The 144,179-nt window shown below is 42.7% G+C and overlaps 1 protein-coding gene and 2 long non-coding RNA genes across 5 annotated transcripts; all 3 read right to left on the reverse strand.

Annotated features, from left to right (window-relative positions):
• Window positions 1-16,457: 16,457 nt before the first annotated feature.
• On the reverse strand, window positions 16,458-120,018 carry COP1 (COP1 E3 ubiquitin ligase). Of its 3 annotated transcripts, none has more exons than XM_083507122.1 (20): window positions 119,437-120,018; window positions 114,496-114,555; window positions 111,870-111,967; window positions 107,687-107,763; window positions 106,667-106,786; window positions 103,144-103,212; window positions 96,974-97,033; window positions 94,911-94,987; window positions 93,620-93,674; window positions 89,686-89,800; window positions 87,224-87,359; window positions 75,508-75,651; window positions 65,314-65,422; window positions 63,139-63,220; window positions 59,341-59,457; window positions 43,616-43,733; window positions 38,591-38,715; window positions 37,661-37,821; window positions 19,388-19,432; window positions 16,458-17,574 (listed from the first exon to the last, which is right to left on the reverse strand). In XM_083507122.1, exons 1-20 carry the CDS (start codon window positions 119,871-119,873, stop codon window positions 17,557-17,559), a joined length of 2,223 nt encoding a protein of 740 aa, XP_083363248.1. In that variant the 5' UTR covers window positions 119,874-120,018; the 3' UTR covers window positions 16,458-17,556. The 3 variants fall into 3 exon arrangements, with proteins under 3 accessions (XP_083363248.1, XP_083363247.1, XP_083363249.1); XM_083507121.1 differs by having other exon boundaries at window positions 93,620-93,677; window positions 119,437-120,015; XM_083507123.1 differs by having other exon boundaries at window positions 93,620-93,677; window positions 107,699-107,763; window positions 119,437-120,014.
• LOC310708674 lies at window positions 29,229-37,649 on the reverse strand. The gene is made up of 2 exons (XR_014527147.1): window positions 35,327-37,649; window positions 29,229-33,344 (listed from the first exon to the last, which is right to left on the reverse strand). It is a non-coding gene; the product is annotated as an uncharacterized lncRNA (long non-coding RNA).
• Window positions 70,136-75,471, reverse strand: LOC310708671. Its single transcript, XR_014527144.1, has 2 exons — window positions 74,148-75,471; window positions 70,136-70,915 (listed from the first exon to the last, which is right to left on the reverse strand). It is a non-coding gene; the product is annotated as an uncharacterized lncRNA (long non-coding RNA).
• Window positions 120,019-144,179: the final 24,161 nt, after the last annotated feature.

Consider the following 144,179-nt stretch of genomic DNA (forward strand, 5'->3'; position numbering starts at 1 on the left):
GTTGTTTTCTGCTGCTCCAGAGAAGCGGACACGGAGCAATGGATCCAAACTACAAGAAAGAAGATTCCACCTAAACATTAGGAAGAACTTCCTGACAGTAAGAGCTGTTTGACAGTGGAATTTGCTGCCAAGGAGTGTGGTGGAGTCTCCTCCTTTGGAGGTCTTTAAGCAGAGGCTTGACAAACATTTGTCAGGAGTGCTCTGATGGTGTTTCCTGCTTGGCAGGGGGTTGGACTCGATGGCCCTTGTGGTCTCTTCCAACTCTATGATTCTATGAAAACATCATCCCATCCCATCTCGCCCCCATTTTAATCCAGATTTACCATTTCCATTGTTGCTGGTGACTCCCCCCCCCCTCCCCCAGCTTGTCTGGACATGCCAGTTCTGTGGATTTCCTCTGCTTTTTTCTCATTTCCGTGCAGAGTCTTCTGTTGCCTCCTTTCTTCAGAGGGCTCTGTTCATTGAAAACTGCTAAACTTAAAATGCATTTGTTTCCAGTAGCATATGCTGGATTTTACTATCATTCCCCTTCCATATTTTAAGCTTTTTCCCTTTTCTTTTTTACATGATTAGACAGCAAGGCTTCAGGCAGGACCATTTAAAAAAACAGTTTTGTATTAATTTGTTTCAACATGCCTCGCCCCCTGACAGCTCCAGATCACTCCAGATGGTCCAAGGCCAGGGTGATTTGGAAGAGAGTGAAAGGCCAGCCCACTCATGAGCCAAGGTGGCATGACTGCCTCAGGCGGCAGGATGCACAGGGGCAGCAGACCCAAACTCCAGGGAATACATGCATTGCCTGCTGTGGAGCGAGGTTATTACCCCTCTATTATTATCTCTGTCAGATCACTCAGTCATTGCTACTGTCTCTTTTCTTCTGGCAGATCAAGATAACCAGGTGACAGCAAAAACCGTAAAAAAATTAGCAGGTAATGTGGATAAATGTGGATAAAATCTATTATTTGATTACATTTCTAACATTGCTCTGCTTCTTCTTTTTTTAATCAAAAGGAAGCCTATTGTCTCACATGTTTTATCTGTGACTAAAGGATCATGTAACAATTCTGTCATTTGTGTTGATGTAAACCTCCAGGATGTATTTTTTACAGCTCTATCCCCAGTTTATTTTATCTCATTGCTATGGCTAGTGGCTCGTGCAAGTCAAGTTTCTGTCTATCTGTTGCCTCCTCCTGTTGCTGCTGCTGCTGCTGGCGCCTTGCTGGCTGTGAATCAGTCCTTGGAGACTGAATCTGCCTCCTCTGCAACAGCCTCTCAGTGAATAACAGGCACTGCTAGTCTCTTCCCAACCCTGGGGTGGGAATGGAGGGGGCTGCCCTCTGGGGTCTCCTGGGCTCTGCCCCCACCCAGCATGGTTCAGAGGGGGCCTCCCTTGTGATAGCCTTTGATTCCTACTTCAACAGTGAGGTTGATTTGATCCCCCCACTGGGTTCCTGATGTGGATCTTCACTCACCGCCCGGGGGGGGGGGCATTTTGTGATTTGTTCCAGGTGCCAAAATGTGATCCCAGTGGGTGCTATGGGATTTCCAGATGAAGGCTTGTTTGTTTTACACAGGGGTGTGTGTGTGTGTGTGTGTGTGTGTGTGTGAGAGAGAGAGAGAGAGAGAGAGAGAGAGAGAGAGAGAGAGAGAGAGAGAGGATGTTATTTGTTTCCTGAAGTCTTAAAGCTAGTACCTGGGTTCTGCTTCCCCCCTCCAGCTCCATAATTTATTTTATTTTTTACAAAATCCTTATGCTGATGAAACCTCTCAGTTTGCATACTTCATTGACTTTAAATAATAAAATAACACTTGGCATATCTATAGTGCTTTAGAGTATTCAAAGCACTTTATGCAATTTGTCAGTAATTCTTACAACCATTATGTAAAAAGTAAGTCATTTTTATCTCCATATCATCAACTGGGTTGGGAGGTGGCTGAGCAACAGTGTCCTGCTGAAGCTGTGAGAGTCATGGTAGAGGCCTTGCAGGGAGTTGGGCTAGGTGACCTGTAGGGTCGCTTCCAACTCTGTCATTCTATGATTCCATGATCCAGGGAGCTATCAAACTACTGCAGGGTTTATAGAGGCCTCTGTGGACAACAACATCATCTTCTGTCTGGTGGAGCAAGCCTTCAGAGGGCTGTCTTTGTAAAGGTGGTGAACGGAGCCAGCACAATCTCCATTTATCCCAAAAGGGTACCGGCGGAGGAAGAGGAGAGGGGGGGAGCACTGCCCCCAGCAGCGCGATCCCTGTGGGGTGCCATTGTGGCTGCCCCCCCTGCCTGCGCTGGGTGGCATGCCCCCAGGATGCGTGCCCCCGCCTGCTCTCCATGCCCCCCACCCCCGGTGCTGGAGCATGAAGTTCCACCACTGGCTGGGGGTCCTGGAATACCTCCCTGTCTTGCAGGCCTTTTTTCACCTGCCTGGGAGGGCGAGGCCCTGACTGACTCCAGCTCCAAAAGCCAGAGACCATCTTGGCTGTCTCTTAGTGCAGACCCAGGTCATCAAGCCCCTACCCTCCAATATTTAACTGATGAAAATAGGGGTGTCCTAGGGAAAAGCAGGAAATTCTGGGGTCAAATCAGAAACCAGGATGGCTTCCCTAAGTCCAGGACTATCCCTGGAAAATAGGGACACTTGGAGGGTCTGCGAGCCTGAGCTTCCCCAGCCACCACCTGCCATGAACCACCACTGGCAAGACTGGCAGCAACAGCAGCAGGTATGGTCTGTGCTTATGGTAATATTGTATTTATTTATTTAGTTTTTTCACGGGTCTGATTGACACTCCTGGAGCCTAGCTCAGCCGGCTGGCATCATGCAAACTAAAAACCATAATTCCCTTCTTCAGTTGCATCTTCCTGAAGACTTCCTAGAGACCCCTTCTCTTCGGTGACTTCAGCCATCCTGAAATAACCGACTTCTTGTTTGCAAGATTTTTGCTTGCTTTCAAGTGCAAACAGCAGACACCCAGCCAATGTCAGCTTGAGACTTCGCTGAGCAGCTAATTTCGCCTGATTCTGATGCATCAAGGATGCCTGCTTTCCCTGGCTCACGGCAGCATACATTTCCACAATTATGATGATATAGGCCTACGAATAGATGTTTGCTTTGTTCACAGCACTCTCTCCGACTGTACTCTGAATGCATAAAAATGCAGGACTTGACTATTCATCATACTCCATACCTGCTAAAGAGGCTTTTATCGCCAACGCTTAGATTCCTGCAGTGGGCACATGCTGCTGTCAGTATCAATAGTACAGCTACAAACCCATCAGGCTTTGCATAGCTAGAAAAGGCTCTTTCCCAGTTGAGCCTCATGCTTGGAGTAGGTATGGACCCAGGGTCTTGTACCTGCGACCACCACTGCTGGGTCTCCACTGCAGTTGGTGGGACGGCCTGGCAGGGACTTATTTGTGGTGGGACCAAAGCCCTAGAACTCCCTTCCCCCACGAAGTACCCTTCTTCTCAAACTGTTTGCAAGCATGTTTTTAATGTTTAAAGGTTTTGTGTTTTATATTTATAGTTCTTGGCTGCTGTCTTACTAACAGTCTTGCTGCTGTTTCTATTGTGTCATTTAATGGGCTGCAAACTGCTTTAAGCCGCTTTGAGTATCACATGGTATATAAGCGCCATATTAAATGAATACAATGCCTCCAGCCTGTCAGTGTGGTGTAGTCGTTAGGAGCAGTGGACTCGTAATCTGGTGAACCGGGTTCGCGTCCCCGCTCCTCCACATGCAGCTGCTGGGTGACCTTGGGCTAGTCACACTTCTCTGAAGTCTCTCAGCCTCACTCACCTCACAGAGTGTTTGTTGTGGGGGAGGAAGGGAAAGGAGATTGTTGGCCGTTTTGAGACTCCTTAGGGTAGTGCTAAAGCAGGATATCAAATCCAAACTCCTCCTCCTCTTCTTCTGTCACAGTATGGATACCTGTTCAGTAGTTTGGGATTAAAGATGGGTGCAAGCACCAACTCAGTCTGATCTAGAATTAATCAGGGGAAATTAAATTAATTGCCTACATGTGGGCTGCATGTCTGGAAATCAATCCTGAGGTCTAAAATAATTCTGAAAGCCTAGGAGCTCCTAAATGTGGTATAAAAATCCAGTGAAACGGGAGTTTGCTTCTGATTCTACCTGAAAGTGCTAGGGATGACTGCTGATCTAACTGCATCTTATCCTTCATATAGATTGGCTTGCTAAAACATGGTCTGAAAAAAAAATAACATAAACATTGCCTTGTTAAATCAGTTGGGACTAAGGATGTCAGAGAATTTGACAACAGCAGAAAAGGAAACAGAAATTGCTGCTACCTACATGTTCTGCGGTCAGGAATAAAAAACAGTCAAATAAGGTCACTAGTTGTTCACACGGTCATTGTTGTTTTTAAGTCTGCAAATGATACGCAATTAAGGAGGGTTGGGTTGTATTTTTCTTTCTTTCAATTTTGACATTTCCTTTACACTGAAATGAATGCAAGTTATGTAAAGGTACATTAAACAGTAGAAAGCAAGACAAGCCTTGCCGTATTTGGTGAAAACCAAACTGCAGCAAAACGAAAACAGTGATGATTGTAACCAGTGCAGGTTAGAACTGAAACTGCTGCCGTCTTCTATTCCTGATTAAAACGGAGGTGAGGAATCTGTGGCCTGCCAAATGTCACTGGGCTCCAGCTCCCATCACCCCTGATTCCTAGTCATCCTGGCTGAGGATGATGAAAGCAGGAGTCCAGCAATGTCCAGAAGGCCACAGGCTCCCAATCACTGAATGAGAAGGTCCATCTAGTCTATCCATTTCCAAAAGGGAGCTGCCAGGCAGTTATATGCACCCACAGGAATGCCATGAATGTGGAGGCCATCTCCAATGGTCTATAGCTGGGGAGGGGAACTTCCAGGCCACTTGCAAACCTCTGCCTGACATCATGCGGCCCACAGCTCCCTGGACACACTCCTCTGTTCCACAGTCCCACCAGGACTCTCTCTTCTGCTTTGGGCGTGTTGAGAGGGAGGAAATATGTGGCTGCTACAGGGGACATTGTGGGGTAGGCGAAGCCTTGCTGTGATTTTGTGGGGTGGTGGGAGTCTAGTGGGAGAGAAGGAGGGCAGAAGGGAAAAGGGGCTAAGGAGGGCCAGTTGATAAAGGAATGGGAGTGGGAGAAAAGCTCTGAAAAGCAAGCAATTCAGACCTCTGGTATGAAGAGAGTAAAAATGGAGGACTGAGAGCTGAGAGTGGTGGGTTGTCCCAGAGAGGAAGATGCAGAGCTGCAACTTTCATGCACGTTTGCCTCTGGCCTGCCCAGCCTCAGGTGCTGCCCCAGACTGACGATGGCCCTTCATATGGCTAGGGCTTCCCATCCCAGTCTTGAGCACCTGGGACCCAAAGATATGTTATCTCTGTATATGTAAAAAAACATTTGGCTTCTCATGGTTATTATCCACTGATAGACTCATCTCCCATGAAATTATATCAGCCTTGAATTTTTTTTACCATGCAGTACTAAATTCTGTTAGGTTGGCTGCTGTAGCAAAACACTTCTCTTTGTCCAGAATCTCAGCTTCACTGGGTGACCCCGTGTGCAGCAGCTGTGAAAAGGGCAAATTCCGTGCTAGGGATCATTAGGAAAGGAATTGAGAATAAAACTGCTGATATAATAATCCAAATCTATTACACAGATCCTTGGTGCATTTGGAATACTGTGTGCAATCTTGGTCATCTCACTTCCAAGTGGATATTGTAGAGTTGGAAAAGGTTCAGAACATGTCAACCCCTCCCAGACAAAATGACCGTAATTAAAATGAAGCTACCCTACCTGTTCCAAACCCAATCTGGATTCCCCCTACGCAACTCCACAAGTGGCCAATTTTTTTGGGGTGAGACGTAGCATAATTTACTAGATCCATAGGACTCCCTGGCACGATAGCGAGTTGAGGTTCCAATTGGGGCAGGTCTGGAAATTTGGTAACATCCCTGTAGGATTTTCTACATTAAACAGTCTAGGCAATAATTCCTGATCAACTCTCAAGTTCCTGCAGCTGCCTGGTTTCTATTTTCCTTCTTAAACACCTCAATTGTTTTATGGGGATTTTGACAACTCACATTAGATTCTATAATCAAGACAAACTAGTTATTTAAACAAGGACCTTGCAGACAAATCCATACTCTGGAACTTTCATTTGCCATCTTCTTCCTCCACCCCTCCTGTTGATTATACATAATTTTTTCATTATAATATCTTCTCTCTGCCTTGTCACCTGCACAGCCCATTTAATCAGTTTTTGATATATCATTTGTCACCCTTGCCACCCCTGGCGTCCTCTCTGAAACATGCGTCATCATGCAGTAGCAGTAATAAAGTGGTTTTTTGGCTCCCCCCCCCCCCATGACTATTATACAAACTGATCGCTTGCTGGTGGGATAACTAACTCATTGGGTGGTATTCAACTAAGTTTTACTCAGAGTAGACCCATTGTGGCTTGTGAAAGTGGTTTTTACTTGGCTCCAATATCAGCATAGAGTTTTTCCTTCTATCTCAGTTCCACAGTAGCCCATCTGTGCAGACAGAAAAATGTCACTGTTAGGCCACAACCTTTTTGCCATTCACCTGCACCTGACACTGTGTGGCCAAGTTCTCCTTGCAGCTTGGCAGGATAGGAAGTTCCCATTCCCACACACACCCCTCTCTGGCAGTGCAAGATTGGTTTCTCCCATGGGGCAAGCTCATGTTGCAGCAACAGTTGTGTGTGTGAACTCCAGAAATGTATGCCCTCTGCCACCCAGCCATTACCCGGACATGGATATCATAGAATCAGAGAACTGTAGAGTTGGAAGGGGTCCATCTATTTCAACCCCTGAAATGCAGGAATTTCAGCTAAAGCATCCATGGCAGTTGGCCAGTAGGACACAACAAGCATAGATATTTGTATAAATAGGGAATATGTCAATAAGAGCTAGGCAGAAAGGCAGAGAAGATCATATACCGCAGGGGGGACTAGCCTGTGGCTATCTGGTCCCAGCCAGCTCTTGCCTGGTGGCCAAGGATAATTGAGAGTCCAAGCATGCCTGGAGCACAAGTTATCTACCACCCCAATATACAGATATGAAATACTTGCTCGCTCACTAAGCAGCTTCAAACAGAGAACATCTGTTGATGTTCAACATCACTGTTCAAAGAAGATAATTTTGAAGATCAGATTTGATTCAGATGTAACTAGTTCAATAACTGGAGCAGCAGGTAGATTTAACATAACTTTGTACTGCATTTTAAAGCTTGGCACCCCACCCACCATCAAACTTAGAGCATCTAATATGTCTTCTAATTCATATACATTTATGCATGCAAAATAGGTCATTGTAACTTCAAAAGAACTTTTAAAATATTAGGATGGATTAAAAACTCTGGGTATGGGCTCTTGTTTTCTACCCTTCAGAACAGTAATCCCAGAAGACAAATTTGGAGCACACTTATAAATGATTGGAAGGGGGGAATAAGGAAAAGCCCCCATCCCCAAATCCATTTCAGAATGCCCCCCAACAGCTGTGGCTATTGAGATGCTTTTGCATCCTGTCGCCAAAATATAAAATCGTTTGCATAGTGAGATCAGAGACTAGACTTCAAAAGCTAGGCACTGCAAAACTGATTCCTTGTGGGGGCCAGGTGACTCATGCAATTTGCATGCCATGCGTGATGGTAATGCAGACTGGATTTCTGGATAATGAACTCACACAACACATTGTTCTGATTGTGCCAAGGGCATGTCCCACCGGAGCCTAGTCCTAACCACCAACACAAGGAAAATGTTGTCGTGAGCCTGAATGCCTGGTGCCACCAACTTTGTGGAGCCAGGTGAACCAGGATAGCAGAGCGTGGTGAGATCAGGCATGTGCAAGGGTCCCAAGACTGGCAAGGGGCCACCTCCACAGTGTCACCATGGCATTGTCACACTTGAGGTCCCTTGAGGGTCGCATGGATTACAAGTGTTGTCCAACATCTAGATATTGGGCTTTAGTTTTTCTACCAGGTGATCCAAGAATAAACTCCCTTGGCAGGCAGTATTAAAACAAGAGCTTCTCAGTTTCCTGCCCCAATGACCAAGGATTAAGCATAAAAAGAAGAGCATTCTTTTCTTGTTGCAAAGATTTGTTGTAACAGCCATCAGAAAGCTCCAGGGCACTTGGCTATCAGAAGCTAGAGAAGACCCTGGGGAGTGGAATGCTGAACTGAACATCTCATTCCTCTTTGTGCTGTAGGGAGGGCGTGTGTTTTTCTTCTACTACTAGACGCTAGTCCTGCCTAATGTACTACAAAAGTGAAGGCCTTTCCTCTTTCAACAATATGTTCATTCTACTGGATTCGAGTTTTTAACCTGATCCCTTTGAAAAGCAATCTGGGTGTACACATTGTCAGTTGGCCTTAGGGAGAAAAGATACACATTTCCTTTCAGGCCAAGGAAGGCCTCTTCTCTCTCTCCTTCATCCTGTAAAGAATTGCTATAAACTCAGCTTAACATCCATGCAAGATTTAGGGCACAGGTAGAAAGCTGCAGGCTGGCTTCATTTTCTGCAGGCCCTTAAATCCCCATCCTTCTATCTCTGCAGAGTTCCTTCTTTCCTGTTCCTTTCCTCTTAATTTTTTCCTGGCTTCCTGAAGTGTTTCTCCCCTGCTCCTCCTCCCGCTCTGTGTGTTCTGAACGGGCACCATTTTGGGTTAAATAATATTTTCCCTCTGCCAATGTGGATTGGGGGGGGGGGAGCTTTCCCACCCTACCCACACTGTCTTTAAAACCAGAAACTACTTCCACTTGCTTTCCAGAACTCCAAACCACAAAACAAACACCCCTGTAGACTTACCTGAGGCAAACTCATCAAAATCCAGTGGATCCTTTTTTCTGATCTTAGGCAACCATGGTGGAGATTGAAACCCTCTTTATCTGGATCAATCCAAACACTTTTGTCTCTGGCTTCTTCTGTTGGCCTCTTGGCCACAAGGGAATGCAGCTCTCAACAGGAAAAAGCCCCTCTCTCTTTTGTGCATCAGAAGTCACCCCTGCTATGTTGGAGAGACTGTCAATCAATAGGGTCATATAAACATATATGGTGGGATTGCTCTAATGTTTGGGGTTGATGGTTTTGCTGAGATTGCTTGATGCTGGACTATATGGAACTGGCGGAAATGACTGGCAGAATCCGAGACCAGGGAGAAGAGTCGGTGGAAGAAGATTGGAAGAAATTTAAAGACTATCTACAGAAATATTGTAAAATTAATGAATGTTAGAATGATGTTGGATAGAAATTAAGTGGTTTTCAGCTGTAATACTATAAGGGAAAATGAAAAATGGATTATTAATAGGTAAAAATTTAACGTTACAATATTTTAAGATTAAAGACTAGGATAAACAAAGAGGGTAAGGATTTGCTGAACCAACAAACCGAACTGGAATACAAAAAAGGGAAGCGTGAGGAGGTCTGGGAAATAAGCTAATGAAAAATAAGTAATGGAAAGATTGAGTTGTTTTTAACCATTTATTTTTTTTGTATTTTCTTCTTTTTTATTTTTATTTTGTAATATTTCGAAAATCTTAATAAATATCTTATATATATAAAAAAGAGATTGCTTGATGCTGAGTTGGACTGTCTTTTCAGTACTGGGTGAAGACCTCCCACCCCTGAAAGAAGGGGCTGTCAGAGGCTCTGAGAGAGATTAATACTCAGGGAGATTCATGTTTTAGTACTGAACTTCATCCTGGTTCAAACACTGACAATGCTAGTGATTTACCATTTCATCTTTCTTATTGTTTTGCTATCATGGAATTTAAACTTGGAAGGGACCACGAGGGTCATCTAGTCCAACCCCCTGCAATGCAGGATTCTTTTGCCCAATGTGGGGCTCAAACCCATGACACTGAGATGGGTACCAACTGAGCTATCCTGGCTCATCAATTGTTTCATTTGGAGGCTGTAGAGCAGGCTGCTAAACCTCTTAAACACCAAGACATATATTTGTGCAACTTCCATTTGCACATGAAAGTACAAATGCGCAGAAAAAGCTCCTGCATGTTTGAGGCAGCAGTGCTGGAGAATCGGCTAGATGGAAATTGTCCATTAAACTTTAATTAGTTTAATGTTAAGTAAACGTCCAGTGCGCTTCTAACGCCATAAGTCTTATCTCAGCAGAGAATTTCGTGCAGCGGTTGAAGAAGGCAGGAGAGTCAGTACCTTTCAATGAAGAATCCTGGAGCAAGCACTTTGGAACTCAGGAAAAAAACTTTATTTACAAAAGAAAAACCCTCGCGATAAAGCACACATGCTTTTATCTCCGGCATAAAGAAAACTTTACTCTAAACTTAACTCATATTAGCAAACATGCCCATGGCCACAAACTGAGTCTGCGAGTCAGGTCAAAGGTGGGGGGGGGGGGAGAGAGAGAAAGCACACAGGTGAACTGACTATTTATACAAACTAACTCACATTTCTGGATGCTTAATGACTTCCAGCTGCTCAGTGATTAGAGCGACTTGTTACCTCTTAACCCTTTAGTACCAACAGAAATGTTGAAAGAAACAGGAGTGGAGATGGACGAGGCATAACAATACACAGAAATAAAGGATCCATGTTGTCTCCAACTCAACGCTATTAAGTCACTCCAAACATGATGTGTATTATGGAAGCAAACAGCATCCCATCAATTTCCTTTTTGCTTGCTGCTGTGTACTGTTAGAGTGATTAAAGGTGATCAGGAAAAAGAGTGTTAAGATACACAATGGAAGTAATGGAACCAATTTCCCAGTAATTCTCTGTAGTCTTTTTGGTTGTTGTTGATTTTGTTTTTTTAAAAAAACAAAGACAGACAGACCCTCATTCCCATTCAGTGATTGTCATCTCTTACCCTTACTGAAAACCCTGTTATCATTACCCTAAGCTTTGGGAATTAATTTGAGTAAGGGTGTAGCTTTCATTGAGATGGCCAATAGGACTATCAGAACATTCCTCCCCAAATAAATAAAAATAAAAATCCTCTTCGTGGAGAAACTAGCATGGCAGAGTAATGCATTCTAGCATTTTATTCTGACCTTATTTCTGCAAGGAACTGATTTTTATGGAGGAGCACTCAGTGCTGGAAGACCCCAGCCTAAAGTCATACAGATCAATGTAGACAGTTACCAGCCAGTGAAAATTACTCCTAAGCCAAGATTGCCACCTTCTGTTTACAAAAAAAATCCTGGCACTTAAGGTCTGAATTTGGGCCCAGAGCCCTTTCTTCCCCAGACATACTAGTCCTAATTCCAGGGCTGATTCCTGCCAAGAGTGCAGCTTGCAGTTGGCACCAAGTGCAAACCTGGGATGCACAAGGAGGAAGGTTGAGGAACATTCTTTTGAAGTTTGAATCACCTGATGGCAGGTAGATGACCCCCAGCTACCTATCAAAAGTGACCTGAAAAGACCTGGGGAGAGTATTGTTCTGATCCAGAAACCAGTCATTTCTGAAGACTCTTCTTGGCTCCACCTTCTTTTTCTTCTTGCAGTTTAATTGAATTGACTGTGGTGGTCAGGGTGGATAAAAAGCAATGATATGCTATAATGTTATTGTTTTAGTTAAATAAATTGTTTAAATTTTTATTAAGGAAATTTTTCCTCCTTCCAATAAAGTACAGCAGAAAAGTTGTCCAAATATAAACGGTTAACTTATTAAACCTCACAATAATTTCATAATTATCTATGTATTTCTAATAGTATAACCAAATCAGTAATTTTAGATATAACTGTAAAAACTACTCTGAAAATTTATTATTGATTTTATTATTCCAAAAATGAAACCTAATCTGGTTGTAAATATTAAGATTATACCAGCAAGAATGAGTCTTTATGTAAAAAAAAAAGATTTAAATCAAATCTTACTGACTAGTGATTTAAATCAATTCCACCCTGGTGGTGGTCCATGTAATTTTGGCGATGTTACAATGCTACCTCTTCATGTTACAGAATCACATGGGTCATCATAACTAATCTGATCTTACAGCCATGTAAGCAAATTAGAGGGCAAAGAAGAAACATGGTAATGCAAAGCTGGGAACAGAAGGCTGCTGAATGATATCAAAGCAATGAAGGTAGTTTTGTAGCTTATTCTACAGACATGCTGCGTTTAAAGTGGATTTTTGCAATAAAATAGTTGATGCAGCTGTGTTTTAAATTTAAAGGACAACTCACTCTCAGGCTGTTCAGCACCACTAGTAGAATGAAAGCCACCTAAAGCCACTTTATAAAAATTGTGAACTTTAAACACAGAGCAAGCACCTAAATAAATGAAAGAAAACTGATGCTACTCAGAGAGACAATCATGAGACAAAACAGGAACTTAAAAGAACTCTCACTTTAACCTATCACAAAAACTGATTTAATGAATGATTTCAAGTGACATAACAGATTAGGAGATTAGGCTGTATGTCTGAGTCCCTTCCCATTCAATTGCTGGACTAGTCAGGCCAGTGTCTTGGTAAAGGCCTAAGTATGGGTTGTTAAAGTAACAAAGGAAGTGTCTCTGTGCCAGAGAAGAAATGGGTGGACTCTCCTCCCTCAGCTGGCTGGTAGTTAGAAGGACCAAAAGCCAGGTTTGAGGTGTGTGCCTGAAGCAGGTGTCAGGCTGAAACCTGTGAGGGACATCTTGGTTTCTGCTGGAATCCCAAGGTTGTGGCTATGGGAGAAGCAAGACCTCCTTGGGGTGTTAGGGCTGTGAGCTCTTCCATCATAGGCTATGTGCAAATAAACCACAGATCATAAAGACACCTGAATCTCTGCTGTCCCTCATTCCAAGGAAACCAAACCCTGGGAAAGTGCCTGGGACCCCTGGAATCTTGCATCTCTCAGAGATTGGGGTGGTTTGCAATAATACACTGATTTTACCTAAAAGGAAAGGAAATTAAAAGGGAATGGAGATGAAGGACTTGCCACTTCTTAAAAGAAAAAGTTGTCACTTTGCTCAGGGAGTGCTGCACTTCTAATTACAGCCAGACACTGAAATTTGCATGTAGCTTGACAGAGAACAGAAATGTATTAGAAATTAAAGCAGCTTCCCATTTAATTTTAATTTGAGGAGCTTCCTCAGAACACACTCTATAGCTTTCCTCTTATTCCAGTATCTGTTTTGTTAGAGTAATTGAGAATTAAATAAAGACACTGGCGGTGCAAAGACAAAGATGTTGCAGAGCTGGAGAAACAATTACGAGCTTATCACACACACGCATGGAAATTTACTACTATGAAAGCCATGAAGCACACATTGTTTTGCTCCCAGTGGAAAGCTTGTTGAGGAAAAATAGGAAGGATAGAAGCATTTTGGCAAAAATAAGTTGCAGAAAACTGGAGCAGAGCAACGGTGGTCAAGTCTCCACATTGAGACTGCTTTGTCCATTGAAGAAGGCTTAAGGCTGGCATGTAAAGTCATGAAGGAGAAAGAGAGGTGAGAAAAGTCACAAAAGGTGGCAAAAAACTGAAAGATTTGAATTGCTATTTTGCTGAGTGCTAGTACCATACAGCAAGGGACACGGGTGGTGCTGTGGGTTAAACCACAGAGCCTAGGACTTGCCGATCAGAAGGTCGGCGGTTCGAATCCCCGCAACGGGGTGACCTCTGGTTGCTCAGTCCCAGCTCCTGCCAACCTAGCAGTTCGAAAGCACGTCAAAGTGCAAGTAGATAAATAGGTACCACTCCGGCGGGAAGGTAAACGGCGTTTCCGTGCGCTGCTCTGGTTTGCCAGAAGCGGCTTAGTCATGCTGGCCACATGACCCAGGAGCTGTATGCCGGCTCCCTCAGCCAATAAAGTGAGATGAGCACTGCAACCCTAGAGTCGGTCACGACTGGACCTAATGGTCAGGGGTCCCTTTACCTTTACCTAGTACCATACAGCAGATGGCAGAATTTATGCTTGGTGAAGTTTTCTTGAATATCCACACAAGTGAAAGTAATTGCTATTTACTATTCTGAAACTCAGTCTATAGAGCTGGTGGCTTTCAGATTACAAGATGTCTGATGCACCAATCATCCACATTTTCCAGACTTTTGGAATCAATATGCTAGAATATTCTGAAATCTGGTGCCATTTCAAAACACTCCCGTAGAGAAACAGTGTAAGAATGAGATGTTTCCTTCCAGACTGACACCCATTGCTTGGCTAATTGAACCTTGAAGGCAACTCTGAAATTAGAATTTCTTCCTTGTGAATGGGCTTTCCTTTGCTGATCATCTAAAAGTATTTCTTAATTTCAAGTTCATACATGGATGGTCACACCTAAATCCAGAAAAACTGAGAAATGCAGAGGGTGTTAAATGTCATCTGGGTCAAGGTGCTCTTGAGAATCATCTTTCCTCATAAGGTGTGGGGGGCAAAAGCATTAAAAAGACAAGGAATTTTCATTCATTCCGTTACACATGTTCAAAACAAGAGTATCAGTAACCGATCTAACCCGTGTCCCAGTCTGGAAGCTATGAACACTGCAGCTAAGTATCATTGTTGGGTGATGAGGAATAAGTGAGTGCAATGGGTATGAGTTACTCGTGCGTAAACTGCCGCCTCTCTAGGCTTAATTGCCATGGTTAAACTGTTCTGACTGCACAGCCCATCTCCGCGTGGCTGTCTCAGTCGCTAGCAGAATCTGTCTGTGGACGTTTCTTAAACCTTTGCCAGCATAGAAACTGTCTGACTCCCAGTCGCCTCCTCCTCTCACTGCGCGGGAGTCTTCTGCGTGGGGAGGGTGTGAGTAGTGGAGGACCTGTGCTCTCCTCACTGATGTCCAGAGAAGAATCCCAGAGCTCTCCCTCCGCTTCCCCCATTTGCCCCCCTTTATCCCTGGTGTTGCGCTGATTTCCTTCCTCCTCTATCGAGCTGCTTCTCCCCCTGGTGCTGGGTCCTTCGCCCGCAGAATCTGGGAGCCTCCCCTTCGCCTCTCGCTCTGATGTCAGTTCCCTGACATTGAGTATTCAAATGAGATCTAATTGCTGCTGTCCCTCTCTCATTTGGCCACTGCCATCTCCTCCACTACCTGCTACATTATCATTACTACATCATGCACAGGGGAAGAGTGGTTAGTGTACTGGACCAGGATGAATCATGTTCGAATTCCCATTCAGCCATGAAGCTGGATAACCTTGGGCCAATCACAGACTCTCAGTCTGACTTGTCTTACAGGGTTGTTTTGAGGGCGAAATGGGGAGAAAACCCTGTACACCACCACTTGGGCTCCTGGGAGGAAGGGAGGGTATAAATGTAACAAAATAAATAAATGATAGCACTCTTTCAGTTGGAAAGACTACCATAGTGTTCTCTGTCCTTGGTTAATCTTTCACTTCTTCCAACTCTTTGGAGTGGCAGCCAGAGATTCTCCCGTGTTGCTATGTCTAGAGAGATTGAAAAATCAGTGGGTTGACAACTGGGGATGCCACCCCCCAAGTGACTGATGGCAACAACAGAAGGGAGTAGTGGCACAGGTATGCGATCACATTTTGCGAGGCTGCAATAGTCCAGTCAAGATGGCTATGGCAGTACCATCAACATAGCACCCTAGATTCCGCTCCTGGATATTTTTTTTATCAGAATTATAAAAACTGATGCTTTCATTTTAAAAAAAAGGTTCACATGGTTGAAGAGAAAAAACTGAATCAGCTATTCGTAAGCAACCTTTTTTAGCATGTGATTTACATGGAAATAATGCCTTCATGTATGTGACAAATACCAAAGAAATGCTGGAAGACATGTTGAACGTCTGTAACATCATGTGAAGTTATTTATTCCAAACGGAACTCCTCCTCTAGCCCCAGAAAGACAGGTCAATATTGTAATGTGAAGGTGGCCTTCTCCTCCTCTGAGTAAGGGTGGGTGGATGGCGTGGAAAATCACATGTAGAAAACTCTCTTCTGCTGTGACTATGAGAAAAAGCCCATTTATTTTAAAATGAAAGTTGGGGTTCTCTGGATTCCATTTAAAACCAGGCCTGGCCAGGAAATGAGATTTCAGTACAGCATGCTGTCCACACGTTGCCATGCGCTTTTCACTAGAGCTGCAATCCAGCTAAAGAAACTGGAAATAAAATTGGTAATCATGTGTTTTGGTCAATTAATTTTCCATTTCTGAAGCAAGAAGCATATTTTTCTTTTTTTCAGGGAATACACACATGGCTTGGTGTGATTTATTCCATCCAATGTGAGAGAAAAGGTGAATGCTTATTTTCATGTTTGCCATCTGCAGTGTGTGCGTGTGCGCGCTTACATGAAAAAGATCGTTTGGAAAAATCTGCTACCCAATTAACTGAAATCACCCTTTAAATTTTTTGTTTCTGATTAAGCCAACTATTTAATTAATTCAACTATAAAACAATGTAGCCCTATTTTTTAGGGGTGTGAAGTCTTCTGAAATGCCACCCCCACCCTCCCCAAACAAACAAGCCTTCATTTTTTTTGGCTGACAAATTAACAATATGGAACATTTGAAATCACAGTTTATTTCCCCATTCTCTTCACTTGTACAATTAAGTGTATGCATGGTTATTAAAAAATAAGGCTACCATAGCCTGTCCCCAAAATATATTACAACATTCAAAATGCTTGGCTTCTACAAGTGACACAAATGGGGGATGGGGTGTTTAGTGGCAGGGAGGGGTTGAACAAACTGGACCGTATGTGGACAGGCTTTGTGGCCTTTCACCTCCAGTTAAAGAATTTCAATATAATTCAGATCAGAAGGGACAGAAAGTCATTATTGACAGTTTGGTGGCCTGTCAAGGAGATAATGGGGCCAACTCTGCTCCCAGGCAACACATGCCCACTTCACTGATGGCACCCTGACTTAGCTGGCAGTCCAGAGAAGGGGCCGGGCAGCAGGTGGGCTTGGAGACTGAGCTGCTTGCGTGGCCTTAGAAGTGGTCCCCTCACATCAGGATAGAGGATTTAATGTTTGTTAAACAGACTGCTCTGGTAGGCTTCAGCGTTTGGAAAAGTAAACTTGCCCGAACTCAGAAATCATTTCAAAAACAAAAGCAACTAAACCAAATTTTACTTGATGGCCTCAAATTAGAAAGACACATGTCAGGATAACAGATGTTTCCCCGCTTCGTGGGAATGGGGAGTGGGGGAGAAGAGAAAAAAGGACAGACGTGGTGATCCAGAAGGTGGCTCCAAAGCACAGCCCTTGAAAAAAACCTGGTACAAGGGCAAACCTGTCACCATGTCTATCATCAGAGGGCCATCTGCTTCTATGTGTGGCTCAATGAACTTTGACTATTCATTTTTCAGCATCCACTTTTATTTAAAATAACCCACGTCTCCCTCCCCCATCATAAAAATTAGACAAGCAATAGAACCAGCAGCAGCAAAGTCTGTGGAGTTAATGGTGGTGGTACTGAATTCCCAGGTGCTTCCCAGATTCCCACAGTGTCCTAAGAGTGTCCCATATGTGAAAACAAACCCCCCAAAATGTGATCACTCTGAGAAGGAAGAGCAGGTTAGCTTCGGTTTTGTGCCCCACTGAGAATCCCCGATGAAAGCAGGATCAAGTATTCAAAGCCTTGAGAGAGAACATCTTTCATACTAGCTCCAGTACCTGGTTAAAAGAAAAGCAGAAAACAATTAATAAGGGAAAAGCAGACCCCATTTTATTTCCTTATTCACAAACAACCTTCTAGCTTAGGGCCATATTTGAGGTGGTGCAGGCAACCATATTTGTTGCTTACATGGCTGCATGCATTAAGTGGGAGGCAGGAAGAAAATCAATTTTTATTAACAAGACACAGATAAAATAGATGAACAGAGGTAGACCCCCATACCACATGATTATTCACCCAAACTTCTCTTTCCTCTAGCCTAGCTCCCGATACCACAAGTGAGCTAGGCTAGAAGAAAAAGAGCCTGAAGCGATGAAGTGAGGTCTGTTGGCTCATTTCCTTGTTTCATAAAAAGATTGCACATGAATGCCCATCCTGTTTTATTGAGGAATAGAAAAGAGACAAAGGTGGCTCCTTGTCTAATGTGGCCCTTGAAAGTGGTCTGGTCCAGGGGTCTCCAAGCTTTCCTTGCCTTGGGCTGGTGTCTGCAGCGACGATTGCGCAATGGGCACGTGCACAAACACTATTTCCAGTGCACATCCGGGTCGGAGGAGGCCCGTGAGCATGCGCACAAGCTTTTTACGGTGCTCCTCCGACCTGGTAGTGGGTCCGCGCGCCGCACCGGTATGTGCCAGTGACGGGAGTCACTGCAAGCCGGATAAACGAGTCCCTCAGGCCTTATCCGGCCCCCGGTCCATAGGCTGGTGATCCCTGGTCTAGTCCTTTTCATTCTCATGTCATTTAGTACTGCAATCTATGAAGGTATTGCTTAAGGAACCTTTGGCACAAGGTAGAGTATTTCTAAGTACAAAATGCACATAGGGTAGAATGTTACAATCTCAGTCTTTCAAAGGTTCCCTTTAAAGAATGTTAGAAATGACAGGTGGTAAGCTCACAACCAATTCTCCCACCAACATCTGAACTGACTTCAGGCCTAATATAATTACTCCAAACCAGCAAGTTGAAGGTGCATAACCATCTCCCAGTACAGATTTGCACAGCAAATATGTGACAGCCTTGTGGACTATAAAGGGAGAAACTCAAAGAAGAATCATTTAAATGGTGCTTAATAATAAGAAAAAGGGAGCACTTAAAGCAACCCCATTCAAGGTTGTTTTCAAGCTCTGAGCTTCTTTCCCAAAGCTACTTTAGGGATTTGTAGCTGGCCAGAAGAAAGACAGATTACCAGCAGGGAAATACCCTAGCTTTTAGCTCTATTTCCTTTTAGTGTTATAATTTACCTAGCTAACCAGCTCAATTATTCAAATTATCTAGATGCACTGTAACAGAGATGGAGTCAGCTTCTGAATTTTTGTTTCCAATTTAAATGAAAGAGGAAAGACAAGAGATCGAACAAGTCCAGAAAGGGCCCAAAAGTGCTCACCAAGGCAATGGGATGCCAAGGTTCAAAGTACTGCTGCTGAGTGAGACCATCATTTTCTAAGATGGACTGGGAGTATCTAGAACATTTCCAGAACTCTAAGCTCCAGAGTTCTTAGCTGTGTTGGTGCAGCATTCTTTATGTGCAACTTGCACAGAGACCATAAAAAATGGAACAGTCTTCTCATGTTTCATTACCTTCCAGAGAGGCCCTAAATGGCCTTCTGGACACTGCTACACCCCTCACCTGTTCATTATTTGGGCATATTTGATCTCCAAGCTCACTCTATTCCCACACCCCTAGCCTACAGCAGATGCAAATAAATCACTTCACATTATAAACACTTGGGAGTAAGGAGGAAATCCAGGAATGGGCTTTTCCAATTTTCAGTTACCTTGTGGCTACTAATTGAATGGCATAGACTAACTTACCTTAATTGTACCCTGACTGTTAGCAGCAATCAGCACATTGGACTCCTGCAAAACAAGAAAAGTCATCAGGGTTATGCTGCAGGGACTAGGAAGGGGACGTGGCTGCTTGTATACTTAGATCACTTTTGATTCTGCAATTCCAACTTTAAGGAGAAGTTGATATCTGACTTATCTTTTAAAAACACTGCACCTGAAAAAGTTAGGAAACCATTTAGAGAAAAGCAGGATGTATTTCAAAGTAACATACAAATATGAAATCACATCCAGATCTGTTTGCGTGGGAGCTAAACAAGAAATACAAAGTTTACTTTGTTTTTTAGCCACTAGTACAAAAGGTTCCATGATCACTGCAGATGGCGACAGCAGTCACAAAATTTTGGGAGAAAAGCAATGACAAACCTAGACAGCATCTTAAAAAGCAGAGATATCACCTTGCCAACAAAGGTCTGTATAGTTAAAGTTATGGTTTTCCCAGTAGTAATGTATGGAAGTGAGAGCTGGACCATAAAGAAAGCTGATTGCCAAAGAATTGATGCTTTTTAATTATGGTGCCAGAGGAAAGTCCCATGGACTGCAAGATAATCAAACCTATCCATTCTTAAGGAAACCAGCCCTGAGTGCTCACTGGAAGGGCAGATCCTGAAGCTGAGGCTCCAATACTTTGGCCGCTTCATGAGAAGACTCCCTGGAAAAGACCCTGATGTTGGGAAAGATGGAGGGCACAAGGAGAAGGGGATGACGGAGGACGAGATGGTTGGACAGTGTTCTTGAAGCTACCAACATGAGTTTGACCAAACTGCTGGAGGCAGTGGAAGACAGGAGTGCCTGGTGTGTTCTGGTCCATGGGGTCACAAAGAATCGGACACGACTAAACGACCAAACAACAACAACAACAGGTCTCATGCACCTTGTCTAAGCTCACCAATTGCCAAACATAAAGAGATTTCAGTTTATTCATCCAACTAGTAACGGACCACATTTACCCAGGGACATGGCCCTCCAGATGATGTTTGTTGGATTGAGTCTGTCATCTGAACCTGGGCTCATCATTCAGTCAAGAACAAATGTTGGTTACATCTCGAAGCAAAGAAGGACACAACCACAATTTCATCTTTCATTCAGTTGAGAAACCTTTGGCTTCCACTTTTAGATTTCTCAAAAGTCTAGCTCAACTTCACCTTCCTATTATATTATATTCTAGCCTAGGCATATCATGAATTTAATTTGTAGTTAGGCGCAAGATCTCTTGTCATATCAAACATTACAAATTTCCCTCTCCTCTTTCTACTTATGCCTGGCATGCTCTTTTTGAAGGTATTTGTCACTTTCCCCCTCTTTCTTTAGAAATGGCTCAAAACATGTCTGCTTTTCCTTGTAAAGCTTATCTTTTGTAAAACATCCCTGCCTAATCACATTAAAGCGATTCTTGTACACCACAAACAACCAGATGAGTGGCTCTGAACTGATGTTAGGAGCTTCAAGAAATAGTGAACTGACTGATGTAAATTCCTTTAATCCAAGCTTCTAACAAAGCTATTTTGGACCAGTTTGAATACGTGTGTGTGTGTGTGTGTGTGTGTGTGTGTGTAAGTGTAATAACTCAGTCCACAAGGATGACTCTTTTCAGACATTCCTTCTTGGCCTATGAGCTAAAAATAAAAATAAATCACAGCTTTGTAAATTTTCCAAATTCTAAGATCAGTGTTGTCCACACGAGTAAGATGGATATCGCAACTTCTGCTTTTTGAATTAGATATTGATTTAGAGGACATTTTAATGTTCCATAACATTAGAATGTGATATGATGGTTTAATAATATTCAGTTTTTAAAATTTCTAGCATTTATATCCCTCCTGTAGATTGCCAATGCGCCTTATAAACTGTAAAATATTATAGAATAGTAAAGTTATGGGGAAATATTAAAAGAAGTAGCCAATTAAAAAAGCAATACCCTGAAAGCCCAACTGTGATAAAAGTTTCACTGCTTATCTAAAAACAAACAATGATAGGGTCAGGCATACTTCTCTAACTTAGAGTTGCCGTATTTTGAAGAGGAAAAAAGTACACATTTGCCGACTTCTACTTTTAGCTACGGATTGCTATTATGACTCTACCCATGAAAAAGAGGACGTGTCCTGGAAAAAGAGGACATCTAACCCCCCCCCTTTATTTACAAGGCAAAGGGAAGGGGCTATCCCTCTTACCTCTGCAATGTGATAACTTCATTTCGGTTTGGAAATTTGCTTTCTAGGCTGTAGAAACCACACCTCAGTCACGTAAATAATATTCTTGTAATGATTATCCAGACCATTTGTGAATATTCTCCTTTTCCCTTCTCTCATAATAAACAATATTCTCTTGTATAACCCTCTCCTCTTCTCAGAAAACCTGGAATTTTTCTACCCTTAATTCACTAAACCTGCCCCCAGAACTTCTCCCGTCAAGGCTTTGCACAAGACTTTACCAACAGCATTTCTTCCATGTGTCTTATTTTTTACTCCTACAGATTCTCCAACCAATCAAATGGGCGGGGTACAAATTACTACTACTACTAATTTGTTTCCCCTAATTTTTCTTTAAGAACACTTCTCATTCTATCACTTGGCCCTCTTGTCTCAATTTCCCCCTCTGTGAAATCTATAGCTGCTGTTTATCATCCTCTCATTCCTTTCTGTTATTCCTTTAAGCTAGGTGTGGGACCCTTTGGGCTTGCAGATGTTGTTGAACTACCCTCCCCATCATCACTGGCCACTGGCCATGTTTGCTGGGGTTGATGGGAGCTATAGTCCTTCTGGGGGTCCAACCAACATACTGTCCTCTCTCAACTTCTTTCTGAAATTCTCAAATGTATTGTTGCTTTTTTGACCCCTTTTAGAGCCATACTAGGTGTTGTGTAGGGGCTTAGTGAATAAGATCCCCACTTTTAAAATGTTCAAAAGGGGGTCACTGATCAATTCTTGCCATGTAATTATCTTAATCTGAATTATCCTCACCCTGAAGATGCCTTCTGGGTTAAGTTTAAAAAGTTGGAGATGCTATTCATGAATTTCCTGAGTCGTGCCTAGTTTGGTTCTCAGGGCTCATGCATGCAGCAATTAACACAAAGCAAAAGCAGGGTGACCTTGACCCAAGAACACTTTTCAGCATGTCTGAAAGCATCACATTTCAAAAGCATGAAATGAATCATATTTGAGATTATATTGCTGTTTTCATTAGCTATCAAGTTCTCTAGTTTTTCTTACCTGCTGACATCATTTTTAGAATCTCAACGAGACCTGTGGAACCGATCCTGAGTTTTCCAAATGAAACATTCAATTTGTTACCAAGCCCTGTTTGCCCAGCAGAAACTCTCAGTTGTTCCCACATCACTTTTTATTCCCCTGAATATTGCATCTACCCATGTGTTAAAATGCAACCTTTCATTCTAGCTGCCAAGCCTTATTGATTTTTTAAAAAGAAAAACCAGCTACTGTTTTGTGAAAGTTATAAAATAGTACTGAAAGCATTCAAATTGTCTCTATAAATAGGCTGCATTTCAACATTCATACTCATGCCCCTGAGTAAATGGCTGCCATTTTCCCCAGTGGGAATGCAGCCACAGACTGCTCTCAGGAAAAGAGCAAAGCATTAGCAAAACAGGAGCCTTATCTATAATGCCTATCAACACTGGAACCTGCTGACAGGCAAAAAAATTGTTGAAGTTCAGAACACAGAACCAAATGGTAGAAACACCATATATTCATGTGGAACAACTGTTTTAAGCTTTTTAAAATCTGCTTAAAAGCATTCATCCACTTATTGTACAAATGGACCACTCTCTGCAGAAAAATAATAAAAGGATTTTTATTATGTACAAGAAGGGCAAAAATCCCTAATGGAGTTGGCAGTAATATCACATAGCCTATCACTAAAGGAGAAACCATTATGTTCCACAGAAGTGATGTTACCATGCTGTGGGGAGTGATTAGAGGGCGTTCTTTGTTGCAATGCATGCTGTTTGAGCATTAGTGAATAATTGAAGGTATCAACCTATAGTACAATAATTCTCTTTTGGATGAGCTGCATAAGGGAAATGAAATAAAGACACTTCTTCCTTAAGGAGATGTAATGGTTGAGATAGTTATCGAGCGAAAATTCTAAGTCTGATGGCCACAGGATTTCAAGACTAGTCTTTTCGATTCAAGGTAATGGAGAACAAGGGTAATTCTATTTATGAAAATGCACAATTAAAATAATTGCGGGAAATGCCTAGTGTTTCAGTTAGTGAATCAGATGAAGGGATAATCTCCATATATATCCTCTGGAAAAACTCTTGCGAGCCCCACCACTGATATATCTCACCTTGGGGTAAAGCAGATGGTCACAATGCCCCCGTCTGCTGATCTGTGGCTCCCAAATATTCCTTAACTACCTGGCAGAGGCCCCTCTACATGGCTGAAATTCACAACATGGCTTTTGGATTCTCTGATGAAATACACTGTAATAATTTGAAGCATTGTTTTTACTGATTGGATAGTTAATTAGATGTGCACATATAACTGATTTATTGACATGATGAGACTGAAATTTAATAATGTGAAGTATTAATGCCAAGGTTAACTCAATTGAGAACCTGCACCATCATCCTCATTATTGGATGGAACATCAATTGGAACGAAGGCAACCAAGCTAAAGAGGAATTAGAGGAGACAGTAAAGGGCATACATTGACACCACCTGCCTATTCTTCCCACACACTTGGTGACACTAATGCAAATGGTACCAGGGTAGACTGGAACTTAGTTAAAATAAACATCAATTCCCAATGGCGGCAGCTAACATGCCATAAAGTGCACAGACAAGGAGACAAGTCTTCGACTGGTACCATAACACTGAAAGCATTGGTGTCAGATATGCTTCCAGTGGGAGGCCCTCAACAAAAAAGAATATAGATTTGCAATTTGGGGGGGGGGGGACACCTAAGCAACTGGAGTTTGAAAGAAGCTGTGCATTTACTGCCTTGTTTAGAAGCCTGTAACATCCATTGGGGACGCGGGTGGCGCTGTGGGTAAAACCTCAGCGCCTAGGGCTTGCCGATCGCATGGTCGGCGGTTCGAATCCCCGCGGCGGGGTGAGCTCCCATTTTTCGGTCCCAGCTCCTGCCCACCTAGCAGTTCGAAAGCACCCTTAAGTGCAAGTAGATAAATAGGTACCGCTTTATAGTGAGAAGGTAAACGGCGTTTCCGTGTGCTGCGCTGGTGCAGGCTCGCCAGAGCAGCTTCGTCATGCTGGCCACGTGACCCGGAAGTGTCCGCGGACAGCGCTGGCTCCCAGCCTCTAGAGTGAGATGAGTGCACAACCCTAGAGTCGGACACGACTGGCCCGTACGGGCAGGGGTACCTTTACCTTTACCTTAACATCCATTAGATTTAGTATAATTATCAATAACTGTTTCCTGAAAGAACATTACCTCTTGATACATCCTTTGTTTTATCCACTTTGGTTCTGTAAAATAAAACTTTCTTATTTGTTCAGCTTCTGCCTGAGTCTCCAAGTATCTAAGGGTTCCCTCACACAAAATCCAAAAGATAACCTATTATAGAGTGTTATATGTAGTTGGGATCTGCTGCAATTGGTATACAGTGGTGGCATCCGCTACCGTATGCCATAAGATTAAATATTCCCTCCCATTAATTAGGCAAGGATGTTTCATGATTAGAAGGGGAAATGACACTTCCCCACTACCCAGCCCATAGATAGGAAACATTCTGGTCCTGGGCTACAACCAACCCCAAACCTGAGTCCTCTAATGATGTATAGCTCCCTGCTTTGGGAATGCTCTTCCCAAGGGACATGGCTGGCACTCATTCTCTGTTTTAGGTGCCAGGCAAAAACATTTTACCCAAGGCCATCAGTCCTTAATTGGGAGGGTAACTGGCTATGTCTGTGGCCTCTTTTGTAACACTTCCTTTTTAACTGGATGGATACACACACACTTTGGATGTGCACTTTAGGTCTTTTGTACTGCTGTTTTTTACACTGGGTTTTAATGTTTCATGCCATTTAGATTTGCATTCTGTAAGTTGCTGAGAGGTACTTTGGTCTAGGTACTGATGACATGCTACATATTTTGTTGCAAGTTTCATTTTTTATAATTTAATACAGTAGAAACTTCAAGGAACCCTGTAAAGAGAGTTTTCTGACTATTCCAGACTATTAGCTGATATACTGTAAGCATTCTGTAGAAAGAAATAGGAAAGTCATGCCACTATGATGATGATGGCATTTTAAAAAGCTAAAACCAGCTATACTTAGCCCTTCGCATAAGAAGAGCAACGTCTGCATGGTTCTATTCTGCTGTCCTCAATGCCAACTCATCACTGCAGACCAGGCTGTAACAATGCCTTTAGCACCAGGGATTGTGCACAGATTTTAAATATACATAAAGGGGAACAATCTGGATCAGCTGGCTCTGCAAAACTAGGCAGAATCCTTCATTTTACTCAAGGAAGGCTGAAAGTGTAGACAAAAGGCATTTTGTTTGCCCATGTTGAAGGTGTGTTCAGCTTCCAATTTTACAAAGAGCCATTATTAAGAGACCCTTTATTACATCCCCCTTTGCAGTCCAAGCCCCTGGCTACATTACATCTTAAATTAAACACATGTTAATGCATATAAATAAAGAAACAAAAGAAAAATTAATTAAAAAGGCAGGTTTAATCCAGGTCAGAATTATTGTTAGCTCATGCAGAAATTTTATTTTTAAAGAACACACGGAGTGCAGGTCATTTAAGGGCTTCTGCAAATAAGTTAATTTAGGGAAAGCTTGTTTAATGCAGCTTTCTTCTGCTTTGTTGTTCTTGAGCAGGGGTCAGCAACCTTTTTCAGCCATGGGCTGGTCCATTGTCCCTCAGACCTTGTGGGGGGCCAGACTATATTTTTTTTGGGAGGGATGAACGAATTCCTGTGCCCCACAAATAACCCAGAGATGCATTTTAAATAAAAGGGCATATTCTACTTATGTAAAAACACGCTGATTCCCAGACCATCTGCTGGCCAGATTTAGAAGGCAACTGGGCTGGATCCGGCCCCCGGGCCTTAGGTTGTCTACCCCTGTTCTTGAGTAACTTCTAACCGAACACTAACTTGAATCACACAGAATCCAAGTTGGATTCAAGAGAAATGTTATTCCTGGTTACAACAAAATGTTGTAGTGTAGGGTCTGCGTCTTCAGGATACTCCATTTCTCCTCTTTTCGTGTTTTCCATTCCCTACTCTTAAGGGTCAGTCAGCATTCTGTGGCCACTGAGCATGCTCAGTCTGCACTGGGCTGTTCTGGGACCCTTCCACTTGAGGAATCTTTCTTCTAATCTTTTTTGTACTTTTGTAAACCTTGAGGTTCTCCAAGTCTGCTGACATCCCCTTGTGTGTGGATGCTGCTGCCACTTTGATTACACAAGGACCAGCACTTGGGAGAATGGGTTTGCTAATATAATTAGAAATACAGATTCCTTCTGTTAGGGGGAAAGCAGAATTCCATGCACAGTTCTGTGACCTCGTCTCAGGGGAGTCACACAGCTTCAATTATGAATCTACCTTATAATTTTGATTTATTGCTTGAACTACACTCAGCATCAACAGAACTGGTAACAGCTTATTACTATTTCTTAACAATGCCATGGGTAATGGATTAAATAATGTAATACCAAAGCCATAATAGTACAGGAGGAGGAGGAAGGGGACTTCGGGGATACCATACAACAGCAGGGAGACATTTGGAGATTGTTGCAAGAGTTCTCTAAGAACTAAGAACTCTCTGTCGCACTGCTAATGGCTTCAAAGCCAGCAGTGAGGATCAGAAACATGACCCGATGTTGCTGGAATTCTAAGAGAAATTTTGGAACCTATGTTAAAAAACCCCTGTGTGTTTTGAACATTGCTCACTTGATATTATAAGATGCATGAATCAACCCCATGTCTTTTAGAAGAGAGATGGTGCCCAATACACACCCACACCCACACATGATGAAGATGATGTTTATTTATCTCCCACCTTTCCCCCTGGCTGGGACCTTTCATCAATTAAACCATGATATCTGACACTAGCACTTTCATCTAACAGAATTTTTCAAAAGGCTATAGGCATTGTAATTATTTCTTTTTCTTCCACTTAATTCCTTTATCTTGCTAACTGTGCCTCGACAGGTTGCATTGCAGTGGCAATATTGTAAAACATAACACTGATTCTTTCCCCAACCCCTCAATATCAACAGATAAACAGGAAAGCATGCCTACTCATGGGACAGCTCAGTAGGACACATGCCATATGGAGAAGCACATGGAAGCTTGTAGAGATGTCATTTCTCAACACTGCCAAGTAAAAATAGCTTGACAACATGAGACACTGAATGAGGTTGCCTCATGATTTTCAGTAATGAAAATAGGGAAAATATCTCTTTTCAGTGTTCTGGGATGAGTGCATCTTCACACCAAATTTGCAGGACAAGGCGAATGAAGCGTCCTATGGGAATTAAAGAAACTTACTGGAAAGCATGTCCTCTCACAAATAGCCTTGGACAAGCAAGTCTAGATCTGAATTTTTTTATTTTGTGGATTTCGGGACTGTGGGAACCACCTCTCTTTAAAGGCATAATTAACTGCTTCCAAGACCCATCCAGATACTTTAAGCAATCAAGGTGGGCAAGCGTCAAGCATACAGCAGGTTGGTCTCACATCTCCTTACCCACAAGCTCCAACTCAGAGAAAGCTTTTCTACCTTCAGATCATCAGCATCCTGTCCTGTACACACCACCAGGATTGATGGGAATGTGTATCTGACTAATGGACTGGGCCAATTATAATCTAAGGCATACAAAGCAGACCTTTAAAGCATATACACTGGTACCTTGTGCTACGTACTTAATCCATTCTGGAGGTCCGTTCCTAACAGGAAACCGCTCGTAACATCAGACATGCTTTCGCTAATGGCGCCTCCCGCTGCTGCCGCGCTACTGGAGCACGACTTCCGCTTGCATCCCGGGGCAAAGGTCGTAACCAGGGGCATTTACTTCCAGGTTAGTGGAGCGCGTAACCTGCAGCATTCGTAAGAGGGGTGGTACGTAACACGAAGTACCACTGTACCCATCTGCAAAGAATTCTGGGGACTGTAACTGTAGCTTATTGAGGGTACTAGGAACTCTAGGTCTGTGAGGGGTAAATGACAGTTCCCAGAATTCTTTGGTGGGTGGGTGTATGCTAAGGTCCTCGATGCTAAGGTCTCCCAAAACAATGGTGTCGTCAATGCAACCTCTGAGACTTCCTTGTAGACCATAAGTTGGATAGCCTCATAATTTGAGTAATTGCTCTAACCTTTTCTGAAAATCAAATTCTCTTTGCATTTTTCAAGGATTTATTTGACCCCATAAAATTTCAGGTTATACTGCATGCTTCATTGTACCTAGCGCATTCCACTTGTCATAATTCAAGCTCTTCCTCTTTGCTTTTAGTAGTTTTCCCAATATACCATGGAACCCTACACCACTATGACCTTTTCCTCCAATATCCATGGCATTTTAGATTCTCTTCTTACAACTGGGCCCATCTGCAGGAGCGTGATTGGTCATCCCAAGTGAGTGAGGCTCATCTGACAGCAACAAGAAACTGAGGCATCAGGATTATCAGTCTAAAGATTCCGCAGGAGCCTTCTGCTTTAACCTTTAAATGACTGTGGACACTCCCCTGCGCCACCAAGCTTATGAGGGAAATTAAGAAAATGTCTTTCTCTGTTTTATTTTATGCTGGATTTATATATGCATTAATTAATTAATTATTTTGCCAATCACTTTGAGGCTTTTTTTGGGGGGGGGAGGAGCAACAAATATGTTTAATAAAAAATTAGAATATTTCTGTTTTCACAGAATCATAGAATTGTAGAGTTGGAGAGATCATGGGGATCATCTAGTGACTAGTCTAATCCTCTACAGTGCAGGAATCTTTCACCCAACATGCGGCTTAAACTGACAACACTGAGATTAAGAATCTCATGCTTTACTGACTGAGCTATTACAGTGGTACCTCGAGTTACAAACGTCTCAGGTGACAAATGCTTCAGGTTACAAACTCCACTAACCTGGAAGAGTTACCTCAAGTTGAGAACTTTGCCCCAGGATGAGAACGGAAATTGTGTGCCGGCGGTGTAGCAGCAGCAAGAGGCCCCATTAGCGAAAGAACGCCTCTAGTTAATAACAGTTTCAGGTTAAGAAAGCACCTCCAGAATGAATTAAGTTCATAACTAGAGGTACCACTGTATTCCTGTTTGTTCCATCATTCTTGTTGGTTGATTTTAAAAAATTACATGGTTTTATTTTATAATTATATTATATTGTTATAAAAAATATTTATGAATATTTTTCATAAATAAACCTTGAATCCTCTGTGCTTACAACTTCTGCAATAGAGCCGGGACAAGAGTACATGGTCTTAAGGGTCTGGGCTGAAAGTGTTTTACATTTCCCAGCTTTGGATTGAAAGTTTTCAGTGTTTCCATTTTCTGTGGGTAACATTTAATAATACTGTTTATTTGAATTTAGTACTGACCTGCTGTTTTCAAAGCGAGATCCACAAAAGGAACCTCCTGCACAAGCCCAATCAATGGAAGAAGCAGAATTGCAATGTTTAGTTACATTGCATATACGTACTGTAAGAGGTGTGTGCTGCCAAGCCGGCATAGATAAAAACTCCAGGCTTGCTGCCAGTTACAATCTCTTTGATTTATTTACAAAGTTCAAAGGAACATCTCCAGTGCTTCAGAGCATGTCCGACCCAGTCTGGTTTCTTTTTACTTTTTTTTGCCCAACATGCAAGTCTGCGGAAACCCCGCCTCTGATTTCCTCTGTTTACAGAATGACTAGTTCTGGGCTCATCCTCCCCCCTCCCCGCCTCCTCTTCGCTGTCAGACGACAGACTACTAATTATCTCTTTCGGCTCTCTATAAGTGCTGGTCTCTCCCCTTAGCTCTTTCCCCGTTTGCCTCTCCCTGACACGTACATACATAAATACTTACATATATACATCCCACACAAAAACATACATACACATCCAATGGCACAGAACTGCCCCACTGTGGAACTCAGCACACGCAGAAAGATATGTTTATTTTGATATTGTTGTATCAAACTGTATTTCTGGCATGGTTAGTTTTATTCATACCTTTTTAATATCATCTTGAAGTTAATTTTTTCATAAATAAGAAGAGCGTAGAGACTCTGTGAATTCATTTCAACAGCGTTTATACATAAGACATGCCTGATCAATTGTGCCCTGTGACTAATAATTTTCTCTGCTTGACAAAAGCCAATTCAGGAACCCTGTGCTAATTAATACTAGTTAAGCTCTTCCACTTGCCTTGGATAAAAGGCATTTTACATCTTGCATGCTTTCTAAATTTTTCACTCTCTGCACCCCTTTCAGGGTTATTAATTAACAGGAAAATATACTAATAAGATAAAGTAAGTGATTTCAGTGGCAGCAGGAGAATGTATTTTACTATCCAGAAGGTGAGTGTGACGCTAGGAGCTGGTTGGCACTACAATTTGGGTCAAAACAGATCTGAGGCACCTGCAACTGGCATGGATTATCAATCGGAATTAGAGAAAAACAATTTTAACACTAAAGTCTATCAACTGCAATTTGTGTTCAACTAGTGTTTTAATCCAGGTAATTACTATTATAATGATACAATTGCTGATAAGTGGAACACAATGCTCTTAAATCTAGTTTATAAATATATGTCTCAGAAAGCATGTGTGTGTCTGTGTGTGTGTGGTTACAGCTGTAGATGTATGCGCATATGCGTACCTACATTTGCATATTATTTTCTGAATTGGATACGAGAAGAAAATCACCTCTCCAGAAATCTCACATTTTAAATTGCTATAAAAACTGAGTGTACTTGCCCTAGATTATAATATATATTTGTAAACGCCAGAAAGATACTGTATACACTATATCCCACTGGAAAATAATATGTAAGAAGTCAGGTCACATGCCTTGTTTTCAGAGCCAGTAATGTTAAAAAAGGGGTAATTAACAGTTGGCAGACTTGGAAGAGGCAAACCCTGGCAAGGGGAGACTACAAGTAAGATCAATGCCAACATATATCAACCACAATTTGCTTTTAACTTGGGTACTAAAATAAAGGAGTCAAATATTTAAATGAATTTGTAAATTGTGGAGAGGTGGGTGAAAGTGTGGGAGAAATATGCTACAATCCAATCACAATCTCATATTCGTACTTAAGGAACAGGAGCTATTACATCTATGATGACCAAAATAACCATCTGGCATACTTAAAAACATATTTTGTGACACAGGCAATAAATCTGAAAAAGCTGGTTCTACCGCACAAAAAGAAATAGCATGGTTTCACATATCACAAGTGCTGGCAGTTATGCCATTCTGAAAGAACTGCTGCCGGGCTCTGTCTTCCCCAACAAAAAACCCAGCTATTGCCTATCTATTTCACCGCATACAGTCTTGGTTCACTCTGCTTTTCAGCCTCCAAATATTTCAAGCCCATTCTCAGATTTAAGTAACAACTTAAATCTCATTTGCCTCTGCCTGACTAGAAAATACCAAAGGTATAATAGTAAGAAAACAAATCATAACAGGAGTGAAAATCAGGACCCAAGCTCTTAGGAAAGCTGTTTTCTAGTAATTTTCAAAAAGTGAATGGATGGAACATTAAGCAATGTTGTACTGTACAGGATAATAAAGGCACCATTATTTTCTCGGAGATAATTTTAAAAAACCAAAAACAAATCATAAGCTTTGTGACTGTTCTTCTGCCAATCTCGCAAAGTTAAAAGACAATTAAGATGTGGTTGGTTTTGTAATTAAGACCATGCAGAAGTGTGCTGAAGAGTTGTTCTGCAAACTTGACCTCTGAACTCAAGAGAAACATATGGCTGCTAATTGCAATAATACCACACAGACTGAGGAATGGAGGCATGGGACCTTTTCCTAGATCTCCTTTCAGTTAGTGAGAAACAATTTCCTGGACGAGAATCTCTAGAGAGCCCTACCTGTGGTAAGAAGGTAGCAAATGGGAATTGTGATGAGCCTGCTAAAAAAAGATTCAAATGAATTCTAAATCCTGCACTCTGCATAATCACATTATCTAAAGGGCCTTGCAGAAGGACTGAAGTGTCAAAACACTGAAATTTGAGTCGGCAACTGTGCCACTAATAATAACACCATGACAGGCTTATGTTGATCTCAAGAGTGGGACTCCTGAGGTGGTAATAATGAGTAAAGAGTTGCTACAGTCAGCTGGGCACCTTTTCCAATTATTCACATAAGAAACGGCATCCACTGTGGGAATCTAGAAGGTGATAGGAACTGTACTCTTAATAAGTATTATATGCAAATACACACTGGCACAATTTGCAATTCTTTTGAGAAACTGTGACATTAAAATTACTTGGCACAAAACATCACTCTTTTTCAGTAGCATGCACTTGCTTGTAAATGTTACATTAACGACTGAGCTTCTTGTCTAACTCATAACAGGCTAAGCAAGTCTCTTCTGCTGTTTAGGGACAAAACTGAGTGGGAAAGGCGGTCCAAGTGCATACTAGCACTACTGTGAAACAGAAAACTTTTCACTGAAAGCAGACTGCGCAGAAGAAATAAAATGCAGTGACCAGGTACCACATGCTCCCCACTAAAATCAAAGGAGCTTAAGAGCAGTTAACATTGATGACATAATTCTGATTGTCTCAAACATTTTACACAAATTGTACAGAAATTTTAAGCATTTTTCTAATTAATAACATTTTAAAGGTGAGATGACATTTCACATATTTAATAAAATAAGGAGTTAACTATCTACTGTATGGTCTAGTGCTACATGCCTTGAAGACATTCAAGTCACCCCCAATTGAAAGGATGAAGAGGTCAGAATGTTAAAAGCCTCTTGCCTTCTCTGGCATCTTGGCCAAAACCTTCGACGCAATCAACGCTTCTGGACTCATCCCCAAAATATGGAAGGAGGCCATTATAGTACCAATTCATAAAAAAGGTTCTCCAATGGAGCCGGAAAATTACCGTAACATCAGCCTCCTTTCGATCATAGGGAAAATCTATGCCAGCTTTTTGCTGACGAAACTATTGCGATGGGTAGATGAGACTAACCAGATTGGCCACGAACAAGCAGGGTTCAGAATTAAACGCTCTACAACTGATCATGCGATAGTTCTTTACCATCTGGCACGGAAGTACTCCTCCCCTCCCCGGGGCTACCTGTGTGCTGCCTTCTTAGATCTTAAGGCAGCCTTTGACAGTGTTCCTAGAAATATTCTTTGGGAGAAACTTGCGAAACAGGGCATCGATAAAAGACTCTTATGGCTTATAAGTCAGCTCCACGAAGGTACCCTTGCCAGAGTGAGACTTACTCCTGCGGGCGACCTCACAAATTCGATACCAATAAACAAGGGAGTGCGCCAAGGATGTATATTGGCTCCCTGCCTATTCAATCTATTCATCAGCGACATGCGAGCATCCCTAGTCAACTCATCTCCAAGTACACATGCGCCTAGACTAGCGGATTACCGCTGTCCACTCCTTTTATACGCGGATGACGCGGTAATTCTATCTTATACACGTGTTGGACTAACCAGAGCTCTGAAGATCTTTGCCACGTATTGTCAACTCAACCAATTAACCATCAACCATGCTAAATCTAAGATTCTGATTTTCGCCAGAAGTCGGAGATTATACGAATGGAAGCTTGGTGGAGCAAAAATAGAGCAAGTCCTAAAATTTCAATACTTAGGAGTTATTTTTCAATACAATTTGGGGTGGAAAGCACAAATTCAACACCTACTTAACAAGGCCAAAACTCTGTCATATGCGCTCCTCCGATTTTTCTTTTCGGATGGAGCTTTGCATGTTCCCTCGGCCCTAAAGGTGTTCAAGGCAAAAGTGGTTCCCGTGCTAGCTTATGCTGCCCCGCTCTGGGCCGTGATGACAGATCTTGCTCCTCTTGAGACTCTGCAAAACCAATTCCTACGTCGGCTCCTAATGCTCCCCCTGTGCGTAAGCAACGCAGCCATGCGACTAGAATTGAAGATCGCATCCTTAGAAACTTGCCTGTGGAAGCAAGTCTTCAATTATTGGTTATCATTGTGGCATAGATTACCAGACCATTATCTTGTCCAATGCTTATGGCGAGATGAATTCTCCAGCCTTTGGACTAGTAGAATTCATGCCAAACTCTTGAGCTATGGAATCTCTCCCTTAGATTCCCTAAAACTAGATCAAATCACTGCTCAAAGACTGATCCGCCAAAGACTGGATGACATCGATTTACAGCGAAATTATTCGCTGGGGGGAGGTGTTTGTTCGCCCCAGAACATTGGTATCACTTTAACTTACTGCGTTCCATCATACCTCTCCTCCCTTTCGACTGTTGCCCATAGGCTGGCCTTCACCAAAGCGAGGTTTAACGTTTTTCCCTCCAATGTCCTGAGACATAGATTCTCAAAGGGCCAAGCCTCCGCCATGTGTGTATGTGATAAGGAGACGCCGGAGTCGCTTCAGCACATTATGTTTACTTGCCCCTTGTTTAATGTGCCACGGGCAAATTTGTTGGGATCAATCATACAGAAGCTAGAGGGTACCCCACCAAAATTCCACCTTGCCCAAATCCTGCAGGATAAGGATATCCATACGACCCTGAGAGTGGCTAGGTTTCTGGTCGCTGTCCTTACCCAAAAGCGCTGCCAAGGTGCACTACAAGCTAATTAAGGCGCAGTATGTCATTCCATCTTACAGTATTTTATTGTTATAGTGATGTTTTAGCGGCTGTTTTTTCCCACGTGCACAAGCTGTTATTTATGTCTTGTTTTTTATCTGTATGGGCCTATGGCCGTAATAAATATCTATTCTATTCTATTCTTGCCTTCTCTGGCATTTTGAGGCCAGTTTCATCAATGAGAGGGATAATTCTACCATTTCCCTGTGGCTGAATTCTTTCTAAAGTGATTATCCTGGGTAAGATGTAGATTCAGAGTGTGACTTAGAAGTCAACACTTGGGAGGTGACTAAACCTATTTCTCCCAAATTTACAGTAAGTGATCTTGGAACTATCCAAACAATGCATTTTAGAATATCCTTTGCCAGCACAGTAGGTCAATTAGGGATAGGTGAATTAGTGTCCACCTTTGTTGGTTCCATGCACCTTTTCACATTAATCTGAAATCCCCCTCCCCTAAAATTCACAAAATTTACATATATTTATCTACACACCTAAACATAGCTTCATCTCAAAATATGCATTTCCAGTGTTTTGACTGAGACGACAACTGCACTGAACATTTGGGAAGTGTGAAAGTTGATGGATAACTAAGTTCATATCTGCACACTGGTCTGTGAAATGCGATCAGGTCAGTTCATATCAATCATCCCCAATGCCAACTTTCCAACAACAATGAAAGCAACATGGGAAATTGAATTCTGAATCTGTTTCGAGCAACAGGTGCTAGGTTTGGCAGCTCCAGGATACGCTAACCGCACACAATCACACAAATGGGGAATGGCACTTCAGGTCCAGTTTCCTGATTTACTTGGATATTCTCACAATGCTGCACAAAGACTACACAATTAATAGTTCTTGATGAAGGCAAACTGATAATTCTGGCCCCATCAGAAGAAAGCTAGATTTACGAGCTCTTCACAATCCTCTTATATTGCTACTATTTCCTGGCTTCTCTCTGAAAAAGATTCTAGGTTTTTTCCATGGCTGATTTGCATTCCATTTTTTCCCAACATCCAGAAGCCTCTGGCTTTTCTACACGGCATTTCTACTTAGCAAGTCCTTCCCAAGTCAACCTACTTATACACCGAAATGAACACACACAAACAGGCATGAAACGAAATGGCTTCATTATAACAATACTGGTAGATCGAGACCATGCCTAATCTACATAATCAAACTGTGTATGTGTCCACAAGCAATAGCTTTTTTGCTTTCCTCTAAGTAAGTGCGATGACTAGCTTCCAACACTGTATCTGAGAAAGTGTCTAATACTGGGGTGGGAGAGCTAAGAAAAATGCCAATATATTTCACATCTGGCAACCAATGTACCACTTTGGTTTTAGATAGTACATGGGTAAAGGTAAAGGAACCCCTGACCATTAATTCCAGTCGCGGATGACTCTGGGGTTCCACACTCATCTGGCTCTATAGGCCAAGGGAGCCGGTGTTTGTTCACAGACAGCTTCTGGGTCATGTGGCCAGCATAACTAAGCTGCTTGTGGTGAACCAGAGAAGTGCATGGAAACACCATTTACCTTCCCACCGGAGCGGTATCTATTTATCTACTTGCACTTGATGTGCTTTCGAACTGCTAGGTGGGCAGGAGCTGGGATCGAACAATGGAAGCTTACCCAGTTGTGGGGATTCAAACCGCTGACCTTCGGATTGGCAAGCCCTAGGCTCTGTGGTTTAGACCACAGGGCCACCCGTGTCCCTTAGTCGAAAAAACCAGGGACAAAATTTTCATGGCCCTCTAGCAGCTATGGTGGCTCTTTTACCAGAAGTAATGTATTTATTGTTAAATCTGGAAGTGTATACTTCATTCTGAACAAGCTAACCCACTAACAGTGAGCCAGGGAAATGGGAAGAAACAATGAAAAGCAAAACGAAACAATGAACACCATTGACCAAAACAATATTGTCAAAACTAAGCATAAGGCAAAGCTTGCGCTCTCACCAAGCTCTAATTATCAACATGCTCCACAGAAGAGGATGTGTTTTGCACGATGAAAGTCCCAAGGATTGCACCCGGGTCGTTTAATTAAGAGAATACCAGACTGGAGGTCTGCAAAAGACCTCAGGGGCAATCAAAGCAAACATCACCTAGGCTAGATGAACCAACATCTTACACAGTGTAAGGCAGCTTAATATTTGCTTGTACAACCAACTTCCACAGGATACACATTGTGGATGACTAATACAGCCTCCACAAAAATGCAGTAAATTTTGCAGCACCAGTAGTTTAGCGTCTTAAGGCAGCCCTGGTGAATGCAGTACCCTCCAGATGAGGCTACCACAGGACAGGGACACAGCTCATGTTGTTGCAGTAACCCACATTTTTGTTGCTTCCTTACCCAAAAGGGAATCTTTCACCATCTTTGACACATCTTTACCTTTTTACCCACTGGACCCAGATAAATAACCTGCTAAACCCACACTAAGATACAACAAGAAGGGAAAATGAGCAAAAATGTTTACCCCGTCTGGCAGTGCCCTCCAACACACAGCACTGACAAATTCATTTGTATCATCTTCCTTACGGTCCTTGTCCAGGACGCTTTTGACAGTGTCAAATTTGAAGGTTAGCAGTGTCTTTGAGAGACCCTTGTAGTACAAGTAGAGGGAATTATTTTCACTTCCTGCAATCAAAAGCAAAAATAAAGAAAGAGGAGGCAGATTGGCAATGTGCAAGGATTCCTAAATATTCATTTCAGATAGCTTTTGATGGGGTATGTAAGTGTGGGTTGGGGGCTAACTGTTACAGCTAAAGCAGAGAACTCCAAGGTAGAAGATCACTGCATTGCATTGCATAACATTACTTACAACTCGTCGTAGCCAACACTTGCCAGACACATAAAATTCAGGTAGTGTAGAAAACGGTGCAAGGCAGTGGTTCTGAAGGCTAGTAAGAGTTTTTAACTGTACTGTAGAAACATAAGCACTATTTTCAAGATGTCCTATTATCACTCCACCATGCAGTGGCGGGACTTCATATAAAGTCTTTTGTGCTCTGCTCCAGGCACCAGAGTTCAAGAAGAATGGTAGCAAACTGAAAAGGATTCAGAAGTAAGCTACAAGAGTGATAAAAGGTCTGGAAGGGACATCCTGTGAGGCAAGACTGAAGTATTTGGCTTATTATTCAGCCACAGGAAAGAGTGGCAAGGGGCAGCTATGCCGACAGCTTTAAAGTATTTTAAAGAATCTCAGAAGAGGGAAGAGATAATCACCCACCATATGCCCCAGTGCTTTAAAAGTTTTCAGTTTTTATAATTGGGGTGTAAGTCACAATGTGCTGTGGCAAATCAGGTGCTTTAATTTCATTGTGCCACTCAAGCATGTGCTGGACCCTCCTACAGCTTTGCAGGCAGTACATATTGGTCCCCTTTGCTGAACAGTTGTTTCACTTACCGCAGGCAATATAGTCTCCGTTGGATGCCAAACCCACAAAATTTTTCTCATTGATGTGACCCTTAAAGGAACGCAGACAGTGTGGCTTTCCTACATTCCACAGCTTTAGCTGACTATCCGTTGACCTGAAAGAAAGACGTATGAATCACCCATAAGTCATTAGTTTGCACTGTATGTCAAAGTGCTAGGAAGGCCCTCCGAAGAAGACATGGACATTTGTCAGGGCAGGCAAAACCACTGCACACGTAGGTATCCGTGTGTAGCTTGAGCAGTCAAGAAAGCAGATTCCCAACATGATCTCTCAAAAGAGTTGAACAAGGAAGACACATTCCACAGAACTGGCCTAGCATATATCCACCAGGGTACACAATGTGCTCTATCTGCTAACCAGCCTAAATCGGATTTTAAAAATGTAAGTTGGATTTTGGTTTATTTTAAACTTCAGTTATATTAAATGTCACGTTAAAACTAACGTGTCTTAAAATGAACTCTGAGTTCAATGCAAGCATGTGAAGTCTATGTGTACACTCCTTTAAAACTGCAACCACACCACGGTTTTTACTTTTTTTCTGTAAAAACTCAAAATGAGGAATATACCAAACTTTTGTGGTCAGTAATTATCAATAAAACATCTCACAACATACTGTGTATTATTGTGACAAATTATGAAAATGTTTGCTATTTCAATCAACTATGGACATATGCTCTTGCTTCTGGAAAGATAAGGGAAGAGGCAGACAAGTCTGCAGGTTTCACTGCACTCAATGGGACCACCTAGTAGGTGGTACGTACTTAAAATGTGTAAGCTATAGCTTCATCAAAATATGGATTTCAGAGCATAGAAACTAAAAAAAATCTAGAAATAATACAATATGAAACATAGCAATATAGTACAATTTAGAGGAATAAAACTATTTAACTAGCTAAAAATACTATAATTTTATATTCCTGGATCAAGAAAAAGGTTTTAATCCAGTGCCAGAAAGTCTAAAACTGTCAGCACCAGTGAGGGTATTCCAAAGTCAGGGAGCCATCACAGAGAAGGCCTTCTCTTCTGTACATAATGTATTTTCTTCTACGGAGAAGGGCCTCCTTTGAAGATCTTAATACCCAGGCAGCATGATACAGAAGGAAACAACACTTTCAGATATTTGGATCAGAAAGCCATTTAGACCAAGGGTAGCAATGTGGTGCCTTTCAAATGTTGTTGGAATGTAACTCCCATCATTCCTCTCCACTGGCCAAGATGGCTGAGGCGGATGGGACTTGGGAGTCCAATAATATCTGCCAGTCACCCCTTTCAACAACCCAATCACATATAAATAATAAATTATGATTATTGGTTTTCCTTCATTTAAAGCTCCATTTAAACACCAGCACCTTCAATTAGGCTCAGTTGTGAAAGTGGAGAGGCTCTGGAACTGCACCACTGCAGGTTTGTGTAGGCTGGAGATTGGAATTACACTATAGAACCAAATGGGTGTACAATGGGTAGAGACTCTAGTGAACACTGGAATAGTTCAACACTCCCCATAATGTCACAAACCTATCGGAGAAATGCAAGTATGGCAGGAGGCCTTGCAATGTGAAATTGGAAGTCTGGGGACCTGAACAAATTGTGTCTGCAGACTGCCACAGAAGAGGCAGGCACGCTTTTTGCTTTCCTGATGTTGTGATTTCCTTTGAGGGGAAGGGAAATCTTTTAATTACTTTAATTGTGAAAATTAAGCCAACAGATATGGAGGGGAAAAGTACAAAATGAAAAAAAACCACTTGCTTTGGAGATGCATAGACTCTTCCCCAAAGTGTACCCCCCCACACACACTATTCACAATGCACAGGATGCAATAAAGCAGCACCAGAACTGATGAACCCTGGTAAATATCAGGTGGTTCCAAATGGCATGGAGGTCACAGGGCAGATTTAATCGATGTGCTTCATAAAACAGCTTACGTTAGAAAAAGCAAATATTTTCTTACAATTTTTTTTAACTGCAGTTAACCACTGATAAAGCTCTTCCACTGACTGCCATGTTACAATACAGCACACTGTGCTGGGAGGGAAGTGGAAGAGAAGAGATCCCAACATCTCTGCGCAGCACACCCTTGCCCAGCTATTGCTTCAGCTGAATTGGACAGCTCTGTCAATATAACCTAGGGCTATGGAACAAGCATTTTCAGATGTCTGTCTCCCAAGTAGGACAGGCCTCTTTTGTCCTTTCAAGGTCCCACACATGATGTTGCCATCTGATTACACAGGCAAAATGCTTTGTGGTTTTGACACTGCCTATGGTTTAACCATTCAGTTTAATAGAAGTTTGACAAGCAATGCTTCTCTTTTAGTTGCCAAACCTCTGTAACTTCAGAGCAGAAATTATTTGAAGTATGAGAAAATGTACTTCAGTTAATCTCAGTTGGAAAAAATAGATCTCTTGTGTCATTTGAATGGCAGGAGAGTTCAAGTTGGCTAAGGAAGATAAATCTTTTTATATTTTTGAAATGAAGCAATATTTTCATTTACTGTTCGCTTGTGAAAACAGTACCATAATGTAATCCCCAGGGACCCTTCTAATATTGCTGGAAAAGTAGGAGTGGGTTCTGTCTTCCTGTTCATCAAGGAAGTTTGAACCGTAACTCCCACTTGACTCCAAATCGATGTATTGATGTGTATGCATGTATGTAATAATAATAATAATACCTTTATTGTCATTGTACAACCTGTGTACAATGAAATTACACTCAATCTCTTATCGAACAACACACCACCTCGCAAGTCAATTTTGCTATGTTATTTTCCATTCAACAGCCTAACAACCCACAGATAGAAGCTATTTTTTAGCCTGTTGGTACGGCTGATTATACTTCTATAGCTCCTGCCCGAGGGTAGAAGATTAAAGAGGTGATGGCCGGGGTGTGAGTCATCCCTGAGAATTTTTCTCGCTCTCCCAAGGCAACGAACCCTTGCGATGTCATCTAGCGGACTCAGGGGACAGTCTATGATATCATGTGCTGTATTCACCACCTTCTGTAGAGACTTTCTGTCCGTGGCTGTCAGGCCAGCATACCACACTGTGGTATGTATGTATGTATGTATGTATGTATGTATGTATGTATGAAGTCCTAGAGTAGCTAATGCTTTGAGTAAAGGTAAAACTGGTTACTGGCCAATTTAAACTGTCTCCCATGGTTCTGGTACCTATATCTGCCTCTGGAGTAGCTCCAGCTCCTAAATGTTGTGTTCTCCTCATGGGACTTTATGATTCAGGATTAGGGATAAGGACCTGCTGTGCCAAAGGATATTGTCCCCTCTTCACTAGCTCTCTTAGCATGGTATTCCAGACCTCCTGTTACAGGAGTTCAGTTCAACTATAACTCTGTACATGACCCAAGACTATGGGATTTGCTCTTGCTCTGAGTCTCTGGCAGTAGAGGATCGCTATGGTGGCCAGGGGAAGCCCTAGAACGTATGTCAGAAGCAGGAGATTGCACCAATTAACCCCATAATCCAGGATCACAACTAATATAAGCAACATCTTTATTTAATTCAGTAAATTTTCCCTCACTGAGAATAAAATGAATATCAGGCATAAAGCACATCCTAATTAAGTACCCCCCCTCCATCCTTAGAAGTCTGTCAGCCTCCTTTCAGCAAGGTGAAGGCACATTGCTAACAGCATCATTGAAAAGCACTCCTGTTAAGATAGGACAGGCGCCCACTACCTGCACTTTCTGGAGAGAAATGAAGACATTTTTGTTCCAAAAAGGTTACCCAGCTGGAGGAATAGGACTCTGCCATGGGTGCATTGCATTTTTAAAATCTCCAGATTTAAAATGCCCCAGCTTAAATGCCCAATTTTGTACTAATAATAGATTTGCTAGTCAAGGGTAAAGATCACTGCTAGTCTGAAATAAAGAATAAGATTTTGGAGTACTCTTAACCCTAAATTTATTCCAGATATCAAGCAGGTTCTCTCTCCATTACTGGTTCCCCCTCTCGGATTAGATGAAATGACACTCCATAAGCAGCAAAATGGCAACTGTATGTTACCACCAGGGGACACTCCTGCAGCTCTTGCAACATCTGCCAGTAAGAAGAATCTTGCCTTGGAGCAGAACATTAGGTATTAAATAGAGCTGGTTGATATCTGATTTTCAACATGGCAATATATCACCAGCTAAGCATCATGATAAATCAATAGATGGAACTATGAAGATGAACAAGTATTACTGTACTGCCTTTCTATTATCACCTTCACATGTGATCAAGCTTTTTCAGAACTTAGCATTTGTTTCAGCATGCTCTCTGCTCCTCCTTCTAAAGGGACTGCTAAATAAAAACTTTACAAATAAATTCAGGTAGGTAGACGTGTTGGTCTGACGCAGTCGAAATAATAATAATAATAAAATGTCCTTTAGCACCTTAGAGACCAACCAAGTTTGTTCAGGGTATAAGCTTTCGTGTGCATGCACACTTCTTCAGATACACTGAAACAGAAGTCACCATACCCTTATATACAGTGGGAGGGTGAAAACTATGGAGAGACCTGGTCTGAATAGAGATATTTGATTCTTGTCTCATTACATATGCTAAAGCTATTTTTGGTCATCTGCATACTATCCCTTGTTTTTTCCTGTAGGACTAATTGCAGTCAACAGATTTACCATACCCACTGAGTCAATCACCCATCTCCTACTACCCTTCTGAGAGAAACCCCACCCCATCCCACCCTCTAAATTGCTACTGGACAATTTTTTGATTTATTTTACAAATAAAGCAAATGTCCGCTTTAGCTATTTTTTTCTTGGACTCCTTTGAAGCCATAGGCCAAGGGAGGTGTGAAATAGTCCTTTATTTTTGTTCTATCAAAAGCACAGCAATCTGTTTAGCAGGATGACACTTCATACCAACGCATGGTATGTGCATATACCCCCACCCACAAGCCATATATTTTAATGTCTTTGAAAATACACCGAGTAGAATCAGTAAGCACAGACGTTTTTCACAAACACCAAGGAAAATACTTACGCAGAGACTATTTCCTCTCCACTAACGAACTTTGCATATGAAACAGCCTTGCGGTGCCCTTTAAAGACCATGATTGGTTGCTTAGTGTTCCGAAGGTCATAGTAGTGAACACAGTGATCTGGGGAGTGGTGTGACAAAGAAGGAAAAAAGAAATCAGTGTATGCAAAGTGCTACTAATACTGCTCCATTATTTGTTTACCAAGTACCTTAATATAAGAAGTATGGAACATAATGCCCTAGATCAAGAATCTGACTATTGTTCTAATCAAAGGCCGGCTAGTCAAGGATGTGGATCTCAGCTATTCATTGATCTGGCAAGCAGGGAGCTTTGGGGGCTGCTAATCACACATTAGGGACGCGGGTGGCCCTGTGGTCTAAACCACTGAGCCTCTTGGGCTTGCTGATCAGAAGGTTGGCGGTTTGAATCCCCGCGACAGGGTGAGCTCCTGTTGCTCGGTTCCAGCTCCTGCCAAGCTAGCAGTTTGAAAGCCTGCCAAAAAGTGCAAGTAGATAAATAGGTAAGGTAGGAAGGTAAACGGCGTTTCTGTGTGCTGCTCTGGTTTGCCAGAAGCGGCTTAGTCATGCTGGCCACATGACCCGGAAAAACTGTCTGCGGACAAACGTCAGCTCCCTCGGCCAGTAAAGCGAATTGAGCGCCGCAACCCCAGAGTCAGTCGTGACTGGACTTAACTGTCAGGGGTACCTTTACCTTTACCTTTAATCCCACATTTGTTCTAGTTCACAAGCTAGCTGCACAAGTGAATCCGCAATACAAAAGTCCTCAATGAAGAAGTGTTCTCTGTTTTCCTCCTTTTGAACTTTACTGCCGAGTTCACTTATCTGAAGGGAACTACCATATGCAGAAAATGCCACCAGAAACTAGCAGGGACCAGTTAGCTGTTTCATGGGATGCAGAGCACCCAACGTTATGAGACCAGGAAGGACTGGGAGTACACTGCAATCCCCATCTCCTTGAATAGCTCTTGCCTTTCTCCTTCAGAGTTGTACTATTATGCTTCCACGTGCCAACTGTGCTTATTTTTGAAACTAGGGTATCAATATATTTTTAAACCAAGGTTTGAAAACCAACTATGACTAGCATAAACTTCAGTACAACGCTATACCATTGTTAATTATGTGGCTTATGGTACAGTGGTGCCTCGCAAGACGAAATTAATTCGTTCCTCAAGTTTTTTCTTCTTGCGAGTTTTTCGCCTTGCGAAGCACGGTTTCCCATAGGAATGGATTGAAAATCAATCAATGCGTTCCTATGGAGACCGTCCGGGGACAGAGGGGAAGCGTCGCGAGCCTTCCCCTCTGTCCCCGGACCTGTTTAAAGCAAGGGGCGGTGGGGAGAAGATTGCTTCTCCCCGTTGCCTGCCCCGCAATCTCCGGGGACAGAGGGGAAGGCGCGCGCACCTTCCCCTCTGTCCCCGGACCTGTTTTAAAGCAAGGGAAGGGGCAGTGGGGAGAATCGCTTCTCCCCGTTGCCGCCCCTTGGTTCAAAAGGGGTCCAGGGAGAGAGGGGAAGGCGCGCTGCGCTCTCCCGCTATCCCCGGAGCTTGCGGGGCAAGCTTCGTTTTGCGAAGCAAGCCCATAGGGAAATGCGTCTTGCGAAGCGGCTAAGAAAATGAAAAACTCCTTCGTCTAGCGAGTTTTTCGTCTTGCGAGGCACCACTGTAGTTGGTATTGGGAGCTGCATAGCTAAGTGGCCAGTGAAGAGGAACCAAAACCTATTTAGGTCAGAGTACGAAACAAAGAAACACTAATGGGGGGAGGGGTCTCCTCAATCGAAAAGTTAGGAAAGCTTACTATTCCAATCAACAGCTATTGCAGGCTAGCAGCAGAAAATACGGTGTTTGCATATATTTAAAACAGATTTGATGGTCTCAGAAAGTATTTGTTTAATTGAGACCATGGATTTCTCTCCTATTACAGGTGTTAAATTAGTATAGTAACGCTACAAAATTGCTGACAGCATAATTACTATTGTAGTGAAAGGACTGTGTTCTTCTCTTCTATAAATCTGAGTTTTGCACAGGAAACCTGTACCTCTAGTATTGCCTGGGTTTGGGGTCTCACTGCTTTCAATTTCTTGTGTATGTATATCCGCCAACTGAGGATAACACTTCACATATCTGACAAAGTGGACTGTAGATCATTTAAGCTTACACTTTGGCAAATCTGCTAGAACTGAAGTATTACAAACTATATTCTTGCTGCAATAGACTAAACCAGACTACCTCTCTGGAAGAAGGTTGTATTAGTAGATTGTACTGCAAGATAACAGTTGATTGAATTCTATTGAAGACTGCAGCCTTCTTTTAGGCTGGAGCGCTTCCATCTATTCAGTAGGCACATTTGGAATGCTGCAGACTTCAAGCATCGACAGAAGAATGATGAGAGGAGGGAATAGATAAGAAACTGGATTGCTACAGACAGGGAAAAGGTGCAGCGGGGCAGAAGCATCTGCTTTCAGCTTTGAATTCTCCTTCCAAATTCTGCAGTAAACAACTCCAAGCCTGATAGCATATGGCCCCATCATAGCAGGCCTGCCTGCATAGCCTATGCAATCAATCAACTTCTGCTTTGGTCAGTATGAGTCCAGGAAACTGTATGGTCCCTGCGCTCTAAAATTAGCCACTTAATAATTGATTATTACAGAAACTATTGTCTGTGCCAATAGAGGTTTCATTATTATTTTTATTAATTCAAACTTGCATTGTTTAAGAAGCTACCTCATGTCTAATGCTCATCACATTCATTAATGCCTGAACAGGTGGCCATGTTTCCTAATTAAAGAGATTCTCTCTCCCCCTTCTCTTTTTCAGACCATATGGACCTTTCACAGAACAAGATAAAAGTGCTACCAGCTAAGGAAGCCAAGATTAAACCAGGCTAAGTGAGAGGAATAACTATTCCAAGTACCCAGGCAGAAGCCTCTCAAATTGATTTATGATTTACTGAAATTGCTCACAACTAGGCATGCTCCTGGCAATCCTATACATCTTGGACTCTATATTTAAAGAACTCTAAAGCAGCCAGACAATTCCTCTAATAATGAGCACCAAGAACAGACCAGAAGATAGCTTTGCCAATACCCCTTGAGTCTAGCCTATTAGTCTTCCTGCCAGGCCAGCAAGGAACCTTGACTCAAAGAACATTCAACCCTGGCTTGCAATGATCTCTTGATACCCCAAAATCCAAGGATTATAGGAACCAAATACTTTGAGAAGTATTATACAATGGGGAACCAACAGAGAAAAGTTTTAGTTCTGCTAAAATTTGTAACATCCTAATTTCAACCAAAGATTTATGGACTTCTGGTAACCACAGCTTTATAGAATCAGTGAAATAAAAGGCTTTTGTGGGACTTGAATCAGTGTGGGCCCCTCCTTATAGCTAGTGCTAAACAAGAGAACAAGAGGCACTGCCTTTGGTCCCTATAATTCAATGCTGAATATCTTTAGTGGTTCAGCCATTCACCCTCTTCCCTGCACAATGAATAGAGAGACAAGCTATATATTGAAAGGTAAAATGGACTACCAAGCACCTCAACACACAGATCATACCTTTGTTGTCTTAAAGCCCCAACTCTGGGGGGGGGGGGGAAGCAGGGCTCCACCTGGAACTAGCTTTTCAAAAGAGTTGTTCCACTGGTGAACTAGCAATCAGAATACTGGGAAAGAATTGTGTATCTTAAAACAAACACCACAGTACTAAAATATTGGTAATCCAGCTCATGAAGGCACTGAGTGAAAAGGTAACAGACATTTTACAACAATTAAATAACTATGTCAGTTCCACAACGTGATAGGACTACTAGTAATCTGTCTGCAATGATGGCTGAATATTACCTATAGCACATACATTAGAACCAATTAACCAGCCTTACCATGTATCCATAAAACAGATCAAAGTTGCTTTTATTTTAAGGGAGGTGTAACTTGATATTAGCAGCAGTTTGACAAAGAAGACGTCAGTAAGAGGTCTTCCATATTATCAAGACCATGTACTTATTTTTGCAACTGAAATTTCCCTACTGAATTTCACTTTTATTTTTACTCACTTTCTTTGTATTTACAGGATAGGATTCCCATGAGAAGTTCCTAAAATAATTTTGAAAACTGTGTCTTCCTGCAATATTCAGGGGAATCTAAAAATGGGACTGGAGTTCATCAGTGTAAGCGCATTGGAAGGTAAGTGCACATGGTAGAGAAAAGAGCCATTCCTATCTTTATGATACATGTGCCCATATATCATCACATGGATTGGGATGGACAGCTTGCATGTCATGAATACATATTTTGGGGGCCTTGACTGTCACCATTTTGCAGGAGGGATTAAAGCACATACTGGAATTTAAGATTTGCCCAGTTAAAGCAGAATAAAGGACGCTGTTGTTCTGGTGAAACAATTTCACTTTTTAAAAAGGATGGGAATTTCTGTGGTTTGGAATGTGATGAGGAAATGAATTTTAAAGTGTGGGATGAACAAATGACTATTGGGAAGATGTGTTAAAGCAAACCAGGATGAATGCAGGACAAACACTTATGGCCTCACAAACGAATTAGAACGAATGTGCAACGGAGACCAGATAAATCTAACCTCTGTGGAAGCAAATCAGGCTGAATGATGAATAAACAGGTTGTGTGAAAGGGCCCTTCATTTTCATGTACATTGATCAGAAATGTAATGAGTATCCAAGATAGTCCAAAGTTATAGTTTAAGAATGATGCACATTTATGAAAAATCTACAAGGAACTTTGTAAGCACTTGACTGCGCCAGAGTCCTTGCTTTCAGGAGCCCAGGGAACATCCATGACAAAAGTCAGAATAAAAATCCAAAGATTCTCCTGGAACGAACAAAAAAAAGTCTGGTTCCTGGTTCTCTCCTGACAAGATCACATTCTTGCATTCTGAAGGATCTTTTTCACTTATGCTCTTTTGTGGAGCAAAGGCTTGACCCCACAACCAAACTCTTCACAGCTATTTCAGCATTATTTTTTATCAGCAGTTTACGGCATTATTTTTAAGTGGCCATTCAACAGTAGCATTTCTCTGTGGATTTGTTACCTCCCTGTGCAGCATTAAACAAGGGGAATAGCAACTGAAAAAACAAGTGCTAGCCTTTTTTCTATTTAAAAAACCCTTTGCATTGAACAGTCTCTCTATGGCTTGAGGTTACAGATGACATTCATCAGGATATGGGGAACAGCCTTCACATGCCAGGGACATTTTTATTGACTTTTCTAAAGCTTGTCATGGAGCAGCCTGTAAAGGCTCCATTAAATAAACTTCTACTGCATACCTCGTTCAAGAACTTAATCAGTTTGGGTGAAAGAACCAGTTGAGAATGAGTGGAAGAGTGAATGAAAGGTAGTTTTAAAAGTATGTATGTGAATCTGCTATTCATTATTCTAAAGAAATGGAGTCTGAAGACACATACACTGAAGTCAGCTCTCTCATCTGTGCAACTGACATATACTTTTATCAGTACATAGGTTCTTAGGATCATGGGATATATTTGGAAAAAGAAGGACAGATCCACATATAATACCAGTAATAAATTTTCCTTTAGCCAGTGCAGTCATTAGTGTGGCACAATGGACCAGAAAATTGGTGGTTCGAGCCCACCCAGGGATAGCTGTGGTCAGAATTCCTGCATTGCATGGGGTTAGACTAGATAACCGTCAGGGTCCTTCCAACTCTGCAATTCTATTATTCTAGGGCACCATGAATCTGGCATGGGTGTGCTAAAATGCGATCACCATAGAAAAATAGGGAGGCCGTCTGTTGCTATATATGTAGCTTCTACTGATCACAGACATTCATCTCACACTAACATCTATGCTGTAACTCCAGTTTTTATACCAAACAGGGTAAAACAGGTATTATTCACTTTTTGCCTGTTTTTTGTGCAGATCAGTCTGCACAAAACTCTTGCCATGAGCTGCTGTAAATCTTAAGGGACATTTATTAAGGTAAAACTAAAGGCATCAAACACAAGGTATCAAAATTCTGTAACAAGTTTATCTCTCACTGGGCTGTTCCCTAAGGATTTATTTTTATTTTTATTTTTATTTAAGTTTATATATCACCCTTCATCCGAGGTTCACAGGGTGGTTCAGAGTATAATAAAGTAGAAATACATAACGTAGTTATGCACGCACACAGAGCGAGAGAGTTTAAAAGGCCCTAGATTGTTTAATCAGCAGAAGTTCTGGTTATAGAGGAACATTTTTAGCTGGCACCTAAATAAATGTAATGAAGGCAGCAGGCAAGCCTTCATGAGGAGAGCATGCCACAAATCCCCTTCTGCAAACTTCCAAGTTAAACTAGTCTGGTGAAATGTCTCTTTTGCATGTGTCTGTTGCCATTTCAGTACCTGAAAAACTGAGCAGGCATTAGAATACAGAATTAATCTGGAATACTTTTGTAAGTGTTGAAAAACCAAGGAAACTGAGTGAACACATTTGTATGTTACATATACAGTATCCTGTAATAATAAAAATATTCCTGGAAAAAATGCTAGCCATAAACAGCATCAAGGCCATGGTCCCTGCAATAGAAAACAAAGGAAGGAGAAAGAGAGAAATTACAGTGGTGCCCCGCAAGACGAATGCCTCGCAAGACGGATAACTCACTAGACGAAAGAGTTTTCCGTTTTGGAGGTGCTTCGCAAAACGAATCTCCTATGGGCTTGCTTTGAAAGACGAAAATGTCTTGTGAGTTCCTGCGGGGTTTCCCCCCCCCCCTTTTTCTAAGCCGCTTATCAGCTGATCCAATAAGCCGATAAGCCGCTAATAGCGCTAATCCTTCAATGGGCTTGCTTCGCAAGACGAAAAAACCGCTAGACGAAGAGAATCACAGAACGGATTCTTTTCGTCTTGCGAGGCACCACTGTATCTTGGATATATGTAGAAACTTATGCAGAATATCACTGAAAACACCAGACATATCATCTGTATCTAAAAGTGTCATTCCATCAAGCAATTTATTTGAGTCAATGGCTGGAAGCTCATCCAACGTGACTGCAGCCAGGGGAACTCCTGAAGGGGTATCACATTATTCTCTCTAATGGAAGCTGCAATAGCTGGCACTGTCAGTGATTTTGCATTTAGGAGAGTGCAAGGGGGAAAACGGAATGGAGTGAATTTTAAACATTACTCACACACCAATGAGTTTGCTTCCACTTTATATGGAAGTGTTATTAAAAGTAACCTATAACCTATAAGGTGTAATGTTTAGGAAAAGGCACAATAAAACTGGGAGTTAGCAAAACCAAAAATGTATCCCCAAAATGAACATCCAAAAAATAAAATTCACCATCCGTTCCAGAGCCTACGCAAACATTATGTTTCCCTACCTTATTCCTACTCCTCAAGTCAACCAAGATGGTGACTTAATCTAGGCTCCACTCAGTTGGGTAGAGCGTAAGACTCTTAATCTCATGAGTTCAAGACCAATATTGGGCAAAAGATCCCTGCATTGCAGGGGGTTGGACTAGATGACCCTCAGGGTACCTTCCAACTCTACAAATTTATTATGTTCATTGGTTTCCATGACAGGCCCTTCCTTCCCCAGCCAGATTAAAAGAGCAGGATTCGCTCTAAGTTATTTCACTCAACACACAGCATATTACAGGATTTACTTTAAATGAAAACCCTTCTTATGAATGCTCCACATCTACCAGATATAGTTTTGTGTCCTTCCCAATCGAACAGATTGGAATGATCGAAGGGGGTCACAGCAGGCAGAACAGCATGGGAAGCTGGCTTTCTCACATATGGCACATATAATACAGGTCACACCTGCAAAACAGAACTTAAAACTTCCTTTTCATTAGATTTCATTAGGCTATTTCTGGTGCCTTGGGAAAGAACCATAATCCCTAGATTCCCAACTCCCCACCCCCCAAGTAAATTTATAGCATTTTTGGAACCTGAGATGTAGGGCGTGCCATATAGATACCATTCTCATGTTTTGAGAGAAATTAGCCAGCTCTACCATTTCAGGTAGGGACGTGAGTGGTGCTGTGGTCTAAACCGCAGAGTCTAGGGCTTGCCGATCAGAAGGTTGGTGGTTTGAATCCCCGCAACGGGGTGAGCTCCCGTTGCTCGATCCCTGCTCCTGCCCACCTAGCAGTTCGAAAGCACATCAAGTGCAAATAGATAAATAGGCGGGAAGGTAAACGGTGTTTCTGTGCGCTGCTCTGGTTCGCCAGAAGTGGCTTAGTCATGCTGGCCACATGTCCCAGAAGCTGTCTGCGGACAAACGCCAGCTCCCTCAGCCTATAGAGCGAGATGAGCGCGCAACCCCAGAGTCGTCTGCAACTGGACTTAATGGTCAGGGGTACCATTACCTTTATCTACGATTCTATGATGCCCACTGGGCCTTTGGTTTCTTGGTTTTTCCCCCAAACCTATACCAAAATATACCAGTGAAAAATGAACTCTGAACAACCACTTGAAAGAATCATGGACTTCAAGAATTCTTCCACACTCCAAAATAACTTGCTCAAAAAGCAACCCTGGTATTCATCAGATTTTTACCTGTGGACATTATTTATTTTAACAGCCTTCATGTAAAGCCAATTTTGCGCCCTCAGGGCAACACAAGTATTCCAGTTATAAAACACTGTCCCACTAATTTTTAGCTTGGGGCATCAAGAAAAAATGTAGAAAAGGGGACTCATGCTCCAGTGCCTTTTATCTATTGCTCTGAATGAAAGGTGAATGCCTAATACAGAAGTTTAAGATATAAGAAATCATTATAATAAAAGGGGCTTTAATATATTCAGAACGTTATAAGAAAACCACAAGAAAAGAATGAACACACAATGTTCTTTGTTGCAGGGTGGGTAGGAAAGAGATGAATGTGGAAATGCACTTTCTACTTATCGCATAGAAATTCAGGCATGAATAGAACAAACACTGAAGGTCACTTTCCGTAAGGAGGTCCGGGCTACCAATAAGCAGAACTGCTAGGGTCTGGTCCAAAACGAGAATCACATCCAGAGCCAGGGAGTCAAAATACAAAATGAAATGTAACTGTATCATGCAATACTACCTGTTCTATTTACCAAGATTCGGAATTATCATGCTGTTGTGAAGAATTAGGACATTCCTTGATCTAATGGGCAAATATGGGATTCAACCACCATCACACAGAATTAAAGGCACAATCTTCATGCGTAGACTTAGGCAGGGCCAGCCCAATACATTTTGGGGTGAACCCCAAAACTGCCCCCCTCCCAGCAGGGAAGAGGGAGTAAGGGAAGATCTACATCAGGAACAAGGGGGAAAGGAAGATAGACATCTGTATCTGCTGCCCCTGTGGATCATGCTGCCTGAGGCAGTCACCTCACCCTGCTTCATAGGTGGGCCAGCCCTAGACTTAGGCAGTCACCAGAGTTTGGGTTAATTCCAGTGTGTCAGATCAGCCACAGCTTACATATGAGGGGTAACAGTTTGACAGAGATGCACAGCACAGCAGAGAAATGGGCTGGGACAATGCTCAACTGGAAATAGGACTTCCTGAAAAATTGAAGATATTTAGCCATTGCAACACCACAAATCTACTTGACAAATTAACACATGATATATGTGAAGGCAGTAAATGCCCTATGTGAGTGTCTGGAGGCTGTTGTAAGAATGGATGGCAGTTAATGGATTGAGGCTGAATCTCAACAAGACAGAAGTACTGTTTTCTGGTGGGTGTGGGGGACTTCCTGGTCCTGAATGGGGTAACAGTGACTCTGAAGGACCAGGGTCTGGGAGTCATTTTGGACTCACAGGTGTCCATGGAGGCACAGGCTAATTCTGTGTCCAGGGCAGCTGTCTACCAGCACCATCTGGTACACAGATTGAGACCCTGCCAGTTTGTGCACTGTCTTACCAGAGTCTCACCAGAGTGGTACATACTCTGGTTATCTCCCGCTTGACTACTGCAATACATTCTATGTGGGGCTACCTTTGAAGATGATGTGGAAACTACAACTAATCCAGAATGCAGCAGCTAGACTGGTGACAGAGCAGCCAGGACCTATGACACCAGCCCTAAAGGATCTACACTTGCTCCTGGTATGCTTCTGAGAACAATTGAAAGTGTTGATGCTGACATTTAAATCCCTAAACAGCCTCGTCCTGTATACTTGAACGAGTGTCTCTTCAGCCCAGACACTGAGGTCCAGCTCCAAGGGCCTCCTGGCGATTCCCTCACTGTGAGAAGTGAAGTTACAGGAAACCAGGCAGGGGGCCTTTTTGGCAGTGGTGCCCTTATTGCAGAATGCCCCGCGATCAGATGTCAAGGAGATAAAGAAGTATACGACTTTCAGAAGACATCTGACGCACCCCTGTATCAGGAGGTTTTGAATGTTTGGTTTTTTATTGTGTTTGTATATGTGTTGGAAGCTGCCTAGAGTAGCTGGGGTAACCCAGCCAGATGGGTGGAGTATAAATGATGCTGCTGCTGCTCTGTGTACTTTTGCAGCTACGAACAATTCTTAAGAACGGGATGTTAAATGAGTCTTTTATCTAAGCACTGGACTGATAACCACTGACAACCAGAAATTCCATGCAGAAATCTGAGTGGAATTGCCTTCAGATAAGTGAGTGAGTTTGTGAAGGAGGGACAGAGCAGAGTTTCTCCTTCTCCAGTCTGCTGCACTTCTAGTTTGCAAAACATTTACCTTTCTATATTTTACATTATATATTTTTCCAGAAGCTGCTGAGAGTGGCTGGGGCAACCCAGTGAGATGGGCGGCATATAAGTAATAAAATTACTACTACCAGCCTACTTTTTACTCATACTCTTATGAGTAAAAAACAGGCAAGCAAACTTTTTGCAGGTTTTAGTAACAAGGCTGGGCTAAACAACACATTTAATGCCAAATAAATCAATGGATGCACGGCATAACCATTAGTACTGGATATAGTGCTAAATCTCCACTCAGACATGAAAACTCTCAATGTGGGAGGGGAAGTGAAATAAAAGTGTAATCAAAATTCTCTTGGGAAACTAACATTATTATTTATTATTATTATTATTTATTGAATTTATATACTGCCCTATACCTGGAGGTTGTAAGAGCTGGAGAATCTTCTAGGCTTATATTCCAGGACTGAACCAGATCAGTGCTCTATCACAATCTGCTTTGGAAAATCTCATCATTTATAAAAGTGATTTGCTATGCAACGTGTAGGAACTGGAACTTGCATTTCTCAAGTCCTTCTTGGGCACACAGATTCAGTTACATGGTTCTTTGGACTGCAGCCCTAGTCATGCATGGCATGGCATTTAATCCAACAGGTTTGTTCCCCAGAAAGATGGCGAATATGCAGGCTCACCACACTGCTAAAGCAGATTTATAAAGATACTTTCAGAATGAAAAGTTTTCATCTTGAAACAATAGAGAGTCATTACCAGCATTTTATATTCAGTTGTGATTACAGTTTATACTAAAGAATGCTCCAACTCAGACAGCATACCAATAGAAAGCTGTAGGCAAAACAATTTCCATTTTATTTTCACAGCTGAATAAACTTTGCAGTCTTCCTTAAGTTTGAGCCTCCAATTCAATGTGATGCAGTTTTCTCCTTTCTACACCATTATTTGTTTATCCATTTTTAATATGAAGTGTAAGGGCTCTGAGATACAAACCTGTTGAAAAGTTATCACAAACATTTCCATTTGCCTCTCACAATGTAAAACACTAAGCTCCTGTTTTCGCAAGTTGGAAACAGTTGCTGGCCTAACCCAGGAGTGGCAAACCTGTGAACCCCAGATGTTGATGGAGTAAAATCTCATCATCCCTGACCACTGGGAAATGACACCTGCAGCTGATGGACCCCTGGTACAATTTAAAGTTAATGTGAAGCCAAGTATGCTACCTTAAGAACAGACATCGAAGTAAGGTCCTTTGAAATAAATTGACTGTAGGTTTCAGCTCAGTTTCCTGGATGACATAGTCCCTGCAAATTCAGCTTCTAGATTGGCTTTGGGATTAGACTACTTTTGATGCCCTAAATGTATGGAGACTGACAGGGCTAGCATTTTCTGACTCTTACTAGCTTTTCATATGGTGCACCATTAGACTGTACTGAAATAGATGGAAACAACAAATGTACCCAGATAATGCATGCCCAGACACAGGTGCTTCAAGTTACAGACTCTGCTAACCCAGAAATAGTACCTCAGGTTAAGAACTTTGCTTCAGGATGAGAACAGAAATTGTGCAGCGGCGGCACAGAGGTAGCAGGAGGCCCCATTAGCTAAAGTGGTGCCTCAGGTTAAGAATGGACCTCCGGAATGAATTAAGTTCTTAACCCGAGATACCACTGTACATTATACCAGATGGAATTAGAAGTAAGGAATATGAAGACTGACTTTTTTAAAGCATGTGCGGACCGGTTACACATGTGAAAACCACCTGTAACACCAATAATTACTGCCTCACCCCTAAAACATCTTAACACATTTTATAAATATTGCTAAACAAAACATTCACTCTCAGAAGTTCCATTAGCTTCTCCCACTGACTATATTCTTGGCTTTCACATGCATTACTGCTCTACACCTTGTTCCCTTTTATGCTCCCTCTAAATCATTGCCACCAAGAAATACAGACAATTTATAAAGATAAACACGCAACGAGTGCTGGCAAAGCACAGAGGTAAAAGGCTTATAAATAAAATAGCATCACTCTCTTAATTCCAGAAGCTGGGCAGACAAAGCTAATATGCGGGAAAGTGCCAAATTATTTCCTATTTCCACTTGTGAAAAAGAATACATTACCTGCTCATTTTTTCATTTTCCCTCCCACTATGTCTGCCGAGATATAGACCTAGTTCTCACTAATGTGGTAATCTTTTGTCAAGACTGCAGCCACAGGCAACGGTTCACATTGCTGAATATGCTTCTATGTAGCAAAGAATCCCTACGCATATAAAACTAGTCTCGTTCCTCAACATCTAGTTTTTTGCGCTTTGTATCTAACTAAGTTCTTATTGAGCTCTACCATTCCATAACTGGCCCCGCATACCCTTGTGAACCTCTGCCCATGTGTTGAAGATTCTCAAAGAGCTGCTGTCAAAAAAAATCTCACTCTTGCCACGCCACCAAATGAGTTAGAAAAACAAGCCCAGTATGAAAGAAAAATTGACTTCTCTATACCAAAAAGATGCAAAAGTTAATTGTGCTGAAAGTAGCAGTATGGCCAACACATTTCAATCGGACAGGAACAGTAGCTGTTGACAACTCTAATTGAAAATGACAGTGCCAAAGGGTTTTCTGCCTGGCTCCTGCTCAGAAGTCAGCCCTTCAAATCCAATCCTTTGATGGATGCACATATCACATAGTTTTCTGTAATGTCCCTTCTTACATCAAAGATGCAAGGAAGAATCTCTAGTTTTTAAGAACATTAACTCTCAAAGACCTTTGGGACCTCACAAATGTTAAAAATTAAAACTTCTCCAAAGAATGGTGTTAGCATAAGCACATCTGAAGGCAGCCCTGTTTAGGGAAGCTTTTTAATGTCTGATGTTTTATCACATCATCATCATCATTATTATTATTATTATTATTATTATTATTATTATTATTATTGTTGTTGTTGTTATTTCTGTTGGGAGCTGCCCAGAGTAGCTGGGGAAACCCAGCCAGATGGGTGGGTGGGTGGTTATTTATTTATTTATTTATTTATTTATTTATTTATTTATTTATTCCTACCTACCTACCTACCTACCTACCTACTACTACTACTAAACATGTTCTTCAACACTGACTTACCAGTTTTCTTCTCCTACCTCCTTCTTCCACTGTTCTCTAATTTCCTTCTTACCTTCGCTCTCTTTAGTGGGGTGGGGGTGGGGAGTTAGCATGAAAATCTATTTAAGCTTATGCTGATGCATCCATTCCATGATCTGACTCAAAAAATTTAAAATGCAGTATGTAAGGTTGTAAGATTGAAGACCTGTTACTTTCGTGTATGGATACATGATGTCCATACATATAGAAATCTAGTACTCACTACTATTACTACTTGCTACTATTACTACTTGCTACATAAATTGAGAACTCAGTCCTAATAGGAGCTCAATACAAAATACCTCATTTTGAGTCTGGGATCCGTTCCGGAGCCCCGGACGTTCGATGAAAGGGACACTTGACAAAGTGCTGCTCTGCGCACATGTGTGAGCAGTTTTGTGCTTCTACGTATGTGCGAAGTGCGATTTAGTGCTTTTGCGTGTGTGGCAAACCTGGAAGCAACCGTTCCGGTACTTCTAGGTTTGCTGCGGACGTTCCACAAAATGGAGGCTAAACGGGGTGGACTCAAAATGAGGCATTACTGTATCTTCCTAGGGAGGTATGAGCAACGATGAGGGAAAGGATCAATCATCTCTTTATCCTTTTCCAGAGCATCTATCTTGATTACAGGAGTGGCTCAGTGCATTATGTAGCCACCTCATGTCACAATACAAGAGGCAGGCTTTCTGTTGCATCAGTGCTGAAGACTAAGGAGGCTAGAATGTCTTGCAAGTTTTTTTAATTCTAAGGGCCCACCCTTCAGGAATCTTAAAAGCATACCGTATGACGGGAAGAGGGAACCTCTAATCAGCTGACCAAATCAGGCTTGCCAGACATATTAATTTGGCCCAATAGCCTATGATTCCAAGCCAGGCCTACCTGCCCTCCACTGGAACTCATACAACATCAAATGTGAGGCAGCTGAAACTGCAGCTGCAGAGGAACCACCAGAAGACTTCTGCAAGTTAAAAGGTGCATTCAGCACTGTCATCCAATGCAGCCCTCGCTGGAATTGGTTCCATGGGAACCAATCCCTGCCAAAATCAGGACTCCTAGTCAGTGCTAAATTTAAGATGTGCACCACTCAGGAGGAGCCACTATTGGGATAGTTTGCTCCCAGCTCACCAGCCCTTGTGTTCCAATGCCATGTTGAGAGTCTAATTCTCCAGCAGATTTGCTGATTCAATCAGGAAGTGTCAGGAGGCTTTTCTTGAATTGCAGCAGCCTGCCTCTTGCACAGGAAAGGTCACTGTAAGCAGCACTGCTGGCAAAAATGTCTATAGCATTTCCTACTCGTCATGCTACTACTTCTCTTTCCATCCTTTCCCAACCATAAGGATTGGCATGCAAAACCAAAGAAGTGCTGCTTCCACAATGATCCTAAGCTGCTGCTCTCAGCTACTGGGAAGGGGTGGCATCAGTGATCTGTGTGAAGCTTCCACTTTCCAGTTCTTTGCCAAACCAACTGGAGAAAAGACCAAACTCACTGAACAAAATGGGATTTACTTCCAGGTAAGTCTGCATAGGATATTAGGCTTGTACACATGCTCCTGCACTATCCTGTTATGAGCTTTGATAGCTTCTTCCCGCACAAACCCTATTGTTGTAGATTCCCAAACTCAACTCCTTTTCAGGAGAAGGGAAACCTCAAAAGAATAAGGGTGAGGAGAAGTAGCTGCACCCAATGACACTCTGAAGAACGCTACAAAAATGCTGTTCTCTGACCAAAAGACAGGGCTGCAGGAGTATATAAAATCTGCCCTCTGGTCACCTGGGAGAGATCAGAGTTACTAAGTGCTGCATAATTGGACCCGTGATCACAGCTTGGCAATAGACAAACAGCCTAATTAGCAAGTGCAATCTGGAAACACAAGTGATTCTGCCCTTTCACACGAAGTGGCAGTTCATACACCTACCTGCACAACCAAAGGCCAGATGGTACCTAGATGATGGGCTGAATTTCACGCAACATACATTTGCCTTGGCCTCAATACTAGCTACCGAATTGTCCAGGTTGGTTGACCACAGCTTCACTGAAGAAAAAAAGAGAGAGAAAAACAAAATAGGCAAGTTAAGCTGCAGTCGGTTTCCTATAATGTTTATTTATCCCTTTGGTTATTTTACCACTAACCAGGAATCTAACAACAGAAATAAATGACACCTACTACTAATATTCTAAGGGATACACAGCAACTATTCTGAGACACCCATCCACACATAAACAGTCTAAGAGGTTCGCAATTAGAAGGCAAGTCAAAACATCAAATCCCAGCATTGAGATGAAGTTGTGCCACATTTATCCCCAAATCAAGTTCTGCTAAGATGCTCATAATTTTTTAATGTATTTATAATGATTGGCCATTTAACTCAAAGGTATGATCAATACACATTGTGTTTATTATCAAATGGAACATGTTTTATACTTGGGGGGGGGGCAAGCTGGCAGGAGGATGGAGACACTCCACACACACCAGAAGAGAAGACATACAAAAGAAAGAAAAAATTATTGCTGTTGTTCTAAAGGCATGGGTAAAAAAAAAGGTAAAGGACCCCGGACAGTTAAGTCCAGTCGCGAACGACTCTGGGGTTGCGGCTCTCATCTCACTTTAATGGCCAAGGGAGCCGACGTTTGTCCACAGACAGTTTTTCCGGGTCATGTGGCCAGTATGACTAAGCTGCTTCTGGTGAAACCAGAGCAGCATATGGAAACGCCGTTTACCTTCCCGCCGGAGCAGTACCTATTTATCTACTTGCACTTTGACGTGCTTTCGAAATGCTAGGTTGGCAGGAAAAGGCATGGGAGAGGATGGTAAAAGAATGAGGATATACATGCAGTAGAATGGCACATGAGATCTGGGGAAAAGAAACACAAAAAGAATAATCAGGACACACCAACACTTAGAATAGTAGAGGAGAGACCAGGTTTTTCATTTTTGTTTTAAAGGAAAGAACACTCAGAGGAAAGGCTCATGCAAAGAGATTTTCACATCACAAAGGAAAGATCCAACTGGACAGAGCCATAGGCATGGCAGGTAGGGATGGCAGGACAAATCCTCCCCCTTGAAGAGCCAGCAGAAGTCTTTGAAGACCCTGCCTACCAAGTCCAGTGGGAGGAATCATCTTTACAAGGGAATGTCTTCCAACCTAATCTGGCAAATGGAATCTGTTTTATACAGGGCGAGTCCTTTAAAAGATACAGAGTACACATGTTCCATAGGGCCTCTTTTAGAAGACTCACCCTGTATTTCGAGTGACAGAGATTCCATCTTACAGTAAACACATTGTGGATTGAACACACTTCAGGCCTCTATTCTAAAATGGTGGGAACCTTTCCCAGGTGCATAAATGCATTTTAGTGCATAAGGATGCCTGGGGCTGCTAAATTCAGACTTCTATAAGCAAGAGCAATAGATCCTTTGTCATCCAGCTGGATTCTGATGCACTCACATAAGGTGATCTGCCAGAGAACACTGATCTAACATCTCTGTGTGAGGAAAAAACCTTGATAGGGAGAGATCTTATGGATAAGAAACAGAAAGTGTACCAGCTAATGTTCCAATAGATTCAGAAATAAAATTTTGTGAGCCTGGGCCTTAGGTTAGGTTTCAATGCTACCATTTCAAAACATTTATGTTATCCCCACTTGTGCATACAGAAGTAAATACAATGTGCAGGTTGATGACTCGTTGCATCATGCACCTGCTCTGGGAATTAGCAAACTGGTAGTATGATACTCTAATTTGATGGCAGGGTATCATGGCCTAGTTAGCAAGTTACAGACGTGGGTGCCCATTTCATCCTTTACTTTGACCCTTACATGCCTTGGCTTAGACACCGAAAAAGCAAAAATTCCACGCACTTTTAAGCAAGCATCATCATCCATTGACAAACCCCTCATTTCAGCTGTAAAGGGAATACAGAATAGGCAGCGCTCCAAGTCACCCCTGCAATACAAATGTTTTTGAGGACTGCACCCTGCCTCCTCCACTCAGAATAATGACATGGCTAACCTGCCATTTTGTCAGTGCTTCTCCTGAGGTTGAAGCAGAGAATTAAAGTTAATATAACATGACTATGCAATATATTTATTCTTTTCAGATAAGTTGGAAAGGATTCTGTAAAGTAGTTCCAACTTCAAAGCTATATTTAGCTGTTATTTTACTTTGGAGTAGCTATAGCTGCAGACAAAATATGCAAGGGGATCAATTTTGTGGATATTTCTACTGCTTTTATTTAATTTAAGCTAACAGTGTTTAAAATTCTTCCCTTGAAGGAAACGTGATAGAAGAAATGCATACATTAATGACAGAAACAGGCCAAGGATTGGATGCAGTCACAACATTCTTAGCCTCCTAACCATGAACAGCAAGAAAGGAAGAGAGTGCTATGGGTCCAGTGGCTCTCTTCCTTTCTTGCATGGCTTCCTTTAACTACAATCAGTGTTACAATGGCGTTAGCGCTAACTATCGGTGACACTGGCCCATAATCCCTGAAACCATGAATTAAGCACTCTGTTTATGGAAGAATCTGGTTCATCCATTTACAGTGGTGCCCTGCAAGACGAATGCCTCACAAGACGAAAAACCCGCTAGACGAAAGGGTTTTCCGTTTTTCGATGCGCTTCACAAGACAAATTTCCCCATGGGCTTGCTTTGCAAGACGAAAACGTCTTGCGAGTCTTGCAATTTTTTTCGCTCTCCCCCCCCCCCTTTTTCTAAGCCGCTAAGCCGTTAATAGCCTTTTAGCCGCTAAGCCTTTAATAGCCGCTAAACCGCTAATAGCGCTAAGCCGCTAATAGGGTTGCTTCGCAAGACAAAAAAACCGCTAGACGAAGAGACTTGCGGAACGGATTATTTTCATCTGTATGTCAATGCCAACAACAATACACTATGGTTAAAGAGAGAATGGGACGGGATGGGGGATTCAGGTGGATATGGAAGGTGACGGAAGCATGCAAACCTACTGCACACTTCCTGTTAGAATTCCTGCTCCGTGATTGCAGTCATGGGATTGTTGTCTATCACATGATGGTATATGTTTTGACTCCACAAAGTGGGAAGTGACGGAGACAGGATGTTCGTGTTACTGTGTTCTGTGAAGTGGGACTATCGTCCTTTGTTCTTTCTCTTTGCTGTCTGATGCTAGAGAGAGAGGGAGCCATGTTGCAGTATTCCGTGTGTGTTTATATGTAAATAAAGTAGATTAGCCAAAATGCTGAGTTGCTGAGGTCTGTTACGCAAGCTGTGCAGACTCTGCGGATCCCTAAGTTTGCCAATGTCTGTTGGCATCAGTCACTGTGATGTTCGGGCTGAAGAAAGCTTTTGAAGCTCCCGAACGATCGACCAGGAGGGAGAGAACGTGCCAGTCGGGCATGTGTCTCTGCCACGGTCCTACTCGAGTGTAGGATGAGCTCTTGACACTTCCACTTGCCTAACCATAGTTAGAAGTCTGGGAATGCTACATCTGTACCAGGGCTAAGACAACATTCTGTGATGAAACCTAAGCCATTCTTTCAGTCATCAAGAGCCTTTCCCCCTAGCACCTTACCAATTATTCACAAGATCATCAAACTCTGCTAAGGAAAACTGATGTTTTGAGCCTTCATTTCTGAAACTACATAGGATGCTCCATATGAATTTAGCCTTGGCATATTAACTGGACATCATCATCATCAGGCAGGGTGGGAGAACCCAGAGAGAAAATCAGTGTCTTACCTTTTGCATCATCAGAGCCTGAAGCCAAAAGTTTAGGATCCATCAAATTGAAGTCCACACTCCAACATCTTTTCTCATGCTCCTGTTTTGAGAAAGAGGAACACAAATGTTATTAGGTATAAATGAAAATACGTTTTGGTTAAATTAATATGATGAAACTTTACTATACTTACTGAGACTCAGATGGAATATTTGTTTCTACTCAAACCCAAACAGCAGCTCCCAAAGAGGGAAGCTAGAGAGCTACAAATATTCTGATATATTTTTAACTGCTGCTTATTTGCATCTTCAAAAATGAGAAGCTCAGATTATTCTTACTATGAAAGTATGTGCTTTGCCTTGTTACTGCTCTCTGGTGGGCTTTTGCCATTTTTTAAAAACAGAAAAATCAATAAATACTAAGTATCTATAGTTGCTTCTAAATGTATGTATTATAACCTCCTTGTAGAACGTTCAAAGCAATATGCTGTTCTTTAGACACCAGTATTCTCAAGAGCTAGAAGAATGCCATTTAATTTATGCTGAAAGATCCATTTCCACAACTCTATTCTTCTCTGAACGTTGGGCACATATATTTAATTCCATCTAGGTAGAAACACACTCTGGAGAACTGAGTTTACAACTCAATACAGAACAATTTAAAAGGGTTGGGGAGTATGGCCAAAGAATTGAAGAAAATAATCTAAGAAGCGCTCCATATCCTCTGCATATCATGCATTTCAATCAAAATCAAAAAGAAGTCCCCCTCCCGCCCTAAAAGGAATTTGCAGAAGCCCACCAAGTTGGAATCTTACCCAAATGCACATCTATTCAAAAGTAAGCACTCCAGGCAGGCATTTCAAGCAGTTATATTATACGCCTACTCCAGAGATGCTCAGGAAATGAATGCAACCCTCTCTGTATGGGCCTTGGGACTCTCACAAGGCCACACCTCCTGCCTAGTCCACACCCTGGAACCCTGGCCTGGTTATAATGAAACCTTGCTTGCCTGGATGGAGAGCCTGTGTAGAAACCGCTGACTTTGGTGTGGCTGCAATGTAGTCCTACTGGCCATAGGTTAAGAGTCACAGCTGTAACTCCAGCCATTCCCCCCCCCCAACCCACCCTTTGCTGCCATGCAGCCACCTGGATCGTGGCCCTCAGGTTGAAAAAGGTTCTGCACTCCTGATCTACTCCAAGCACACTCACCTGCCCCCAGCTGCATCTCCTGCTCCTACATTCATGCATTATTTGCAGGTTATCTACTAGCCATTTATTCACTGGAACACATGAACTAGCTTATCTGCAATTGCTTCAGAGAAGTCTTAATATATGGATGAAAATGTCCACCCCACCCCCAATTACTTCCCCATTTCTCTCCCCTATATTGGTAAATGACAGAAAGGTACTAATAGTCATTTGTTGAAAGCCCATGGTGGTCTTCTGGTAAATGTTTGAAATGACTGAATTATGAGGGTAGTTTTTGGCCCTTACCCCAGGGCCAGGAGAAACGTCACCCTCTATCCTCCATCATTAATAGCAGAATAGTAATTTACTAAAGGCATTTGATTTTCCACTGGGGGGGGGGGGAGGGATAGAGAGGAAAGAGACTCTGGTTTTTGTTTTTTTTTTTGCCTGTAAGTATCTACTATTCTGACATTTATCATATGATATATAATGAAAACCACAAAACAAGCCATTGTATCAAATTTCCCTGAGATCAGATGTTAAGAGGCTCACAGCACCATATAATTCTACACCTGCTGTTAGTTAACCCAGTCCAACAGCTCCCTGCACCTGCAGAAAGTCTAGTGCTCGGAGCTTCTGCATGCAGAAGAGTTTTCTCAGCGACTTAGAGGGGAAAGGCCCTTATATGCATACTTGTCATGCATTGTCAAAGTAACCTTCAACCATAGAAGATCAAGAATTTTTAATCAGAATCACTATGGTCTTAGCCACTTCTAAGACAGGAAGGACTATAGAAAACAATGGAACTACACTGCCTTTTTCACTAACTTCACCTCTTGCTCATTATTTTTAGACCCACAAATTATTATTGACTTCAGCAGCATTTACAAATAAATGTTGACAAAGTTGAAATGAAAAAGAAATTGACTAGATCCTTCTTTAGCAAGAAACTTGCATTAGCTGACGGCAACTACTGTTTTTCGGAATCAAAACACAGAATTTCTTTACCTGGTAGACTTTTGAACGTTGCCCTGTGAACCCATCCCACAAGATGACGGTACCTTCATAGTCACTGCTGGCCAACAGGTTTTTGTGGTAACTACTCCAGCTGATACAGCTGTAAGAGAGAAATAATCCCCGCATAAGAAAGCATCTTCCTTTAAGCTACAACTGTATGCATGACAAAATAAGTATTCCAATAGCTCAGGGTACTTTATTTATCAAAAACAACTGTTGCCTACTTAAGGCAATTTTCACTACTTATGTGCTGATCATTCTATATTCCAAATTCTTCTTTAGGCCAATTACAGTCTAAATTCAAGAAGACATAAAGCTATAACTAAACAGTGAGTTCCATTTAACTTTATTGTAATAAACAACAGAAACTGAAGCTGAAGCTTCTCTTTCCTTATCAAAAAAACCACAGAGATTACTTTTTAGTGCATTAAACGGAACTGCCGAAAAAACCCTGTTCACTCTCATAAATCTGTCTGAGGTAACAACGCCATACCGCTGGAATGAAAGGCATGTAATCACCCCCAGGGTCTGCATGTGGAGTTCAGTTTGCAGCACATTTCAAAAAAGGGACTGCTGTTCATAAAACTGCCCATGATCTGTCAAGGTCCAGTATCTCAGCAAGACACTGATCCTTGCTCCCTACCTATAAGCTTGTTCCTATTGCCAACTGCCAGACCCCACTAACCAGAGTCACCTGTTATTTATCCATATGACAGGAAACTATATGTCATATGATCTTGTATTATCAGTATCTGAGATTTCAGAATAGAGACATTTAAAGAGTAGGGGAAATAAAATTGAATGTACAGGTAAGGTGTGGGTCAGCGTAATTTAAATACAATAAAACAAGGAAAAGCAAAGATGACATTTGAGTTCTTCATTGGGCAGCACAGTAAAATCGATGCAGCACTGCAATACCAAGTACAGCAAGTAATAAAGATCTTTATAACTATAATGAAGATCTTCCATAATCCTTCCGTTTTACTCTTTCCAATAAAATTGTTTAATAAAGTGTAGGCATAGAGTGTCTTTTGAACTTTTAAATCACAAAATACAGGACAGGGTCTTTCCTACAAGTCTTTTTTCTTCTATCGCAGGTGCCATTCCTCAATGGGCCACCCCCTCTCTGTGGGATGAGAGGACAGACATGTAGCAGAAATCTAGAGGCTGAAGCCAAGTCTCTTTCCTTCACATACTGAGTAGTTTCCAAATAGTATGCACTGCTATCAAGATATATTTCATTTCCTAACAGCAAAATTGTAACTGTATTAAAGCAATGTGTCTCAATCACCAGTGGACACAGGGGAACAATAACCCAAACTATTTTGAGGGGGAAACTATACTGATTAGCACCTCCCAAGTCAGTATCCCCATTTCCCCAAGCAGGTGTGTGCCTGAAAGCTTCAATGATTCATTATTCCAGCAGAATAGACTAGGGTGGTATCGTCAGATGAAGTTCTTCGTTCTCTCCTTCTTACACATGTTTCCTCTCAATATTGAATTTTACAGTAGCAGTCACCACCTAGGGTGGGATGATTAAAATGAGGCTCTTGATCACCCTACAGGAACCAAGCTGATCACAAAGAACAGCTTGAAAAACGCTACAGCCAAAAGCAAGCTTTGCTGAACCAGTGGTTCAATATTATAAAATACCCATCAAATGTAAGGGAGCCACGTAGGCCTCAGTACTGCATCCATTGGTCCACACAGAACTGGAAGACATGAAAGCAATCTCTCTTCTTTACCCCCATCCCCATTCACCTTCTCCTAAGGGATGGGACAAGAAGAAGGTGGGATGAGTTCCCAAGACCTACAGAAACATCAACTGAATTTTGGGGGAACAAAAAATGAGTAGCATTGACTTTTGAAATAATGCACAGATCTAATCTGATAGTGGGCTTAGAAGCCAGAAACTCCTAGCCATGTTAACAACCATCAGAGACCACTTCAGGTACAGAGAGGATGTGGGGACATTGCTGGTAAAGGTCCTGAGCACTACACATTTTGGTTCCCATAGTGACTAATGTATCATTGGAGGATAAACAAAGCAGATTGCCCTTAATAACCTAACAACGTGCAGATACAATTATATCTTGCCTGTCAATTAAAGGGGGAGGGAGAATCCATCTTGTGTGTACAAGAGCCAGTACAGTAGCCTAGTTATCTTTATGTTTAAGAGATTGATTTCAGGTCTCTGTCATTTTTCAAAAATGCTGGAATAGGCTGAATTTAGCCTTAAATAGATTAATATTTTCAGGTGCACACTAGACAGACAAACTTAAGCCATGTAAGAACCATACATTCTATTTGCAGGACCTCTGCACACAGCTCTCAAAGTGTCAATTATTTTGCGAGTTAGCCTAATGATTCATGTACTATGAGTGCAGTATAGGAAATTTGTTGTGGGAGGGACCATAGCTCAGCAGGAAGCCATATGTTTTGCATGCTGAAATTCTCAAATTCAATTCACAGTATCTCCAGTTAAAACAATCTCAGGCACAGTCCATCAGAGCAGATAGCCTTAAGCTATATGAGCTACTGGATCAATGTGGCTGCAAAAAAAGGCTAATGTGATTTTAAGCTACACTTAAGTTTCTAAGTATTCAGCACGAGTCAGCCCTCATCTGGAGTACTGTGTCCACCATGTTGTACAACGCTGGAAAAACAACAAGAAAAGACTTGTGAATGAGGCAGTGCTTTTTGTCTTCAAGGCAGAGAGTTGTGAAGAAAGGAAGTTACTTTTGCGGTTCAATGTTTGCTCCTAGTTCCTTCTCGAATTTGGGACAATTTCTCCCTCTCACAGCACTCTTATGACAGAGCCCAGAATGTGCCAGGGGGACTCCTGACTTTTCAAGAGAAGCTTTGTGGATAGCACAGGAGAGAGCAACCCAGGGTTTTGTATTGTGCCCTCCCAAATTTCATATCCTGATTTCTGGCTATAGTAACTGTCTCTCTTTAGATAACGGTCAGGTGAGACACAAAATTGAGAATTATAGCTTTAAATTCATTATAATGCTTTTCCTAAACCAAGCCAAGATATTAACTATGTTTGTTGCCTTGCTGTATACAAATGTATAGGCCTTCTGAGACCTAGTTCATGTAACAGTTTTCCAATACATGTTGCAAGTGAAAGTGTATGGAACTATAAAGCAGTATAATGTGGTTCACTAGCAGCGATGAATGAAACTCTTTAAGAGGTTAGGGCTCCACCAAGATGAACACAGATATTTTTATAGCAGTGTACAGAGTGTTCCTTCCATGAAAGAAGGAGCAAGTTTTAAAGAATATAATGGGTAAGGAAGCGTGCCAAAGGACAATACACAGAATTGCTAAGCACTAACTTTCAGTTGATTTCTGTGGTCATTATACTTAGCTATTCAGGAGAACAAAGCAGTCTGGTGTTTGTTTTCTTACCAATAGCATGTGAGCAATAATAACTAGCTTTCTGCTGTGGCAAGTGTAGTCCAGAACTATACTTTGCCAATATTGATTTTGTATGCCACCAGACCCAGTTATTGCTTTCATCACTATACAGTGGTACCTCAGGTTACATACGCTTCAGGTTAAATACGCTTCAGGTTACAGACTCCACTAACCCAGAAATAGTGCTTCAGGTTAAGAACTTTGCTTCAGGATGAGAACAGAAATTGTGCTCCGGCGGTGTGCAGCAGCAGGAGGCCCCATTAGCTAAAGTAGTGCTTCAGGTTAAGAACAGTTTCAGGTTAAGAACAGACCTCCGAACGAATTAAGTACTTAACCCGAGGTACCACTGTATCACCAAGAATAAGAGTAGAATAGCATGGAAGAGTACGGGAGCATGCCAACTCAGCCAGGGCATCTGTGAAGCCCTTCACTGGCCTCTCCACCAAAGCCCCAGACTCTGACCTTGCATTTTTAACAAAAGTACATCTCTAGATCCCTCCAGAAAGAAAGTTATGCAGCACAATGTACAGCTGCCCTTCTGAGCAATTTCTGTGAAATGAATCAGACTGGATGCTCCTGCCTGTTAAGTGTTTTTAGCCAATGAGTGAACTGATAAATGAGTTGTTTGGCCAACTGGCAAAAGGAATCCCTGGGGGCTTAAGCAGCTTCTGTTTTCTCCTCCCATTTAGTGGTTCAGGGTTGACACTGGGCGGAGGAGTTTTTATGCATTTAATAGCTATACAGCAGTCAGAAATTCAACAGGCTACAGCTTTTCTACTAGGGAAATATAATTATGAAGAAATGCTCAGGTTAGTACAACTGATACTTACCTGAAGAATGGATTAATATTGGAATAAAAAATCATTGGGTTTGGTTGTGGCTTAACCTGGTAGTCAACAACAGGAGAAGAAATGCTCTGGCAGCCTAAAGATCCAGCATGTGTTTATGGACAGAGTGGAGCCATACCGAGATGTTTGGCCAGCTGAAGAGGAAAAAGAGCCAGCTGCCTATCACCATGTTCCTCCACAGGACACCAGCACCAGCAAGTGCTTCTGACCCACGGCCAAGCACTTTGGGGTACCGGTCTATCCCCCTTGTTGCTGTTTCCACATCACCCTCCAGCAATGAGGAAGACAGAGCCACCACTGCTGCCAGACTGTCAAAGAAGACTAATGAACAGAAGGCTGGAGAGCCCTTTTCTGTTCTTCCCTTGGGAGATATGCATACAGGGACAGATTTGCCCATTTCTCTAAGCTATTGATTGTATAATGCTTAGTCTTCATTGTACAGCTCGATGATTAAGCCCCTTTGTGGGAAGAAACACTGTACCAAAACAGTGTCTGGGTGTTGACTCGCGAGTTGATGTTGCTTCTATCAAATACACGAGTGATTGTAAAGAAAAAGACTACGTCTGTGATTTATTAGTTTGCTTGTTTATACTCCTTATTGTGGAGCAGTTGCCCTTGGTGATATCTTTTTGTCTGACTTTGCAAACTGGCCTTTTAAAAGCTTTTTCAAGGGTTTCCAGAGGTTTAGAGGGTGTTTGCAGGCTTTTCCAATGGTGTTTCAAATATATGCGATTTCACTGACACACACAGACTGCCCTGTCCTGTGAGGTTCCATTGATGTGTAGTTGCTTGTTGTGCATGATGGCCCACTGGTGAGGTAGAAGGGCCCCGTGGAGTAGTTGAGCATGATGCTTGGCCACTGGGGTTATTTGAGATGCCAACATGGATAGCCCTAGGTTCCATTACATCAGCTTGATGTTCACCCTCTTGCAGGGGAAAAGTAGCTTGGCTGCTGCTTTCATCTTTATGATGTGCTCTGGAGAGAGGGAGATCAGACTCTGGTATGTGAAGACACTGAAGTAAACCAGTTGACACATTGGAACAAGTTGACTCTTCTCTTAGTAGATTACAAAGCCATGAGCTTCCAGGGCTGCTATCACGCTGGTCAGATGCTGCAGTGCTTCTTCCCATGTTGGAGACTGGATGAAGAGATTGTCCAGGTGTGGGTAGATGTGGATGCCCTGGAGATGGAGGTGGGCACCAGGGCAACCATGGAGAGGAGGCCAGACCAAGCAAGAGGGCTTTATTTTGAAAATGGCGGTGTCAGACTGCTTCTCTTACAACTGTCTGCCAGTATTCCTTTACACTTTTATTATTAAGACCTAGAATGTTTGCAAAGATATCATGACACTTCAGCATTCTAGAGAACAGGTAAAGGAAATGGAAGGACTTTAACACAAGCAAGCAATGCATGGGTTCCCAAACCTTTTTACTCCACAGACCATGTGGAAATTCTAATTCTAATACAATAAAATATGAATAAGTAATAATACATTTAAAAATCAATATATTTAATAGACACACACCAAGGACCACCTAATAAAAACTTGTAAACCACATTTTGGAAGTCCCATAACAGCCATAGTGGTTGCTGGGACGAGTGGGGTTCATGGCATATATAATTGCCAATGTCAATCAGAAAATACTATATTTTTTTCTAGCAAAGCATTTGAATGCGTACTGTTAATTAAACATGTTAAGTAATTTAGTGAGTATGAAGTATCTGAACATATATTTAGCTTCTTGCCTGTCTCCAACTACAATAGGAAAGGCAAAAATACTTGTAGACCCAATTACATTTATGTAAATAAATTATAACAGACAATTTGGACCATCAAGGTTCAGATGTTGTTGTTTTTTTTAATTTTCAGAAGTGGTTCTCTTACTTAATATCTGAAGGTACAGAGAAGTTTTAAATAACTAAAAAGTCCCCAGAACTTTGGCAAAGGCAAGAAGAAATTGCTGGATGAGCTATGAAGCAAGCAATTGTTAACGGGGAGGTCATAGCTTGGTACTCTAGGAACAGACTTCCAGTTGTAATCTTGATGTCACTGACAGTACATAATACAGGCAAAACAGACCAATGGTCTGACTTCAGAAAGGCAGATTCATATATTCAAATAGTGATAGCAGTTCCTATGAAAATAGATCAGCAGGAAAAGAAGAAGGGGGGGAAATGGCAAAATAGTTCTCTCCCCCCAGACTGTATCATGAGGAACAGAACTCCAGCAAGACAGAACAGCTGGAAAGCTCAGAGCAGGTGAGGTGGGGGGGGGGGGAGGGCACACATATGAGAAATGTCAGGCCCTTGAGAACAGTGTGTTGGCATCCTTTCATGCAGTTTCATTGTTGAGACACAGACTGCTCAGGTGAAATTAGAAAACATCCAAATTGAATATTGTACTTTGTAATCACTAAGTGGTCCGTTAACATCTATTCAAGTCTCTTCACACACCATAAACCTTTAATACTGTTTTTAATTCAAATCAAATTATCACAAGACTGAAACAGTCTCCTTCCTGTTTACTGATCTTTGTCAACTTTCAGCTAACTAAAAGTGTTTGTAACATGCAAAAACAAAAAACCAGAAGCCACATTTCCCCAAAGAGCATACTGAACAGCTTGCATTAAATCAACACTACGAGCCAAAAGATACAAGCTACTTTTGTGTTAAAAGTACCATTTAGCTTAGAAAACATGCTCTGTTCTATTCTAGTGCTAATAAATAGGACCAATTTAATTCTTTAGCAGGTGCACTACATTTGCCTAATCACCACTTGTCACATTTTAATATCATGTAAACAGAATCTAAAAATAAATGAGATTACAAATTTAAATAAATAAATAATTTTTACTCCAGTTTAAACTAATAAGGTCCTAATTTGACTCCAAGGCTGTTTCCCCCAAAGCCATGCCCACTTGCCCCACCTGACCTAACACTTCCTTTTACCAGTTATGGCTGATATGTCAACCATGTCTATTCTGGGACAGTCTGGCCCCAGTGATTCATGTACTGGTAACCTCAAGACTAGATTACAATGTGCTCTATGTGGGGCTACCCTTGGGGTTGGTCTGGAGGCTCCAGTTGGTGCAAAATGCTGCTGTTGATGGGGACAGACTATCACCAGCACAGAACTCCAGTGCTCAAAAGCTTCCACTGGCAGCCCATACACAGTTGGGCCAGGTTCAAGGTTCTTGTGTTACTTTACAAGATCCTTAATGATTCAGGTCCAGGATATCTCAAGGATTGCTTAACACTGAGCTCTTCAGTGAGTCAATGTTAGTGGTACCCCATGGGCGGAATGCACAGCTTGCATCAAGCATGAGCCTTGCATTCAGTATTGCAGGCCCAATTGTATGGAACTCCCTCCCTGTTGACAGGCCCCCTCAGTTAAACTTCTGGCACCAGCTTTGTGTTTCAGCAAGCATCTAAGTTTTAAATTATTTTTACCCTTTTCTGCTTAAAGATGATTGTAGTTTAAGTGTATGTAAACCATTTAAATAAAATAAATAAAAGGTACTTTCAAGGTATGCAGGCTGTTTCACTTGAGCAGGGGAGGGTACAAAACTTTGTTTAGCTTACACTCTTTGCCGAGCAGAAGGATGCAAGCACTAGGGCGGGTAAAGCTGTCTTACCATTCATTTCAATTGCTTTGACTTACCTTGGAACTATCAGAAGGTTGTAAAAAGTTTGGTATCACTGTAGCATTACCCAGGGTCTAGGGCAGAGGTGAGCAACCTGTAGTCCCTAACACAGGCATAGGCAAACTCGGCCCTCCAGATGTTTTGGGACTACAACTCCCATCATCCCTAGCTAACAGGACCAGTGGTGAGGGATGATGGGAATTGTAGTCTCAAAACATCTGGAGGCCGAGTTTGCGATGCCTGCCCTAACACCTGGTTGCCCCATTGTTCCATCTCATCAGAATTCCTTCCTTCCCTCTTGTTTATGTCCTCCTGATTTAACTTAGCTTTTAAATGTGTTTTCCCCTACAGTGGTACCTCGGGTTACGAACTTAATTCGTTCCGGAGGTCCGTTCTTAACCCGAAACCGTTCTTAACCTGAGGCGCGCTTTCACTAATGGGGCCTCCCACTGCAGCCGCCACGCGATTTCTGTTCTTATCCTGGGGCAAAGTTCGCAACCCGAGGTAACTACTTCTGGGTTACCAGTTTGTAGCCTGAAAAATTTGTAACCCGAGGTACCACAAGTTAAATATTTCTATTTAACTTCAGAACAATTGGAAAAGTTATTATTTTATCTGATAAAAATTATCAATCAGATTTTTTTTGTATGACACCCCCTTACCCACAGTCTGAGAATAATTTAGTAGGCTTCTGCCATATATAGCCCATTAAAATCAGAGAAGGGATCTTACTTTGAAATTGCTTATATATACACATACACACCTTACTTCCCACCTCCCAAAAAATGAGTCTCATAAAAGCAGCTGACAAAATATCAAACAAACATCAAAATTAACAATACTCCATCACTAAAAATACAGTTACCAGACTAAGCAGCATCATGGAACAAGAACGGAAAGGGGCCATACCTAACAATCAATAAATTGAATTTAGCAACAGTGGAATCAAAAGCTTGTTTTCTTAGAAGGGTCTTCAATCCTGGAACACAAATAAAGAGGAAGATAACCTAAACTCTTGAGGCAGGGACTTCTACAGATATGGCACAGCCATGGAGAATCCTTTGATGCATTGCTACCAATCATGTCTCGGAAGGAAGCAAAACACACAAGAGGAGACAGCAGCTATCTTAAAAGGTGGACAAATTCATGCAAGAGGAAACAGTCTGTTAAGGAGCTTGGTCTGAAGCTGTTCAGAGCTTTAAAAGGTAATAACCCGCACCCTGAACTGTATTAGGAAATGGGCTGACAGCCAAGGCAGCCAACATAATAAAGGGATTGTGTAATCCCTGCATTTTGCCTTAGTAAAGATTTTAGCAGTAACTGAACCCTAAATAGTTTGAGGGGTTTAAGTAAGTTATAATGGAGGGGGGTCTCTGTATGCTTGAGAGTAACCCTATAAAACCCAATGGGCTTCCTTTTGAGTAGCCATGTTGAAAATTGAAGTCGGACAGTCTCCATTCCTAATCAGAAAACTTTTGTCTTTGGTTCCACCTATCCTGGATCTAATTCCACCTACGGCCAGCATGCAACCCTCTTGGCCTAAAACTAATTAGTCACTTCTCACCACTGTGCTGTGTACTTCCCCCAGTTGTTAGCTAACCATGCATGGTTTCTGATCTGCAAATAATTGCTCAAGGACTTGGAAAATCAAGCACTGTGCAGGAATTTCAATTATGGATTGGTTTTTCAAAAGTAAATGTTATGGTAGATGGACCAAATTTGTACAGGAAGAGACTGGCATACGTTTACAAAGGTATAAAATGCAGTTTCTCAAAAAGCAGAAAAATATGCATTATGATGCACAAAAATAGAGACAGGTACAGCTTCCCAATGAAGAACACAGTAAAACAATACTCTGATTATCCTACAAGGATGGCAAATAAGCAGGTCTCAAATCAGATGCACCATTTCCAATTTCGATAAGGGGCCAAGTTTTTCAACAGGGTTTTAAACAACCTCTCTTCATTTATTCAAGATTGCCTGCAATGCTTTTAATAAATATTTATTGTGGGAGTTATATTCTTCATAATAAAACTGTAGTAATGTTACCAACATGGAAATGAGTGCCCATTTTTGGAAGTAAAGGAATCCATGCTTTTCACTTAGTTACCTAGGACACAGGCTAATTCCAATAACAACAAACTGACCTGATAGGTGCTTATCGGGAATAATGACATACAATCAGAAATATGGGTTGGAGGTGGTTATATTACCATATATGAACTATCCCTACTTTCCAAATCACAGTCAAGAGGCAACAAACACATACCTGATTTTGGAATTACAGGTCATTTCATTCTCAGGATAGTGAATATCAACTGCATCCTGGATGACTGTGCCATATTCATAGACTTTAATCTTCTTTGTCACCCCAGCAATAGCAAAATAGTCACAGTCTCGATCAAACTCAATACTAAGAAACAAAAATGCAACCAGAAAGAAAAGTGTAAGACACAAACCAAACAAAGCATATTCCTAGCTTATTATTATTATTTTATTTAAATTTATCAGAACAATAAAAAAAAACTTTCAACATTGGCATCATTTAAAAAGACAACAAACCTTATATCTCCTATGTTCGCCGAAACCTCCTCTCACCTATACCATTAACTAGCAAACCCCTCCCTAAATGTAAATACACTTAATTAAAAATGTTGAAGGATGTTTAACCAATGGAGAAATAAACAAGAAGATGCCTTGAGTTAAAAAAAATAAAATAGTGGGTGGGGGGGAATGGTGTAGGAAAAGGCAATGTTATTCTGACTTTGTCTGCTCTTCAGCATTATATAAAATGACACCATAGCAGGCCCACAGTGGTTGCTGGAGAATACCTGGCACTGACCTGACCAGGTTAAGCCATGCCTTCATCTAGCCAGTGACTCTTTCTGAAATGCTGACTTCTCCCACTGTGTGTGGTTCCACAATAGTTCTCCTGCAGCTGGAGAGCTTTATGCAGATGCTCCAGTGTGTGTCCCCCCCCCCCCCAGTTTTTTTCAATTCCTTTTTACCTTCCACATTAACAAATACCCAAATGTCAAAGCTGACAGCTCACACTGTGAAAGTACAGGGGAGGATTTGACCTGTGGTGTTTGAATAAATATGCTGCAGGGCAGCTGTCAATGGATTTCTTTTACAATTAAGAGTCCAAGTACACCTCCTCACCCCCCCCCCACTCCCCATACAGAGAATGCCACTTTTAAGCTGGAAGAGCTAAATGTTAATATAGGGAAAGAAAAAAAGGAGCAACTTGGGTAGATTCTACACTTTAGCCAGAGAGGTACTACCGTTTGTCCACCTTTGGCCCCCACCCTGCACTCAGCTCTCACCTGTGACTCCTAGAAGCTGTCAGCATACGACAGCAGCCACACCCCGGGAAACAGCTTTGACTGGCTGGCTAAACCAGGTGAGGAGAGATGGGTCTCAAATCCTTACTGAGTCAGGGACTTCCCCTGCATGCGAAAACAGGCTCCAGCAGACTGAGTGGATGAGACAACATATTGAACCTCTGCAAACATACAGGTCTTTCGTGGTCATTCTCCATCGTGAGTTGAGAAAGCATCCTTGTGGCTACACAATGTTCCACTGAACCAAATTACTCGGCCACACCTCTGAAGTGGGAAAAATAGCCACCCAGTCTTGGTTACTTAGCTACAAGCCTGGGGTGCCAATCGCAAGAGAAACACTTGTTCTCCAAGTTCTGATCTTGAAGATGAATGGTGCCATTTGTGAGGTACAGATTAATGCCTCAGAGAAATAACAATGATTACAGTTCAATGCTGATCAGGGAAAAATTAAAGGGGAGAGAGGTATGCTTTCAGGATTAATTTGTAGAAGCTTCCTAGCAGAATTGCATTTTGCACTGCACTTGATCGCCTCGCAGTGTTTTTCCTTGTCAACTTACTCTGAAAGGGTTTTACAACCAGGAGCCTATTCTACCACAATGGATTTATTTGTACCACAATCTTAATTGAACTGCTGTGTCAGCTACTGTTTCTTGCCCTGTGGATTGTGCTATGGCATAACTAAACTGATGTCAGCTATTCATCTACTTGGATTCAATTTATACTCTCAGCCTTCTGATGCTGAAAGAGAAATATTACCATGTCTGGTAAAGGTCCATGTTATTAGAACTGAAAATCCTCTCTTACCTGAGGAGATTTTGCTACTGTTAGGCATGTAAGCTTTGAATAGTTATATTCCATGCTCTGTATTTTCACTCCCTAAGAAGATATAACTTGTCAATACTAAAATTAGCATTTAATGATGTGCCCGCAAAACTTAATGGGCTATCTAAAATTATTTCTAAGAATATAAATAGTGTGCATATTAACCAATGACACAGTTTGCTTGAAGGTCAGAAGCCTGAGAGTCAGAGACATTGCAGGGGTAAAATCAACAAAGAGATAAAGAACTGCCTTCCAATATTCATCTGCTGAGTAGAAGAGAAGAAAAACCTTTAGTATGCACATGGTAGCTTATTTTAAAACGGAGGAGCTACTCAAAGTCCCAGTTATTCTGCCTCTATATATAAATAGAAGAGAATTAAAGGTAGCAGTTAGGTCCATTCAGAACTGCATAATGCCCTGAAGGAAACTCTACCTGAACAACCTGTTTTGCATAAAACAATACATTGGAGAAAGCATGAGCCAAAGAGACATATTGTGGGCTGGCTCAGACATAAGAACCCTTGACATGCCAGCTTCAGCCCTTGCATAGCTTCAGAGATCAAGGACTGTTTGCTGACCGATGCCGCAAACAGTTGGCACATGATGCACTGCCACTTAAACAGTTACAGTTATCTTGGTGGTTCTGCAACTGTCAGGATATGTGACATGTAGGTATGTGGCAATTCTATGATGACAAAAAAGCACAGAACTTGATACTAAACCTAACAGGCAGTATTCTGAGAATCTCACCAGCCTTTATTTTTTTTAACCTTGTTTAGCCCTTACCACTGCAGAGACAGAGAGGATGTAGACAATATATGCTGAAGTAACAGAAATGGCAAAATAATAGTTTTGTTGGTTAGGAATGAGGCTTCTGCCCCTCCCTAAATTAGTAGGACCAGAACAAGTTATGAATAAAGGGCAAAAACTGAAGAGCAAATGCAAAGTTAGCAACTGGGCAAGCTTGATAAATCTGCATCATTTATATGGGGCACAGAATTTTAAATCTTCCTGGTGGAAAATTGGATTGCCTGGGAACTTTTTTATTTTTTTTAAGAACACAGCACTGTGGTACTTACAGTCCAAAAAGTAAGTTTGTTTTGCAAATTAGCAAGCCAAAGTTCATGCATTATACAAGGACCATATTGTTTCTTGGAGATGAAAAAGATGCCCTCCTCCAAATGAACATCTGCAGTATCTTGATATATACTTTTAAATAGGCTACAAATTAAGATTAAATGTTTAAAAAATCTTTTAATTATCTGCAGATGGAGATTTCTTTGAAGCTTTAACAGCTTTAATGGGAGATGGCATCTCCTAAATATCAGGGGCTAAAAATTATCAGCTAAAGCTAAATAAAAGAGGCCCCACTGGAGGCTTAGTGGCTTACATTTATTAACTTCCTGAATTCAAAGTATGCAAATTTTATCCCTAAAAATTAAAAATCTCTCAAGCATACACAATAAAGCTATTTTTTAATTCATCATAGAACCATTATAAGCAATGCCAAGGAAATCCATAATGAGACTATTGTTTTGACAATCAAGATGCAAAATACCAGAAAACAATTCAAAAAGACATTACAAACACTCTTAAGAATTGCCAAGCCAGTTCTGTTAATTTTATGTTATACTTTGAAGTGTGAGCATGCTTTAGGGCCATTGTATTTTCTAGACAATACTCTGGAATGGAGGCAAGGTGTAGTCCTGCCAACTGAAGCCTACATAAATGGCCAGGTCCCATAAAGTTGGCACCGTCTAGAAGGGCTTCACAATGAACTACCGCTGAACACAGCACTGCACATAACTGCCAACATCTACATACTAACAGAAAACTCATTCTCTGAGCATGAACCATTTTGTCATCAAAGCAGTACCATTCACACCTAAGCACTGGCAAGCCTGGGTGAACAGAAGCCTGTAAGCAGTGTCCACAAAATAAGCAGTGTCCACAAAATTTGGCTAACAGCTAAAGATCTGAGGTTGCCAGGATCATGTCCCTCTTTCTTCAAACAGGTCAACACACACACAAATTCAGTGTCTCATTTAGACATTTATAGTCTAGGACTAGGTCAGTGTTGAGGAACCTGTGACTAGGGCTGGGCAGTACCTGCTTCCCAACATTGTAATATATCACCAGCTAAACCTCGTGATATCCCAAAATATTACAATGTCGGAAAGGGGGAAAGAAGGGGGGAAAGAAGCAGGCAGTTGTTAGCCATGCAGATGATCAGCATCACCATGATCAGCTTCTGCCACTTCCTGGCAAGGCTGGGCAGGCGGCACTGCCCCAGGTGGGGCGCACCAGCCAAGGCGCCACATGGCATAACACTGCGGAGCCCTGAGGCACCGCTGGCCTCCCAGGAGCCAGCAGTTGTGGCTTGCCCTGGCAATAGCCTTCCGCTGTGCAAATGGCAGCTACCAGGAGCCACCCTCCAGAGCATCACGCAAGGCACAGGAAGTGGCTCCGTTCCGCTCAGTGCTTGGTGCGAGGAAGGGAGCAACCCACTGACACTCACATGGCCGGGGAAAGAAATGAAGGTGCTGCCAGACTCCTGAGGCAGGTGGCTGGCCTGAGGAGGGAGCGAGTGAGCAAACATCAGGTGGCCTGGCTGGGGTCTCTGGATTAAAGCATGCAGTGCTGGCTGCAGCCAGGGGCGAGCAGGGATTCACAATACATTGCCTGCTCTGCAATTCTGAAATCACTCTCGCGATTTTAACCTTAAACTGGTTTTAGGCAATGTATCGATACATCGTCCAGGCCTACCTGTGACCTTCCCAATGTTGTTATACTACAACTCTTATCATGCCCAGCCATGCTGGCTGGAGTTGCTGGTGCCTGGGTCACAGATTTCCCACCCCTGTCCTTAGTAGACCTTTGTGCTATCACAGTCAAGTCAGTGTGCTCTTACTAAACCTCAAACGTCTCTCTTATTCTGGCCCAAGGACAGTTATTTCAGGGTATTCTTCTAGCTATGCTTCAAGACAGCTCTGGCAAAACATGTGTATTTCAAACTAAGCTATTGAAATAAATTAGAAATCTGAACTGAAAGACCTGACACCCAAATCCACTTTTACTACATTAAAGAAATATGATGTGCCTTTGGGTCATAAAATCATAGATGGAAGGGACCTTCCTGCTGGCTCCTCAGGAGAGTCCTTACCCATCTTTACACCCTGGCATCCCCTAGAGCAGAGGTTTTCAGCCTTTTTGGGCCCACGGCTCCTTTGACCAACCACACGCTTTCTGCGGCTCCCCTGCGGGATACAAGGGAATCCCCACTTACTTTGGAGTTCCATTCCGAGCTACCACATGGGGATTCCCTTGTTCTGCCCCTGCCCCTTTTGTGTGCCACTTTCAGTGTGTGTATAAGTGGGAGTATGTGTGCCAGTAGTTCACAAGTGGGGACTCCCCTGTACTTGGTAAGAACTTGGGCTGTTCTGTCATTTAGTGGTTTTGCCTATCCTTTTATGAAGGATTAAAATTTAAGCAGTACAGCTTTGAAAAGGCGTTTAAAAACTTATGAGTCATTCACCGCCCTGCTCAATGTTCTTTCTGTAAGGTGGCAGCCAATAAAAAAAACCTGAAACACGATTCCTAAGCAGCCCCAACTGGCAGTGACTCAGGCCTCCCCTCAGCAACTGGGATCATAGAGATGGGCTAGAGGCACACACTCAAGCAGCACTCTTTCAAAGACAACCAACATCACATAGCACAGAGATACATGGAAAGCAGAGAAGCACATCTTATTTGTCCTTTCCAAGTAGGGAGTTACCGGCTTTGTACTGGAAGCCGAGTTTTGTTTTCATCTGAGGGAGGGAAAGAAGGAGGAATGGGGGCTGGGGCTGCTCACGGCACCTCTGACCATCATTCAAGTCACCCCAGGGTGCCATGGCACGCTGGCTGAAAACCACTGCCCTAGAGTTATTTGGAACCACTGGTCAACTCTGACAGGTGGGTGGGGACTACCCACATTTGAGAATCCAGAGTGTCATATTTCATTTCCAATGAACTCTCTTGGCTCCCCAAATTGGCTTCACAGACCAAGCCTGGCCACAGGCTTGAGGTTCCTCACCTCTGCCCTAGAGATCATATGACAGATGATTAGCTAATTTAGTATTAGTGCCCCACTTTTATCACCAGGATAACTGACCATAGAACAGCCCGCCCAATTATTAGCTACCTCCATCAACCAAATACAGAGCATCAAAGGCAAAGATATAGGGTAAGACACTACCGTTAATTCAGAATTCCCTTGGATCAAAGCACACCAACTGTACTTTTATCAAACTATTTGATATTTTAACAAAATAAGCAGAATCAATTTAAACAATTAAAGGTTGCTCTAACTTCTGAACTCGCCCTAACTGCTAGCAGAGGTAGGTAGATTCTCTTCACAGGAAGAATACTGGGGGGAAAGAATAATAAGAAGAGTTCAAGCATTTTAGGTATGTTCCATAATTTAACCCTTAACTTTCTAACTTCTAGTGACAAGGAGGTATGGAAACAAGGAAATCTGTACCAGTCACAAGCCAAGCACAGTAAAGTAAGCCTGAAGAAAGCAGACCAAGAGGAGATATGGATTTCTCTCATGCATCTTCTACCCTATTATGAAGAAGTTAAAATCAGAAGTGAGAGAAAAAAGGTTCATGACGTAGTCTATGATTGAGTACTATGGCAAGAGGCTGCTATCGTATCTTCCTTATTCCCACATGGAACACTTTCCTAGTACCATGGAGACCAAAACAGAAAAATGTGCCCATATGATGTTGTAATTTTAACATTCTGTATTTCCCCCCTCATTATGGAACTCAAGATGGCATACAGAGAGTTCTCCAACAGCCCTCCTGTCTAACCACTAAGCAGACCCAGACCTGCTTAGTTTCAGAAAGGTGGTGGTGCCATATCCCATCAGAACATACACCTCAATCACAGCTTAAGCAATCAGTTCTTAGTGTTGAAAGCATAGCAAAGAGAAGGGGGAAACCATGCATGTATTGCCAAGACTGAGAAACATGCCCTGATGGGGTGCCATGTCCTTTCCTTCCCTATAGCTCACTAATGAGGTTGTGGTTTTCTGAGCACCTGTGAAATAAAGTTTTGCCATGTGGTCTTTAGGCCAACCTAACATTCTGCCTACACAAAAGTAACCATGTGTACAGTTGAAGAGGCCATGCACTTATTGAAAATCACTGTAAAACTTTGCAATGAGTTTTCATCCTTCTTTGTAGGCTACATTACTCCAACTTAAACACACACTTTTGACCTCCTATTCTTAACCACTCTCAATAAATACAACTTGCTAGTATCAAAGGACATCACAGTACACCAGTTATAGACCTGTTCTATCAGTTACCAGTGCAATTTTAGAAATAATTTAATTCTGCCATACCCTTGAACCTCTCTACTTCAATTATTTAAATAAATTCCTAAAACAGTGTTTTACATACATGACATAGTAAGTTTGTGTGCCACCATAAATGCACCTAGTGAGAACTCTCAGCCAATTTCTGGTCCCTGACCCATCTATACAATACATATGTTTGGTACAGACAGATATTTTTGCCCACACAACCACAAAAATGTAATGTGTGAAATAGCTTTTAAGACCAATTCCCCCCCCCCACTATTTATATACAAGGTGTTCACCATATCTTTCTAACATTTTATATTGAATTTATATTATTCTAGGTAAATCTGAGGACGCGGGTGGCGATGTGGTCTAAACCACTGAGCCTCTTGGGCTTGCCAATCAGAAGGTCAGCAGTGAGTCGTTCGCGACTGGAGTTAACTGCCAGGGGTCCTTTACCTTTAGGTCAAAGGTCCTGTCAAAGGTCCTCTACCTTTAGTTAAACCTGAAGCATATTTCTATTGAATTTTTTAAAAACCCATTTTTGATCTTTATTTAATATCAACATTTGCTAAAATGGACATAGAATAAATTCAGAAAGAAAGAATGCCTCAAATGTTCCTTTGTTGAGCCAAAGTGCTATGGATCTGCAACAGCATGAAATTTCTACTGAGAGGCTGGATACAGAACTCATATTCCAAATGATACAATGCTGATTCCAAAGCAAACAGAGGTTGCCACCTTGTGGGCTGGTAAACTACAGCTATTAATTAAATGACATATTGTTGTTATACTTCTTGTAAGATCTGCTACAAAAGGTGAAAACATGTTTTGGGAATATTTTAAGAAGCATTAAATAGCATCCTGCCTCTTCTTGCAATTTATTTGAAAGGGATTGAAAGTGTTTGCTGCCAATAAAAGCAGCATGTAACAGATGTTATCCCATTTACTCCATCGTTCCAAATTGGCTGGAGTGACCAATGTAACTCCAAATCCTATGCAGTAATCAGAAGAAAATCATAGCAGCAAAGCAATAACAGCAGATAGGGGAAACTGGAAATAGTCAGAACTTAGCAGGGAAGAGAAAAGAGCCTTATGATTTAGTTTTTCCATAGGAGATAGTACCTCCTCTCAAATGCATCTTCTGCCTTCTTGAGAGTCCTGGAAGACCTCATCCCTGCCTTGCAGGCCTTTTCCCACCTGGCCTGAGAGGGCAGGACCCTGACTGACTCCAGCTACCCAAGGTGAGGCTGCTGAACAGACTACTTGGATGGAGTATTGTTTAGAATGTTTTGTTGGGGGGGTTGCTGTTCTAGATATTAATTTTTTGTATCTTTATTTTAGATCTTATTATGATTTATGTGAAAATTGTTCGATCCGGCGGTGTACTTTTTGATGTTTTATTTACTGTTTTTGACTACTTTGTTTTGTTTGTAATTATGTAATTTTTTATGCCGTAAGCTATCTTGAGCATGGTTTTAACTATGCATACAAATAAAATTATGTATGTATGCATGTGTAAAGATTCACTTGCAATACTGGTGCTTTCTGTTAATTTACTGAGTTTCTTAGTCCCTTTTTGGTCACAACTTGACACAGTTTGTGGTTGTGCCACATGCCAGCCCTATCTCTAGCCAGAGGAATTGTGACTGCTCTGCTAGCCAGCCCTCAGGCCTGAGAACGCTGCTTTAAAATGCCAGGTTGCTTTTACATAATATCTCTCTCATTCATGACTTGATTGTGGATGAGGAGGCTGCCCTGGTATGTATTACTGAGACATGGGTTGGTGGGACCTTTTTTCAGCCAGAACTTACTGGAACTCAGTTCCGGCACCTCTTTTTCTAGAAAAATAGCACTGTGGATGGGTAAACAGAGTGGGTTTGGTCTTACTCAGCTGTGCCTACCTGGGTTCTCAATGCAGCATCAGTCTTGGGGGGGGATGGGGGAGGGGCTGTATTTCATCTCTCTCTCTCCAAACTTCCTGTCTGCTTGAGTGGGAATCTAGAGTGAATGTACCTAGCATTGGGCAATCAGGACATATTAAGGAGTCTGCTGGTTTACCACCCACCACACTGCCCAGCAGTCTTGCTGACTGAGCTGACAGAGGTGGTCTTGGAAGTGGTCTTGAAGGCTTCCAGACATCTATGCTGTGGGAGCTGAAGGTTTCATGGCAGCTATGACAAAAATGGGGCTGTCTCAACATGTCACTGGCCACACACACAGGAGGCCACACCCTGGACCTGGTTTTCTCAACCAGGCAGGAAGAGAGTGATCTGAGAGTGGAAGGATATTAACATCAGTCTTTTATCATGGTTGGATCGCCTCCTGCGGAGTTTTAGGTGTCCAGCAGCATTCCCCCTCTGCAGAGGTAGGGGACCTATTAGGATGGTGAACCCTCAGAGGCTCAAGGATCCAGTTGGTTTCCACATGATTCTAGGGAATTGTCCCATCTAATATGACTGGGGTTCCTGCTGAAACACTGCCTGATCAGTGGAATATACAGATGGCTCAGGCCATTGGCACACTTGCCCGAGCACCCTTTCCCACTTGACAGAGCCTCGCTGGCTCCTTGGTGTAGAGCAGAGCTGAGGGCAATGAAACAGACAGGGGAGACAGCTAGAGCGCAAGCAGAGAAAAACTCCAAGCAAACGTAAGCAAAATTAGTAGGTGCTCATTATTGAGCCTATTTACAGTGACAGTGAAGATGGCCAAGAAGACATACTTTTGCTGCTTCTATTACATCCCCATTGGGTCAACCAGCAGAGCTTTTCTAGGCAGTATGAGGCCTTTTATAGTCTGACCCAAAGAAGGTGGCAGAACAGACAGTGGCCAACAGTGACTTGCCCGCAAAAAACTGCTGGCATCCATCCCAACCAGCACAGCAAATGGTCAGGGATGATGGGAGTTGTCAGTCAGCATCATGCTGACTTATCATCCCAAATGTAACCTGTTTCATTTTCTATGTGCCCTTTTAATTTTATTTTCTATTTAGTTTTCTATCTTTTGGACAATTTCTAGACAGGAGGTGCATAGACAGTAAAGAATGTAACCAAACTAGACATTTTTTAAATTTTAATTAGTACCGTATTTTTTGCTCTATAAGACTCACTTTTTCCCTTCTAAAAAGTAAGGGGAAATGTGTGTGTGTCTTATGGAATGAATGCAAGCTGTGCAGATATCACAGAAGCCAGAACATCAAGAGGGATTGCTGCTTTCACTGTGCAGCGATCCCTCTTGCTGTTCTGGCTTCTGAGATTCAGAATATTTTGTTGCTTGTTTTCCTCCTCCAAAAACTGGGTGCGTCTTGTGGTCTGGTGCGTCTTATAGAGAGAAAAATACAGTATGTCCATTTAGTGTTCTCAAACATGTTTTTGATATCTAAGTAATGGACACCACAGCATTTTTTTAAAAAAAGATGTCCTTCAAAAATTTATAACAGGCAAGCTCTTTCAATCATTTTTCATTCTTCCAATTTCTTTTATGAAGTTTCCTTATCTTTGTGAATTTCTACACTAGGAATTGTTAATTTATTTGATTGAAAAACCAACATAAAATGGTTCTGCGACTTACTGACAAATTATGGATTTAACAAAAAACAATTTAGTTGGCATTAAACCATTTTCTTATCAATGTAACTTCATCATGTCTACATTTACACCTCATCAGAAAGTTATACTCATTTGGTTTGGTTCAGCATTTTGAATCCTCCAAGACAGAGCTATTACTGAAGTTGATCATATTACTTCCTAATGCCTAATTTAGCATCTTAAAAGAATTCAACTGCAAGGTGTTCAGAACGTTATGGAGATAGAAAAAGCTCTCCCAAGATACTCAGCTTCAAGCTTTGTCAATTTACTCTTCTAAAATAAAGTTGACATTCTAATGGAAATGCTCTACTTACAGCATAACAGGGAAGAAAGGGGAAAAACAGTGAGCTGTTTTTAAAAAAGCTGAATTACCCTATAGGCCAATTCTGTCTGTTTCTGACTGCAGGTTGAACCATGTGTTGAACCAACTATATATATTTTTTTATATTCTTGCTAGGTAGATTGGAATTAGAGGAGATGTCATCTTTAAGATTTCAGCGTTTAAAACTATTTGTATGTCTTTAATACACAAAAACATTCTTGAATATCTCCAAATACTCAAGTTTCTTCCTATATTCACTGACCTCCCAACTCAATTCAAACATACAGCATTCTTTTCATTGATTACGTTCCAAACTATTCTACTCACAGCAAGTTCCTGCTGCAATGCTAGTGCCTCATTTGGCAAATTTAATTTCAAGCCCACTCATTGATTTACCAAGCTTAAGAAGGAAACCAAGAAGGAGAAATTGTGGGCAGCATTCATGCAGGCAAAATATTGAGGCCAAAGATAGACCTTCAAGTAAAGAAATAACTTTGCCTGGCCCTATGAAGTCCCATTTTGTAGAATTTCTAGAATTTCGACAACATTACATTTATTACCTGGATACTATGCTGGATCCATTGTAGAGGTCACTAGCATATGACAGTGTTGCGAGGGGTCGGACAGAATTGTAGCGAGTGAACTTGGATAGACACTCCTGAAATTCATCCAACTGGCTTGAGGTTCTGCTGTCATCTACAAAGGTGGGGGGGGGGGGAGGAAAAATAGGATTTTTAGATGGTAGAACACTCAGGAGCATCAGCAATTAGTGCAACTGGTACATTATTCAGCGACACATGTTCTGACTTCCCTAACCACACTAACATTCTGACAGCCAAATTCTACATCACTTAGTTCTGAATAGTCTTCAAAAAGGCAGGTACACACAAATCACAGTACAGCAGTCTAACCTGGATGTTATTAGTTCATGAGGCCAGGCCCATCCTTTCCAGATGGAATCACAGCCTAAGCAGATACTACTTTCGCTGTTGGTTCAGCAATGGCAGCAAGTTCTTCCACCTGCACCCTTCCTGTCTCATTTTAGGAAGGGAGGAAAAGGAAAGCCTTATTGGTGGTGCAGGGCAGATGACAGGGTACCCTTTAGCACCCCCACAAAAAAGTTGTCACCCTAATTTATACACCACTTCCCAGGACAGACATGAATCCAGGGACAGATGAAAACAGAGTAGGAAAGGCCACGAAGAACTCTGAAGAAAACTAATTTATGCTGATTGCAGATAGGGACAGGAATCTATGTCGGGAATTTAAGAGGGGAGCCAAAGAGGTGAATGCTGTTGGCAGTGAAGTTTTAGATATAGACATAGGTAAGGAGACTGAGGTGGCACAAGAGAAGGCAATTAATATACTATTTTTGAATGTTTTTAAACATTTATTCTACCATATGGTTTCTCAAGATGGTTCATAGCAGGTTATAAAATATACATATACAAAAAAAACCAATCATAATGAAAAGCTGCGATAGTCAAGGAAAGAGAAGACTAGAGGTTCATGCTGAAGTAATTGTGGGTGGGGGTTGAGAGAAGTCTGCCATACTGTACAGTAAGTCAGACTGAATTTTGGGGACAAAGCAGGGACGAATTAAATAAAGACAAAGCTTTGTATCTGGTTGACAGGGTGGAGGGCAATAATATGAACCAATGGAGAGAATTACAGTGGACCCTCTGGATACGAACTTAATTTGTTCTGGAGGTCTGTACGTACCTCGAAAAGTCCGCATCTAGAAGCACTGTTTCTGAGCATGCGGCGAAACCCAGAAGTATATACATTCGCAACCCGACAGTTACGTTACCTGAGGGTTCACTGTAATAAGGAATTGGAGGGCAGACAAAACTACAAACCAGAAACAAATCAATATTATGGCAGTTGGGTGTCAATTATCTTGGTCGCCTAGAGAAATCAACCTCGGTGAGTGGCAAATTGCCATGCTGGACAGGAGAATACAGGTAACTGGATGTGTGGTAAAGAGCAAAAATTAGTTTAAAAACCTAATAATAAGAGAATAAAAGAAAACATTAAAGTTTTGCAATCCCAGTTTGCTATGCTAATAAACAGAGAAGTGGAATGGAACATTAAAAAACTAAGACAAAGAAGTTTCGAATTTGCAAACAAATCAGGAAAATTGCTGGCATGGCAGATCAAAAAAAGAAAGGAACAAAACACAATAAATAAAATTGTAGTGGATGGAGAAGAGATAACTAACCCCAAGGAAATAAGGAAAGGTTTCTTGGATTATTACAGAGGATTATATAAAAACAGAGAGAAAAACAACTCAAGGAAAATAGAAAGATTTCTGAAAGAAAAAAAAGGTGCAGACGATTCCAACAGATAAAAAAGAGCAACTGAATACCCCAATAGAGATAGAAGAAATAACAGAAGTAATAAAAGAATTAAAAAGGGGGAAAGCCCCAGGTCCACATGGATTCACCGCTAACTACTACAAAGAAATGAAATTCGCATTGATGACACCATTGAAAGAAGTAATGAATAACATTTTAAAAGAAAGAGAAATACCAGAAACATGGAAAGATGCATTTATTACATTAATTCCGAAACAGGACTCAGATTTATTGCAAGTTAAAAATTATAGACCGACCTCACTGTTAAATATAGATTATAAAATTTTTGCAGGAATTTTGGCGAAAAGAATGAAAAACATACTGTTAGAAAGCATTCACGGGGATCAAGCGGGCTTCTTACCTGGCAGGCAAATGAAAGATAATATAAGAAACATAATAAATATAGTAGAATATTTGTCTGCCAGGAGTGAGATGCAAGCTATATTGATGTTCGTAGATGCAGAGAAGGCATTCGACAATATAATTTGGGACTTTATGTTAAAGTATCTGGAATATATGGAGGTGGGTGTCAATTATCTTGGTCGCCTAGAGAAATCAACCTCGGTGAGTGGCAAATTGCCATGCTGGACAGGAGAATACAGGTAACTGGATGTGTGGTAAAGACACAGTTAAGTACCCCATTCAGTAGCTAACAGGTATTCTACCTGATACTCGAGTCATCCTGGTGGAAAAGTAGCATTGCTCCAGATCTTCAAAATGGGCTGTAAGCCTCTTCCTCCTTGATGCTAGCGTACTGTTATACCAAGGCTGCTTCTTAGCCTGAAAGAAGGAGGGGGAGGAGAAAGGCTGTATTCAGAAGCAACTTCTTTGGCAGATTCTACTGCTCAACGAATAAACAGTAGATAGACATTTCAGAAATGCTAAAAATCAAAATAAGGGTTAACATTTGTATTTGCTTCTGATTTTGTCAGTGGTCCACATGGGAAGTCTTTTACCTATAATCCTTTTGATATGAAGGTAATAATTACAAGAGATCTATATTTATGCCTCAGGCATAAGATTTGTAAGAGAAATATCACACAAATCAAAGATCACAGTATTCTGGTGAACAGATGATACAACAGCAACTTCTCTAATTTCTTGTCATACCACTACAAAAGAAATGACACCCAGCTCTCCAAGTTGAGGGGAGGGAATGGAATGTCTTTATACTAATCACTTTCAAGGAAACAAATGAACAAGAAAATACTTCTTGAGCTCCCTTTCCCCCAAAGGCAACTTATGGAACTACAATACTTCAAAGCATACAAATTTCAGGATTAATTGCTATCTTGAATTTTTCTATGCAATTTCTTGTTGTTAATACAGCTTTTAGTAGAAGCACAACACTTGCACACTTACAACTCAACATTTTAAACTCAGATGAGTCTAAATAAACACAATAGAATTCAAAATTCAAAACTATAGGCATACACTCACAGAGGTGAATCTAAACAAACGGAATATGATTTAAAATTGGGAGGTGGGGGTAAGCAATGCTAAGGCTTCAAGTTTTCAATATCCAAACTTAACCAGACAGAATAAAGTTTGTGAGTCCTTCGCATTTCCATGGCAGTCCTGAGTTATGTATAGATCTGTGGCATTTATGGATAACTTAACTATACATTTTCTTGGAAAGCAAGAATCTTTCCTGTCTTCTCATCCCCAGTTGATTTTGCAGTCACATGCTACTTAATTATAATGGTACTCATGAAGAACTCAAATTACCAATGTAAATTATAGAATATGTATACCAACAAAAAAATGAAGATTACATTTTTGAAAAATGTTAACAAGACTGTGGACTCGCCATTCTGCATTTTCATATACTAACATCAAAAAACTAATTAAGAATAACTGATGAGTAAGTTCCACTTTGATTTGTATGGAATTTGGTTTAAGGTGTGCCCATTTAGAACAAACCTCAATCCATTCTATCTGTACTACGGTATGGGTTCCAAGACCACTTCCAAATGAAATCAATCCACCCCTTTGACCCATTAAGAATATAGTGTTAAAACAAGCTGATGTTACACAAAAACTGAACACACCTCCAAAAAGATTGCTAGGTGTAGTTTGTTCAAAAGTCAAAGCAACACTGAACTCTAAGTGAACCAGAAGACTGCAGCTGCCATGTCTTGCATGATAGCACAGTGGTGCCTCGCAAGATGAAAAGAATCCGTTCTGTGATTCTCTTCGTCTAGCGGTTTTTTCGTCTTGCGAAGCAAGCCCATTGAAGGATTAGCGGATTAGTGCTATTAGCGGCTTTTAGCGGCTTATCTGCTGATTGGATCAGCTGATAAGTGGCTTAGTGGCTTAGAAAAAGGAGGGGGGAACCAGCAGGAACTCGCAAGACATTGTCGTCTTGCGAAGCAAGCCCATAGGAGATTCGTTTTGCAAAGCACCTCCAAAACGGAAAACTCTTTCGTCTAGCAAGTTTTCCGTCTTGCGAGGCATTCGTCTTGCGGGGCACCACTGTATTGTACAATGTACCTTTGTATTACAACAAAACTAAGAACCTGCTCTGTTACTAAATGATCAATCTGCCATAATGCATTTTTGATAAAATCAAGCTGCTTCACATCACACAGCCTGTTTTCTTCAATGATCTGTTCACTCTCTTGCTTACTATGCCATCTCAAGTAGTTATATTCAGTATACAGCAGGAACTATTCCGAAAAACTTCTTTAGGGCCGAACTAAACACAATGTAGGAAATATACATATCTCTCGCAAGTATCTGAAGGGTCAATAGAGAAACCCAGACTGGATGAAGATTCTTCTTCTTCTTTGGCGATCACTCATAGCCGAGTAAGACTGTCTTCCATAAACACGATTTTAACAATGAGTCAGTAAGTGACTGTGGAGGCTACACGTCATTCCACAGTGGGGACATTGGTTTCCGGGCGGGAGTTGATCACGGTGTGGATTTGCAAAGCATGCCTTCCTCTTAGCACGTTTCTCCCTTGCGTCCTGAGTTCGAGTGTCTTCAAAGCCAATGACACCTTTGGTAAAAGCTGTTCTTCAACTGGAGCGCTTGCAGACCAGTGTTTCCCAGTTGTTAGTGTTTATACTACATTTTTTAAGATTTGCCTTGAGACAGTCTTTAAACCTCTTTTGTTGACCACCAGCATTACGCTTTCCATTTTTAAGTTCGGAATAGAGTAATTGCTTTGGAAGATGACCATCAGGCATCCACACAACATGACCAGTCCAACGAAGTTGATGTTGAAGAACCATTGCTTCAACACTGGTGATCTTTGCTTCTTCCAGTACACAGATATTAGCTCGCCTGTCTTCCCAAGTGATGTGTAATTTTTTTCAGAGATACCATTGATGGAATCTTTTGAGGAGTTGGAGATGGCATTTATAAGTGGTCCATGTTTCACAAGCATACAGTAAGGTTGGTAGTACAATAGCTTTGTAAACATGCATTTTGGTTTCCCTGCGAATGTCCCGGTCCTCAAACTCTCTGCATTTCAATCGGGAGTAAGCCACACTCGCAGAGCTCAGGCGATGCTGGATTTCAACATCAATGTTGGCCCTTGTGGAAAGATAACTGCCTAGGTAGGAGAAGTGATCGACATTTTCCAACGTTACACCATTGAGTTGGATTTGTGGCGCTGCAGAGGGGTTATTTTGTACTTGTTGGTGCAGCACTTTGGTTTTTTGGATGTTGAGTGATAGGCCAAGCTTTTTGTAAGCTTCTGCAAAGATATTTAGGATGGTTTAGAGGTCATCCTCTGAGTGTGTGCACACTACGTTGTCATCAGCATACTGAAGCTCTATGACGGAAGTAACGGTAACCTTACTCTTTGCTTTCAGCCTGCTCAGGTTGAAGAGCTTTCCATCTGTTCGATATATGATTTCTACTCTGGTGGGGAGTTTCCCTTCGACAAAGTGTAGGATCATAGCAACGAAAATAATGAATAGAGTTGGGGCAATAACACAGCCCTGTTTAACACCTGATCCCACTGTGAATGGTTCACTTTGAGAGCCATTGTTATCTGTGATTGGTGATGATCTGAAGGGTCCATAGGGAAACCCAGATTGGATGAAGATTAGGGCACTAGATAAGTGGTAAGCAAAACCTTCCCCACTGCACTGTTTTCACAATGAAAATATCCCCAAATCTATTTGCTCCTCGGGACAAAATATATACACTCTGCCCCCCAGGGTAAACAAATTTGAAGAGTGCCAAAATAGATAAACTATGGTTAATTGTAACTATGGATAAGGAAAACAAACCAGCTTCAAAAAGTATGGTTTGAAATTTGTATGCTTTCACTTGCCATATTTAAGACTGTCTTGGACAGCACAGCAAGCTGTAGCTAATCAAAAATTAACTTCTCCTTTTAGCTGCATCAGAGGAGGGGAGAACTGTGTAAGTCTAGGAAGAGACTAGGCTTATTCTTGTAACTATGGTTTAGCATTATATCCAGATCAGCATATTTGAAAACTTTAAATGCTCTGCATTTAAGCTACAAACTAGTTTTCGCTCCTCACCGTAAATATTTAAGAACATCCATATCACCCTCCTAGATTGAGCTGTCTGAGGTCAACTTCCCCATCTTTGTACATGCCAAGGTTATTTTCTTACCTGGGAGGTACTGCTAAATCCAGGAGGTTGGCTGTATTCTGTAGAATCAATAATGCTACTGAAAAAATAAAGAAAATAATCTACATAAGGCGTTAAAATATATAGTGCAAGTCATATACATTTTCTCCATGTGCAACTTTAGTAGCCAGAAAAGTCACAGTGTCACCATTTGTCATCAGGGAACATCTCCACTCAGTCTACCGTCTACCGTCTACCTTCTCTACTCTTCTATCTTTCTAGAAGCTAGTAAATGGCATTCCAGTGCATCTCCTCACACTTAAAGAGCAACCATTTGCCTTGAAACTGGGGCTTAAAGCTCACTACAAGCTATCATCACAGTAACGTGAAGCTGCCAGGAAAGCAAACCTCAAGGCATTTAAAGGGAGGTAGTATTACACCTTGCCAGACATAAGAGGTTGACTTTGTTGCTGATTTTATTGCAGTTCGCTGTACCACACACCTTCCCTTGCACCGCACTCCCCATTCTGCCTTGCTTGAGCATGCCTCCCCTACCACACCATCTACTTTGTATGGAAATCATATGGATTTCTACTTCCTTTCACCATTCTTCTATTCTTCTAATCAATGAAGTGTGATCTTTAATCAAAATGTTGGTCTTCATTGGCAGAAAAGGTGTGGTTAAGGTGGGAAGGAGGGGCAGTTTTCTTATCTAGTTGACTTTCTGAAAGTGCTTACTGGTTATTAGAATTGTGTTCAACTGGGGCTGCTTCACTGGTAAATTTGCTGGAGTGAGTTTGGGTGTTTTCCCATTGGAAGCTAAATGTAGGTTTCGGGACTCTGATTACTAGTGACAAGGATCTTTTCTTCAAGGTGGGAACAACAGAGGCCCTAAGACATTTCTTGTTCCATGGTGATGTAAGAGGGAGAGTTTTCCCTTTGGGCAAGTATACGTTTGGGTAATTTGTTGGACTGCAAAAAAATGTCTCCCAAGGTTTTTTTCTTCCTCCTGGACGATTCAAATTCCTGGCAAAATGTACTAGCCCCAAAATTTGGGGGAGAAGCACAAAGCGAACTCTAGACAGTTGCTCCAAAGGGAATCAAAACCTTGGGCTGCAAAATATTTCCTATCCCCATAGGACATAATCCATTCCCATTACTTCTATACAAACTGTATTTCCTTCCAAAAAGACAGAAGCATTAGTAAAGCAGATGAGTGTAGACTATGGCAAGGGAAGGAGGGAAGGGGGGAAGATGAGGGTGGAGCAAGTTTTGTTTTCGTTTTACGAAGTGTGTTCTATACCAGACATGTCAGCAAACAACAGAGTAGTACCTGTGGGAAGGTGAGGGAGCCTCAAACTGAGGCACAGTGCTGTCCTCACTGACTGGTGAATACAAGCCACTCATTTCCTGCAATATAACCAGATGCAGCACAGTAATTATACAAAGTAAGATTCACACCGCCATTAACAGCAGGCACCTTTAGGAAGATATTACTTAACTCATTATTTTCATTTCAACTCAGCTAGTTTCATAGAACATTCCTAGCATTTTCTGGAGAAGCTAATGCTATTTTCTCTTTTTATGGTGCTAAAGCAGCTAAGCCACACTGAGCTTATCATCAAAGTGCTTTATTCCAAGAGCAGGCTGGTACAATTAGGACCAATATCTTCCATCTGAGCCTCTTAATATCAGCCCAGATGGAGAAAGTCAGCTGCTATCTCTCAAAATGTCCAAACACTTTTATAAGCTTAATGGTGAGACAGGAGCTCTGACATAGGATGATGCATTTGAATAAATAGCAAGTTCATTCCAGCATTTCTAAATTAGCTTCTCAAGATAAGTGAAGCCTACCAGGCAGCCTACCTGAATAGGCAAACAAAACTCTTAAACTGGTAGGGTCAAACTGCAAAGTCCAAAACTAAAACTATGGTTAAAAGGTTATTATATTTTTTGTGGACAGTAATGTCCTAATGTACAGTACTTCTGGAAACTAACTAGACAGGATTACTAAGCAGCTTTTCTCTTACTGGAAGAAATTTAACAAGCACCTGACTATTCACATTTATAGCCTTCCTTCATTCACATCTGCAACAGAATAGGCGGCAGTTCCCTGTAGTCTTACGCAGTTACATTACTTTTGTAAATATAAGCAGTATGTGGGCACTGCTAATCAAACATGTTTTTCCAACAAAGAGCCCCAATGGTTAGCCTCAGTCCAGTACTTATATACGCTGCAACCACATGGGATCAGGAACTGCCACATCATTGCAATAACTTTCAAAACGGGGCTCTTATTCCAGAAAAAGAGAGGGACAAAGTAAACAGAAGGGGCGAGATCACTATTCCTATCTACAGTGGTGCCTCGCAAGACGAAAAGAATCCGTTCTGTGATTCTCTTCGTCTAGCGGTTTTTTCATCTTGCGAAGCAAGCCCATTGACGGATTAGCGGATTAGTGCTATTAGCGGCTTATCTGCTGATCGGATCAGCTGATAAGCGGCTTAGCGGCTTAGAAAAGGGGGGGGAGGGGAAAAACCCCGCAGGAACTCGCAAGGCATTGTCGTCTTGCGAAGCAAGCCCATAGGAAAATCATCTTGCGAAGCACCTCCAAAACGGAAAACCCTTTCGTCTAGCGGGTTTTCCGTCTTGCGAGGCATTCGTCTTGCGGGGCACCACTGTACCTGAATGTTGCCACTTGGATGCAGCCTTTTCTTTCTGGAACTATCATTTTATGGGCTGAAGGGAAGTTCTTATTGTTGGTATGTGTCTCAAGAAACAATGGGGTCGAAATGCTGTTTTAGCAGCACAGAAGTGACCTGTCTGGGGCTCAAACATGGGCAGTGTGTATGGAGGTCGTGGGTTGCCCAGACAACAAGACCCCCTTCTCAGCCTTGCTGATGTGGGCCAAAGAAAAACGGAGTAACACATTTGCCACCAGCTTGGCGTACAAGGTGCCACCCAACTGTCTTAGGAAGTTCACTCTGAATTTGTTTAGGTTACTCCTTGGCTTTTTCTTCTCCCGAATATATCCCACAAGGCAGCAGAGGTGTAGAATCAGAGTCCGAAGTGAAGTATGACCCATAATAATTATTTCTTTTGAGCCATCTAGGATTATGATGCAACTCCCAATACCTCACAAGCTGAAGCACACAGAAAGCTACACACAGAGAAATAAATTCTGAATACACTGAAGGTATACATATATTTGAAATGCCCTCTCATCAAGCGGAAACTCAAGCATTCAAGTGAACAAATTAACCAGAAAGCTTAATCTGTTCATTTTCATCATTACTGAAGCAACTGCCATAAACTTAACACAGCAGCTCACAGCAATGCAGACAGTTTAATGGAAATGAAAAACTGCTCAAGTTGCAAACAATGGCTCAGTGCCTCACCTCTACTCGTTTGATATCTTCTTCCAGAACACTCAGTTCCTTCTGGATCTGCTCCAGTTGCTGTGGATGAAAAAAGGGATAAGCAAAATCTAAGCCAATTTGTACTGGAAACACTGACACTAGCATAAAATAAATCATTTTCCTTAAAGAGAAGGAAGCGCAAATGGGTTAGGAAAAAATACTCATCTCAGGTAGTCACTGTGCACAAAATAATGTGCATTATATAAACAAACAAAAATGTCACAGGCAAGAACATTACGTTGCATAGCTTCAGTAATAAAGGGACCCAACATTATTAAACGTTAATATGTGGTACTCTTAACACCCAAGGTTCTTAAAGTGATTTTAAAAGCAATTATGCTTCACATAATTAGAAAGTCACTGATAACCCACCCAGCACTTGTATTGCTATAGCCTGTAAGATAATAGCAAATAGGCAAAAAAATCCTTCGGAAACAAGTAAAATAATTCAACTTGAACCAAGCTGAATTTAATTTGCCTAGTAATAAACATTCTGTTTATTTGGGAATTGGCAATGCATCAATGTTAACTTTAGGAATTTCAAATCTTTTGAAAGGAGCAGCTAAAATACAACTAGGCATTATATCAAACAACTAGCTTATATCAAAATATGTCACGTCCAGGGCCCACTAAATCCACTGAATAAAAATCAAAACAGACTAATTACTAGTAGAGAAGGGGAGGAGTTATCTAGACACCATCAGTTACCTGAATAGTGGTATCAACCCATACTGCACAGTAGCCATGATACGTAAGATTCAAATGTGACTAGGGCTGCCACCCATTCCTTAAAATGCAGAATCGTCTTGTATTTGAAAGTAAAATGCTAGGCTCTGTATTGATTTAATATGGGATGCAGTTTGTCTCGTATTTGAAGTGATCCTCCCATTCTCCATTCCCTCTCCCTCTCTACTCGCTAGCCCTTTAAGGCTTTTCTGCCCTGCCTCTCCTCCTTCCACCATTTTTGTCCTGGCAGTGAAGTCCTAGCTTTCTTTGCCTCATCATCTCCCTGAATCCATTATGTCCCAAGTTCTTCACAAGGATGGGAACATCCCTTCCCCCCACATCCCCAAAAGAAGGACCTTTGTATCGAGGAATTCCCCCATCTCTCTTTCCACCAACCACTTTTCCATCTATGGGACAGCCCACTCTCCCCAAGAAAACAGGTCTCCAAGTTGTCCCTAGTCCTCTGCCTCTTTGTTGCTCCCTGCCTCATTCAGTTCTCTCCCTCTCCTTACACCTCTACTCCTACATCCCCCAAAAGAAGCTTCTTCCTTGTGGCATTCTAATCCCCCCCTCCCAGACTTCAAATACGGTAGCCTCTCTGAGTTCCCCCTACACCTTCAACCTTCCTTCAGTCCTCTTTGGTCTCCTTCTCATTTGCTTTCTCTCCCTCGTTACCCTGGCCGGCTCCTCAGATCTGTGGAACCTGCCCTGCCTTACCCTTTCCCCCCTTCTTAACCCATCCTGACACCCCACCCCCATTTTTGTTCTTGGGATATATATGTGCGCAGTCAGCACATCCCCAATGGGAAGGGTCTGTCCACTTCCCTACTGACATTGAGCCTCCCCTCTTTGTCTGCCTGCCTTGTGTGCCCCCCCCACCCTTGCTCTGCTTTTTTTGCTAACTGTGATGTGCCTCTGCAACAGCTTGGGGAGGAAGAGAGCCTGCCAATGCATGCAAAACTCTATCCGTGCAGAGATCGGTGCCTGCTTTACTTTTTTCTCTTGGTAGACATGATGGAATGGCAGAAAGGGTCCTCCTGGGAGGCTTGCAAGAAGGAAAGGGAGTCTCTTCTTTAGACTGCAAAACTCCCTTGAGTGGTTTTCCCTTCCCTTGTTTTTGCTGCATGTAATGGGCTCTCCCTTTTTAGTGTCCAATAAGCCAGACCCTTTTAATAGGATTAAAGACCAAAGCTGCGAGAGAAAAAGCAACAAGCGCTGGAGTCAAATTGAGGTTTCCTACTTGCCCCCCATTTCCAAGCCCCCTACACAGACCCATTTCCCCCTTTCATTGGTTAGCTGTCAGGAGGACAAAGGATTGAGCAGGTTCCTTATCAGCCAGGAATATTTCAAAATTGGGGCACTTTGACTAAAAACAAAACAGCATCATCTTGAAAAAAAAGAATCACATTATACTATTTCCAGAGTTGCTCTTACAGCTTTTGGAGTCAGTCCCTCTGCTACAGAGAGAGAGAGGCAGACAGACAGAGAACTTTCTTGTGAGGCAGCAAAGCTTTTGTGGTCAGAGATTTTAATTGCACCTGCAAACGTTTACAAGCAAGCAGCACTCTCACTCCAGCAGCTAGTCAGTTTTAATGGCAAATCTCAATCAATGGCCATTAGATTACTACTTTTGTCACAGAAAGATCTTTGCAAAAACGTGGCTGCTGAGAGTTGCCCTCGACACTTACAGGGCAGAGTGTCAATAGTCACCTTCAAAACAATCAATAAAATCTCCAGGTTTTATTATCAGCTTTAGCACCAAACTACCAACATGAGAGATAAGTGTGACCCTCTTCATTATTCGTAGGATATGTTTACCACACTCACACAATGCTTCATGCCACACTGGAATGTTACAACCGATCATCCATTAGCATCATTCACAAAAGGATGTCTGAAGACACATCATGTGCCATCCAAACCCACAAAGTATAGCATACAATTCCTAACTGTATCACAATTCCAGATCCTGTGTTTATAATACAGACACACATGAGGAAGGAAGGAAGTGCTCCAGCAATATGAAACAGGCTACATAGTGGTTTAGAAAGTAACATTACATTTGAAGGTTCTGGGTAGAATAAAACAAAGTGATAACTTCTTTACCAAAGGACCATTCACCAGAGAATTAAACAAGAAAAACCTTACTCAGTTTGGCACACTGAAAAAAACAAGCCAGAATTTACCCCAGACACTCTTGCTCAGAATTTAGAAGTACCACCAACAAGATACTTAGTTTTCAAGAAGGTTTTGCAGTATTTACTTATTCAGTAAACACTGTTGCAATCTCGGACCAAGATTCCAAGCCAGAGATCACTCTCTATTACCTGATTCTAACCTAGTTCTCTCCAGATGTTCTGGACTACTATGCCCATCAAACTAAGCCAGCATGGCTAACGGTTGAGGATGGTGACAGCCATAATTCAAAATATCTGGGGCACCAGTTTGGGAAGACCATTTTATTATTATAAAACTAAAGGTGCTGTGAACACCTGTAACCAGATGGTTTCAATATGCAAAATCAAACAGTGGATGATGATAGTTTTTCTTCATTTTCAAATAGAGGGGTGGGGCACACTGCCTACTTAAATGCCTATGAAATCTTGAAGCAGAAAAACCTAGGATGATGTGAACATCCCAAATAGCATCTCTTCCTATGAGACCTGAATCTACAGTTGAACAAACCCTGGATTAAGTGACACATCACCAGCTTGTCCAGGACATCAAGAGGGGCAGCTTCACAACTGGTAGGACCCACTACTGCTGCCAACAAGGAAAACCGAAGCTATCATCCGTGCAGTAAATGCAATAATGGAAAATCATACCAAATATATGCTTCAAATGATTGTTTTATTTGACCTACTCACACAGTTGTGAAATGTGATGGGTACCTACATAGGCACCATATGCTTTCGTTACAAAGTCTATAAAATGTGTTGTTGCCAATAATTCACTGTATGTTCCAGAGTCAAATCTACCCCTGGTTATATGAACACTTTCCAAAAACCATAAAGATTATAAAGGCAACAAAAAGAAAGCTGATCATAAAGCGACTGTAGTTTTGAGCAATCAACTTCAGAGATTTGAATGCCACATTTTTCAAAAGGCAAACAAATGGATGGATGCTTATGGAAATGAGCATTAAACCAGCAAAAATCCCTGCTGCATGCTATTGTGGCTATTTTAATCTAACTGAGCAGTGAAATTGCTGAAACATTTTTTTAAAAAAAAGGATAATGGAAAATTTACTACTGAAGCTAAAAGCCTACCTTGGGAATACAAGAAATAATCAACTATCTGTGATCTGAATGATTTTTGCCTTTGTCATTTCTCCTCCCCTATAAATCAATCATCCTATACGCATGTGCAAATAACCTAAGCAACAATGTTTGACATGAAAAGTGATTAGCAGGAGCTAACAACGGCACTGGAGAATTCATGTTTTTATTTGTCCACAATTACCACGCAATAACTAGTGACAGCCTCTCTTTCGCTACTTAACATCTTCATTATGTTGACGGAGGACCATCAGTTGAATGGATATATTTAGGAAGATGACAACTCCAGAATGTTCAGTATATGTACGCAGCTAAATAAAGTAGTGCAACACTTCCAGGGTAGCTGCCTTTGTAGCTGTTGCCTTTGTCTCCTTTGGGAGGAAGGACATGCTATAGGAAACTTAATGAATAATTTTCAGCTGGCCAAAATATTTTTCATAGTGTGTATACAATAAGCTTCAGTTAAGTGAGAAGGGATTATATGGATATGCTCCTAAATTGGCCTGTTCACTTAAAGGAGGGGGCGCAGGCCTTGACTGAATCAGAGAATTGTAGAGTTGGGAGGGACCCCAAGGGTCATCTAGCCCAACCCCCTGCAATATGGAAAACCCGCCCTCCTTGGTATCTCCTGAGAGGATTTTAGTCTCTATGTCAACCCAGTTATTTCTTTTCAGAAGCATCAGAAGAATGTACAGCTTAGGCCTTTCCTATTCACTCCTCTTGGCAATTTTACAGAATGTTACTACCTTATCTTCTGCAGCCTTGGAGTCATTGTACAGAAACTGAGTTCCCCACACCTCCCCCAAAATTATTCTCTTGCTGCCTCACTATTACCAGCTCTCTCTCGACTTCAACTAGACCATGGCACCGATCAACTGGGTACTGCTAAGTGGAAACCTCACTCTGTTTCCAGGCTTGTTAACACTGCTAACTTTTTAAAGCCAATTGGCTATTTAAAGTTGGGGTATACATTTCAGGAACAAATAAAAACGTATTTCCACTGTCACACACCTTTTTGTTTTCTTATGACATTTGGGAGATCCTTCCCAAGGGTACCAAGAGACCATTCCAGGAAGTCTTAACGTACCCTGCGGTTACTGCTGGCCAACAAGAAAGTTAAAGTAGCCAACTAATTTTAAATCCAATTTACCATTCATAAGTGGGGTGTTCAGGGACAAGACAAAGACTTTTTTGCAAAAAAACTACAAGATTTGTGACCAAGAAGAAAGGCTTTTATATACTCAGGGACACAGGAAAAGCAGTATAAAAATAGAAATAGAAATAATAATGATATGATGATGACAACATCTAAAATTAAATAGTCAGTGAGTTTAAGAGTAAATATAGTTTATTTATTCCAGGCTAATCATCATTAGATGCATCACCAATACTGAGGGGCAAGGGCAGAGTAAATCTGAAATCACATGTGCGCAACCCCATGGCCCTAAATGCACACTCATTTAAGTTGGAAGGACAAATATTCACACTGGCATGTAGGGTAACTTCCTTTCCCCCCACCTAATAGGCCAACAAGTCTGCTGTAAACCTACTTGCATCCTATGAGATTTAACACTTTCCCCCCATGCTAAATCAATTAAAGCAAAACTTCATGTTTTCGCAATACTCCAAACAGATACCATCTCCCCTTGTCCCACATTTTATAAAGATGGGATAAGACCTGCCACAATATTATTTCAGAAAAAAAATTAAATCATCCTAGCATCTATAGTATATGTATGTACACAGTAGCAGGGTTTCCACATTAAGACTTTTTAAAAACTTTACTAGAAAATAATTTGTAATGCTGCCCAATTCTAGCCCCAGCTGCAATTTGCTCCAAAAAGTTCCTGCAACTGCCAACAACTATGTCCTTGACAGTCTTCTTTCCCAGCATATTAAAAGTTAAGCAAAAGAAACACCCAGTTCAAGTTGAAACACAAGAACACAAACCATCCTTCACAGTATGATATGGAGTCTTTCAAATCCATGTGTTTTAAAGATTCTGTTGGAAAGGATTCCCACCCCACACACCTTCTTTATTAACACAATGTGATATGCCAACTCGCATTATTAAAAATAGTGCAATGGAAAAAAAGACATCAATAGTAGTAAATCAAGTAGGTTGTGTTAAGCAGGTTACGTTACCTCTCTTTTATTTCTCCTGGCAACCTTCAGAAATTCCATCAAAATCTGTAGCTGGGCAGCGTGGGATTCCTGTAACAGAAGGTTTAGACATAAAAACGGGACTATGTGCCAAATAAAATAAAAAAAGTAAATTTCTAAGATACATGCAAATGTTTTCTCTCTCTGAAAATATGCATATACAAGATGCTAAGGTGATACATGACTACAAATGGAAATATGTACAAAAACCTGTACAATAGGAAAGCCTAGCATGTACATTACATGGCAATCTGCATGGGTGGCACCTTGATAATTATGGAATGCCCTCACCTTTCAGATTTCACTGATGCTGACTCTGGTGGATTTACAGCACTAGTTAAAAACCCATTTATTCACCCAGATCTTTTTGTACATTCGTTCGCTGGCAGAAATGGGAACGACTGTCATTACACATCCATGTGATGTTTAGGTTTCAAACATTATTGGTTTTATAGGTAAAAAGTAAAGGACCCCTGGGTGGTTAAGTCCAGTCAAACTTGATTATGGGGTAAGACGCTCATCTCGCTTCAGGGCAAGGGAGCCAGCATTTGTTTGCAGACAAGCTTTCCAGGTCATGTATTATAGAACCAGCTTTGGGAATACAAATACAGGCCATTTTCACTTCACTTACGATCTGAAACCCACTCCAAATTAGATTTTCAGATTCTGCAATAAGGAAAATCTTGGTTGGAGAGAATTTGCTCCACAAAGTAGATCAGTTTTGGCTTAGGGTCTTAATTTTCCTAAATCTGGCTCTTTACCTAGTACAAGCATTTTATCTGCACCAGCCCAATATCCTTTATTATCCATGCTATCCTCCCCTTCTAAAAATATATATTTATGCTGCTAAAAGACAATGATACAATTAACACAAAAGATTCTGGAAAATAAGCAGAGTAAATTGTTACTGGAGGCTATATACATACTGTATATATACCAGGATAATTTCTCTGAGGAACTGAGAGTCTAAATGTAGGCATACAGCTATTTGTTCCGCTTTATTGCGTTTTTGTCTGAAGACTAAGTTAAGGGAAAAGGTTGTGCAGCTGAAAAATACCGCATCACACTTCCCCAACCCAATTAATTAGATCTGCATTCACTATTGATTAGGCAAATATTAACCAAGCCTACATATCCCTTTAAAAGTACTCCCCTTTTCAGTGTCTACTTAAACGGGACAAAAATGTTTCCTAAGCAAATTCCAATATTGTTAGTTCATACATTTATGCATATCTGCCCTACATGCCATAGTTGTGGTTAGAAGGCACATCATGTAGCAACCAGTACTGAATATAAGCAGCTTTGAGTTTGCTAAATGCTTGGATAGGAGACTTCCTGGTAACTCTCCTAAAAGTGGAATATAAGTGTAATAAATACAATAAATCTGTGCACAACAGGCCTTAAAAATATCTAAAGCTGTATAAACATACAAAAATAAGCCTTTAAAAAGTTCAATAGCTTTTCAAGCCAAGAATTTATGCATATTAGTGCACACCAAGGTCATTAAATCTGTTAAGGTGCATATGTACCCACTCTACACAGCAGTGGAATAGGAGGAGCGGGGAGGGAAAGTAGTCTCCTTTCAAAAAAGAAAAAATGATTTTGATGTTAGTTGTTGAAATCCATCTGTCTTGAGCAGGCACAGGCAAACTCGGCCCTCCAGATATTTTGGCACTACAACTCCCATCATTCCTGACCACTGGGCCTGTTAGCTTGGGATGATGGGAGTTGTAGTCCCAAAAATATCTGGAGGGCCGAGTTTGCCTATGCCTGGTCTTGAGAGACAATGGAGTGCACCTCCAGGGGTGAAGTCAAATAGCTGCATTAAAAGCACCAGAGTCCTCCCGGGGGGGGGGGGGGCAAGCCAAGGTATGGAGGTCCTATGCTGCCCAAATGACAAGACTCCCCTCTCATCCTGGTTGACGGGGTCCAAAGGAAAGCAGAGCAATACACTTGGCACCAGCTTGGCTGCAGGAGGTGCAGGAAGAATGCATACAATGTGCCATCCAACTGTCTTAGGGACTGATGTTAATGCAGTAGAAGATAAAAGTGCAAATGGCTGTGAGAAGGTGCAAAAAGCAAGGATAGACACTTTGTTGACCTTTTTTCCATCAGAATATCAGATTCACTTAATCCAGGACTAAACCCAGAAATCTGAATGTAGCCCAGCAATTTTGCATCCTGGTCCACCAGATATTAACAAACCCAAGCAAACAACAGGTTTATCATATTTCTTGCAGCTGGCCAATGGCTCTCTTGAGGGCACTGCTTTACATGGTGGGTTACAAGTAGTGCAAGCTTGCTTTGTTACACCATGTTGGGCTGGGTGGTATCTGCTTTCCAACATTGTGAAACATCACAATATGGTGGGGCATCATAATGTCGAAAAGAAGGCGAGGAGAAAGATGGCAGTTGCCGGCAATGAAAACAATTAGCATCACTGTGTGCAGCTTCTGCCTCTTTCAAAACTGCTGCCCATCTGCCCATGCTAAGGCAACTGAGGCAGGTCCATGGGGTGGGGTGGGGAGAAAGAGTCAGTCTGCTCACCCCATGTAAGCGCCAAAGGGGGACTTGATCAGCTGAGAAGCGGGGGGTTAAGTAAGTCCGCTTCTCAGTTGATCAAGCCCACAGCATCCAGCTCAGGCAGGCTGGAGTGGGGGCTTTGTTAAACCGCTCGCTGAGGCACGGGCAGCCACAGGCCCTCAGTGAAGCAGTTTAAAGAAGCTGCCTGCCTGCACAGTCCCTCTGTGGTATGAAGGCCAGAGTGCCTTGGTAGCTTCAGCCAGCTCTTATTGCAGGCAAAGCAGGCTCACTCCTGAGTCCCTCCATCACATCAAGAAGAACTTTCTGTTCCACAGTGGAATGGACTCACTAAGAAGGTGATGGACTCCCTTTCCTTGGAGGTTTTTAAGCAGAGAATGGATGGCCATCTGTAATGGATGCTTTAGTTGAGATTCATGCATTGAGGGAGTTGGACTAGATGACCCTGAGGGTACCTTCAACTCTACAATTCTACTATAACTCACCACAAGTTACCAGGTAAGTGGCATTTACAAGCTTTCCTACTTGTATTAAAATAGCTAAGCAACAATGCTAAGCAACCGCCAGGAAGTCACCTTTGTACTGTACAGTGGAACCTTGGTTCTCGAACTTCACCCATTCCAGAAGTCCGTTCGACTCCCGAAACTGTTTGAAAACCAAGGCGCAGCTTCCAATTGCCTGCAGGAGCTTTCTGCACTCAAGCAGAAGCTGAGTCAGATGTTCAGCTTCCAAAAAGCATTCAAAAACCGGAATTTTATTATTTATACCCTGCCCATCTGGCTGGGTTTCCCCAGTAAGTGTTCCCCACCTGGAACACTTACTTCCAGGTTTTCAGTGTTGGGGAGCCGATTTGTTTGTCAACTAAGCCGTCCGAGAACCAAGGAATGACTGTATTAGAATTTCACCAAACAAAAAGTAATGCTTCTTAATGTATTTATTAACAGAGAGAAGGGGAAAAGCTTACTGCTTCCAGCTGTTTTTTCTTCTGGACCAGGAGTTCCAACATTAAGTTAACATTTGCCAAATCAAGGTTATCTTGATCTGTTCCCAGCAAATCTTGAAATATCTGCCACCTGTGGCCATTCTAAAAGCAAGAAAACAAACAGACATACCATCAGGTTATATGTTGGTGAAAACAGGCAAATAAATGTTGCAGCAATTTATAGATTACAGACATGCCCCACTGTATAAAGAGAATGCATTTCTCAGAAGAAAAAAAGCTTCACCCATCTTAAGTGCTGTCCACCCCACTGTACACTCTTCCACAGCTTCCATCTAGCCCTCAGGAGAGACAATAGGTAAGGAACAGAATGCGCCACTGAATGAGCAAAACACTGCCTGTAGTTATTTGGATCCAAACCTTGAAGTCGTACAGTGGAAACTTAGGTACAGATTTCAGGGGAAACATTTAAGTACACTAGCTTTGGGCAAGTCGATGTCTTAATAATAATTCTTAAAAGAAATATAGAACCCTATTTTCCAGGGTAAGGTTTAATTGGAAAAAAACTGTGAATCATTTTACTATAAGCATGAAGAATGAACTGTTTAGCATTTCTGCTCAAAACTGTATGGGGCAGCTGCATATTCCTAGATCCTCAGGGTCCCTCCCAACTCTGTATTAGTCTAGGATTGTAGTTATATAAGCTAATTACACACGGTACGCTACATCTGAAAACCTATGACTATTTACACACATTCTGATCTCCACTCAAATCCAAGCCCCCATACACAACAGAAAAAGCTGAATATGTATGTTGGAACTGCATAACTGATTCCTAGAATATAAAAACCTATCACAAAATCTAAAGTAATAATAAAATTTAATTTTAAAGAATATTTTTGTTCCATTTTTCATCTCCACATCCATCTCTCATAGTTTCCTACCATGATGACCTGTGGTTTTAAGCAACAAATCTGAACAAACAGTACCCGTAACTAAAATTATTACCCAGAAGAAAAATGAGAGTAAGAAATTTGGACATACGGTGCTACTCACTGAATGGTCCAGTTTGAATCTCTTTTCCTCAAATCTTTGCTTTTGTTTAAGGATAAGTTCATTCACTAAACAAAAGGAAAAGAAATAAACAGTGAATTTTTACGTGTGTGTGTGTACTGTCTTGAAGCATGTTTACTAGGAAATTAGTCTTAGTAGGCAAATCAAACAAAGGAATCTTTCCAACCTCTCAGTTTTACTCATTTAATGTGACTGAATTAAAATCATTTCACAACTTTTTCTATAGTTTGTCTATTTTGTTTACACAGTAACATTGCAGAACACATGGTTTAAGTATGTGTAAATAAATTGCTGATAAAGCCACACATTATGAAATAAAATATTGAACAGCTGAAAACGAAGTAATTTTGGACAGCTAGGCTATAAAGGGAACAGTTAAAGGCAACCACATACAATCAGTTTTTAAGAAACTGCACTGGCTGGCAATACATTTCCGGTCCAAATTAAAGGTATTGGTTAAGACTTACAAAGCCCTGGACAACTGGGCTGAAGTAGTGTCTCTCCCTGCATTGTGATTGAGCACTGTGATCTTTTGGGGAGGCCCTTCTCAACTATCTCACCTTTAGGACTTACACACCCTCCTGTGGAATATCTTCCCACCTGAGATCCACCTGATGCCAACTTTGTTTGCATTACAGCACTGAGACCTAGTTATTTTCTCAGGCTTTGGGGAACTATTAATCTTACAGATTAATACTATAGCAATGTGTTTTAACATTATTTGCTGTTTTGATTTGCTGCTTATTTTTAATTAGAATTACTTTTAGATATATGTGTACTCTACCCCGAGATCATCTGATGTAGGCTTTAAATATTTAAATAAATAAGATCTGAATAATTAAAACAAACACTTTAACCTATGTTCTCTCCAGAATTTCACTCCATGTGTAGTTTGTTTACACATTCAAAGTAATAAAAACCACCAACACCACTTAATTTTTTCATAGCAAGGGACCTTCCCGTTGAGCACAAAAAATGTTATGCAGTAAATGAGTCTTGCCTACAGCACAGGGTCAAGAACATTCACTTTTAGATATTCCCAGCTGGTTACTACACTTTCTCAAACAGGTCAGTACCTTAGATTTCCTAGAGCAAAATATATAGAAATCTAGTGAGAGAAAAACACAATAATCCAGACCTCTTGGGAAGGTATATATTTTTGTTTAAAACAGAATGAGCAAAGTAGAAGAACGCAGTATTTAAGTACGAAGCATTTGGCAAGTGGGGGAGGGGGAGGAGAGGAAAGCACATGTTATACACTGGAGTACAGGCACCCCCCTACTTATGTGCAGAAGTGAAAATGCATAAAGTGGGGAGTGCTCCATTTAAATAGGGAGTGGGGGAGAGAGAGACAGAGCTTACCCTGGAAATCACTTGGGGCTACTACCCAGCTTGCCCTGAGACTACCTTTCTGGGTGGCCACGGGGGGCGAGAACCAAGAAGGGCGCTAGCAGAACTGCTGCCAGGATGGGAGCCTCTTGCCCAGTGCTGGCTGATCAAAGGCCACCTCCCGTAGCTCAGGCAGCAGCCCCAAGCAAGGGAAAGCCTATCTATCTATTTTAAACAAGATCACGTGCGAGTGGGATGTGCATAAGTCGGGGCGGTATGCCTGTAATCCAGGCATAGGCAAACTCCAGCCCTCCAGATGTTTGGGACTACAATACCCATCACATCTAGCTAACAGGACCAGTGGTCAGGGATGATGGGAATTGTAGTCCCAAACATCTGGAGGGCTGGAGTTTGCCTATGCCTGCTGTAATCAAATGTAGGCATTTCACTGCACAATGTAACTCACTTATATAAGGCTAATTCTCTCACTGATCTAGACATAATACAATGGGGTATACAGTGCACTGTTAAATTTCCAGGGGAATACATTTTGGGACAAAGAAGTGGGGAGAAGGTTAGAATCATCTTCAAGGAAACCCCCAACCCGCTATCTTTTTCCATGCCAGTTCACTGCCAAAGCACCATTTGTTTCCAATTAATCCCTTAGTAGTAGTAATATTTTGACACAACAATTTAGATCATCTGACACCTATATGAAACCTAAAGCGGCACCTGAGCACTATCTAGTGGGGACATTAAAGTACTGGAGCTCACACTTGAGCATAATAATAATAATAATAATAATAATAATAATAATAATAATAATAATAATAATAATTTATTTATACCCCGCCCATCTTGCTGGGTTTCCCCAGCCACTCTGGGAGGCTTCCAACTGATTAAAAACAATACAGCATTAGACATTAAAAACTTCCTTAAAGAGGGCTTCCTTCAGTTGTCTTTTAAAAGTAAAATACCGTATTTTTCGCTCTATAACACGCACCCGACCATAACACGCACGTAGTTTTTAGAGGAGGAAAATCCGTAGGCATGCCACCCGTAGGCATTGCCTCCATAACACGCACAGACATTTCCCCTTACTTTCTAGGAGGAAAAAAGTGAGTGTTATGGTGCAAAAAATACGGTAGTTGTTTATTGCCTTGACATCTCCTGGGAGGGCGTTCCACAGGGCAGGCGCCACTACCGAGAAGGCCCTCTGTCTGGTTCCCTGTAACCTTACTTCTCGCAATGAGGGAACCACCAGAAGGCCCTTGGCGCTGGATCTCAGTGTCTGGGCTGAATGATGGGGGTGGAGACGCTCCTTCAGGTATACTGGACCGAGGCCGTTTAGGGCTTTAAAGGTCAGCACCAACACTTTGAATTGTTCTCGGAAACGTCCTGGGAGCCAATGCAGATCGCTCAGAACCGGTGTTACGTGGTACCAGCAGCCACTCCCAGTCACCAGTCTAGCTGCTGAATTCTGGATTAATTGCAGTTTCCGGGTCACCTTCAAAGGTAGCCCCATGTAGAGCGCATTGCAGTAGTCCAAGCGGGAGATAACCAGAGCATGCACCACTCTGGCAAGACAGTTCGCGGGCAGGTAGGGTCATCACTGTCAGGTATTAGGCAGAAGAGCTGGCAGCTAAAGACACATTTTGGGGTGGTGGAAAGTCAGTAAAATAGGCAGGCATATTTTCCTGGAGGAGAAAGTGCTTGTGCAAGCCACCTACATCCTTGATTCTGCTTGGTGCTAGCTTTTGTGTTATGCTATCTTGGCACGGCAAATATGCACCCAAGGTTCATACTCCACTACAAGGGATCTTGTATTAAATTATTGTAAAGTATCCCTGGACAGAAAGCTCTTACTCTGTATTAGATTAACAAGACAGGAGTGCATGGTAAGGACAGTTTGATAAATGTGGCACACACAAGGGCTCAGGGGCAGCACAAGTTACAATAGCCTAGTAAAGAAGTGATCTAAAGAAGGAACACAGCAGCTTGATAGAAGGCCAATGAGATATTCCATCATGACAGATGATGTCGTGGAAGTAAGAAGCAGAACAGAAGAAATAACAGCAGCGCAGCAGTTCCGAAAGATCTTAAAATGCTTTCCAGTTTGCATCTCTAACTCACACACATACATATCCCAACCAGAGATCTAAAGTCTGTTGCTCCACAGTAGCAAAAATTACGCATACTTGCTATATTCCAAATGTTTCCCTCATCTATGGCAAAATCCAGTATAAAACCTAGCTTACTAAGCAAACCTAGCTAGATGATACCTACAGAGGGTTACAACAACTTAAAATTCAATGTCAAAAACATTTTTCAAAACATACTTTCCAAATATGCCATCCTTGACACAAGGGTAATTTATCTATTTTGCACAACACTATATCCAGGTTCTTTATTACAGCAACATTCCATTCTCTATCCATCATGCCCATAAGAATTAAGCCAAATCCAGTAAACAAAGTGTGCTCTAAACACTTTTTCAGTGTGTCAGACAACATGCTGCTTGAATAGAAAATATATTAAAGCACAACCTGCTTACAGACTGCATTCTATGAAACATTGGGTGGTATCAACTAAGTTTAACTCAGAGACCCAACTGAAATTAATGGATCTAACTTAGTCATGCCCATTAATTTCAGTGAGTCTACTCTGACTAAAATCTGGCTGAATGCCACCCAAATTCTATAAAGTTAGCAAAATGATGTTTAGAAAAATAAGGAGCAAACAGATGATACAAAATCTGCTCATTAAAACCGAAGTTGGAATATAATTATTCAATGCTGCAACACCAACAAATCCTAAAACTTACCTAAAAAGTTGGGGTAAAGATGGTCAATGTTATCTACAACATAATTACATTTGGGACATCTGTTGTTGTCTTCCAGGCTTTGATGAATACATTTATAGCTGTTGAAGGGAAAACAAACCAGAACTATGAGAAAGAAAATACAGTAAGCAAGAGCATGTGTACAACTGGGTATGTTGTGCCACGTTCTGTTACCCCTTGCTTTCTACTTGCATAGTATACCATAAATATTGCAGAAGAAGGCCTATGGCCTAGGTGGCTTCAGGTAAAAGACCAATCAAGACCGTCAAGTAGATAAAACATTTTGGATAGTACTGAAAGCCACCAAGAGATCAAGTAGAACCAATACCTTCTTCACAAAATAGGTCATTACAGGGTAACCAAAACTGGACCTGAACCCTGATTAAAATGGCTCTAGACTATCAGTTTTACCCAAGAGAGCCTGGAGTAGGTAAGTGACTACCCACTCAAGACGCTTGTCGATAAAGGCATCACCTGCAACTGGCCTATACTTGTTAAATCTCCTGGTCCAAGATGGAGCAGAATAATCTTAATGATTCATCTCTCAGAAGGCCTAGGACCACTCGCACTCTCAGAAAGGCATTTAATTACCACCTTGGCCCAGTCAGCAGTTATCATCAATAGCCTAGGGCATGTCAAAATCACATCTGAGAACACCTCAGATCAGGTAGGAAGACTGCTAGTCAGCAAGGCAGGTGGTACCTCAACACTACCCGTAATGTGCCCCATTCATCCAACAGCAACCATGTGCAAGTATTTTGATCAAGTGCTCAGAGATCATGAAAGGAAGATGAGTAAAAGTAGTTTAAAATCATTCTTGCAAGCCTATATTGGGATGACAGGTATAATTTATGCAATGTCTTTAACCAGATTTTTAGAAGAATTTTGTTACTTTATAATATAATCCTAATATATCTAATTTGCTTCAATCCCCAATTTGTTTATTGATTATGAATCCCCAATTTATTTACTGATTCAAAGTTTATTTATTATGAAGGTCCATAAATTTTTAGGAACTACCAAGTGATATCCATTTTATATTTTGGATAATGACTGTAAGCATTTGTGAGTTTCACCATTTTCCCCTGCACTATGCAACATCCCAACTGACTTATGCTTTAAAATGCCCTATGCAGAGAAGATTATACATGCAAGCCCTTCATTTCAGGCTAATATTAAGAGCAGCCCAAGTCTCTCCCCATCATGGTTACGTGGACTGGGAAGCTGCTACACAGATCAGTGATCTTATGGTAAAAAACACCACCACCATATTATACAATAGATCAGTGTTTTTCAACCTTTTTTGGGCAAAGGCATACTTGTTTCATGAAAAAAATCACGAGGCACACCACCACTGTGTGCGGAGAGGGAGATGTCAGAGCCCCGCTGCTCTCTATGGGGAATCGGATGAGAGCGGACCGCCTGTCCGCTCTCATCCGATCCCATCCGATCTGATCCCCACCCAGGACGGATGGGAAATAGGGTGGACACAGTCCGGCGCCCACCTAGTGGGTGAAAATTTGACTTTTTTTAAAAAAAAAAAACCTTAGGCTTATTTTTACTCATGACAATATTTGTTAAAAATATTACATCTGCCTTTGAGAAGAGAGAGTATCATATTTTTATAATGTGGAAAAATAAACTCTACAGACATCCCAAATGGCACACAGGTGCTTTAAAATAACATCCTCTCACAGGATAATTCCAAAGGGGTGCTTTGCTCCCACCCTGTTTACCCAATTATTCTTTAAACACACTGGACTGCATGAATGGGTATAAGACGAGAATACCTAAAAACAGTAAAATGTTTATTTTCTTAGAAAAAAAAGAGGGATTCAAACTGATTGTGGTCACAACGTCCATCTGTTTAACCTTGAAGTCGTCCCCCCCCCCCCCGCGCGCTCTCCTTCCTCGGCGCCTCTCGCTCCCCGGAGAAGCCGCCCAGCGCGGGGCTCTTGCCGCCTGCCTGCCTGGCTGCCTGTGAGCTCGGCGGGCAGCGCCTCCGTCCGCAGCGCCCGCCTCGCGGCTCTCGAGTGGCGCTCGCCCGGGAGGACACGCCGGAGCCCGGGAGCTTCTTCCTCCGCCCCCCGGAGCCGGAGCGCCGCTTGGAGCGCCGAGGAAGGAGAGCGCGCCGGGGGGGGGGGACTTCAAGGTTAAACAGATGAAAGCCGCGAGGCGGGCGCTGCGGATGGAGGCGCTGCCCGCCGAGCTCGCAGGCAGCCAGGCAGGCAGACAGCGAGAGCCCCGCACTGGGCGGTCTCTCCTCGCCGCCGCCGCGGCACACCAGGCAACATCTCGCGGCACACTAGTGTGCCGCGGAACAGTGGTTGAAAAACACTGCAATAGATGACATTCCCCAATGCAGATTAACAAGTTTTGTGTACGAAATTAACTAGGAAAATATTCTAAAAGCAGGTTCAAGTACAGTCTTCAGGATCTATCTCTAGGAAGTATCCATGAAAATGTTCATTCAGACAATGTCATTCTGTGCCACTTGCCCAAAAGCCACCCCAGCCACAGGGTGCATCCAATTATCCAACCCCCGCCCACAACACTTAATTTTATAAATAAATTTATCATGCTATGCAGTTTGGTCAACAAATCTTACCAAAAGCTGTGCCCACATTTTGTCATGTAAGCTTCTTCAATCATATCAAAGCAGATGGGGCTGGAACAAAGAGGGGAAAGGTGTGTAAGTAGTGCATCACATAAGTTAAACAGGCAACCTTTCCATTTACTGGAGAGGGGGGAGAGAAGAGGGAGAGAATGAACAGCACCTAAGGAACATTAAACAAATACCAACAGACACTGGCCTGGTTAAGCATAGTTAATGATGGTTTAATGGGAACAGGCAGCACACTAGTGCACACTGGTGAAATCGCAGACACTTTGCTGTTCCTACCCAGCTCCTGCCACATAAAGAAGGAAACTAGTCAAAGTCTGGATTTCTGTTGCATCAGAATCTGGGTTTGTTTCTCACTATGGCTTGCTTCCTTCCAGACACATAAGCAGCAGCAAGGGAGAAGCAGAGGAGGATTAAAGCACCACAATTTATTTTGAACTATGGTTTAATGTGGTGTGCAAACCAGCCCATTGTTAAAGCCTATATCAATTTATTTGGAAACCATTGAACTGTGCTGAAACCAACCAGCTGATTCAAATAATCTCATGTGCAACAACTTTAAAAACCTTCCCAAAAAATGGCATAAAAGCAGTAAATGCAATAGTTCCACCTAAAGTATTCTGCTTAAATATGTTGAGATGTAAGATATATCTGGAATAATATATCTGGAATGATATCTGAAATTACATAAATCAAAAGGCACCCTTCATTGGGAATTGAACTTCAAAAAGATAAAGTGGCGGAATTAGCAAAATATCTTCAGTACTTCCTAGGCATTTTCTTCTCAAATTCACTTTGCCTCCACAACAATCTTTTCATCCTCCAAAGTGGCACTCTAGAACTGGAATATGACTGCCACTCTCTGTGATGGCTCCAGTAAGTCATATCACAGCTTTACCATCCCTGCCTGCCTCCTGCCTTCTAGTAGTCTGCAAGAGGTGCCAGCTGCTCCAATACCCAAATCTCTTCCACTGTTGCCACCTGCCTTCTTACAGGCCAAAGTTGGCTTAGCAACTTTCGATGAGGGATTTTGTCAAAAGCTGTATGAAATCCCAAGTATAAAATGTTTATCAAATTGCCTTATCTACCGTATTTTTCGCCCTATAGGACGCACTTTTTCCCCTCCAAAAATGAAGGGGAAATCTGGGTGCGTCCTATGGGGCGAATGCAGGCTTTCGCTGAAGCCTGGAGAGCGAGAGGGGTCGGTGCGCACCGACCCCTCTCACTCTCCAGGCTTCAGGAAGCTCTGCGCAACCCTCGGGAGACCGGCTCCGAGGGTTGCGCAGAGCTGCCTGCAGTCCCCGGCTCAGCACAGCTCTGCGCGGCCATCGGGAGCGGGGCGCTAAGTCCCGCCCCGCTCCGGATGGCGGTGCAGAGCTGCCTGCCGTCCCGGGATCAGCGCAGCTCTGCGCGGCCACCAGGAGCGAAGCCTGCCCCGCTCCAGATGGCCGCGCAGAGCTGCCTGCAGTCCCGGGACTGCAGGCAGATCTGCGCCGCCATCCCGAGCGGGGCGCTAAGTCCCGCCCTGCTCCGGATGGCGGCGCAGAGCTGTCTGCCGTCCCGGGACTGCAGGCAGATCTGCGCCGCCATCCCGAGCGGGGCGCTAAGTCCCGCCCTGCTCCGGATGGCGGCGCAGAGCTGTCTGCCGTCCCGGGACTGCAGGCAGATCTGCGCCACCATCCCGAGTGTGGCGCTAAGTCCCGCCCCGCTCCGGATGGCAGTGCAGAGCTGCCTGCAGTCCCGGGATCAGCGCACTTCTCCCCATCGCCAGCCCCACAAACTCGGGGGACACCGGGGAGGCAGAGCGTGCCTTCCCACTGTTCCCTGACCTGGTTCTTCCAGCCCCGCACCTGGGGGGGAAATAATTTTTTTTTTATTTCCCCCCCAAAAAAACTAGGTGCGTCCTATGGGTCGGAGCGTCCTATGGGGCGCAAAATACGTTACATACATGAGTGCGATCCTTCTAGAATATTTCACATCTTCTTTAACAGTGTTGAGAAGGAGAGCCCACAACTAAATCTCAAGCCTCACAAGTTAGGAAAGGTCAAAAGGGTGCATCAATCTCTTTTAGTGTATCAATCCTCAAAGTAGAAACAAAATGTTCACAATATTTGTCCTAAGAACTCTAGAATGAAACTCAAGACTCCAGATCATTTTTGGTTAAAAGCCAGATTCAACAACAACAAACAACAACAAACAGTATTTGAACTAAAACTGCATAGACTATTTTCCTCTATAGAAGGAACAGCAAAAAACTGCCCACCCCCAAGATAAACAAGTATTTCTAAGACAAAGGTAGCAGTCACTTCGGTTTTTATACTGTCTCAAGAGAAAGTAAGCATAGAAATCCAAGCAATCATTTGCTTCACCCTGCCCTGTATCTTAAAGAAACTTGCTGAATTCCACACTGCATCTTCTGCCAGGACAGACTGTAGCCCTAGGCTACAGTCCTGCCAGTGCCATATAAAATATAACCTTACAGTCAACATTACCTAGGTCTATTTCACTGACTACACAATGTTTTCTGAATGTGTTAAAAAGGCTTCAGTTTTAGCTAAGTAAATTTAGCTAAAGAGATTCTGACAGATCTTCTCTTACTGGTTTTATCCTTATGCATGAAAATGGAAGCCTATGATCTACTTCTCCAAGAGCTGGGTGGATAGAGAACAGAAGCTGGCAGGGTTGTAACTGGTATTTATTTTTTATAAATATTTTTATTCAAAGATTTAAAAAATAGTGTTTGTTATTAAGGAATTTATCTGTATAACAAGAAATAGTGTCACCATAAACTGTTGTACATCCTAAAGTCTTTCCAAACAGTTTTTCGAAATCACCATGTTTCAGTGGAGGAATTGTAGTGTGGCTCAATTTATTCACATAAGAAATAAAAGAATACAGTATATTGTCAAATCCATCTTCTTCTTTTTACCATTCAAAGCCTTTTATGTACCTGTTACTGTATTTTTCGCCCTATAGGACGCACTTTTCCCCCTCCAAAAATGAACCGACCCCTCTGCTCTCCAGGCTTCGCAGACCTCTCCGCAAGCAGCGGGAGCCAGCGCTGGGCTCCCACGGCTTGCAGAGAGCTGCCTGTTTGGGGGCTGGGGTCGGGGGAAGCTCGGGCTTCCCCAGCCCCGCGCCTGGGGGGGGGGAAATAATTTTTCCCCCTTTATTTCCCCCCCCCCCAAAAAAACAAGGTGCGCCTTATGGGAGGGTGCGTCCTATAGGGCGAAAAATACGGTAATTCCTCAGCTGGGGAAATTTGCCAAAAAATACCATCTGTATCATCTGAAATTACCGTAGTTAACCCTAGGACATTTTTTGAGTGTTTAGTGATCAGTTGGTGAGCCACCACTCACTTGAAAACCTTGTGAGGTAACAGACATAACAACCCAAGCTGAGGAGCGCAAAGAAGGTTTTGATTAGAATCTTGCCAGTTTCCTCAAATCCTTTTTGCCAAAATTAGCTATAGAGCAACACCACAAGCTACTTGTGCATTACAGTCTTTCCAACTTTCCAACAGCAGGCCTGTCTTTTTCAAATCTGGGGCATACCTCAGTCACCTACATGGGAGAGATGAGTTCAAGGGTGCTGAACTTTTCCCTTACCGGGTTGCAATCACAGCCATAACTACAAGCAAATAAACCGTACAGAACACAGCAGATTTTGCTTTTAAGAAAACATGTAAGACCTCTGCTAAAACATGAGGTACTAAATCCCCAGTTCAAACCACTCCTCAGCCATGAACACATAAAGGCAACAGGCCCCTATCCCTGCGCATTAAGGAAAAAACAGCTCTGGTTGCATTTGGAACAAAGGCCTACAGGGGTCTGCAACCTTTAAGACAAAAAGAGCCACTTGGACCCGTTTCCGAAGGAAAAAAAACTGGGAGCCGCAAAACTCGTCATTATAAAAATAACTTTTTTGTCACTTTTTATTATTTCTTTGTTTGACCCCTCAGAATTACTCCTCATCATAGAAATAAACGTTAAATTAACAAGTTACCTTTTTGTGTGTGTGTGTTCTTCACTCCCCTTCAAAACAGTGACCAGCGTACATGCCCCCTTTCAATGCAGTGACCAGCGTACATGCCCCTTACAATGTAGCGGGCGGGCGGGCGGGAAGGTGACGTCGGGACGGTGCATGACTAACGCACGCACCGCCCCCATGCGACGTCACAGCCAGTACAGCGCCCGCCACAGTGGGGAGTGTCGGGGCGCACAATGCACCTCCTCCCCTCGCTAGTATCCGCCCCGGAGCCGCAGCAAAGGTGTAAAAGAGCCACATGCGGCTCCGGAGCCGTGGGTTGCTGACCCCTGGCCTACCTGGTCCCATCCTCAAAGCTCAATTCAACACTGACCTACCTCACGGGGCTGTTATAGAGATTCTGCGCATTTGGGCACTTTCTCCTGAGGGCTCAGCCCTCCACACGCACTCATGTGAAGAAGGCTTCCTTCGGATAACCTTCCATAGCAATCCCTCTGCAAGATAGGGACTGGTGACCGAGGCACACTTTGAAGGCTTGGGAGATGAGTGCGAGGCTCTTAACCTCAGGGTTGCGGGTTCGATTCCCACCTTGGGCAGGTAGTTGGACGAGGTGGCCCTCGTGGTGCCTTCCAACTCTACAATTCCAGGACTTTATGCTCTGCATCAGTGTGCACGTGTGCAGCCACTGTTGTTATTATTACTAGCATCCGAATCAAGTCGTTTTCTTACGGTCAGTGGCCAGTACCAAAACAAAACACCAATTGGAGACTTTGAAAGCTCAACACAAAAAAGACACCTCGACATGGAAGAGCCGTTCTGGGTGGGCATTTACCTGTCAGAAAGGAAACCCTTCTGGCCTGGGAGCGTCGCTGCTAATGGGGATTTCTCGGCTATCCCCATGGCGGCTTCTCGCCCTCCCTCCCTCCGCGCCCAACTCACCACACGAAGTCGTTGCTCTTGTCCTCGTAGGAGTTCAGGAGGCCGTTGCAGAGCGGGGTGAGCAGCGGCCTCTTCCTGCTGCCACTCGCGCCGCCCGCCGCCGCCGCGCCGCTCCCCGAGGCCCCGCCCCGGGCCGCCCCGGCCAGCCGCGAAAGCCCCCCGCCGCCGGAGGAGGAGGAGCCGGAGACCACGGCGGCCACCAGCACAGGCCGCGCGGGGGCCCCCAGCCCCGCCGGGGCGCAGGCGGAGGACGAGGAGGAGCCCGGCGCCGCCGCCGAGGAGGCCGCCGCGGAGGCCGAGGTGGTGACGGAGGAGGCTGCGGAGGAAGAGGAAGGTCCCGGGGGGGCCGCCGCCGCGGCGCCAGGCCCCGGCGCGGGAGTCGAGTGCTGCTGCTGCTGGGGAGGCGGCGGCGGAGGCGGCTGCCGGCTCCCTGACATCCCGAGGCCTGTTGGGCTCGACGGGTCGCCCGCCCGGTTCAGTCAGCGCATCATTTCCCCTCAGCACGGGCGACTGTCTACGGGGAGCGAGGGGACAATAAAGTTTCAACAACGAAAATAAAAACTCTCGCTCGGCGACGCCGCCGACGCCTTCCCTCCGCCCCTTCCACTCCGTGTGCGGGAACCTGATTGGTTCCCGCGGGCCGCCTCCCCTTCCAACCCAGAGATGGAGGGGGAGAGGGATGCGGGAGAGGAATCTGATTGGTTCCTGGACGCCTCCCCTCCCCTCCCGGGAAAAGAGGAGGCGGGGAAACCACCTCGTTGTTGAAACTTTATTAACAAGCGCCCGTCCGTTGACAAAAAGCATTCTACCAACGAGATGAACGTCGCCAGGCGGCTTGCGTTGGGTTTTTTCCCCTTCCTGTCAGAACGCGCAAGGCAACGCGCCTGCGCACAAGGTGCGAAAGGCTGGGTAGCCTAGCAACCGGAGCGGGCCTACCAAACCACCCGCCTCTGCTGGAGTTGGCTAAGCCCCCGACTGACCCCGAAGAAAAGCGGCGCTGCTGCAGCAATCTCAACCCCATCGCTAGATGCAATAGCTTCAGCTGCATCCATACGAGTCTCGCTGACTCTGTTTCGGAAGCTCTGTGTGTGGATCATTCTGATTTATTTCTACCCCGCTTTCCCCCCTGATAGGACGGGACTTCCAGATTTTTTTTAAAAAAAGAGAGAGGAAAAAATAATTGCTTAAAACATAGGGGGGAAATACAATTAAACATTGGTAGACTCGAAGCTATTTATATTAAATCTATATATTAAAGTCAGGCAAATAATAATAATAATAATGATAATAATAATTTATTATTTATACCCCGCCCATCCGGCTGAGTTTCCCCAGCCACCCTGGGCAGCTCCCAATTGAGTCTTAAAAACAATACAGCATTAAATATTAAAAACTTCCCTAAACGGGGCTGCCTTCAGGTTCTTTTAAAGATAGGATAGCTGCTTATTTCCTTCACATCTGAAGGGAGGGTGTTCCACAGGGTGGGCGCCATCACCAAGAAGGCCCTCTGTCTGGTTCCCTATAACTTGGCCTCTCGCAGTGAGAGAGCCGCCAGAAGGCCCTCGGCGCTGGACCTCAGTGTCCGGGCTGAACGATGGGGGTGTAGGCGCTCCTTCAGGTATACTGGGCCGAGGCCATTTAGGGCTTTAAAGGTCAGCACCAACACTTTGAATTGTGCTCGGAAACGTACTGGGAGCCAATGCAGATCTCTCAGGACCGGTGTTATGTGGTCCCGGCGGCCACTCCCAGTCACCAGTCTAGCTGCCGCAATGATTCCCAAATCATTGCAATATAAAACAGCTGGGCAGCAGTCCTTCCATTGGAAGTAATCAGAAGCCCCTTGGAACAAAGAGGGTCTCCCACCTGCTCTGGGAAGGACAAGGAAAGAGAGAGATCAGGTCTAGCTTCTCCAGAGAAGGGAGTTCCAGAGTCGGGGAGCAGCCCCTTCCTGGGTGCCTGAGAAGGTGGCAGGACCAAGAGAAGGGACTCCCAGCGTAGCACCATCCACGCTCAAGGAGGAGATGGCGGCACCTCCAGTCCTCCGCTGCCGAAATATTCTCACCCTTTTTGACTGGGTTCCTGGTCAGGGAGACAGCGATACAGGCTTTTCCCAGGAAAATCTTCCGCTTTCACATTCTTGCCTCCAGCCTATGGTTAAATGCACCAAAACCCTGCCGTAGGAAAAGGTTAAAACCCTATGTATCATATCGATTGCTGATAAGAAATCTCCAATGTTATATATGCAATTGGGGCAGGTCAAATACATTTTTACCTAATCCAAATAACAGCCTCCTCTTCAACTAATTATTAAGAAACGCTATCTACTGCGAAGTTCCTCAACACAACTGTCGTCAAAATGATCAGTAATGCCCTTTTGCAGTTTCCATGCATCTTGGTAGACCAAGATAACCTTCCAGTGGTTTGTGCCTTTGAGTCAGCTCTGCCTGTATTGCACCACAGCTCTTAGTGATGCCAAAAATCCTAAGCCCCTTCCACATTACTTCATGGTAAGGCTAGGGCTACCATCTGCACCTTTTTAGCTGAACCATTCCTATTGAGTCTATAGAGTGTCTGGCAATTTCACTATCATATTGTTAGGGGATTGAAGGGCTTGGTTTCTTGGAATGAAATCTGTGGATTCCTTCCAAGCCAGTGGTTTTGTATTGTATCTGTAAGAAGGGAGTCAGTAGCAGAAGGAACTGCTGAAACAGTCAAGCCAGTCTCTTTGTTAACTCAGTGGTCCAGCCTGTTAAGCATCCTTTTAATATGTCTAAAGAGCTGGTTAAATACAGCTAGATTGCCATAGAAACAGCTAGCTAGTGATGCTTCCCAAAGAAGGGGGCAGGCCTTACCCCCTCACCTGGCTGGATGACAAGTCCTTGGAGTAGGAGAATAATAGGTCAGTGGCTAGCCTTTGGCCAATCTCACCCATCTGTGAAGACACAAGTGCTTGGCATGTTCTCTTCTGCAACCAGAACTGTGGCTTTGCATTACAGGTAGGTTGGTCTGCTGTAGTTGAAACAAAATAAAAAAATTCCTTCCAGTAGTACCTTAGAGACCAACTAAGTTAGTTATTGGTATGAATTTTCGTGTGCATGCACACTTCTTCACATAGTATCTCATACCAATAACTAAGTTAGTTGGTCTCTAAGGTGCTACTGGAAGGAATTTTTTTTATTTTGTTGTGGCTTTGCATGGCCTTGGAAGGAGGCCTTCCTGGGGGAGCAAGAGCTTTGTGAGGCCTCCCTGGGGGAGCAGGATCTGTTGCAAGTGTTAATGCTATGAGCTCTTCCATCTTGTGCTCAAGTTGTATAAGGAGCTATGTGTTGAAATGCCCATGTTATAGTTAAATAAGTTAGTTATAGTTATAACCTGTTAGTTAAATAAGGCTCCCTAATTTTGTAAAATAAAAAAGCAAATTGCTGCATTCTGAACTTTTAATTTTTTCAGGACACAGTAACTTAGGAGAAGACCACCATCATGTGACTATTAAGGGAGACAGACGCCTCTTTCACTACAATGTCACATTGTTTGCAGTTGACAGAATGGGCTCGTCCACACTTCTGCTTGTGCTGTGCCTAGAAAGCACAGGCCCGAGAGGTCTTCCCCTTGCCCTGCTCCTTTCCAAGGGAAAACCCACTCTTTAGCTGTAGATTGGAACAAATGGCAATCCAGGGGGAACCCGAATTGCCGTTTGCTCCAAGCGCTAAAAAGCTGTTTTCCCTGGGGGAAAGCTGTGTGACAAAGTGAAGTGTGGATAAGCCCAATGTCCTAATATCTCCTGGAGTAATCTGTGTGCCCTGATGGACTCAAGGACACTGATTTTCATTCAATCCCAGTAAATCTTGGAGAAGATGGCAAAGCTTTGGTCTCCCCACCCGCCCTGGAGGGAATACAGAGCCGGTCCTTCCATAGGCAGAGTAAGGCAACCGCCTCAGGCAACTGATACTGCAGGGAAGTTGAGGTAATTTTAATTCGTTTTATTATTTTAAATTGTTTATATCTTAAAGTAGAGTTGTATTTTTTCCCCTTGACGTTACTGTTTTATGTTTTGTAAACTGCATTGAGAGGTGTGTGTTTTTGCAGTCAACGGGTGTATAAGTTTTACAAAATTAAAAAATAATAAAGAAGATTGGTGACAGGATTACTACTGATTATCATTATTCTTTCTCTCCGCTAGAGGGCAGACTTGCTCAAGAGAGAATAAGACTAAATAAATAAATAAACAAATCAATGAGCAAGCAAACAATATCTGGACATGAAAATGGAAGAGTTTTAAGGTTGCAGGAGAGGCAGGGTAACACAGCCATGAGAATGGGCCCAATCCAATTCAATCACTTAAAATGAAGGGGATCTTAAAGGGCTCCTATAATATCTCCCCCCTCACCTTTAAAAAAATGGAATGTTCACAACCTGCTGAAGAAGGGTCTGTCAGCCACTTGTTTTAAACTTCAGAGGTATTGATGTTGATCTAGGGAGGCAAAAGCACGAAAGAATCCTGCAGCACTTGTTAGCAAAAAGCTAACAAATCTATTGTGGCGTGTAATGAGCACCGTGAGTCTTTGCAGGGACCAGGCCTTGGCCAGGCTTGCCTTGGGGGAATCAGATGCAGGCCAGCAGGCATGGTCAGATGATGTGATGCACTGCCCCTGGAGGCAAGCTCAGGAGGACCATATAAGACTTGCATTTCACTGCGGGTCTTTGCCACAGCAATGTGGTTTCGTGCTATGCTGTGGTCTGCTCCTGTGATCCAGTTATCCTGCATCCTGGCCTCCTCTGGTCCCTGATCTCCGTTGGACTTGCTCCTGACTGTGGACCCGCCACTTGGACTGCTACCACCGCCCATACCCTGGTCCTGGTGTCGGTCCTGGACTCTTGGCGCCCATGCCCTGGATCGTGACAGCATAAGCTTTGGTGGCCCAGTTTGGTCACTGTGGGATGCCCTACTTGGCTATGAAGCTTGACCCTGGGCTCAGCCTAAACTATCTTAGAGTTGCTTTGAGGATGAAACAAGGGAGGGAACATGTCTGCTGACTTTAGTTCCTTGAAGGAAAAGCAGCAGCAGGCGGAGGATGTTGTGTATTACATTTGTTAGTTGCCGTATACTAAAAAAAAAAAAAAGTAACACTGCAAGATAAGCTGAAGGCAACAGATATTTGTTTCTTTACCTCTGTGTGTGCAAGCAGATGCAATTTGCACACGGAGATGTCTTCCTTGCTGCAAGTGGGAGTTTTCCTTCCCTCCCTCCAACTCTGAAAAGGCAGCAGAACTCTCATGGCCCAGCATTCAGTCCCACTTGTGCCTTGGCTTGCTGTGTGGCAAAATACTGGCTTCTACAAAGAGGTAAACATTGACTGTTAGGTGCAAAAATGTCCAGTTCTGGGACTGTGTTTACTTGTATCTTGGGCTACATGGCTGCAGTCTTCTAGGTGGTCTATCAGCGCCTTGGTCATTTTGGGGTGCATTTCATGCCCCCTGCTTCTAATGAGAGATGTACAGATAGAGCCCTTTCAATGCTGATCAGTGGGTCTTGGGCTGTACATCAGCCACATTTCAGGTTTCTGAGTGGTCTGGCAGGGTAGTGCTATAATACTTCTTGTCCCTCATTTCTGGAGATGGTCTTCAAAATGGTCTCCTTTCAAACTGTTTTAATGATAAAATTGTGTGTATTCCAGATTTCTGGGTGGTCTAGAAGTAAGCATATGGGACAAGCTTTTACCTTTCAGTTTGACACACAAATATCTGGATGGGTATTTCACACCCTCCAAGTGTCCCTGTTTTCCAGGGACGTCCCTGATTTAGAGAAGCCGTCCTAGTTTCTGATTTGATTCCAGAATGTCCCACTTTTCCTTAGTATGTCCCTATTTTTATTGGAGAAATGTTGGAGGGTATGGTAGGATGTCCTTATTTTCACTGGAGGGTATGGAGTTATCCAACCCGTGAGCTGTCTGAAGGCAATCCTGTATAGGGAAGGTTGGGGGTTGTTTTTTTTTAAAAAAAAGTTTAATGTTTCATTATGTTTTTATATATGTTGGAAGCTGCCCAGAGAGGTTGGGTAAACCCAGTGAGATGTGTGGGGTAGAAATAGTAAAATTATCATTATAGAATGGGACGTCCCTATTTTCATTGGAGAAATGTTGGAGGGTGTGGTATTTACAAGCTGAGATAAGACAAACTTCTAACAAGTGCTCTATAAGAGCTTGAGGGACGTGGGTGGCGCTGTTCAGAAGGTCGGCAGTTCAAATTCCCTCGATGGGGTGAGCTCCAGTTGCTCGGTCCCAGCTCCTGCCCACATAGCAGTTCAAAAGCACATCAAAGTGCAAGTAGATAAATAGGTACCCCTACGGTGGGAAGGTAAACGGTGTTTCCATGCGCTGCTCTGGTTCACCAGAAGCGGCTTAGTCCTGCTGGCCACATGACCCGGAAGCTGTACACCGGCTCTCTCGGCCAGTAAAGCGAGATGAGCGCCGCAACCCCAGAGTCGTCCGCGACTGGACCTAATGGTCAGGGGTCCTTTACCTTTACCTATAAGAGCTTGGCCACTTTGGGAAGGGGGCTGTGGATAGAGCCCCAGCTATTGTGTGACAGTGAACTAGTCCCTGCCTCATGCTTGTGATTCACTGACAAATTCTTGATTAGGCAGAGAAGTGGTGGTTTGGTGGCCATGGGCAAAAGAGGACTGGGCTCCTGCAACTTTGCAGAGAAAAGCGGCTTTCAGCAGGTATAGCTTGCAAGACAGTTCTTCAAAGTGCTTCTTTTGCATCTAACGGCCACCCTAATTTCCATGCCTGCAGAATTTCGGGACCAGAGAATTCTGAATGGCAAGGCTGCTTCCTCCTCCCTTCTCCTTCAGAGACCTCTAACCTGCCCCTGAGCACTAGCAAATTAATTTGTACTCTGAATCAAGCTTTTTCTTTTTCTTTTTTAAGAGAGTGCATGATTGTTGGGAAAAATATACCTAGCTATTTCAGAACGTCCCTGTTCCATAAAATACTCAGGCATTTCTGGCACCATAAAGTCCTATTGAAAGAGCACACTGACTCCTGCAAACTCCCAGCTCTTCAAAAATGAATTTTTTAAGGAAAATTCCCCCTTTGGGTTTTTAGGGGCACTGCTCCCACAAAGCAATTCCTAATAAAATTTCACTGGCTGGCTCCTGACCCTAACCCATGATTAGTCAGAACAAAGTCCCACTCCAGCCTGCGATCTGGTGGTGCCACCTCTTACAACCTCTGCTCCTTCATCTTTTAACAACATAACACATGGAATTCTTTGCTAGGTTAGATCAAGGTAAGAATGGACAAATCTGAGTTTTGGGTGCTCTCCATTTCTCATTTTTCGAGTCTTGCATTCAGTTCTCCATATTCCTACAGCAATTTGCTTTTGCAAAAAATCCTCAAAAATTCACCAGCATTTTAGTGCAAATCTTTCCTAATGAACACATTTTTAGTAAGGTTTTTTCACTAATGTACACTTTTTTGCAAGCAGTTTCCCCTTGTATAAAGCATTAACAGGCATACATAATAAAATTTATCCCCCTAGATAGGGATCATTCTAGTCCAGCATTTTGTTTCCAACATTGGGTCAAACATACCTTTGGAAGCTTACAAACAGGACATGAAGGTAATGGCCTTCCTCTGTTGCCTTCAGCCAACAATGGGTATGCTACCTCTGGATATGGAGATTCGACTTAGCTTTGTCTCAGTGGGGTGGAACCAGCTCAGGGCACAGGCGATACATGGCCAGGTTGGGAACAAAGTCTGTCTGGTAGCTCAGATGGAGCTTGATGAACAGGGGGCAAAGCTAAAAGCAAGAGCTCTCAGCCAAGCACAAAACAGGTTGCTTGCTTCCTTCTCTCCCCTCAGTAGGAAGAGAGAGGAGAGGGGCCCTTAAAGTTCAGACCCAGGCCCTTTGACCAGCCAGGTTTATTGAGCTATCCTTATGACTGACAGCTAATTCAGGAGGCGATGCTTTTCAAGAAATGGATAGAAATGTTTTAGCAGACAAAATCTCTGTTTGTCAGACTGCTGTGAAAAATAGGGGAACAGCTTTAGCAGTCCCAGGAACGTCACACTGAAGACATTTCTGTTCAGAAGAGAACAGCTTTATTTTAGTCTAGCTACTCAAAATAATTGAGCAAACATGGCAAACATCTGGCACCTCTGGACTCAGGAAGCTCTAAAAGGGCAATGCTAATATGCTTCCTTTCTGCATGCAAAAGTGGGCCTTTTTCTCTTGGTCTCAAATGCATAATGTGCAATGCAGCCACCAGAAGTACTTGCCCCCTTTGGGTTTTTAGGGGCACTGCTGCTTGTTCAAAGAGAGGGGCAATTTAGAAGGCAGATACGTAATTAAGTTTGCCTCCTCTGTCAAAGGAATAATGAAACCCAGTCACTATTCACCATCTTTTCCTTGAAAGCACGCAAAGGCTAAGCACCTCTGGCCCTTGTGAACTGCTGGATAAGCTTGACAGGATGTGATAAACCAATCAATCAAATACACTGCTCTTAGGCAAGAGGGGCTTCAGTGGTCCTCAGGAGTGCTGGGCCGCTACGCCAAGTGTTTTTGTGCTTCTGTATGTATCAGCCAACGGGCATGGAACAAGGAAAGTTGGCCTGGCCTGTTGTGCAGCCTCCTGAAAGAGGTTTCCCAAGTTGCATTCCTGTGAAACTGAGTACACTGTAAAAGCTGCCAAGCCCACCTCTCACCGAGGTCCAGTTTGTTTTGGACAATCTTCATTTGTCATTCAGAAGCCCTCATCTGCATGGGCCTCTAGAGAAATCACATCTGCTCTGCCACACACCCTGCTAGGCCTGTCAGGGAAAAAGTGAGTGAGAACCAGCTTCAGAAAAGGGAGGAAAAAGTTGGGCGGGGGGGGGGGAGCAAAGACTGCTTTGGAAGGACACAGGAACATAGGAGCCTGCTGAATGTAGCCAATAGCCCATCTAGTCTAGCATCCTGTTCTCAATGTGTCAACCATATGCCTATAGGAAGCCCACAAGAGGACCCAAGTGCAACAGCACTCTCCCAACTCATGATTCCCAACAACTGGTATTCAGAGGCAGTGGATGTAGAGAACAACCATTGTGACCAGTAGCTGTTGATGGACAACCATAGATAGTGGATTCTGGTTCTGCAATGCACTCTTATATAAGCCACCAAACACTTCCTCAAAGAAAAGCATGACCTCTTGGGTAATGGGAAGGGAGCTTTTCTGCTGCTCCAGAGAAGCGGACACAGAGCAATGGATCCAAACTACAAGAAAGAAGATTCCACCTAAACATTAGGAAGAACTTCCTGACAGTAAGAGCTGTTCGACAGTGGAATTTGATGCCAAGGAGTGTGGTGGAGTCTCCTACTTTGGAGGTCTTTAAGCAGAGGCTTGACAACCATATGTCAGGAGTGCTCTGATGGTGTTTCCTGCTTGGCAGGGGGTTGGATTCGATGGCCCTTGTGGTCTCTTCCAACTCTATGATTCTATGATTCAAGAACACTTGGGCTGGGCCTGAATTTCAGGATCAAGACCCTGGGGGCTGGGAGCTTGGGAAGAAAGTGGGGCAGAAGGCTGCACGAACCCTCACTACAGGTTTCTGAAAGAAACTGCAGGGGCTTCTCATGCTGAACTTGCCAGGGAGCAGTTGGCTCCATAGGACTCTAGTAGCTGTAAGTTACATGTGGCATTCTTGGGAATAATGGGAAGCTAGCATCCCACCTCCAAGTGCTCTCCCCGCAAATGCCACCCTATGCTTTGGGCCATCCCTTGTTTGTCCTTTTGACAGTCATAGAATTGTAGAGCTGGAAGAGTCTTCTCAGGAGTGAGCCAGCAGTAAATCACACTGTTTAAGTTGGAGTTAACTCTTTCTTAGCAAGAACACAATCTGCACAGACTTGGTTGAGAGTCAGACCTAATGAACACAACAGCTCATCCCCGGTAGGTCTCACCCCATTAATCAGTTGCCAAGTCTGAATGTCCCCGCCACCCCACACCCTTGCTCTCCATGGCTTTCTCCAAGCAATCAGAGACTGTGCCTGCATGAAGCCAACCTCTTTTCCACTCTTTACAAGCGTCTTCTGGTTCTGGGAGACAAGGGGGGAGGGAAGTTTGTCACAGCAGGAGGGGGAGACGCCTGTGACTCTTCAGCAGCATGACTCCTCTCTGCCTCTTGGCCTCCCTCTTCCCCTGCTTCAGCTTCTCTCTCTGATTCCGGACTTCTATCTTCCACAGACTCTCCCAGCTTACTAAGCCTTGTTAGCTTCTGACACCTCCTCTTCCCCACCTGACCAGTCATCATCATCCCACCACCACCACTCCCCAGGCTCTGATCCTTCTTCCCTTGGGGTCCCCCAGCTGGTTCCTCCCAGCATTCCTCCGTGTCCAACCAGTCCATGACAGATCTCAAAGGGTCATCTATTCAAACCCCCTTGCAATGCAGAAATCACAGCTAAGTCATCCCACTCCCATGTTTTTCTCACATCCCGTCTTCTAGCAAGCTGTGAGAATCTCATCAGGGTGACTCTGTTGCCAACATCTGAAAGCTAGAGAAAGACAAATGAGCAGCACCAGAATTCCTTCCTGATCTTTGCTCATGTGCGTAAGTCCCAGTGGTGGAGCTTCATGCTCCCGCACTGGGGGCAGGGCTGGCGCACGTCCCGGGGGCGTGGCATGCCACCTGTGGGGGCATGACGCCCAACTCAGGCAAGGGGGCAGCTGTGATGGCACCCCACTGGGATCACGCTGCTGGGGGCGGTTTCGCTCCCCCCCCACTCCTCTTCCTCCTCCAGTGGTAAGCCCTTCCCTTAAAAACAGTGCCAGAGATACCTATTAAGCTGTTGCTGTAAGGAGGAGTTGAAAATGAGCAGACTGGATATACATGGTTGTACCCAAATAACTCCTTGTCAGAGAAGGCCTACTGAAATTAATGGACAAATTAGCTATGCCCATTGATTTCAGTTGGTCTGTTCCTACTTGGAGTTGTTTGGAGCCAACTCAGAGCGACTTATATTATATTTTCTGAAAAGCAGCTAGGAGGGGACAGACTGTTACTCAGTTTTACTCAGTTTTGCCTATTTTTATTTCAAAACTCAATGAAATCATTACTGGGGGAGCAGAGCAGAGCGTTGGACCAATCAATTTCCAAAATAAAAGGGAATAACATATGTCACAGAGGTGGAAAACATCACATGTATTCTTGAAAAATGAATCTGTGTTGACACTAGTGATGGACCAGCATTTTGCACTGCACCTGAGGGCAGTAAGCTAACACACAGCACACACAATTCTGCCCTCCAACATTTTGCCACCACTCCTTATCCCACCCCACCCCCTCAATATAGGTCAACTTAGGTGGCTGCCTCACCATACCTAATGGTAATGCTAACTCTGGCAAAGGTGGGACAGGACTTTCATCATGTATAGAAAATGGAATTTTGGCTGGTGCAGCTTGCTATGCAAGGAAGAGAAAACCTTAATGCTCTTTGATGCAATTGCTAAAGGTACCTATTTACCGTATTTTTCGCTCTATAACACACACCCGACCATAACACGCACATAGTTTTTAGAGGAGGAAAATCCGTAGGCATGCCACCCGTAGGCATTTCCTCCATAACACGCACAGACATTTCCCCTTACTTTCTAGGAGGAAAAAAGTGAGTGTTATGGTGCAAAAAATACGGTATCTGGTCAGTCAGGTTCATAGCCTGCAGAGAAAGGAGATGGGCAATGGAAAAATAGAGGTAGGAAGACACTGGGCTCTTTGGAGAACTTCCAGATACGGCTCACAAGATATCTACCGAGACATTTTCAGACCACATCCTGTTGAAGTGTGCTAATCTCATAATCTGACATTCTTTTAGGTCAACTCTCAAAGAGCATAGTGACTCTGGCCCTTTGAAATCCCTGAGCAGGGTAGGGATGGAGAAGCTGAAACTCTGTTTTTCATCTGTGTCCACCCACTGCATGAGACTCGTAGAGAAATTGTTCTGAAACAACTGTTCAGGCAGGTGTTGCGTATATATTGCTTCCAGCAGCATGGTGCAACTCTTACTGTAATGATACAATCGAAGAAGTTTTGCCACATGGCCAGCCTCTTAATTACGTAAAGGTTCTTGCAAGAGATCAATTATTCTGTTTATTGATCAACTTGAATTACATTAGTAAAGTGCACAAGATACACACTGCGAACGTACTGGAAGAACAGGAAAAGGAGCTCCCACTATGGTCATCTTTTTTAGCCTTAACATTTAGCAACAGGAGCTGTGTTCATGTTTGTGCTTAAAATATGCTTATATTGGCTGGGTCAGGAAAAGGAGCTTAAATTTCTATTTTCTAGATGCTGGCAGATGAGATCAACAGAGTGTTTTACACACAGGCCCAACTACATTTGCTCAATTAGGTGGATGGAATCCAAAAGTACAAATCTAGAATGAGAAAATTGATGCAAACTGGAGAAAAGATTATAAACCATGGGGCATAGGGGAGGAAACATAACTCATTAATTGGCCTACTGAATTTCAAATCACAAAACCTGTTGCAGCAGATTGGATTTACAAAAAAATATATGCAGCATTTTAGAATTTTATCAGTGACAAAAGGAAATCATGGAGGGACGTGGGTGGTGCTGCGGCCTAAACCACTGAGACTCTTGGGTTTGCCAATCAGAAGGTCGGGGGTTCAAATCCGCGTGACAGGGTGAGCTCCTGTTGTTCTGTCCCAGTTTCTGCCAGCCTAGCAGTTCAAAAGCATATCAGCACAAGTAGATAAATAGGTACCGCTGCGGCAGGAAGGTAAATGGGGTTTCCGTGCACTCTGGCTTCCGTCACAGTGTCCTGTTGAACCAGAAGTGGTTTAGTCGTGCTGGCCACATGACCTGGAAAGCTGTCTGTGGACAAACGCTGGCTCCCTCGGCCTGAAAGCAAGATGAGTGCCGCGCCCCATAGTCACCTTTGACTGGACTTAGCCTTCTAGGGGCCAAGTTTACCTCTTTTTTTACCTTTAGTTCCATCAACAACCATGTTGTTTAACAGAACGTCCATAAGCAGAGACAGTAGACCTCTTGAGCACGCAGTGTTAAGGACCAAGAACAGGCTGCTGCCTTGTGTCTCACTTCTGAGCTTCTCAGGTCCACTCTTGGTAAAAAGGCTGGGCTAAGTGGATCTTTGGTCTGGTCTGGCAGGGCTCAAGACCTTGCTTCTCTCCAAGTTCCTGAAGTGTCTCCCCTCCATGCTGACCATTGGGCCATGCCTTGCCCTCCCTGCTCAGTCCCCCCTCACATGGTTTCCTCCTCTCCCATCAACCCATCTGTACCTGTTTGTCCAAATGGAGTGGCTGGTGTTGGGAGAGGGAGGAGGCACAAGAGCAAGGTTTCCGAAAAGAGGCCTGAGCCCAAAGCAACAGCAGGCAATGAAGCTCTTTGAATATTGGATTAAGGCTGTCTCCAGCCTTATTGATATTCCCATAAGAAAGCAGCCAGCCAGCCAGTCCACTCACTTTAGTGCCCTATGAATATTTCATCACTTGAATTAAGCTCTGCGAGAAAAATAATTTCACCACTCAAAGAGCCTTTTTGGCTCACGGAGTTCGTTCCAATCAGGCACTCGGCACTCGCTTCAGCAATGAGGTCACCATGGCTGGCCGCTGGAGCCACCCAACACTTAGCGCTCCACATATCTGTCTAACCGGGGTGGTCTTTAGGCACAAACAAAGGCAGAGATTTTCAGGAGACAGATAGCTGATAGAGCTTCAAAGTGCATTAGCTGCCGACTGATTAACACAGGGAGAGGATTCCAGGAAGAGCCTCGAGGGTCAGGGCAGCCAGGGCATTCGCACCAGGCCTCACGCCACAAAACTGCCTGCCACAAATGGCGGAACAGTTGATGGTCAACAGAAGCACCCGACCCTGCCTATTCCTGCCCCCATTTAATTTGCTTGGGTGCAAATCAGTCCCCTCTTCACCAAGGCCTTTCCCTACAGGTAGTTGAGCGGGTACCAGAGCAATGCTGGTGTATGATATATCCTGTAATGTAAGGCTAAGACTGTGAGGAATGATCTGGGAGGCTCCTGGACCAAATGTTGCCTCAGGGCCTCTTAAGACATTGCAAAGGCTTCTGCCATTCGTCTTTAAGGTGCTTTCTTTTTCAGCTTTTGCTGCACAGACTAAGATGGCAACCTCCACAAATTTCTAGGTGTATATTTAAAACGTTTAACTGTATATCTAAAATGTTTAAGTATACGTCTTTAAACCACAGAAAGTGAAATTGTCAGACCCAAATTTGCCATCAAGCACAACTGACAGGTGCACTCAGCTTGAAACTGCCCTCAGCCTTGAACTCACAAGTCAACCTGAGCTACCTTACACAGTTGTTGTAATGATCTCAAGGCAGTGGTTTTCAACCAGTGTGCTGTAGTACCCTGGGGTGACTTGAATGATGGTCAGGGGTGCCACAAACAGCACTAGCCCCCATCCCTCATCCCTTTCCTGCCTCCACAACTTCCAATGCAAAGCCGGAAACTCACTACTCAAGCAGACAAACGAGATATGTTTCTCTACTTTTTCATGCATCTCTGTGCTATGTGATGTTGGTCATTTTGAAAGAGTGCTGCCCATGCATGCACTGAACATGGTCCTAAAAGGGGTCAGGGACAGAACCGGGGTAATCCCCGCTTATGCACCTTCAAGTGATGCACGCCATGGCCTGGAATGGAACTCCTGCATAAGTGGGGATTCCCCTGTACAGTATTCCACAGAAAGAATGTGGTTGGTCAAGGCAGCCATGGACTCAGAATGGTTGAAAACCTCTGTCTCAAAGTAATGTACGTAGAGCACACAGAATATTCAAAAGTCTGCAAAGTCGATGATGGCTGATACTATTCAGAATGGATTACTATTCTGAATCTGGCAAAAAAAGTTAAAATCCAATGTTATAAACCCAGATGAAAGCCCACCTGTGTTCATTCTTCAAAGCAGCTCCAAATTGTTGGACAATGCATGTTACCAAAGAACATCTTGGGGACTTGGAATGCACAATATGACATTTGTTTTCTACAATGTGCACCACACATCATGCGTCATGACACATCCCTCCCAATTATGTTGTGCTTCAAGCAATGGCCTCAGAGGTAGAAGGGTTCCATCCCAAGCATCCCATGATGCGTGTTCTGGTTCTAGTGAAGAAGGCAGAGGCAAGGCCAAGAAGGGAAGTTTTCAGGCTCCAGCCAGGACTTGGCAGTGTGCAGCAGAGAACTCTCATGATGATGAGGTTCAGGATGCTTCCTCAGGAGCAGGGAAGCTCTCTGCACCTTACTCAGTGACCTCCTGCCTAACCTATAGTGGCCTGCTACCATTCTCTGCCTCAGAGAGTGTAAAGTCTTGCAGGACTTCTATCCCCGGAGCCTTGGAGATATTGAAGACTGAAAAATAAGGGATGCAGAGCTTACCCACTTCAGGTCTAGTCAGGTTGGTAAAGCTTCAGTTGTGTCCTGCTTCTTGCTGAGACAACACCTTCCTGTAACTGCCTTACAAGGAGAGGGCTTCAGCCTTGGGGCTCTCCAAGGTCCTGTTCTCGTTCACTTTCTGCTTTGCCCTGACTTATCTTCAGTGGGCCCTGCCTGTTTACCCTGTAAGCCTCCAGTGCTCATAAACCAGCCAGCTGTTGAATCCAGTAGAAGCAGCAACAATGTCTGCATGGCAGCTTGGCAGAGGACTCCGTATGTTGCCACTGTCAAGAAGGCGCCTGTCTGACAGCCAGTTTCTGTCTCAATTCTAGCCAGAAGAGCCTGGTTCCAGCAAGAGTTGGATAGTCAACTCTTTCCCTTCCTTTTGAGCCCAGCTGTGTTGCAGGAGACTGACAGGGGTTGTGTGGCAGTCCAGATACAAGCAGCTGCATGCCTGCCTATCTGCCACAGCATATGCCAGTCAGAACTTAGCAAAAGTAAGTTCCCCAGTTTAGTCTCCGTTATTCATTCATCTCCTGTCACTATTCTCAAAGAGCAATTTTTTAAAAAGCCCTTTGTTTGTGTTATTTTATTCCCCGAGGGTGAAACCATGGGGCAAGGAGAATAACCACGCATGGTAATCATGTACTGCGTAAATCTCAAATCTGAAATCATTAATAAAGATTAATACATTATGGTTCATCATGTGTTAATTCATGCTGCTTGCAGTTAACTTGCATATGCATTTTGTGCCCATCTGTCAAGGAGCTTGAGCGACGTTCAGAAGAAAGGAGCCAATGGCTGTGTTAAAGGCTGCCCTGTGTAAAGGTCTTACCAGAATAACATTATACAAGCAAGTTTTTAAAATTAGCTGAAATCTGATTGAGCTCTGCTGTTTTTTGTTTTGTCTTTTTGCCACATGAACAGCCAAGGATGAGGTGTCAGGCAGAGGAGGCCTCAGAAGGGGTCACTGATGTGCCACCGTGAAGGTGATGCACCTGTCGTATGGGATGGAGTCGGAGTTAATGAGCTGGACTACCACTAGATACACCCCATCATAAACGCTGCCTGAACCAGCTTGAGTTGAGCTGACGTGATGATGTGAATACTGAAATGTATTTTAAATTATTAAAGTGCATTGTTGGCAAACATCCTCTGTAAAGAACGGCTCTCTGAAGAAACTGCCCGTCCTCCTCTTCTGCTTTGCATTTCTCCTCCATGTCTGCTGCTGCATCTTGGCTGGATTCTCCTGAGCGAATTTCTAATGGTGTCTACTCGACCCAACCAACCCCAACTCTTGTTCCAGGAATGAAGCAGAGCCATAGCATGCACAACCAGCATTGGAAGAACTGTTAGCAGAAGATGTGTTGCTGCTTGAGGAAAGATCTGCAGCTATGGATTCACCCTCACATGCAAACTGGATCTAATTCCCATGATCCCTACCTGAAAGCACATACAATGTGGTCTAGCGCACCCAGGAAGATGGTGGAGCTACTGTGAAACCTGGCGGGATACCACTGAGTTGGGGTTCCTTTTCAGGCTGTCCATTTGTGTGGTTCTATTTCTGCCTGAAACTGAACCCTAATATTCATCCACAGGTTGCCAGCCAAGTGCCTGTGCCCACCAGTACCTCCTATGGCAGCTGCAAAATGAGTCCATAAATATAAGAAATAATATTTTATTTTTGTGATGAGCTACCTTGAACTTTTGTAAGGAAAGGTGGGGTATAGTCACATATCCACAATGTACGAGGGGCCATTTGCTCTTCTTGCTTGTTCCTGCTTGTACTGGCTTAGCCTCTCCTATACAAAATATACCTCCACATTTCGTTGGATGCTAGAATTGGACATCCGCACAATCTTCCATTTTGAGCAAAGCAGAGGTGCAAATAGCTTCTTTCTGTGAGTGGCCAATGTAGGAATGTCGCCCCCCCCCCCGGTTGATGGTGGCAGAGGAAGGGGTCTCTTTTTCTGCTCTTTTAGGTGTGGCAGCCATTTTGTGTTATGTCTCCCAAGTAGCCATTTTGTGTTATTGGTTGGTTGTTATTTAAATTGTTCACTATTCTATTTTATTTTTTATCGTGTTTTTATCATGTTGTAACCCATCCTGGGAACTATGTTGAATAGTGGGTAATAAATATGCTAAATAAATAACTAAAACATAATCACTACAAGGAATTATTTAGAGAACAGTTCTTAGGAAAGGTAAACATCTCTTCATCAATTCAAATAATCAGCACTTACAGACACAATACAAAGTCAACAGTCCTGATGAGAAATATCATATATACCATAAATATACTACTGTAGATGCCTCAATTTTTTTACATGAGATGCCTTACATTACAACCACCAAATTATATATAAAACATTTCCGTGCTCTAAAATATGCATAATATATCAAACACAAGCCCACCTCATCAATAATTCTTCACCTGATAATAATATTTCACACAAAGTTAAATGTAGAATATCTGTCATTGTCCAGATTACATCTTCCCTTCCTAAAACTGATGAATGGCAGTCAGTTCCCATAAAACATTCCTATCAATTTCATTTCCTAACTTAATGCGATATTCAGTCATTTTTGCCATCTCTGCCATATAAAACACCTTAGAACAGGTAGCTCTGACCTTTCCAGACCCAGCACTCACTTTTAACCCAAACTTGTTTGGAGACCTACTTCTTAGTCTTTCACCATAACCTTCCTGGGTTCTGGTGCTCCTGTTGCCCCCCTCCTGGGATCAGGCTGCCCTGACCCACCAGCTGAAGACCAGTGCCTTCGACTGGCATGTTTTCAGGAGGGTGTCTTATTATTTCTGTTTGGTGGGAAGTACGTACTTTGCTGCTGTCAGTAATTCCTTTTTTAAAAAAAAATGATATTTATTAGAAGTTTAAAAATTACAGGAAAACAAAAGGAAAACAAAAAAAATTAACAGGACATACATTACAATACATAGAGAAAAGAAAACATAAAAAGCAATACAACAATACAGCAAAAAAGAACAATAACATTAAAACACACATCCATATTCCATATCTTTATCTTTCATTTACTTGTTTCATCGACCTCCTCACACCTCCCTTTTTGTGTTCTAATTCAATTAATTGTTTCAGCAAATTCTTTCCATCTTTCTCAATTTTTATTCTATAATTTATCTTAACGGTCTAACCTATTAATTAACTCAGCAAATCCTTTCCATCTTTCACTGTATTCTGTCATTAAATTACCTTAATTTATTTTAACCTTATCTTACCATAAAAAAGCCTTAAAACTTAAACTTAAAACTTAATACTTATTTATACATAACTCCTTATATCATTTCTACTAAAGCCAAATAGTTTCATTCCAACATTTTTCCTAACACTCATTAATTTTACACTATATCTCAAAATGAATTTTTAAAAACTTTCTTCCAATCTTCATCCATCGTCTCTTCTTCCTGGTCTCGGGTTATGTCAGTCCTTTCTATCCATTCCATCTAGTCCATCAACCTGGTGATCTTCTGTCCGAGGCTCTTAAGTCTTTTCCATGTCCCTTCTGCAGATCTTCTTCTTGTTTATACCTGCACTTTACTTTGTCTTTTGTTGATCTTTTTCTTAATTTCTTTCCTTTCTCATTGAGGAGTAGGTCTCGGGGAGACTCCAACCCAACAATATCTCCATCCCCCCTCGACAGGTCAGCAGGTCCACAGTCAGCACTGTAATCCAAAAAGTATTTGAAGGCATGTTTCAAAGTCCCTCCAAAGTTAAGAGCCCCCACAACTCCAGACCCCCCCCCCGGCCCAAAACCAAATCCCAAGAGCCGAAACGGCCCTGCATAGGGGGATCCATCCAACTTCCCATCTCCAAACCAAACAGTACTCCATCTCTCCAAATCTGACCCTCTCCAGGTTCAGTCTTCAAAGACTGCAGCTTATGCTCCTGCAGGGCCTCGGGTCTCTCCATTTGTGTTAGTTGAGGTTCAACAACAGCCTCCTCCATTATCTTCTGCATTTGCCCTGTCAAAGCAGATTCCTGGGTTGGTTCCTGAATGGTTTCTATATGCGTATTCACTGTTTGTCCAAAATTACTGACTGCAGCAGTCATCAAATCCATCTTCTCATGCAGCTGCTCCAACAAAGCGCTTGTCTTGCAAAAAGCAAGCACCAAAACTTCTTCTAGGCACATTCTTGTCCAAGGTCAAAGTCTGGTCTCACGATCCTTAATCTCCACAGCTGTGGAATTCCCCAGATCGACTCCAGCAACAGTTTAACAAGCTCCCTCTAGAGGAGACAATTTCTATTTGTATCCATCTTTTAAAAGCAGGTCCAACAAAAGAAAGTTACTTTCATTTTTCAAATATTTTGTTTCTTTTAAATGCAAAAGGCAACATTGGAATCAATATGTCTCTCTTTTTTAACTATCTGTCAAAAGACGTTTCATTCACAGTCAATGAACTTCCCCAAAACGTCTGTCTCTGACACCCCGTTCCCAGGTTTGAGACGGTGGAAATTTATCTTTCTTTACTCTCTCTCCTGCAGGCTTAAACAATCTAAAATTCCCCCTCCTCTTCTCCTGCTTCCAAGATGGGTTTTGGTAGTTTTAACTGAAGGAAATTTAGTCCTTTGTATACGACTTTCCAGACTTTAGCTTGCAAAATTTTGCTTCAATCTATTTACAAAAGCGGAAGGCGGACTTCCTGTTTAGAACCTTCCCGCTTTGGTGCCAAATTAAAATATTTCGTAGTCCAATTTTCCGTTCTACTCACGGGTAGTTGTTTAGAGTCCAATTGTCCACAGGAAAAAGTCAGCGCTCTCCGGCAAACGGCTGTGCGGCTTCACTTCATAAAAGTAGGGGTTGATTCAAAACACCGCGCCACTCACCCCACTTCGCTTCGGGACCCCCAAAAAGGGTTTCCCCGCGAGTAGGGGAGGCGCTCTTGGTGTCAGCCGAATCCCACGTTCCCAGGCTTCCTCCGCCTGAGATTTTTGAAGGGTCTCCGCCTTCGCCGCGGCGGTAAGACCCGATTTTCGCGGAGCGGGTTCCTCTCGGTCAGAGGAACTCCGCCATTGCCGATGGCGCTAACCCGGAAGTTCGCTGCTGTCAGTAATTCCTAAGGTGATTCACAATGTGACTCATTTAGCTCACATTTTACATAAATCATAAACCTCTTTGAGGGTTGTTTTTGTTTTTGTTTTGATACAATCAAGTGGTATATAAATTCTGTGAAATAAATAAGTCTAAGGAGCCAAGAGTCCACTTGTGCAGCCATTAAACTAGTTGTACACTCCACAATTTTGTTCTCAGGCAAATGGTATTCTGGGACACACTGCATCCAATATTAGAGGTGTTACGGAGCCCTTGTCACTAGCAGCAGCCATTGATTAGCCTTACCCTCCCTTAATCTGCCCACCCGCCCCCATTAAAGCCATCCACCTTAGGGACCAATGCTACAACTTATGGTAGCAAATTCCATAGTAACTTTGTGGGAGTTGCAGCTACTTTCGGTGTCACTTCTGTCCCAGCCTGACCAGATAAAGGAATGAGCAGGCCAGAAGCTGTGAGATAGGATGGCAGTATTTTAGATGCACGGCCGCACAGGTACACAACGACCGCAAACAAACCCCCCTTTTAAAAATTGATGTTACGTGCCCACCTCCCAGGCATCTTACAGGTGGCTCATTAAATTATATTTTGACAGGAGATCAGCAATTTAAGAACTCTTAGCAGCTCCCACCTGGACCTGGTGATTTGTTCATTTGTTAAATTTGCCAGTAAGTCCTAGAACTTCAGCTTTAATTCAGAAAGTAAAAAAAACTTTGCAAAGGTTTTATAAAGGTTGTTCCACAGGGCAGATCTACACCATACATTTAAATCACATCCAATGTTCATTTAAAGCGCATGACTTCCTCCAAAGAATCCTGGGAACTGTAGTTTTTGAAGGGTACTGGGAATTGTAGGGCTGTGAGTGAAAAGAGATGGTTCCTGGGATTCTTTGGGGGAACTCACATGCTTCAAATGTACCTTGAATGTATGGGGTTTTCTCATAGGTACAGTGTGCAGGTTCGTCCATGGATTTTACATACCACAGCAGGACTGAACACTTAGCAAGTCCCCCATTTTGTCTGAGCCACCACAATCCAGTTGGAAAGATTACCTGAACTGATTGGATGGGGTTGGGGCAGTGGTGGAGACCACATCTTTCCCAGATTCTTGCTCCCATCTGTCCCTAGTTCTTCTCACTAAAATAACTACCTGCCTCAACCAAACATTCTCCTCCCAAGGCGGGGTAATAAAAATTACCTGCTATTAACAAGGTATATATGATACAACCCATTGCCTTCTGTTCCCCTCACTTCCTAGGCTCATTATGCTCTCACTCATAAAAAGCAGCAGTGCAGACAGCAGGTGGAGGAGCAGAACATGAATATGTATTAACAAGGCATTTGAAACAGAGGTCCTTAATTACCTTATCATGGCAGCATCTCAGGCGTCAACTTGTACATTTGTGGCTGGGTCATTCATTTCCTTGGCAACACTAGAGCGTTGCAGTATGGGAAAATGTGTTTTCAAAGGGGAGGTGGGGAATTTGACTTGTGTTTCTAACCATTACATAAGAAATATGTTAGTACCGTAATAGCCAAGGTGTTAGTAGAACAGCCATTTTTTAACAGAGACGTTACGAAGCAAGGTGTTGGGGGCAGGTCATCTTCAGAGAACGAAAGCAGGGGAGATTTCCTTGCAGCATGCCGGTGCTGACAGGACGTGATGTGGCCCCCAGCTCCATCCTGGACCTTCACCACGAAGCAAACCTGTCCAGTCAGGCCCAGACACTTCTGTAATAGGACAGCTGGGCTCAGTTGTAGGGCTCAGTCCCATAACTGGTTTTCAGTGCTGGCGTTTAGCTGTAGAACATATGAAACAGAATATTGTGCTTTGTATCAGTATCATGTGCTAATGAAGACAACCTGTTTGATAGTATCTCTTCCAGATACTGCTAACTCCTGCTGTACTCTAGAATATAGAATGCAATTATCCACTGTGGACAAGATGTTCCTCCAGCCAAACAACCAGAACATGTCTTCTATCTGAGGCTTATGCAGCCAGGTTGTTTTCATAACATGAGTAGCGGCTTCAGTGTTCAGTTTCCAATTTGCTCACTGAAAACTGTGTGAGGCCCCAAAATCTGTTTCAGGTGTCAATACAAGGCCCTGGAACCACTCTCCCAGGTGATGTGGTTGTTTATAAAACCCAAAGGTAGGGAAGACAGCATCTCCCTGATGACAGTTGTTGCACATATCCCTCCCAACGATGTCACTCCTCTGTTGGGTTGCTACCTAACTGTGTGTTTGTTGATGTCCATATCCTATTTAATGGTTCTATTCTTTAGTGCTGTGTGTGTGTTTAAAATTGAAGTCACAGAATCCAGGTCACAAGAGAGTTGTTGGGTCCTGCCAACGTCATGAGAGCCAGATAGGACTCAAGGAAAGCCACTGTGAAAGAGCTTGGCCACTCAGTTGTGACCCCCCCACTTGAAAAAAAGAGAAGAAAAGCAATCTCCCCCCCCCCCCGCCGCCAAAAGACTCTCAAACCCAAACCTCACACTTAAGGTACTGTCAGCATTTGCAGAAGAGATTCAAACACATCCTAGAGATTTATTTTTGCACAATTAGACAATGAACTGCACTGAAAAGTGTGAAGTCAACAAATGACTCATGGGGAAACATATAACCACCCCACAATCAAATCAGGGTGAACCCTCATTCTCATATAACTCTTAACCCCTTTAACTCCCCATATGGACCAACCTGGACCCTGCAATCACCATCTGAGGTCATTCTTTGTGTATCCCCTCCATGAGAAGTCCAGAGGGTGGCAGCACAAAAGTGGGCCTTTTCTGTGTTGGCTCCCAGCTTGTGGAATGCTCTCCCCAGGGAGACTCGCCTGGTGCCTTCGTTACATATCTTTAGGCACAGAAATCCCAGGCGTTTGGCTGATTAACATTCTATGGCCTTCTAAATGTGTTTAGGGAGGTATTGGTTTGTTTTTGTTTTATTATGTATTTTGTATCCTCCTTTTGTATTTTTCTGCTGTGGAGTGCCCTGGTCTCTTTGGATGAAGGACGGTATGCAAATTCAATACATAAATAAACAGGTTTAAAAAGAAAACAAAATTATCCACTGGCCTTAAAGAATACAGCAGAAAAAGGAAGAACAAAACCCAACAAAATATTGGTAGTGGCATCATCCTGAAGGAAGGAGTGAGGATGCCCTAGGATTTCCTGATGCCACCCACCAAGTCTGGCACCAACAACTGACATCCATGGGCAGCTGATGGGGTTCCAGCGACCTGCCAAGGCCCATGGCTCCCAGCCTGAACCACTGGGTCTGGTAGCCACTTGTTTTAATCTCCTGCTACGATTCCTGCTGAAGCATTACTCCAGGGCATCATGGGAAGTTTAGCTTGTGGTCCCCAGAAGACATTTTAACTCCCCACAGTGCTCCAGAATGACATTACATGAGGGTCCTTGGAGGGGAATTAAAATGGCAACTGGTTTCCGTTCACCTGGTGTGGATGGAGGTGCTTCTGCTTCTATTGTCACCACCGGCTGAGGCTGCTGGGGGCACATTTAATCATGTTGTTTTGCTGTTTCAGTTTGTGATTCTTATATTCTAAGCCCCTCTGAGGGCAGAGAGGTAGATAAGGAAACCACATAATCATGACAACCAGCTGCACTGCAGTATTTGAAACAGAATATGCATGCAATTGACAAAAATAACAACCATGCTAGCATTGCTTTGCTGGCATCTGTCTTTCTTGAAAGACCATGAAGTGCTCCTCTGGGGGTGAAATCAAACCGCTGTGTTAGCAGTACTGAAGTGACCTCCCCGGGGCGCAAGCCTGGGCGCTGCATATGGAGGTTACCAAAAGCAGATCAGAAAACAAATGGCTTTAGGGCTCACCTAAAGGAAATCAAGAAAGGGACCAAATGTCACCCTTAGGAAGAGAAGCCCGTTAGATGTGTTTGGAGGAGGGCAGAATAGGGAAAAAATTATACTGGGGATCACACAAGAGAATAGCAGCACCTCCAAGTTGCTCAATTAGCTAAGATACAGTTTTCTCTTTGGGCATCTCCTTCTTCTATGGAATGTTGAGCCCAACAGTGATGCTGTTAGTGTCCATGCCATCCACTCCACAGTCAAAAAGGAGACTCTTGAGAGTCCCATGGACTGCAAGAAGATCAAACGTATCCATTCTTAAGGAAATCAGCCCTGAGTGCTCACTGGAAGGACAGATCCTGAAGCTGAGGCTCCAATACTTTGGCCACCTCA

The sequence above is a fragment of the Podarcis liolepis genome (genome assembly GCF_965112155.1).
Source record: "Podarcis liolepis genome assembly, chromosome: 6".
Taxonomy (NCBI): Eukaryota; Metazoa; Chordata; class Lepidosauria; order Squamata; family Lacertidae; genus Podarcis; species Podarcis liolepis.

Excerpts from the sequence above, each read along its gene's own strand:
- COP1 (XM_083507121.1), bottom strand. The coding sequence starts at position 119,873 with ATGTCAGGGAGCCGGCAGCCGCCTCCGCCGCCGCCTCCCCAGCAGCAG. Across the intron at positions 111,968-114,495 it reads AAATGTGGGCACAGCTTTTG|CTATAAATGTATTCATCAAA; the intron begins GTAAGATTTGTT and ends TCCCTTCAACAG. Across the intron at positions 65,423-75,507 it reads ACCTGTAATTCCAAAATCAG|CTGTATCAGCTGGAGTAGTT; the intron begins GTATGTGTTTGT and ends TCTCTCTTACAG.